The sequence below is a fragment of the Polypterus senegalus genome, chromosome 1 (assembly GCF_016835505.1).
Source record: "Polypterus senegalus isolate Bchr_013 chromosome 1, ASM1683550v1, whole genome shotgun sequence".
NCBI classification, from domain to species: Eukaryota; Metazoa; Chordata; class Cladistia; order Polypteriformes; family Polypteridae; genus Polypterus; species Polypterus senegalus.
This window is the reverse complement of record NC_053154.1, coordinates 257,250,296-257,394,474: the sequence shown is the minus strand read 5'-3', so window position 1 is coordinate 257,394,474 and position 144,179 is coordinate 257,250,296. Positions and strand designations below refer to the sequence as shown.

The window sequence follows — 144,179 nt, the reverse complement described above, 5'->3', positions numbered from 1 at the left end:
ATGGAGCAAATCGCTATAAGGCAAAAGTGATAACTAAGTGGCTCAAGGAAAAAAAACATTGAAATTATGGGTCCATGGCCAGGAAACTCCCTAGACCTTAAACCCATTGAGAACTTGTTGTAAATCCTCAAGAGACAGGTGGACAAACAAAAAATTACAAATTCTAAGAATTGATTATGCAAGAATGGGCTGCCATCAGTCAGGATTTGGCCCAGAAGTTGATTGACAACATGCCTAGGCGAATTACAGAGGTCTTGAAAAAGAGGGGCCAACACTGCAAATATTGACTCTTTGCATAAACTTAATGTAATTATCAATAAAAGTCTTTGAAGCTTATAAAATGCTTTTAATTATACTTCAGTATACCATAGAAACATCTGTCAAAAAACACTGAAGCAGCAAACGTTGTGGAAACCCAATACTTGTGTCATTCTCCAAACTTTTGGACTTGACTGTATTTCTGTCTCCCATTTCCAGACGTCCTTCTTATGCTTCACCATAGTGATTGACCTAAGTTTTCACTACTTCATTGCCCTTATACGTTACTAATAGTGGTATTCCCACTTTCACTATAACCAGACTTCTTAGCTGTGCTTCTACCCCAATCATACCTTTAACAGAACCAGCTCCAAATCAGATTGGTAATTCATGAAGTAAGTAATCCTAAAGCAGTAATCATGTTAGCCCTAATCAAAGTGGCATTCCTAAAATACAAAGAAAAAATATTTAAAGCAACAAGCATCACTTAAAAGAGCTTTTGCTAAACATTATGTTTCAGGGATCCCCTCTCCATAATTGCTGAACTTAATAGTTAGGCTGCAAATATATCTACGCATGCAGATCAGCAACAGGCAACTTGAGCAAACATTAGCAAACTGTTGTCAAAAAATATAATATGTTGGAAGAAAGATTTTTAATTTAGATTACATAGGGGAAACTTTAAGGACTTTATTTTTGCAATAAAAATAGTGATATTGCTGCATGATGGTTCCACACTGGTTACCTATACTCTGTTACCTATACCTATACACAGCTCTAGTCCAGTCAGTGTCTACACAGACTTAACACAATCTCTCAGGGCCTGCTTAGGGATTTCTTCATGTACTGCAGTTTTCCATCCACATCCCATATGTAAATTTGGTTATTAATTATTCGATGTGGGGATCTCACCACTGTTGCCGAAGTGGTCCAAGGACTTCTTGGTGGTATGTATGCTGGAATGGATGAAATGGTGATAGCTCTGGACATTGTTGGGATGGCATGGTTAATGTGTCTGTTCAAAGTTACATGTAAGGCGGGTTAAGCACCATTGAAATGGAAGACTGGTGTGGCGGTACTCATATTTAACAAAGGTAACCAAAGAATGTGTTCCTTAGATAGAGGGATTACACTCTTCAGCCCCCAAGGTATGACACATGCTTGGTGCTAGAAGGAAGAATCTGTCGCATGGTTGAGCCAAAGATACATGAGGAGTATGTGGTTTCTGTCATTCTACGGAATTGTTGACCAGCTATTCTCTCTGCTGTGCTTGATAGATGGTGCATAGGCAGATGATAAAGCAGTCTACATTTGTTTTGTAGACTTGGAGATAACATATGACCATGTCCCTTGGCATGTGTTCTGGGGGGTGCTGCAAGAATAAGGCGTAACAGGGCTGCTCTCGTATGCTATTCATTCCCTATATGAATACTTGGCGTTAAGTCAAATTTGTTTTTTGTGGGTGTCAGACTCCAACAAGGCTGTGTCTTATCACCACTCCAATTTGTGGTTTTCATGGATATGATATCAAGGTGCAGCTGGGGAGGCTATGGGTAGCATCATTACTTTATACAGATGATGTTGTCCTGTTTGCCTCATCTGACTGTGAACTTTGGCATGCACTTGGATGATTCGCTGCTGAGTGAGAAGTGGATCCTCATCCTGGTATGATGATCAGCACCTTCATGTTTGAGATCATTGAGACAACTCCTGCTCTTAGTGGAGGAATTCAAATATCTTGGGATTTTGTGCACGAGTAACAGAAAAAGGTAGCATGAGATTGACGTGTATTAGAACAGCAGCACCTATTCTGCAGGTGCTGTACCGATGCTTGGTGGTGAAGCAGGAGCGGAGTCTAAAGATAAACCTCTCAGTTTACCAGTCAATCCACATCCCTGTTCTCATCTATGGTTATGAGCTGTGGGTGATAATGACAAAATGAGATCAGTAGTACAAGAGGTAGAAATTAGGTTTCGTAACATTGTAGTTGGGCTGATACTCCATGATAGAGTGAGAAGTACAGCAATTCAGGACAGCCTCAATCTACAGCCTCTGCACCTCTGTATTGAAAGAAATCAGATGAGATGGTTTGGGCATTTCGTAAGGATGCCTCCCAGGTGGCTCCCCCTAGGGCTGTTATAGGCATGTCCCACTTCGGTTGAGACCCTGCAGCAGACCAAGTCATGATGGAGAAATTATATTTTTTGGCTTGCTTGGGAATACATGGGAATTCCTCAGGAAGAGCTGGAATTTGTAACAGGGACAAGGGAGTCTGGGCTGACTTGATTGCCCTTTTGTTGCTATAATTCTCAAGAAAAACAGTGAGATGACATTATTCCAGGTGAGTTTTGGATTTACTTGTGTACAGTTCAAGGTTAAAGGTTTTTTATTTCATCATGTTTGCACAAGAAAACATGAAAATTGCCTTCTCAGTTGCATCTAATAACAGACAAATAAAATAAAACAAACAGAAATAAGAAATGTTAAACCTTACACATAAATTCTAAAATATTTACATAATCTGAAAACAGACTTTTTGCTAACCACTTCTAACAGTTTGATTGTATGGTACCTAATACATATGTAAAACTGTACATTTTTTTTATATTCCTTACTAAAAACATACAGCAGTAGTAGATATAGAATTTCTGGAGTGATTTGTGTGCGCCTTTAAAGCAACTATCCTCCCTGATTTACTAAGTTAAGTTCTGCGTGTGATGGTTGAGTGCTATTAGTTCAGATGATATCCCATTTTTCTCAGCAATGCCCTCTGGCACACACTTTACAAATCATGCCTGACCCAATAACCTTAGCAGCATGTTTGGTAATGTGCTGAAGGTTTTTCAAATTTTGGTTTATCAGACTACTAAACTAGGCAATGAAGCTGAAAGTGATTACAGACTTGATCACCTTGAGATAAAAAGGACAGCATGAGGTCTTTGTCCACAATTTCTGTGTACTGTTTGCATTTAGAGTATATGTTTTTGTATTAATATTCCAATTAAGATCTTAGGATAAGTATTCCTAAGTATTTATATTCAGTTGCTATTCACCCACTACAGTGGAGACAGGACTAGTTAAAAGTTATGAATTATGTAAGCAGTTCATAATTTCTATGTGTTTTGCAAAATCATGAAGCTTAATTTAATAGATGGCTGGCATATGATCCACATTAATAAAAGGACAAATGTCTGTGTGTGTGTCTGCCTGGGGCTATGTCTTTGTTATATGCCATTTGGTTTTGGATTCATAAAGGCAGTGCTTGATATTACTAGGGGCATAACAAAATACATTCCATTAGATGATGTAGTGCAAATGTTAACTCTAACAATGCTGAGGCCTATGTTGATTACTTATAGTTCAACTTCTTTTACACAGATAGCACAGATAGAACCACTATTATAGATTTTCTACAAAAAAAATCATTAGAGCATACACCATGTCAAGTTTATTGTCATGTGAACATAGCACAGTTAAATTCATCCTCGCATATCTTCACAGAGCAGTTGATGAAAACAAAATAGACAAATAAAATACTGTAAATCAATTAATGAAATAATTGCTTGAGGGGCGTTAAAAAAGTTTCCGCACTTTTTTTTAAACCCTGTTTATTAAGAATTTCAAAAACAAATTACATCATTTTTCTACATAATCACCATTGTTTGATGCAATTTTCCCCACGTCATACCAGCTTTTTAATGCCCAATTACTACTCCTCCCACCTTCACCGTTTCCAACAAAAATATAAAAGTGTGGAAACTTTTTGAATGTCCCTCATACTAAGCAACAAATATTCAATTACATATACAATATGTACAATATGTATATGCAATACATATTGTGGTTGGGTGTAAGAATAACAGAACTTGGAAGGGTAAAATCTGGGTTGCCAACTAGGTCATCCTGTGCAATTAACAAAAATGGTCCAGCAAAGGAAACACTTCTTGGCATCGCTTTTTAGCCTTTAGGCAGAATCGAAACAAAACAGGTTTGGCTTGCTGCCTCAGAATTAGGGTTTGTTCACAGGAGTTCCATCCGCCAGGTTGCTCTGATCGAAAATGACACCTCCTTCAAGGCTGCTGGATTTCTTATAGCGGATAAACTGAAAGGGGCGGGGCTAATTGATCTTCCTGGGTGGTTTCTTTGTGCTGCAAGGAGAGAAGAAGAAAAGAATCTTAGCGGCAGTGCCCCCTGTTGCCCCAGCAGCTTATTAGATACATTGATCGAGCCTGTGAGGAGATCCTTCAATGCGCATGTGTGACAATATATATTTATACACACTGTTATGCTAAAGTATTTGAATTATTATGATTGATCTTAAAAGTTGTGAGTAGAAACTGTCCCTGAACACACTGGTGCAAATGCCAATGGCACTATACCATTTGCCAGAAGGGCCAAGTGAGAAAAGTGGCTGTGCAGGATGGCTGAAGACCTTTCTAAGACAGCAAGTGTTATACACCGTGTGTATGTTATGAATGCCAGTAATATGTTGTGCCACCTTCACCACCCTCTGCAGTATTTTACATTCTTGAGCTAAGCAGGTGGAGCACCAGGATGTCATCCATCCAGTGAGGATGGATTGTACTATGCCCTGAAGAAGTTTGTAAAATAGATGGAAACATCTAAGGATGTAAACGCTCTAGTGAGGCTTTTTTGACAAGAACTGAATGGTGTTGTGCATACTTCTCTTCATCAGTAATTCCCACTCAAAGAATTTTAAAGCTGCTCACTCTTTTAACAGCATTCCCTCTTACGTAAATGGAAGCTTGGTCTGTTTTACACATCCTGAAATGCGTAATCAGCTCTTTGGCCTTGATATTCCAACCACACCGAATGCCTTGTGGACATTTATTCACTTAAAAGTCCTCCTTGAATTGTGTACAAAACAAAGAAGGACGAATAATGTGGTGCTACAAGCAACTGAATAGTGACGTGCTTGTTATGATCAAAACAGGCATAGAAATTAAAGTGCTATTCTGAAAGAGAAGAATAAGATGATATTCGATTAGGTTTTACTTTGTAGTCCTAAGCATCCCTAATCTTTGCCAAAGTTTGCACCCATTATAATAGTTTTAAATTCTGCCTCTAATTTACTCCTCATATTATGTTTATCCAGTTTGGTTGCTGTTCTAAGTTCACATCTGCATTTCTTGTATGTTTCCATGTCAAAATTTCAAAATACATTGTCTGCTTGCCTTCAGTAAATCATTATGTCAGACTTGATTCATTTTTATGCCTTCAGTAAATTCCTGATGTCCATGGTATCTAATTATGCAATACACAGAGTGTTTTTCGTCTGCACACATTTATTGACACATCCCGTTACAACGTGTGAATACTTATAGATCTTTAAACATGTCCCAATTTGCATAATCCAAGCAGTTTTGTAGTTTATCCTGTACTTCTTTGATCCAGCACTGTTCCATTTTTTTCTCACCTCCTCACATTTCAGTCTTTGCTAGTATGGTAGCAGCAGGAGTACTGATATTTAAGCAGACAGTCTGAGGTGGGGGACCAGTGGCAGGTGATAATGTTACCAAACTGTCAAAACACCAAGTGTGATCCTAAAAAACCTATTTTAAAAGAAAATGGAAACAGCAATTAAAAGCTTAGATATGGGGAAAGAGAACAAAATTTTTCCCATTATAATACAAGCAGAGCTTGTCATGAGAGTAAAAGTTCAAAAATCTGTGAAAAATAGCATGACTCCGCTCCAATACCGAAATAACACATCCCCAGTACTCACAGATGGCTGAAAAATCAAAATGTTTTAGTAAACAAATAAATACTTAAGACTGATACAATAACTAATAGAATAGAAGTGAGATAACAGGTACATCAGGCGGAATAGTATCATAATATATCACTATCGGGACGATTGTATTGCATGTAATGATTTGTTAGTCCAAATAGGGTTAATGAAAACGTATCTAAAATCCAATGATTTTGTTGCAGGTTGAATGGATTGAAAGTGTAGGACTATTTATGCAAGTGTCTTATTTTATTCATCTTGGAACACAGTATTTCCTGCCCCTTCTTGCTTTCAATATTCATATTCAACCCATTTGCCTCAATCAAGGTAGCAATGCCAAATACCTTTTTTCTACCTGGCATGTTGAAGAGTTAATAGTTTCCTAAGGTAACATCAATTCTGAATTTACATATGGTGATGTCAAGAACATCTTTGATGAAATTTGTGTTTGTTTGATAGGGCAGGAAAAAATCAGCTGCTTTTAGGGTCTAGTTTCTGACACACCAACAATATGGTCAAAGCCAATGGTGCCTGTATGCTGAGAGATAATAATATTATTTTGATGGTTATTAATTAGTCTACTAAAAACATTATTGATAGAATTTGTCCTGTGTTTTGAAAGGCTTTTTTCACAATGCATGTTTTGATCAAGTAATTGTGTGCAACATCACTACGTGCCAGTTTTCTAACCTCCTCCATTATTTCTTTTTGATTGTATGTATGGGTTCAATTGGGCATGAAAAACTTGTGCCAGTGGGGAGAAACAAGAAATGCCTGAGGCAGTGTTTAATGTGAATTTAATGATGTGAGATGGAAAACCTGAGGAGATGTAGACATTGTGAGAAAGCAAAATGTTGTTTTGTGGAATTGGCAAAGACAATAGGCTGTGGTGTAGTTGGGTTCAAGTTGGAGGTCTTAACACGAATAGGGTATAAATGGCAAAATATCACAATGAGAATGTGGTCAGACAAGCAGGTAGAAATGGGTCATAACAAGAAACAAACAGAGCAAAGTAGAAATTATTACTGAAAAACTGGGCAAAGCTGAAATAAAATCAATTTAGAGAAAATTCTAAATATGAGGTGCACTAAAATAGGTCCCTTGTGTGCAGAATATTTAAAAAGTAATATACAATGGACTTAAGAGAATATTCAGACCCTTTCCCATTCTACACACTTTATTCTGTTGTTGATTTAACTTTATATGAATAAATTGACATTTTTGATTATCAGTCTACAGTAAATAACTCAAAATGTCAAAGTGAAAACGTGTTTTAAGAAAGGTTTGCAAATTTTGTCTCCACTATATTATACCAGAGGTCTACAGAGAGTGCCTTAGACTTCATGGCTTGGATTTTGTCCTGAAATGGAGTGTGAATTGTGGGCCCTTATGTAAATAAGTGTCTGCCTTTCTAAACGATATCCAATCAATTCAGTTTGCCACAGGTGAACTTCAATCAAGATCTAGACACATCTCAAGGATAATGAGAATGAACAACATGCACCCGTCCACAATGTGCAGTGCCACAGCAAAGGGTCTAAAGCAGGGATCACCAACTCTGGTTCTGGAGGGCCCCAGTGGCTACAGATTTTCACTCCAACCCTTTTCTTAATTGCTGCTTTTGCTGATAATTTAACTCCTTTTCCTTTCAATTTAATTGACTTGTTTTTTAGGATTTGATCCCCTGAGTTTCTTCATTTCTTTCCTTAAATAGCACCCAAAGAGAAATGAAACGTGAAGTGAGTGAGCCAACAGATGACCAACTAAATCAGAGCTTGAAACTCCAACCAGTTGCTTAATTAGGCGCTGAGTCTTGTCGTTAATTAAACCCATTCTTTAATTCCATAGCTTGATGCTGCTCTCATTGTGCAACAGCAGACATTTCTGAAATTGCTGATTTTCTCTTTTCTATGGGCACTGTGAAAATGCTTTGGGGACCTGAGCAGATCAGCATTCCTGAGACCTTCACCTTTCTTCATTTTCAGATATTGTATGATCGACACAGTTTGCTGGTCATGTTTTGGTTCATTTTGTGTCTCATTACTGTTTGGCTGCTAATTAAGGAAACAAACAATTAAGGGGTCTGAGTCTTCGAGAGCAAGTTAAATAAAATTAATTCAAAAGAAGTTAATTAAGAGCAAAAACAGGTCACTAATTAAGACAAGGATTAGAATGAAAACCAACAGCCACTGGGGCTCTCCAGCACCAGAGTTTGGGACTGCTGGTCTAAATACTATAAATGTGAGATTTCAGTTTACGATTTTCAATAACTTCGTAAACCTTTTTGAAAACATTTTCAGTTCATCATTATGGGTTATTGAATTTAGATTGAGGGGAAAGAAATGTCATATTTATTCATCTAACGTTAAATCAACAACACAAAAAAGTATGAAGTGACCTCAATACTTTCTGAGATGGTGAAAACAGTAGTGCCTCAAACAGACATGACATCAGTGTAACTCATTAAATAGGTATCACAACCATAAGATCAACTAAATACTTGCTTTCATTTTTGATATAATTATTGTTAAAAACCTTCTTCCTCTAAAAGTCTACTTAGGACTTCTTATAGATGAGCTTTAAGGTATGTTAATTCCTCCAAAGTTACAGGAGTTGATCAAAGTTATTAAAATTAATAATACTAATTATAGGTATCACAAAACAAAGAAAAAAATGCACATTTTCAAAGGGATTTTGGGTCCTCAAAACACATTTTGCACAGTCAAAGTATTGTATAATTTTGTTCCTCTTAAATTCATCTGGACATCCAAATTCTATTTCTCTTAAATTTGATACCACAGACTTTGAAACTCAGAACAATGATCAGCAATAACACAAATAGTATACACTTACTTACTTTTCTTGTAAATCTTCCCATGCCAAAAAAAAATTATGTGTGTCCTGCCATACCTGGAACAACAGCAGATATGTGTAGAAAGAGAAAGGACAGGATAAAAGACTCAAAAGGTTGTATTCAAAATGGAAGTAATAATTTGGAGCTGTGTGTCCAAAACAATACTAAAAAGTAGTAAGCTAAAATAAACCATCACTTGTAGTTAGGAAGCATGCAGAAATGTTAATCCTGATTACATTTTTCAAAAGGTTGATTCTAAAAGGTGCAAAAACATCTTTTTTATTTATCCACAAACTTAAATAAAGATACTGAGGTGGTGTCGACTTAAATATGGTTGCAGCAATTACAATATCAGTGTGACTGCCTGGGCCATGCCCAAACAACATGCTGTCATTTCCTGGCAAAAAATACTCAACATGGCAGCTCCCGCTGAAAAAATATTGTTACCAAAATAACCAGACCAAAAACAAAATAAAATTAAATAATAAAAATGAAATTATGTTCTAAATATAATATAACCCAGGAAGAAAAATGTCAGTCAACAGTTCAAACCCTTCAAAAAATTAACATTACACATATTCATAACAAAGTGTCTCGATCAGGGAGTGAAGAAAAAGGTTGATTAAAGAAAAAGAGTAAAATTATTTTATGTAGTGAAAGTCAATAACCAGTTCCTTCGTTTGCTGATGTTAAGATGCAGATAATTATCTCTGCACCAAGAAACAAATTTCTCCTCCTGACTCCTGTACTCCATCTCATCCCCTTTATCAGTACATTGTAGTAAGTGCAGAACCATCTGAGACTTTCTGCAAGTGACATGACCTGGTATTATTTATATAGTCTGATGTGTACATAGTGAATAGAAGAGCAGACAGGACCTTTCCTTGTGGTGCTCCATTGTTACTCACATCCATATCAGAAACACAGTCCTTGAGTCTCACAAACTGCGGTCTGCCTAACAGATAGACCATTATCCAGTAAACTGTAGGGCTCATCCACCTGCACATCTCTGAGTTTATCCTTTACCAGGGATGGCTGGATGGTATTAAAGGTGCTGCAGAAATTAAAAAACATAATCCTCACAGTGCCAGCAGCTTTGTCCAGGTGAGAATAAGCCTTGTGAAACAGACAGATAATTACATCCTTCACAACAATCTTTGTCACATAGGCAAACTGCAGTGGGTTCAGGTGGTCTACTACAAGAGGATTCATATAGTCCAGGACCAGTCCCTCAAAGGTCTTCATGATGTGAGATGTACTGTGAGTGCCACTGGACTCTAGTCATTATGTGAAGAAGCACCTGCCTTCTTTGGAACAGGTGTAATGAAGGATATTTTCCACAGCAGTGGCACTTTCTGAAGCCATCAGTATCTGCTGCTTTCCCACCCTCCAGTGAGTTTATAGTGTCTAGTAATTCTGATGAGGTTTATACCACTATGTAGCTGTGGTATCTGTAATGCGTTCAGAAATGCATTCAATTGTGTCTTGTCTTCTTTAAACTTAGTAGAATATAAGGACTTATAGTAGTATGAAAATGTGTGCATTATATTTTTATGGTCAATGATTTTGTCTCCGTCTGCGTTGATAATTACTGGTATTGCATTGTGAACTTCCTGCTTGTGGATTTGTTGAGCTAAGACCGTATTAGCCTTCTCTCCATGTTCACAGTAATGAATTTGGGATTTAAAAAGAATTGTTCCATTTCTTTTGTTGTCAAGAGGTTGAGTTTTGAAAGCAAAGCTCATCTTGTCCTATAAAGTGCCTCGTTTGGAGACCTGGCGTGTTCTTGATTTATTCTGGTAAGTTCACTGATTAATTCTAATGCCTCCTTGGTTTCTGATTTATTTTGGTGGGGGAGATATGAAATAATCTGTCCTCTTAAAAATGCCTTCAGATTTTCCCAGAGTATTCCTTCAGAGACCTCTGAGGATGTATTTGTCCTTAAAAAATCAGTTTTGCTTGGATATAAACTCTGTACAGTTCTTGTCAGCTAATAAAAGTAGGTTAAGATGCCAGCTGCAACAACAGTATGTGTGGCATAATGATTTCAGTTCCATGACCAAAGGGGAATGGTCAGAGATAACAATAGCGTCATACTTGCAAAATTTAATCGTAGGCAACAATTATCTATAAAGAAATAATCAATTCTTGAGTAACAGTGATGTATTGATGAGAAGAAGGAATGTTCTTGAGTATGACTTTAGGAATCTCTATAGGTCTGATAAGTTGTGATCAATTACAAACTGTGTAATTGATTTTGTAGTGTTAGATGCTATCGCCCCTGTGACAGGGGACCTATCCTTATCTGGATTTAAAACACCATTAAAGTCTCCAGCCATTATAATTTTATAAGTGTTCACATTAGGAATGAATGCAAATACATTTTGGATGAAGTCCCTATCATCCACAATGGGTGCAATTGAAACAACCTTGCTTAATAAGTGGGTCTTACAGTAAATATACTATCTTGGGATTTAGACCTGTTAGGTGAGAGAATACTTTCTTTCTCTTTAATTCGTGATTGAGACCTTTGACATTCCAGCTTACAAAGTTCATTGTTTGGTCATAGAGACATTGCTTCTGAACTTTTGTTGACATTTTGTAGACTTAGATTAAGGTAGTAGATTATTACATAAGGTACCTTTAACCTTGACTTCCAGTTTTTCCAGGAGTTATTGCTATTTTAAACCTTTTCGCCTTGTCCTCATGCCAGCATGTCTCCCTGTCTGTCTGTGGGCAAACTGCTCCTACAATAAAGTGTAACTGAGCAGCTTAGGTACTCATGGTTGCAGTGCAATCCCCTGCTTTCATTTTTCTCAGTGTCTCTTACTGTTTCAGGTGTTGGAGACATAAGGTCCTCTTCGCGACTCCATGCAGGTTCACAGTCCATTTGAAATGTAGTTATAACAAACCGACGCCTGGTTTTGTGTGCATTGCAGTTCATCTGTAAATTTAAAATCCATTTAAAGCCTATTTATCCAGTTTCTAGTGGCTACTATCAGCCAGACGCCAGATCAATTCTGATTTTAAACAGGACAAGAAACTAACAAATAACTTCTGAAAATAAAAGAAAAACAGTGAGAAATACAAACCTTCTGTAAAAAGGATGCTGCTTGTATAGCACCTGGTTTGGCAGACCTCATATTAAAAGGTTCCATTTTGCTCCATGCTGGTCATAAATGAGGCCAATCTGTGCCATGTTTGCAGATTTATCATCACTCTTGTATTCTCACTTTAGGACTGGATCTGCCCACCTATGCGCCCCCCTTCCTAGTTCCCTCTTGAAAATAATCTGGTTGTCCCTGAGCAATTGTTTGCTCTTCCCTTTGCCTGTTTAAAACTAAAATCCTTCCCTCCTAAGTAAGGCTTTCTTATTCCATAAACTTTAAATATTTGGCATAGGGTAGCAGAGGTCATTGGCCCACCTCTCTTACACACCCACAACCTAATTTGTAATAAAGATGCTTTCTTAATTGGGAAGGAAACAATTTAGTTTTCTGCCTAGACTGATAATATAAGTGGCTATCTTTGGTGGTATTTTTAATGGCATAATGGCACAGGGCTATGGATAATACTGTCTTTAAATTCCAGTTGCTCTCTTTCTTCAGCTTAGGCCGGCTCTCACGACTTGTTAAGAATCTATTCTTCTAAAAAGTGAACTCTATAAGACCCATTCTCTTAAACTCAATATTGTAACAAGACCTTTCTCCTAATTTAAACCTATCTTGGAACACCATTTTAAAAAATTTAATATTTGTATTCAGAAATCCAAATTATCAACAATTATCAACCATAAGAGTCAATGATTCTGACTTCCTGACTGAGAAACCTCAGTCAGTCAGGATTGAAAACAACATCCCCAGAACCACCACTGAGCACCGGAGCGCCTCAAGGTTGTGTGCTCTGTCCATTATTGTTCACACTGCTGACTCATGACTGTGCAGCAACGCACAGCTCTAATCACATCATAAAATTCGCGGATGACACGACTGTGGTGGGTCTCATCAGCAACATGAATGAGTCAGCATACATCGAGGAGGTGCAGCGGTTAACGGACTGGTGTAAAGCCAATAACCTGTCTCTGAATGTAGACAAAACAAGGGAGATGATTGTTGACTTTAGGAAGACTAAGAGTGATCATCAACCACTGAACATTGGCGGCTCAACTGTGGAGGTCGTCAATAGCACCAAATTCCTGGGTGTCCACCTGGCAGAGAAACCCACCTGGTCCTACAACACCAGCTCTTTAGCCAAGAAAGAGCCCAGCAGCAGCTCTACTTCCTGCGTATGCTGAGAAAAGCCCATTTTCCACCAGCTACTCTAAAAATATTCTACAGAGGAACCATGGAGAGCATCCTGAGCAACTACATCACTATCTGGTTTGGAAATTGCACGGTCAGGGATCGTAAAGCCCTACAACAGATAGTGAAAACAGCTGAGAAGATCATTGGTGTCTCTCTTCTTTCCATCATAGACATTTACACCACACGCTGCATTTGCAAAGCCACCAGCATTGTGAATGACCCAACACACCCTTCACACTCACTGTTTACACTTCTGCCATTGGGAAAAAGGTACCGAAGTATTCGGGCCCTTACCACCAGAATGTGCAACAGTTTTTTCACCCAAGCAGTCAGACTCCTGAACACTCATGGACCGATCTGATATCTGATATATGTGTTCTGCTCTGCAATGTTGCACATGGTATGCACATGTCTGCACATTTGACTCACATGCACCTTGTTATATATGTACCTTGTTGTATATTATGTGTCTTTATGTTATGTGTCGTGGATTCTTCGTCGTCCTGTGTTCTATGTAGCACCATGGTCCTGGAGGAATGTTGTTTCATTTCACTGTATCCTGTACTACTGTATATGGATGGAATGACAATAAATACTATTGAATCTTGATGTCTCAAAAAATACTAAAAACTGGTCTTCTATAATAACTCCCATCAAGAATATTATGACATATATAGTACTCACAGAGTATGGGCCAGCATTTGGTTGTTTAGGTATATTATTAAATAAAAACTGTTTATTTATATCAACAAAATTTCGCAGTCTGCATGGGAAAAATTAAACAAGACTTGCATAGATGGTCAACCCTTCATCTCACACTAGCTGGAAGAATTAACACTGTTAAGATGAATATTCTTCCTAAGCTCCTTTTTTTATTTCTAAACATCCCAATATACAATAATAAATAATTCTTTAAGCAATTAGATTCAACAATAACCTCATTTATTTGGAATTCAAAACATCCACGCATCAAAAGAGCGACCCTACAAAGACAAAAGGCAGAAGGTGGCATGGCTCTACCTAACTTCCAGTTTTATTACTGGGCAGCAAATATACAGGCGATAAGAACCTGGACACAAATAGAAGAACATACACAGGCATGGACCGCAATAGAAGTAAAATCCTGCAGTACTTCTTTGTATTTCTTGCTCTGTGCTCCAATAAACACACGTTATCGGCAATACACTAATAACCCAATTGTGCTCCACTCACTTAGAATCTGGAACCAATGTAGAAAGCATTTTAAGACGGAGAAGCTTCTATCTGTGGCACCTCTGCAAGAGAACCACCTCTTTCAACCTTTGCAAACATATGCAGTTTTTAATATCTGGAAAAAATTTGGAATTAACTTGCTTAGAGATCTTTATATAGACAACGTCTTTGCATCCTATGAAAAATTACATTCCAAATTTAACATTCCAGCTACACATTTCTTTCACTATCATCAAATCAGGAACTTTGTTAAACAGAACCTTCCAGATTTTTCTCATCTTGCACCTTCAACCATGCTGGAAAAATTATTGCTCAATTTCAAGGAGTTAGATTCCATGTCTACATATATAAAAATTCTTTTACAATCCCTCCCTCAAAGATCCAAGAGTACACTGGGAAAAAGATCTCTCAATTAATATATCAGAAAAGGAGTGGAAAGTAGCAATGCAGAGAATTCACTCGAGCTCCATATGCGCAAAGCATACAATTATACAACTCAAAATTATATATCGAGCACATCTGTCTCGACTAAAACTCTCCAAAATATTTCCAGGGCATGATCCAACCTGCGAACGCTGCACCCAAGTCCCAGCCTCAACAGGTCACATGTTCTGGGCCTGCACCAAATTAACATTATTCTGGACAAAAATTTTTAATTACCTGTCAGACAGCCTTGGACTCACAATCCCTTCTAACCCATTAACAGCTGTGTTTGGGGTTCTTCCAGAGGGGTTTAAAGTGGAGAAAGACAAACAAATCGTGATTGCATTCACTACACTGTTGGCACGCAGACTCATTCTGATAAACTGGAAGAATCCAAACTCTCCTCTTTTAAGTCAGTGGGAAACCGATGGAAAAAATCAAATACTCAGTTAGAGGATCTGTACAGACCTTTTTCAGAACATGGCAGGATCTAATCAGTAATATTTTAAAATAAGTTCATAAAGCACAGAGAATGTTTACAAGCCTTAAATTTAACGTTATTTGGCTTGCTCTCTCTCTCAGGGGTGGGGATCGATCTGTTCTTAACTCAATTTTTCTTTTTGTAAAATCTTGATTGCTTTGTATGGATTGTAATAAAATTAATAAAAAAAAAAGTTTATTTAAGTTTGCATGTTGTGCTTTTTCATCTTAATAATAACAAACTGATCACAAAAAATATTCACAAATTCAAGAAAATAATCACAAAATGCAAGTCAAGAAATAAACAAATCCAGGAAATCACTAAACAGAAAATAGCACCTCCAGATTTAGCAGGAATCTAAATTAGGATATCCATAAAAACTTGTATGGTGTGCTTCATTGACCTGAGGATGAAAAAACTAAATCTGCAAACATAATTGCTCTATCACATCCAGTTTTTGAGAGATGAATGTTTAAAGTGAGAAAACACTTTAACAGAAAAAAATACTACATATTTTTAAAATTTAGGAGCTCATATTTTACTCTCATTGGCAACTCTGCAACTGAAATAAAGATTATAGTGTTCTTTCACAAGTGGTTTGAAATTCTACCAAGGTGAATTTCCCACAAATGTAGCAAAATTTGACCTTTTCATTTGTGCACACACACAACATATTTTACTTCTACGAAAAGCATGACTTTAAAAATAAAATGAACTTCACTTTCATACAGCTGAGGCACTACTGACATTAAGAGTGAAAGGTTTGGTTTAGTCTGAGAGTGGGACTACCCACTACTTCCTTTTATATTCTACCTACCCTTCTCAGAAGTGTGTAAAACCAGTAACTGTTGTTGGTTCAGTAAAGGAAGGGTGTGTATTCTTTTACTGTTCATTTACCTGCTGCCTGGTCAAAACAAGGGATGGATCAACCCGACCTTGCATATTTCCATTTAAACAGGAACTTTTTCTCTTCTGTACCATAAAATGGCATCTTTCAAGCCTTATAAATGAATGCCTATTTTAACGGAATAAAATTATTAAAAAAAAATACTGATTGAGTGCAAACAACCAACCACTCGTGTAGCAAATGTTTGTTTCTAGGTTGTTCTCAGTTCAAACTATGCTTCAAACAATATTTTGAGCACAAAAAATACTTATGCCATAAAGCAAATGTAACTTATCAAAAAAAAAGTTGTTTTTTTTCAAAACAGAGTTTTTCACTGAACCCCACATCTTGGGAAAATGGCAAACACCTAACTCTAGAAAGTACACAAATTTATTTGCAAAGGAGGATTTTGATGCAGACCAGTGTAACTGTATGGCTTTATTCATTCTCTACAACTCTAGAAGTTATTCTTCTTTTACTTATTTTTTTTTGGTTAGCCATCAGAGCTCTTTATTTAACTATTTGAATTTTTCATTTTTATTCTTGGAATTGTCATCTCAATTTGATAGATTTCTATAAAGTGCTGTTTAGCACTCCTCGCTTCTAGAATATGCAGAGGTTGCCACCAGATTTACGTAGCAAGGAAGCCACTATGTTTTTAATAATGAGTGATGGATAGAATCAGGCCAACACCTAAACCCTACTGTATTTCCACCCTGCCACTCAAATATTAACAACACCCAGGAAAATGCCCATAAAGTTTAAACACACCAAACATACAAATATATAAAATGTTCCTTATTTGCTAAAATAAAAAAAAAATCCTTACTGTAAGTGATGGAAATGATTCTGGAAATGGAACCATGGTTAAATGATGGAAATAAATGTGGAACGCTCCTGTTCAATAAACTGCTTCCCGAAACATGGATAATGAAATACTTTCCTACCACTGGAGTGCAGAAGAATAGTCTTCAGAGGCACGCCTCTTCTCCAAGAGCATCGAAGGACTGGATTGGGAGGGAAAAGAATCCACCAACATCCTTAAATCCGGTGGCTGAGTACCATCCTTCTCTGCTACTAATGTCCAGTAACTGAAAGGTTTAGGAGCTGCTGCGGATGATGTTGATTGGAAAATGGTACAGTCAAAAGGTCCCACCACATCCTTCTCTTCCAGTTTTATTGGTACTCTGCATACAAACTACAAATCCCACAAGCCCCTCTGCATCATTGCAAACCTGTTTAAAGGCACCGACCCCAATTTACAAACAGGAATCAGTGCAACCAGTGTAGTTATTCACATTTAATAATCACTCAAAAGGACATACTTAAATACAAATAAAACCCCCTATATGGCCCCGCTACAGCTGTAACCAGTAACCCAACAACAACCGTAGTGCAGATGCAGGTAATTTTAAATAAAAAAGACATATTTCGTTTTTGTTGGACTAACAATTTCTTTAAGTTGTAATAAATATAGGCTGGATATATGAATACTTTAATGTTGGTATTTCATTAGCTGGTCAACATTTTTTTTAATTAACCTTTGTTTACAGTTGTATGATCAACAAGTTGAATTATGTCACATATAACCATTTATTTTTTTTTCAACGGATGTTTGCTTTGAAATTCAGCAGAACATACGAACATTATTTATTCCCCATTTTTCTTGCAATTCTTCATGTTCAAGCAAATTAAAATTTCAGTCGGCCATGAATAAAGGTTAACCCTAACCCTAATCTTAAACATCAACAAAGTATCAGTAGTGGTCCCCATAATATTACACCTCATTTTCAAAATCCCCAACAACAAATTACCAAGTAGACATTTATTTTTATTCTAGAGATGTCTTTCTTAAAACATAAAAATGATTTTTGAAAATATATCCAAGTTTTCCAAATGAAGTGAGAAGAAGAAGAAACGAGCCAAATTATGAAAATTTAGCTTATTAAAAATATTATTTGAAAACTACCCAAACTTATTGTTGGCAATTTTTAAAATTTTGTTATTTTAACTCCACAGCCTTTAAGAATACATTGTATTAGTTAATGGTGCTTTTCCCTACACCTCACTTTTACAGGTTGACTTAGCCATAAATCCTAATACACTGAACTCCTAATGAAAATTATAAATGCAAAACTTTAGAAAAATACAATAGCTTCTTGTGTTATGTCCAGCCCAATTCAAGAAGCTAGATCCCTTTTCACTTAATCTTGCCTCAAGTAAAATTGAAACAAGTTTAGATTGCCACTGCCATAACTCAAACAAAGGACGATTACATTTCTGTAGTAAAAGACCAAATAATCTCACTTTCTGTTTTGCAGGAAGTTAACAATTTTTTAAATTTGTAAACTCCAACATGTTAGTTATCAAGATACACTTCATATAAATTATTACTTTGGAAGTTTGATGATTGCTTATTCTCTGCAGGGTTGTATGTGTGGTTTGGTTAAGATAAGAAATAATAAGAAAAAATAATATCATCAGATCCATTGTGATGCTTTGACTCTGAATTTTTCCATGACAACAGTGTGGTGCAGTAGCCGAAGCCTTATAGATACCCAGGTCTTCTTCTGCCTCCAATCCAGAATAAGTCGCTTAACCTGCATTTACTCTAATTGTTGACAATATATGAGGGGGTACCCAAAAATAACCGTAATTAAAAAAAATAGTTTAAATATGTTTTACTTACTGAAACTTTAGTCTCCCTCAAACTACTTTCCATGTGAATGAATGCACTTGTCCCAATAGTTTTCTATAAGGTGGAAACATTTTTGGAAGTGCTGAATAGGAATGTTGTCCACTGCCTTCAGGGACTTTTCTTTGACTTCCTCTGCAGTACAAAAACACTTTCTTTTGAGTTCTTTTTTCATATGCGGGAAAAACAAAAGTTGAATGGAGCAAGATCAGGCGAGTAGGGAAGGTGGCAAGAACTCCAAGACACACAAGTCAATTCAGAAATCTCTTCAATAGTCCGACGACAATCTCCGTACATTGCATTGTGAACGTTTTCATGATTTTCGTCATTCCTAATTGTGGAAGGTTGGCTAGATCTTGGTTGGTCTTTAAGTGACGTCTCCCCTCGTTTGAAACGCAGAAGCCACTCACAGACCTGTATTTTACTTAAAGCTACCTGTTTAAATGCAGTTTCAAGCATCACTACAGTTTCAACACCTGTTTTCCCCTAAGAGAATACAAAATATACAAAGTTCAATGCAGACTTGCTCTTCTCTATGATCACCCATCATAAAAATCTCAGAACATGTTTAGTAAGCACAAAGAAACGGAATGCCGTCTGAACAATATAGAGCAACGCCACTTGGCAGACTACCACAGAGTACTGTAAGTACACCTAGCAGTGAAATTTGCAACTAAGTCTAGACTGCACACCAGGTATAGATTCAGGTTATTTTTGGGTACTCCCTTGTATGTAAACCAGTGAAAGGCAACCTTTTTCGAGTTGCAGTGCACAAAGTCAAAAAATTTTCTTTCGCTGCGCACCTGAGGGACTGCCCATAAATAAAGTCATGACGACACAATCTATGGACAATCGCCAATAAAAACAGTTAATTTTACAAGTTTGAAAGACATTCTATTAATAAAGGAATCAAAGGATAAATCTTAAATTTAATTAATGTGAAAGTTGAGATTGTTTTTCAGCACATATGAGATTGATGCGACGATCAATTTTCGAAAGACAGACGCACATTTCCTTGTTGATCATTTGAAGTCTCTCGCATTTCTTAGATTTCATTTCCATAAGTGTTCCGTTGTCTGTTTTTCCAACATAAAATATTTTTTTAACATCTTTTTAATCAACCAAAAGTTCAAAAACACTAGCAATTTTTAATATTTTACAAAAGTCTTCGCGGTGCCCCTAGAAAATTCCATGGCGCACCGGTTGCCCAACAATGATGGAAACAGTTACAATGTTTATATGATATTCTCATTTACAATGATATTTGGAAAAGTGACAAATAAATTTTAATATGTATTTTGGCTGGATTCTATATTAATTAGCATTGCTATATCATTGGTCCAGAACCCTGGATTAAAATTTTAGCCTAGGCACCATCTCTTTGGAACATATTGACCCCATGTATGCTTGTTTTTTTTGTTTCTGGATACTTTGCTTTTTATTCTTATCCCATGTTATTTATTAACAGAATACAATAACACAGTCTGCCTTGAGAGGCGCTGCTATTTCTCTAATATTATAAATAACAATGCTAGTAATCCCAGAGTCTTATTTTCAACAATTGATCGTCTGTTAAACCCAGGTAACACAAAGGAATGCCCCCAGAATACTTCCAGTGTAACCTGTGAGAACATTGCTGTATTTTTCAATCAAAAAATTAATGATATTAGAGATAACATAGTATATCTCCCCAACACTGCAGAACCTCCAAAGCCCCGGTACTCCATTATAAACAAATTAAATGCTTTCACCAGGATAGATTTACCTGAATTACATAGTATAATCTCTCAACTGAAACCCTCCACCTGCGTCCTTGACCCAATAAAAACCAGGTTTTTCAAAGAAATATCAGGTGTGTTGACAATATTTTGGACATAGTTAATTTGTCATTAGATACGGGGGTCTTTCCATACTGTCTTAAGACTGCTGTAGTTAAACCCCTGTTCAAGAAAAATAATCTTGACCTCTCTACCTTTGAAAATTTTAGACCCATCTCTAACCTGCCCTTCTTAAGTAAAATTCTAAAGAAGGCAGTCATTTTGCAATTAAATGACCACCTCAATAAACATGCTATTCTTGATAAATTTCAGTCAGGTTTTAGAACAAATCACAGCACAGAAACTGCACTCGTTAAAGTAGTAAATGACTTGCGGGTAAATGCAGACAGAGGCCATTTATCTGTTCTCATCCTCTTAGATCTGAGTGCTGCATTTGACACCATTGATCACAATATTCTTAGAAATCGCCTTAGTCAATGGGTGGGCCTCTCTGGCAGTGTCTTAAATTGGTTTGAATCCTACCTGGCAGGTAGAAAATTCTTTGTGAGTTGTGGTAATCAAATCTCAAAGACACATGATATCCGATATGGTGTTCCACAAGGCTCTATCCTGGGTCCGCTGCTTTTCTCAATCTACACGATTCCGTTAGGTCAGATTATCTCAGGTTACAACGTGAGTTACCACAGCTATGCTGATGACACACAGCTGTACTTATCAATAGCACCTGATGACCCCGACTTTCTTGATACACTAACACAATGTCTTACTGGTATTTCTGAATGGCTGAATAGTAATTTTCTCAAACTAAATAAAGAGAAAACTGAAATTTTAGTAATTGGCAATAATGGATTCAATGAGGTTATCAGAAATAAACTTGATGCACTAGGATTAAAAGTTAAGACGGAAGTAAAAAACTTAGGGGTAACTGTTGACTGTAATCTGAATTTTAAATCGCATATTCATCAGACCACTAGGACAGCATTTTTTCACTTAAGAAACATAGCTAAAGTTAGACCTCTTATATCATTGAAAGATGCTAAGAAATCAATTCACGCTTTTGTTTTCAGTCGACTAGATTACTGTAACGCACTCCTCTCAGGACTACCCAAAATAGACATAAATCACTTGCAACGAGTGCAGAATGCAGCTGCTAGAATCCTAACTAGGAAAAGAAAATCCGAACACATTTCTCCAGTTTTGATGTCACTACACTGGTTGCCTGTGTCATTCAGGATTGACTTTAAAATACTGCTTACAGTTTATAAAGCCTTAAATAATCTCGCTCCATCTTATATATCGGAATGCCTGACACGTTATATTCCAAATCGTAACCTTAGATCCTCAAATGAGTGTCTGCTTAGAATTCCAAGAGCTAAACTTAAAAGAAGTGGTGAGGCGGCCTTCTGCTGCTATGCACCTAAAATCTGGAATAGCCTGCCAATAGGAATTCGCCAGGCAAATACAGTAGAGCACTTTAAAAAACTGCTGAAAACACATTACTTTAAAATGGCCTTTTATAACTTCACTTTAACTTAATTCTGATACTCTGTATGTTTCAATTCATCATAATAACTATTCACAGTGGCTCTAAAATCCATACTGACCCCTACTCTCTCTTCTGTTTCTTTTTCCGGTTTCTTTGTGGTGGCGGCCTGTGCCTACTCAAAGCATCATGATGCACCAACATTGATGGACTGAAAGCCAGAAGTCAACGTGACCATCATCATCAGGTCCTTCCATGAAAACACTAAATACAAAGAGGACTGTTTGATTTATGTTAGGTAGATTGCCCAGAGGGGACTGGGCGGTCTCTTGGTCTGGAACCCCTACAGATTTTATTTTTTTTCTCCAGCTTTTGGAGTTTTTTTGTTTTTTCTGTCCACCCTGGCCATCAGACCTTACTTATTCTATGTTAATTAATGTTGACTAATGTTTATTTTTTATTGTGTCTTCTATTTTTCTATTCATTTTGTAAAGCACTTTGAGCTACATTTTTTTTGTATGAAAATGTGCTATATAAATAAATGTTAATTGATTGATTGATTGATTGATTAACTGGCTACTTTAATTGGTCCTGAATGAATGAATGAGGTTGTCGGTGAGTATACTTTGAAACAGGCAGACTCCAACAGAGAGACCTCCTATTTACATTACGTTAGATTACATTTACTTATTTGGCTGACACCTTTATCCAAGTCACCTTGCAACATTTCTTGGTTTTCCAATTGGAGCAGAGGCAGCTCAAGTTACTTGCTCATGGTCACACAGTGTCAGTAGCAGGATTTGACGTCACAGCCTAAGGTTTTGAATTCGAAAGCCTTAACCACTACACAATAGAATTGGTTCTCACCTTGTACCCAATCATCTCTGGATTGATTTCACAATCCTGTCATATTTTTCAAATTGTCTTCTCACCGTGCTTTTAGTTAATGTTGTTTTCGCAGGAATTAAAATGTTCCGTCCAAATGCCTAACCACAGTTGCTGGTATTTCACTCCAAGCAGTTCTTCATTCAGTAACCAATTCATGTATATAACTAATGTCTTTGTTTAATTGTCTCTTTTCCAAAGTTGTCAAATACATCTCATTATATGGCTTTCAATGAAATTTGATGTTGTGGTCTCACTATCCTGATTAAAGCAACAGTCCACTGTACAGCGCACTAAAGCACCCATCCCACTCACATGAACCCATATAAAACTGACAATTAACCTGACATCTACCATCTCAAACACCACATGGGAATAACTGCACTGTACTTTGACAGTAGCCAAATATCTTATGATATGTGGTAGTGCCAAGTCCCACACTTCTATGCAACTTAAGAATTTCATCTTGTATGACTCGCAAAACTAAATTAATACTTAATGTTTTATAGTAAAAGTAACAGTTAAAGTTGTTTAAATTCCTAGTGCATTGTTTTGCTAGTCGGATCCATTGTCTCATGCTTCCTGGCTGTATGTGTATGGGGTTTTCTCCATGTACACAAAGATATGAATGTATGTTTGCTAAGTGTGTGTGGGAATGGGACTGAGTGTACTCATGAAATAAAAAAGCAAACAGCCCGTTTTCACCATTTTGTGTACTCCTCACTAATCAGTTGCACTTTTTGTTTACTAACATGAAACATGGAGAACAGGTTTTGAGAAGCAATCAGTAAGCCATGACTTGTTCCTATCATGCCACAAAAGGAATTCTGCCAGGTAAGTTTACACAGTAAAACTTAATAAAATTGATTTTCACCCTTTTGTAGGGCATTGCTGTTGTACCACAATTTACAATCTGTATGCTTGAACTTGTGAACCCACCAAAAGGTTTTAAGCATTGGAAGCAGTCCCAGGCTTGAGCAGGATTGATCTGGCATGATCAGGGAAGAATGGGCCATAAGTGGAAAGCTACCATAAATCCCTTAACTTCAACAATGGTTGCTCACGCTGCATAATTTATGACAGTACTGATCTATTTTGCATTGTGTATTTCATAGTTGAGCCGTTTACTTAAATATCACGGCTCAGCCTCAGGAATGCTAAAATCCCACATTGTTTCTTTAAGATAAGGAAACCAAAAGGTGTTTTTTTTTCTTCCTCTTTCATTCTCATCATTCAGCAATTCCCCTGATTGTGCAATTAGTAACTAAAGAGTAGAGCTTGGTAAATAAGTTACTAGGTCTGAAAATCAGATGCAAATGTGAAAAGTTCTGTTTTCTAAACCATTTGTCTCTTTAGTTCATGTCAGCACAATTTCTTGTAGTGCCAGTGACACTTAATGAGCTCACTGCTAAATGACATGGTTCGCACATAATGTCTCTTTTAGAGGGGAATGACAATTTGTATGAAGCATTTGATTGGACTCTTGGCTTCCTGGCAGCTTCTTTTTTTCTTTACTTTTCATGAAATATCACGCAGCTTGTTCATTTTATTGTTTAAAACACAGTGAAGCAGGATTTGCTGATAGTTTCTCATAACTGCCTATAAGTGAGCTTATGTCAGACAATACACATGCATCGTAAGCTACTTTAATAAATTTTATATTTTACATTTGAAGAAATGTCTTTTAAATGGCTTCTTTATGGTATTTAAAACCAAATGACATGCATTGCATAGCATTATTTTGCTCCCTCTTTGAAATAACAAGTACGTACTGTTTTTCCAAATGACACGTTGTATATTTAAGCACTATGGACTTTTACATTTTTTTTTTTTCTTTTTTGGTAATGTGATCTCCGCCCATCGACTGCACTGCAGTTCTTCACAGTTTGGTGTTCAGTACTCTGTTGCACTTTTTAAAGTCCATTTTTATGTTCTATGATTCTAATGCTGAAGTTATATATTTTACACGTGGTTTAAAATCACATGAGTGATTGTTTGATTCTTCACACAGAGACATGGTGACAATGACAACAGTAAGTTTGGAAGATAATTGACAATTACTGATAGTGGAAATCGGGTTGATGTGTCTCTTCTGCTAAACTGGCAAATTTAAATTTGAATCCTAACCCAGGGCTGTCTTAACATATGGGCACAATGGGTACTGGCCAGGAACCCCAGGAGCATGGGGGCCCATGATGTTTATTATGCCTATATATGTTTCAGGTTTGTTATCAAGACAGTTGCCCAGGCACACTACTTTGCCCAGAGGTCTATGATGCTGTTAAGAAGGCCCTGTGTAAACCTGAAACACAAAATGAAGCAAAAAACAAAGTGCAGATGTACCTGCTTTCCTCTATAAGGACCTGTTTTTTAAATCACACTTTTAACACTACATGGCTATTCAATAATCCTTTGCAATTACATTTTGAGTTCTACAGTACCTTGACAATGTAAGAGCAAAAAAAAAACTACAACTATACTAAAACGATTGAACACCATTACAATTAAAGTGTGTGATTGACAAATAACTTGATTTTATAACAGCAAATAAACAAAAGAAATAAAATACAGTTAGGAGGAGGAGTCTTGACTGAGTTGACATACAAAAATTTATTTTTCATGTGCACAAAAAAAAATCTGAACAGAACTGCAACAATGATTGAAGCCCTGCGGCTTTTATTATTTACCATCGAAAATGCTTGTTAGATCTGTGACACAACCTTTGTATCATCTTTACAACTGGAGGTGACCTATTCCATCGTTTATTGGCCGAGCAGTCTTTCATATATTTGTTTCTCGGGTCTTAGTTTTTCAAATAAAGTACAAAAGAAATACCAAGCCACAGCATCAGAGTTCAAAAAGAAATTCAGCAGTTTGTAGTCAATTTCCAAGTGCAATATGATTGTGATGAATTTCTTCTTTCAGGGTAAGGACTATAATCCTTAGTAGAACAGTCCATCAGAGACTTTCTTCTTTTTTGCTTTATGGGTGAATGTGAAGGGATCTCATACAAACAGAGTGTTATTCCACAATTGCATATGCTGAGTTGTCAGTATAAGCTTTTATTTTTTCAGGATCTTTTTCCTTTGTCAGTGTATAATTTATTTTTCCCATTGGGTAGGCAAATGTGAAAAAGCATGCAAACTTTACCACAATAAGTTATGTTGGATGTGGTCACAATAACATCAAATGATCACAAAAACGTTTTGCCTTTACCGAAATGCAGTCAAGAAATATCTGGGCTTTCTTTGCACCTCAGTTAATACCTGGCTTTAATATACATTAAATGTAGAATGAGAATCATACTTTGACAAGAACCGTTGGAGTCAGGAAATACAGGAGGATTTTTTTTTCTTGCATTATTTAGTTTCTTATTTCCAAACACACTTGTCCAATTATTTTCTTTTCCTTTAATAATTTAAAAATAAACGTAATGGCCTGGTCCATCCAATGTCCAGTGAAGAGCCCATCAACAACAGCAAAAAAAATAAAATAATTATTCTAAATTTTGCATAGTGATTCTTAAATAACCTAAAAAAATATAGTTGATGATGATCAAGAATACCGTACCCTGAAACCCATGAACTATTAAGTTCTCAAGTTTCAGGTTCATGCTGTGCTTTGTTTAAGCATTTTCTTATTTTGCAATAAGCACGACTAAGACATGAGACACACAACTGATATTACTTTTTAGAGGGGAAGTATCTACAGATGGGACCAGAAAATTAGCACGATACTGAAATTTTCACAAGGAAGTGATCCTATATACAGAGCAGAATTGCCTTCACATTATACACAAATCATTCTACAAAGCAGCAATTGGTTTCAAATGACATAACATTAAAAAAATTGCTGGAATTCACCTTTTTGTCACTTTTGTCTCCAGACTTTGAGTTTAAAATGTATGTGTTGTCTCTTTGTCTAAGTAGAAATACACCCACAACATTCTTTGTTAGTGTTGATGAGTTGGATGCTTCTTTAATACTGCTTTTAAAAATGCATACACACGTACTGTAAATCAAAATAGCAACAAGAACCAATTCTTTGGCATATGTGGTAAGAAGTACATTCACAAACAGTTTTCGCAGAAGTAGTACGAGAGGACAGTTATTTCATAGTGGAGCATATAAAGAATGTATGTCTCATTTCCTTCTTGACTGCATTCCCTTGATAAATAATGAAAATCTGTTTTAATGTAGAACTCATGCACTCACACACACAATCACACTCACACATTATATATATATAAATTATATGAAGAATGAAACACATTTCGTTCATATATATACATTTATATATATGTGTATGTGTGTTCATATAGGCATACATACAGTACATACATACAGAAACAGCAGTAAAAACCTCTGGATGATGTTCTTTGTAGATGGATACTGTTGCTGTGGGCTAAAATTGTTCTGCAAAAGCATTTATCAGGCTTTCAATTAAATGATCTTTATAATATCCTTTTTGATTTTACCATTAGAATTGCTTCACACTATTTTTCCAAATTTCAAGTAGGCCAATGAGCCTAAAGGGCTAGCCAGTAAAAGATGCTAAAAGTATTATTTTCTTTTGCAGCATATATATTTGTATATAAGTAGAATCGACTACTAAATGTAGTTGCTTTTTTCTTCAAGTGACTTTAGTCTTTTGACTTCGAGAGAACTGTAGCCTTGGAACATTTGCCTGTTGTTTGTTTTTTTTTTTTTTTGTTGTTTTTTTAAAGGGGCTTTTAGGATTCAATGGTATGTTGCCAAATAAATGATATATGAATTTACATTCATAAGTGCAAATAACTTATTTTTTATCGTTTTGCTATTCATTAAGCTATAATGCTATGCCAAAAAATTTGAAAGTTTGACTCTGCTTAGAACCAACTGTAAGGGACAGGTTTAAAAAAAGACCAGTTTAAAAAATAATATAGATATATAAAATCTGAGCATGTATTTATAAACCACTGTAATGAAACAGATAATCAATTGTAAACTTGTTTAAGGAGGTTCTTTAAGTGCCAGCTCTCACTAATGACAAACTTTAGCTGAACACCCCTTTATCTCTCTGTAGTGATAAAGCCTGGTAATTCATACTATCCCACATTAGAACAAATATTTACCGTCAGTGAACTCAGAGTTTGTTTCCTATACCTTCAGACCTTAATATAATAGTGCAAAAATAAGTACAAATAAGGATCAGATATTGCATGGACTCTCTTGAAGATCACTTGTCTTGATTATTAAAGAAAAGAAGGAAAAGCCAAAACAAATGGATCCCTAACATTTATACAGACCTTCATGTTATCAATATTAACAATAACAGTAATAATAATAATAACAATAATAATAATAATAATAATAAAAACTTAACTTAATATTTATTCACTTATTTAATTTTTTGTTGGTAGAAGACCATGGTGTTTCATGGCTTGCTTATTTTACATTTGATTGTGTATCACAGAAAACATGTCCACCTTAACCTTCTTATGGTATCGTCAAGCAGATAGACCTATCTTTCTCTCTATATATATTTATATATATATTCTTTTTAAAAGATGTTTTTTTTTAATGCATTGACAAAAGGGAGTGGAACAAATAAGTTGCATACCACCCTCTCCAGTCTTCTTAAATGGCTGACAATTTTATAATGATCCTCTCATGAACTGTAAACAAGGAATAGCACGTGTCCAGAGATTTACGCAGAATTGCTACTTTGGAGTAAACTACTGCTTTCAGCTCTGATCCTTTCAGAAACTCCTTAGAAGACACCTCACTGAAGTCCAGGAATGTATTGATCCAAGAGGAGATAGAAGCAAGTCACTTTCTTAGCATCTGCCATTTTTTCTTCCTTTGTCTTTTATTTCTTTTAAATTAAAGTCTCAGATATTTTTTCAATTCTTTTAATTTTAAGAGATTGCAGACCAAAACTTAGAACAGGGGTGTTAATGGTTGCCAGGCTGAATGGTGTGTGAAGTCTTCTAATGTCCATCCTTCACATTGTATGCAAGAGAAGTAGGAAGCTTTGGTTGTTATCTTCCATCCCTTGGATTTTAATGTCGTTCACACTGGTACAATATGGAGGCCGTACCCATCGTCCTGTAGTTTCATTTGGTTTCTGTGGTAACTAGTGGCGGTCATAGGCAGTGGAAGCAGTGGCAGGTGCGGCGCCCCTGGATGCGGCACTATAATAATAAGGGGAACCTGAAAGTTAACACAGGAAAAGAATGTACCGGTTGAAAATACAAAAAACATGTACAAATACAATATTGTCACTTATTTCTCTACACAATACTTTCTCATTTCTGTCTCTCTTTTTTACATTCATTAGCAAGATAAACAATTTGAAAGGTGGATTCACGTTAAATAAGTATAGGAGTTTGTGAGGCAGACAAAAACAGGCAGGATTAAAAGGCTCTGCGAAATTATTACTTTTCTTACAAGCTGCTTGTTCTAATGTGCTACAGTACTCAGTTTCATTATATGAGATATTTATTTATATAGAATGTGTGCAAATTTTAGTTCTATTTTTATCAGTTTAATTAGTTTTAAAAAAATAATTGAAATGGTACACCCAGCTAAGTCAAGAAAAAAAATTAAGTTATCTATTTAAATAACCTGAACTTAGACAAATAGCAAATATTCAACGAGTTAAAGGAAATGGAAGGACGACAAAAAATGAACATGAATGGCTTCACAAGGACCCATCTTGAAAATATTTATGTTACGATATAGATCTTCTCACGATTTCCATACCTAAAGGTCTGTAGTTCTATTTGAAACTATTTGACTGACATTCTGAAACTTTCCCAAGATACGCCAATATAAAATATTCATATTTTCTTCCAAAGAAAACGCAAAGTAGAAAATAATGAAATAGTTTAAAAAAAAGTGTGTGTGAGGTGTGTTTTCCCCATAAACTCTTACAAATTTACCTGGGCTAATTAATTTGTCATTTTTAATGTAAAACATTGAAGAATGGCATCTTAAAGTCAGCGAAGTTGTTTCTAGGGAGGCATCAAGACACAGTAATTTGTGATGGTGTTTCACACCTATTAATTTATATTCTAGCTTGACTAGGATCTGTAGTAGAGTTTACATGCAATCTCATTGGTTTTGTCAGCTTTGCTTCTGCTACATCGCTTTTCTTCCCTGTTTCCAACATCATGCGTATTAAATTAATTGGCAACTGTAAACTGGCCTGGCATGAGCAAGTGTGGCATGTAATGTACTGGCACCCCATCTTGGCAAGTGCCTACCTTGAACCCAACACTTGTAGCCTCTACAACATTTTAATCAATAAGTAAGTTAAGATAATGAATTAAAAAAAGTTGCTTCTGACATTATGACTAATATTCCCTTGTAATTAACAGGATTTTAAATGAATATTTTATATTACAAATATCTGACCTGCAATATTTGTTTACTGTGTTTTTATCCGAATAGCAGCGCTCACTCAAAAAAAGTAAACTTAAGACCTGTGTAAGGATCCAGAACTTCATTCTATCAAGTATTCTTTTTATTGTAGTTAAAATGTTCCATCCTAAAATCTGTCTTCTGTACTTTTATTAATAGCATATACATGTAATGTTTAAATGTAAAAACAATTCTAAAATATTTAAACTTAAATAAGTAAAGTTTACTTATTGGATGTATTATCAGCTCTCAGATAACATCCAGATGTATGAGTTTCACTTTAATCTGCAGTGTGGGACACTGATAGTCAGACATGCATCGAGGAACCATTTGCTCCTAAGTGAAGTCAGACTCTTAACTGATTATGATTTAATGCTATTTCAGTTTGAAAGCTACTAATTTTTCTTCTAAAAGGTATTTTGATTGTAATTTCTAGCTTCAAAGATTTCTTTAAACAAACTTGCTTAAATAGAAAGGCCACTTTTTAAGTTAAATGCATCTTAGAATATAAGGCAGTCTAGAGCACAATTTCAATTTTTAGGTATCTCTAATTTTTAACATTCATTAAAATGGTTAAAAAATGTATTTTCAACAAATCTATTAATGAAACTTAAATAATAAAAAATAATTCCTGATTAAAATAAGTGTAATTGCCATAAATACAATTATATAAGGGCGGCACGGTGGCACAGTGGTAGCGCTGCTTCCTGGGTCCTCCCTGCATGGAGTTTGCATGTTCTCCCTGTGTCTGCATGGATTTCCTCCAAGTGCTCCGGTTTCCTCCCACAGTCCAAAGACATGTGGGTTAGGTGGACTGCCAATTCTAAATTGTCCCTGGTGTGTGCTTGGTGTGTGGATGTGTGTGTGTGTGTATGTGTGCCCTGTGGTGAGTTGGCGCCCTGCCCGGGATTGGTTCCTGCCTTGCGCCCTGTGTTGGCTGGGATTCACTCCAGCAGACCCCTGTGACCCTGTGTTTGGATTCAGCGGGTTGGAAAATGGATGGATGGATGGACAATTATATAAAAATGCAGCAAAACAACTGTACATATGTAAAATAAAACACTATATATAGACGCTACAAATATACTTTTTATCTGTTTATCCATTCGTTCATTTACACACCCTCATGGTCTAATTCAGTGCGGCTGAAAAACTTTTTATAATAAATAATACATTTTGTTAATAGGGCGGCACGGTGGTGCAGTGGTAGCGCTGCTGCCTCGCAGTTAGGAGACACAAGTTCACTTCCCGGGTCCTCCCTGCGTGGAGTTTGCATGTTCTCCCCGTGTCTGCATGGGTTTCTTCTGGGCGCTCCGCTTTCCTCCCACAGTCCAAAGACATGCAGGTTAGGTGGATTGGCGATTGTAAATTGGCCCTAGTGTGTGCTTGGTGTGTGGGCGTGTTTGTGTGTGTCCTGCAGTGGGTTGGCACCCTGCCCGGGATTGGTTCCTGCCTTGTGCCCTGTGTTGGCTGGGATTGGCTCCAGCAGACCCCCGTGACCCTGTGTTTGGATTCAGCGGGTTGGAAAATGGATGGATTTTGTTAATATATCTAATGAACTATTTAAATGCTGTTACATTTGGTTAGGTGTTATTATAAATGATAACTAATTTGTAACGCCCTCAAATGTAATGATCTGCAGCATGGGAAGGTTGTACTTTTTATGAATATCTCCAGTTACCAAAATATTATCAGGTCTTTTTTTAACTGTTGGGGTTACGTTTACAATTAAAACATTTAAATTTTGCTTGGCTCTTCTCTGTCCTCAAAGAAAAACTTTAAACATGTAAACAATACTCACTCAATAGTGCTGGGTTGCTAAATCGCCAAGCTTCATTGTAAGTCGTATACTGCGGATGGGTATATGGATTGCCAGAAAATTCACTTCCTAAAAAGAAAAGGTTGCATTATATGGTCAATATTCAGAATCATAGCATTGTACCTAAATTTAACAGTATTATTACCTGACATTTCCATATTGTGTAAATTATTGTACAAAGTCAGTTACCAACATTCATCAAGTCAACCATTTGAAGCAGAGGACAGTAATTACTTATGATTAAAAATGTTTCATTTTGTCTTCTTTCATTTTTTATTTTATTGCAGCAAACTTTCAGCTTCAGGAAGTAACTCAGACCATGGCAGTGAGCAATGCTGTTGGTCCAGCACGTTTCTTTCTTTTATGAGACAATAAAAGCTAGATTTTTTTTTATGAAGCTGGTGAAGAATGGCTTTAGCTTTAACAGTGTTGGGAGCTCTTCACTAAATCTTAGTTGTTGTCGACCCAATGAATGGGAAGGCTCACAGAATGTACTGCCAAAGGATAAAGAGGATTTCAGAGCTTCAGGATGCTGTATGTGACAGATGGAAATGAAAATTTGATAAAAAACATATTTGATCTACTGTGCTGAAATTTCCATTGACAGATTTACTTTTGTTGTTATTACCAAACTAAAATTACTAAACTAAATATAAACATAGCCTATAATATCATATGGACAAGTTAAAACGGACTGGTAATATAACATTTGTTGGATAAAACGTACAGTAATCTAAAAATTTAATTAGATAAAGCACTATCTCTATAAAGAATTATTTTGAAATATGCAGTAATTATACATTGTATGTTGGGTTTTATACATAGTATAAGTAGGGCTCATACATAAACACAAGAAAATTAATGAATTCGTCCTTTACCCAAAAAGAAAGCTAATTGTTTAAATATTTTGATCTCTGAATGGGCACAAACACAGCAAGAGTGAGTATTCTTGTGGCTGGCAGTGAAACTCTAGCCAGGTCCCTAGGAGAGATACTGATTTAAATATTTACAGGCCTCTCTTGCCTCTGTTTTGTGACCCTTAACTGTTTGCCGTGAACCTGAACCGCAGGTTAAGTAGAGGGGAAAGAGATACGCTCTGCAGCACTGGGGCTTGAGGACGGCTGAAAACAATGTTTATCGACGAGTTGTGAAAGTGCGCACACAAGGGGATAATGAGCTTTGGAACTGAAGTGTAACTGAGAGGAACTGTCCTATCTCCTTCCCACTGATCAGTTATCGAGCACGTTTAATTTCCTCTGACGCATCACATAGTCTTTAACTACTTTCACTTTCTAACTTCTGGTCAAGGCTGCATGCCTAGACTTGCAAATACTTTTGTTAATTAAAGTCCTAAATGCATTTTTATGACCCTAGTAAAATTTCAACATGGGGTTTGATGAAAAGATTACCTATTTAACTTTAAAGGCAAGTAATTCAAAACTTGTGTATTTTCTTCATATATGCAGTACATGTTCATACAGTATGTCTTTATCATAAAATATGATGGCTAAACTGTGCATACTATTATAAAAACTAAAATTAGATTGTATATTTGTTCAAAAACCCCACAAATAAATGTTTCAGTTAATTAAAAGTTATCTAAATGCTTAAAGAAAAGGATAATAACTTGTATTTAGCCATGTAAGACATTTTATCAGAGTCTCACTAGTAAATACTAAATACAAATAAACAGTTCTTTCATAGTTGCAAAGGAGAGAGGAAAAAATGCTTTTGGTATTATTAACGTATCTTTACTTTTCATCTTTCATACTCAGTTGTGAAACATAACAGCAGATTACTTTCATTCTTCTAATGAATGAGATTGTGATCACAATACATTTATTTTTATTGTTGTCTCATTTTGCCTCAAATAAATCTTTAAATACCGTATGACTAGTTTTATTGCATGTCTTTCAGAAAAATAACTGAGGGGGAAAATTTGTAATGGTAGCAAACTCTTCCAGCAGCAGTAAATTTCATACTGAAGGAATTGAGTGGAATTAATATAAGTAAAAGTTTATATTTCTAGTGGCTTCATTTAGAGTTTTCCATTATTAATATTAATATTATTATAATTATTATTATACAATAAAAACCTACCAGGTACCATTCCAGCAAGTGTAGACGTTGGATAGCTGCCTTGACCGGTTGGAGGAACGTGTGGAGGATACCCAGGTAGTGTGGTACTGGCCATGTCTCGACCTGAAAAAAGTCCAAATAAGCACATAAGTTAAAAAGATTCCATCCATCCATCTTTCCATCACAACCCTAAACTACATACATAAAAATGGATGAATGTATATGTTGTTCTTTTTTTTTTTTTGCGTTATAACGGGTTTAGATTTGCTTTTATAATAATAGATTTGTTCCGTGTTTTATCCACTACACCTGTTCTTTGATTTGCTTTGCATTATTTTAACAAAACATTATTTAACAAGAAACACTTCTATGACTATTAAAAACAGGTCATAAAGTGCATATTGGTTTATGCTGTAAATCAATAAATCATATAGTTTCATAATAAAAAGTATCCTGCTTTCTTCCCTGAGAAATTAAAAACAATAATTCTTTTCTGTCCTTCATCAACAATGAACTAAAACACTGTTATTCCAAAAGGAGAAGTTAACAATTACAACATGGGACGTGTAATGCAAGCCACATAATCATCTGCATGAAATTCATGTGAACATCTGCATAATAGGTTTGAAAATGTGAAATGGTGTCTTCTCTGGAAAAGATCAGATGAAGAATAAAGACACAATTGACTTTTGATTTACACATACTTGGAAATGTGACAGCTTGTAATAATCATTGCCATTTTGGGATGTTAAAGATGATAGTATTTAGAACAATATAAGAAAAGATTAACTGTTTGTGTCTTTTACTTAAGTTTTTGTGAAACAGTTAAATATATGTGTGTGTGTGTAGTATATTTGCAAAGTCAGAAAGATGTTACTTAACAACTCAAGTTAAATGGTTTTAATACTAATTAATTACAATTATATAGCGCTCTTCTAACCTAATTAATGTGCTTTACATAAACAGTAGGGAAGTCAAAGTATTTAATATATGTTTGTAAAATTAGTCTCCAAAAGAAACATGCTGAGCTACTTATATAATGCTTCCTGATGGTAGGACTGACAAAACTGTATATTAATATAGTCGAATTTGTTTTACAGTAATGTGGTGTAAATTTAATACAAAGCAAAAATATATAAAATATAAAGCACTCTCCATAGAAAAGCTTTTCAACTGCTGCCAACTTATTTATTTTCAACTTTCAGTAATATTCTAAGCACACGTACATTTAGTTAATTTTTTTTTAAAAAGTAATAATGATAAAAAATATATATAAACTCTGCTGTAACCCTGACTTTTAATAAAGTCATATTTTACTCTCTTTATGTGATACCTTTAATAAAATATTAAAGATATGTTTACAAAAATAGTATATTTGAGAAATACTTGTTCTGGTTTCTTTTAAATATATGAATTAAAGAGAAAGGACTTCAAGAAATCCTGAAGTCCTGCATGTGGGAAAAGATTTATGTCAAGCCTTTCATGTTACAAGTTTCACAAACACTTAAGCAGAATATTCAACACAGTGCAGTGTAAGCACATTCAAGTAACTAATTGGTTGTGACGGGCGACTGTCCTACCGAAGCACCCGGGTTCTCGTGCAACAGCACGTAGCTTGAGCCGAGCCAAGGTTTGTCCAGCTCCAAGCTTCAGAGGCTCCGAAAAAGATACATTGTTAGCGTGAGGGGCACAGGGGGTCAGGGGAAAATCATTTCCCAACTGAGCAGTAATGAGGAAGACAGCAGTCAAAGTTGTTCTTGTTTACATAATACAACGGTGAATATTTTAACAGGCCATTGTGGGGTGCCTAGCAACATCAAGTCCCATTTTTCTGCAACAGAAAGAGAAAAGACTAAAACGGCTGCATCAACCTCTAGACATGACTCCCCTTTATGAACGAAAAAAAGAAAAAGAAAAAAATTCAAGGTTTTTCTTTTTAGCTTAATCACTAATCATTGAATCAGTGACTGGTACTTTGATAAAGGAAGAAAACACTTTGTCTTGACACTTGAAGCTTTTAAAATCAAAGAGTAATTTATTTTAATTTCCAAGTTATAATGGACTCCCTTTAGTTAGATGCTAGGTTATGCAAAGATTTATAAAATTTCCTTGACAAGTACCATTTGAAACGAAATTACTAAGGAATTTGCATTATGCAGACAGAATGGCATATTTTAATCATTTCAGATATTAAAGTTTAAAAAGCTTTACAATTTAGATGCAAGAACATGACTATGTGGTAGCCATTTAACCATTTTAGAGCACCTTCCGGAAGAGCCACTCCATCCTCATGCCAAGCAAAGCTAACAGTGACACTTCATAAGCACATGTTTACTAAGAAAGCATATCGTATATGCTAATGAAATACAAGTCCATATAAGATATACTGTATCTTGAAACGTGTTTTGTTTTTGTATGGGCTGCAAGGAAATTGCTATTAAATGTTTATGGAGAGGAACAAGAACAGTGTGAGAACTGGGAGTCAAATGTTATTGAACGTAAAGGTATCTATGTCTGTCTGTCTATTGAATGAAAGTTAAATTTGGATATAATCCTACTTATCTGTCAATATTTTGCCCACTAATGCTGAGAATCGTGCTTTCAGTGTCAATGTACCTGCTGTTAAATGTTGGCTTGCATACTGGCTGTAGCTGGGGCCATGGTGCGTATAAGCACAGTAGGGAGGGGTAGAGGCATCTACAGACACGGCAGACTGGAAAGGCTGGAGCTCCGCTAGGCCTGAGCTTGCCAGAGAGGAAGGGGTGAAAGGAGCCAGTGATGCTTCATGTGGCTCCTGCTTTACACAGATGGTGGATGAATAGGATTCTGTCAGATGGAGAAAAACACAGACAAAAAAGACACACATACATAGAAAAAAAAAGAAAAGAAAAAGAACAAATGAGTGATGGAAATGATACTGAAATTGTCAAAAAAGAAAATGAAACATAGTGCAAGATGGCTTATGTATGAATGCAAACAGGAGACACAAACAACATGGGCTTTATAGCAGGTACTTCTGTGTTTAATTTTAACTTTTTGGTAATGGTAATAGTCTTATAAGATTTTTCCATTTTGAAATTCAAATATTGGCTGCTTACTGCAAGCTAAAAAATGCAACAAAATGGCAACTTTTTATCATTAGGCAAGTTGCATTGTACAGTATACAGTAAGTACCTCTTGTTAGTTTTTTTTTAATTTCACTGTTTTACTTCCATGATTTGTGTTAGTTTTAATATATATAATTTATCCCTTTTACTGGCATGCGTATTTTATTTTTCTGAAGGCAATTTTTTTAAATGCATACTACATAATTACTTTGTATTTCATTTTTAGTAATATTTCTTAAAGGTGCTTTAAAGCACTTTCAAATGACATTAACTTGAAATGATACTCTATAAAATTTAACAGAAACATATTCTGAAAATGTTATGGTGAGTCTTGAAATTACATGGTAATTTTAACTTTATATTTTTACTGTCAAATTATGTACAATGCTCAAGTGACTCTTATTAGTTGTATATTGCTGTTGTATATGTTTCCATGCAAATGTGACAAAGTTTGAACGTAGAAGGATGGAGATTTGCTTAGTTTGATGGACAATTCTACACTTATACTACACAGACAAGGAAAGAAAAAAAATAACGTTATACAACAGTCAGTGGTAGACATTATTTTCTTAAGACGGTTGAAAGAAGAAACTTCAATAAATTCCTGGAGCCAAACATTAAATGCGCTTGGTCAGAAAAGGAACACAATCATGGGAACAATTTGGGGGGTGCAGGTGGCTTAAGTTGAAGTACACTGGGGCTATTCCTTTCATAATGCTTTTTTTTTTCTTGGAATAACTTGTGACTGTTGGTCTTACTGTGTTTGCGTTAGCAAGTTGGAATCTGTCTTTGTAATCACCTGGAGGCATTTTATCATTTTCTCAAATGAAATGTTTGTGTAACTCTTAATCTCTGGTTAAGCAGACCTGACAATTCTGTAGGGTTATTTGGCTCAGCCCATAGATTTCCTACCTGACCATGGCTACACATATTGAAGTTCAGTCATTTTCTCAGGCTTTGTAGGGGTTAAAACTCACAGAATTCTTTTGCTAATGTGGTTTAGAATTTAACAGCAAATTGTCTTTACTTCAAGCCACACAAGAGGCCCATAACGTTGTAAGTACTTGTAGCTCATAAAATGTTTTCAGGGTCCACCAAGGTTTCATTATTAGTGAGTATGTGCAGAGGCAATCTTGTAGACAGTCTACAAAAAAATAATGGTAAATAAAAAAGTCTGGGCTGGAATATTTTAAGAGAACGCAACTACGATTCACTATGCGGAAGCAAGTGAATGTGTGTTCTGTGGACTGGTGTCTAGTCAAAGGTTACCTACTTCCAGTCCTTCCTGTCATTGTTCACTAAAACCTTGAAATGTAGTAAGTGGGTAAATGTATACATGTATGTATTATGTTTTTACGTGAATTCATAATGTATATTATTTAATTTGGATTGTTTTCAGCCTATTTTTTTGCTTATATCTAAGTATAATATAAAGTGTTATCACAATAGCCAGTAATAAAGTGTTTTTTTAAATAAGCTTCATGTTGGTCTTTACAAGAATAAATTCAATATATGAGGACAAGAAAGTACTAAAGTTCAGAAAAACTTTATTATACTAACATCTGAAATGTAAGGATGAGCCCTTCCACACTGTAATGCTTAAGAAAATAATTTCTACACAGCATGTTTAAGTGAATATACTTTTTTTCCTATCAGTTGACTTGGGCAGCTGAAATCAAAACTACATGGTATGGCTGGCTCTGAATTGTTTTTTTCTTTCCTAGAATGAATTGAAAGGATTTCAGACTTCCATGATACCCTCATTAGGCGCTTCCTAACTATTGTTGGTTTACAATCATTTGGAGTGTGGAGATTCCTCATTAAGATAAGGGCTTCTTTATAAGAGACTGTTTTAAAAAGCGACTCTCTTACTTCAAATGACGGGAAAGTAAAGAACTTTACTGGCCTCTTTCCCACACAAATCAGCTAAGTTTTTTTTCAAGCATTAATGTATTTGAATATAATAGACTTAATAAACGAGAACAAACACTGATCATTTTACATGTGGAATAAAATGAATAGAGTAAATATTTGCTCTTATTTGCATTTTACATTAAAAATAAAAATGATTAAATCTTACACTCACACATACACACACACACATATATATATATACACAGTATATACATTTATGTATATACACAGAAAAGGGTAGTATAGATCAATAAATAAATAGAGAGAAATAAAATTACTATTTATAATAGAGAAAGTAATTTTCCTGAGACAACAGTGACACAGCCATTGCTCGTTTGCTGTACAAAGAAGCATCTTATTACAGGTTGCTCACATTAGATAGATAGATAGATAGATAGATAGATAGATAGATAGATAGATAGATAGATAGATAGATAGATAGATAGATAGATAGATAGATGTTTCACTTTTAAAAATGTTGTGTGAATGCAGGCATAGGTGTGTGTGTGTGGGTGAGCTTTGTGATAAACTGTCAACCTGTTCAGGGTTGATTCCTACTTTTTACCCAATGCTGCTATAAAAAGCTCACACCACCCACAATCCTGAAATTGGATTGAGTCTGAGAACATTTTGTTTAGTTATGTTACCTGAATCAAAAGATAACATAAATGGATGAATAATTTAAATAATAATAAATTGATTAATGATTTCCCCTTGGGATTAATAAAGTATCTATCTATCTATCTATCTATCTATCTATCTATCTATCTATCTATCGATAAATGAATGAATGTGTATATGGTTCGGTACTCTTAATTGTAGTAGCTGCATCTTGGAATTTCAATGGTTAATAATTTATTCTATAAACTGCATTATAAAATGCAGTGAATGGAAAAGAGTTTACAGATCTAAAAATCTTGAAAAAAATCACAGAAATAAAAATAATTCATGTGTCTAATGTATATGTTTTTGTATTATATTGCATAAGATGATGTGTGTTGTTACTATCAAAAGAAACACTGCTCTTCTTTCATTGTGTTGTGTTTACTCAGATCCCAATAGAATTAACACTATCTGCCCCCAAATCCAGTCTGTTCCCAGTAAATGACCAGTGTTTACACAAGTGATTGCACAGAGGTTGTCTAACAGACAAGTGCAACATGAAATTCTGACCCCAGTGTTGTGTTCTAGACCAGTGAACTTTGAAACTAATAAAAATGGTGTTGCTTATTGTCCTGGGGACAAGTCACCCTGAAAAAAAGGGAAAAAAGCAGGAAAACGAAAAAGGCGAAAACTGCTGCCAACCCCTGATTACTGTGCTGGAAGATAAACACAAGCCCAGAAGGTAACTTTGCCAGTAGTAAAGCTTAGCTGTAAAGAACACTGCTTCTGATTTTCCCCCAGTATATTTTTATTCAGCACATACTTGTTTTCTATATGACCTTCAACACATAGCTCTATCGTTACAGAAGAGTAATTAGGGAACAATTCTGAAGGTAGGTAAAATATTACATTGTGCTTCTAACACATGACAGGGACTCTTTTATATTCACAAAACAAGTTCTTTGACCTCCATTTCTATATTGAGCTTGTGGCAATTTATCATTAGCCAAAAACTCTCACACCCTAATTAATTACAACTAAGTAAAGAATGTTTGGGGAGCCAAAATGGTTTAATTCCCTATACATTTACTGAAAGTCATTCATTATCAAATCGGTGTTCAAAGGTTAGTGTGCCATTTTCAAGACGAAATAAGCAGTTATTTTTGTGCAATTATTTGGTGTACCAACAGACAGGTAGTTTATCTTAACAAACCACTTAAATTAGCAAAATTGGTGCCAAGCACACCTTTATTTACCATCAAGCAAAAAGCCACATTCATAACATGCATGAATGCAAAATAATGGAAACATACCTTTACTTTTAAAATTGTTTCATTAAAAAAAACTGTGGAAAAGATTTTCTTTGATCTCAAGTATAAGTTAGGTTTAAACTTAGGTTGGAGAACAGCATTAGGGTTTGCTTAAGATGTCTAAGAGAGTATCTATCTATCTATCTATCTATCTATCTATCTATCTATCTATCTATCTATCTATCTATCTATCTATCTATCTATCTATCTATCTATCTATCTATCTATCTAGCCTGTATAATACATACAATACATGTATACGGTGATTTTAGTAATCGGTGGTTCATTAATGAATTGGTTTGCATATAGTGATTCCCCAAAAGACAAACGTTTTAAACTTTTAAAAGCACTTGAAAATAAATAGGAAAGTTGCAAGGAATCTATCTATCTATCTATGTGATTTCACAATCATTATAACAAAAGAAAAAAAGTTTTTTTTTAGATTTTTTTCCTCTTTCATTAAAAATGCTATTATATCACATTTTAAACTATTCTCTACAAACAAGCTTTCTTTTATTTATTTTTTCTTTTTCATTTGAGTAACATAAAGTTGAGTCAGCCTCCTGTGGAATTGTCTCAGGTTCTCAATATGGGAACAAGCAAAATCCATTGAGACAGTGCCATCCCACTGGCACTAGGAAGCTTCAAATTAATAGGCACAGCAGGCAACATGCTTCAAGAATTTTCACTTCTCACCCTTCTCTATCTTTAGAATGGCACTTTCACAACCTTTGTATTGGAGTCTGTGTGAAAAGGCATCTGATATTTTAAATAAAGTGCCATTTAACTATATATAGACACACGTATGTTCTTTGTGTGTGAAACAAGTTAAAGGTATCCATGTGTGTGTAAAACAAATTGCAAAACATTTACATTATTACATTATTTAAATGATTAATTAGGATCAGGAACCCAGAGATTTTACAAGTTCATCATGTCTGCCCCACTATGCAAATATTGGAGACTTAACACACAATCCGTATAAAAGAATTCAAACCCTAAAAGTGTTCTTGTTTATCTTCTGATTCTGGGCAACTGCAATTTTAGGCTAACATTAGTAAATCTCACAATGGTTCTCACAATCTGTCAAACAGTTCAATTATTTATATAGAATGAAATAGTAAGTTCTCAGTTGTGCAGGATTCAATATAAATTAAATAAACAAACAATGTCAAATTTACTTCCTCTTTTTCTTATGGCTTTATTTAACTTGAAATGAGAACACAAATAATGGCTGTTTGAAAGGCAGTGGTATAATCTTTTTTAAAGAAGCAGGCAATTTTAAAACTCTTATTTTGTTGCCCACCTGCTGTAGAGCTACACATTATATGACTGGATAAACAAAGAGCTGAGGGCACTTATTTGTCGTTTACCTTTCTGCCTTGTCTTTTTTACTTTGCTTTGCAGTTCCCTTAAAATTTCAATCTCCTCCAGTAATGAACAGTTCATGAATCATTCATCTTTAATAGATTATGCAAATTTCAGGACATAAAATCAACAAGATCAATAACTGCAGGCATTTTAATTGACACAAGAAAACATTTTTAGAAGGAACATAATCTCAAGTCTCTTTTGCCTGTAAAGGCACTATTACTCCAGAATTGGATCTCACCATAAATGCACAATGAAATGTAAGGTTTTCTGTCTGAGACTTCCATTCCATTTTTGTCAGCTGCTAGTAAACCATAACGTCTTGCTACTAACCCTCCCCCCAAAACTGTACACCTGATTAAAATACATTACAGATTAAGTTATTAGTGTCAACAGTCGCCGGGGGAAAATCAACTGTAAAATTTGAAATGCTGGTGATTATGCAGCAGACACAAATATATAGCCAGCTTAGCGTTGTTTGAACAACAACTCAGTGTATTTAAAATGAAAGGGATCCCACACTTGAATAATATAGTTTATATGTTTTGTGACAAAATATTATTCTGGGTGCAAAGTCACAAAAAGCATACAGTATTGGTAGATATTCCAATAGTTAAAAGCAACTCTTGCTTTGTAAAAACAGCCCAACTTTATAGTGTTCTATTTCTACACACCGTTTCCCAAAAAACAAATAAAATAACTAAATAAAAATATTTGATTAAAAAGAAGTGGTATCCTTATATTGTGAGCAGTTCTGTTTGTGCATACCATGATTGTGTTTAAACAGCTTCTGTAGTCTGATAGACTGACTGAGATTATAAAATCTGATGTTTCATCTTTCAGTCCTTTTCAGGTGCAACTACAAGCATCTGACTAGATGGTCCTTTCAGCATACTGGTATAAAAGATAAAACACACAAATCTTCTTATGAAGCCTAACTTGCTGAGTGTGATCCTCCCACATATTAATACAATGGGGGAAAAAAGACTCTCTTTGTCACGTAACACTGCCTAGTATCATTTGAGGAGAGGAACTGCAATTTTCAATCATCCTGTCTTTCCCCCACGCAGAGCTCATTGGCTTTGATGGCTTCCGTATAATTATGTGAATTTTAATAAAACTCTATGATATTAATCTTGTGGTAGCGGTTGGCAATCAGTAAACTTAACCTTCTTCTAGGTAATAACAACAGCAAGTATGAAACAATATTTCAATTAGCGGTATGATCATTAAACATGTGACACAAAGGCATACTGAGAATGCTGATGACGAAGAGAAGAAAACTACCACAGAGCATATTCAGTGCACTCTTAGAGAAGGAAAAAAACAACCAAAGAATGGAGGTAAACATTTTTGTACCTCATACTAAAAACACAACCCAAATACAGTGCCATTCCCCCAATAAAAACTGCCAAAAATAATGTATTTATTTTGTTTATAAACTACTATGATTAAAATATTTCAATGAGAGACAGTTTTTAGTACAGCAGAAGCTAGTTAAATCTATGTCATATTGATTTAAATTCCGTCACACTTTATCAGAGGAGCACAGATCTCTTACCTGTCACTACTGGGTAACTTTGAGAAACGTTTGAACTTAAATCTTGGCTGCCAGCGGCGGACAAACTAGACTTTACTTCATCTAGTCCCGGATTCAGTGCTGGTAGAGAATATTCATTTGCCTGCAAAAGACACATCATAAGTGTGACTGTTGTCACTGTATTGATGGTTCTTTGCTTGTGATGTCCTTTTCAAACCACTTACAGACTAAATACAACATCATAGAAAGGTAAATCAAAAAAGCACAGGCAAGATTATTATGCCAAATGACAAAAAAGTCACTTAAAAACAAGAAACAAGTTAATAAGTTTATGTCAGATACACAAATACACTTCTGTTGGACCAAAGATACCTTTAATTTTAGAGATTATATTAAGTGTGGAAAATATATTATATCACTGTATAATATATTGTATAATATATATAGTATTATATATATATTACATATTATAAAGTTGTTATAATATAAACTTTATTACATATATATATAATATTGTATAAAATATAATATATATCATTATATATATATAACATATTATAAAGATGTTATAATATAAATAATATATATATATATATTTCTGAAGTCTTTACAACATCTGAGGTCATTATATTTAAATTAAAATTTGTCTCTGAATGCAGTGAAGCAAGTCCAGTTTATTTGTGCAGCCTCTGCCTGCCCTCCACAGAGCCGCTCAGTGTCCTATGGTCCCAAAGGGGATTCTGGTGACCCTATGCTTGTCTGCTTCTATCACAGATAAACTCTAATTGTCTGCTACAACTGTTCACAGGCACAAATGTGGATGTTTTACTCTATTCTTAAAAGCTTCAGATGCATAATAGGTATTTTATCATGCAGATAAATAAAAGGAAAACAAAACCAAGGGTTGAAAAGGATGGCCAAATGGCTGGCAGAAGTGTGGGAGGGATGAATCCATTGAGTTTTGCATTTTGAGAATGGGTTTTTAATGTCCTCCTTTAGAAACCAGACACAGACTAATAGGTTTGCCTTTTCAAGAGTTAAAAAAAGAAAAGATTCCATGAAAGGGAAAGTGGTCTGATTAATATTAGATTAAATTAAAACTGATTTTTCTGTACTGTTGTAGGCCTTTTTTTCCACATGCCTAGTCTTTTCCCTCTCCTTTTTTAATACCCTCTCTGCCTCTCTTTGTGATTGCAAGTCATTTCCAATTCGTTTTGCTATTGATCTTCCAGTAGAAATCAGTTTTGTAATTAGCTGCAAATTAGGCCTTCTACTAGGGGTGAGGGCTGTCCCCTGATTTATCACCAGCGTAATTCGCTGCGATTGGAGAGAAATTAAAATGAACTCAATTAGGCGACTGCTTTTGCTTTATGGGTCTTGCTTAGTGTTTCAAGGGAAAAATTAATAGTCTCTTGTTGTTTAATAGTCTAATGAAAGTAAATAAAGGTTATTCATTGTAATAAGCCCATTGCCTATAATAAAACAAAAGTTGTACATATAGTCTCTTTTTGTTGTCTCTGTTTCTTATTCTATCAAACATGACTTGAATTCATTCTATTAAGATGAATTGCTTGACTAGCTTTTGCTTCAAATAAACAGCGTGCATCTTTAAAAACTGAAAAAAAATTAATGGCTTCACTTTTTTGTTTTGTAATTATTCAACACCAAATTAAAAAAAAAAATACTTTTGTTTTATCAGTGAACTTGGACAGGATGATTGATCTATATATTTATTTACTGTATATATATATATATATATATATATATATATATATATATATATATATATATATACAGTATAGTCTGGGTATGTTCTGCATTGGTAAACATTATTAACCAAATAAAGAAATAAAGTGATTCACTACATGTTAAAATATTAAATTTTTGTACACCGAAGAAATATTGTTGTCATTCAAGAGATCAAAAATGTGTCTACTAAATAGTTAGAAACTGCAGATTTTGCATTTATTTTAGGCAGAAATATTTTGTGCATAATGAAAAAAAACACAAAGAAAAAAAGCAAATACCTGTTCTGATTTAATGTGTTCAGATGTTTGGAAGACATCTGGGTATGTAGGCCTTTCAAAAACACGATCTAAAGCTTCTAGTTGCTGCTGGGTGAAAGCATCAGCCCTTAGGTGCTTGCGTAAACTGTCAACACTACCCTGAGAGTCACTGTTTGGGCCAGAACCATCAGAACCATCTATAAAAAAAGACAAGAAAACATTGTTTTTATGTTTTTTTTTAATTTTCCCTTCACTTCTTATGCATATTTTTTCACATTTCTTTACTTTCATATTTTTCAGGTTTTATTCAAATACATTTAAGACCATAAAAGAACTAGTTTCCTCTGCAGTATCTGATGCATTACTATTAGTAGATACATACTGTATACCCATTGAAGAGATCATATGTCTTAATGAAATATGCCTGAAATTTACAAGGTTTCTATTCTCTTAGCGGGTGCATTTTCTGGAAAGTTAAGATTATCTTTATAATCTAATTTTGTTTTTATTCTAAGGCAGAGATTCATTTTAAAGGCTGGGGTTGACACGAACTGAATAGCAATTTACAGTCGATCAGAATCAGTTAGCCATTTCCTGGTAAGCAGCACAGATATTATGAGCCTTTTGCATGACCTTTAACCCTATTACCCTTGTAGCTGAAGGGACAAACCCTTCCTTTTTGCTTTGCCACAAGAATCACTTACCTTAAAGCTCTTAAAAACCCCTTCGGGCTGCAGAAGCAGTGAGTGCAACCTCACCATTCTACCGTTTATTCAGGAGAGCTTCAGCACCCTTACAAATCTGTCATTCTAAATTTGCGGCAGATTATGTTCTCTCTTCAGCGAGAGAGCAGTGATATATGATATGCAAGGCTCCTATTGATTGCCTGATCTGGTGGCAGGAGGCAGCCGAAATGAACTTGAAATGAACATCATGCCTCAACTCATTGTGCGTATAATACTCTACTTAATCCCACATTTTTCTCTGCTATGGAATTCAATTGATCAATCATGTTTCACTGATAGTACCATTTCAGGGTGTTATTGCCATTCCATTCTGCAGCTTGACCTTTTTTCAATGGTTAAGGCTTTAGGATGAGCCTGAGTCTTATGAAGAACAAAAACATGTATGAAACTGCATAGTGGCAAAGTGTATATTAATGTGTACACTCACACAAACACACACACATATTTATTTACTGTATATTTAACATATACACAAACATAAATATCTGCACATACGCAAAATTCTATACATGCATAGATCTGCATCTTTAGGTTGAATCTCTGCGTAAACGATGTATTAGATCTGGCAAAATAAAAATTCTTTAATTTATTCTTTCATATTTGAAGTGTTTTTGTGCAAGGGTTTAAAGAAAATGAATAGCTATGTACCATTATATACCACATTCAGTTTTTATATAGGTAATCTAATAAAGTGTAATAATGCTTTATGTATAAGTGCTTTATATTTAAGATACAATATAAATACATACAAATATATGATGTATGCATATATTATATTATATTCACATTTTTTTTTTTGTGTCCCATGGGTCTGACTACATATCTTCAAGCAGGCATCTCTTATGGACAGCTCCCTTGGGGGCCTTTCACACCATAGCCAGTTGTTGCTGTATCAAACTCAATTGTTCTCTTCGGTACTGAAGCAAATAGAGTCATTAATTACTTTCTATCAGCTGGCCTGAGTACAAAATGCGATCAATAACCCGGCATTTGTCATTCACTATAGTGAAACATGCTTCCCATACGCAAAATAATAAACCTCATAGGCTTTTCTAAAGGCACTATGTTTGTTGTAAGCAATTACAGGGTTAAGTTCAAAAGCTAGGTACTCCAAATTAATTAACATGAGGCTTTCACTGGCCAAACAGAAAAATCACAGAAATTTGCATTGACCACATTTAACAGCATTACATGCTGTTGTTTCAAATAAACATGTAAATGTCATTTTGCAGTTTTTCGTGAAGCATTTGAAATGTACTTGAATTATAATAATGAAACATGGTTACAATTTACTATATAATTTAGCATCTTTGAATACAAACCTACAGTACATTTATAATAAATCTGCAAAATTCAGTATGAAAACGGCCTGGGTATGACTTACGAAATGTCTAAGTAAAGCATTTGTGCTATATTTGTAGTTTTTGCAAAGATTTACCAGCTTTATCACATCTAGACATTAATGCATCTGCATGCTTAATAGATTATCTGTTCCATAATATATTAATTAACTTCAATCTGGATAATTCTGAGCTGTATCTTAAAAAGAGACTTAATCTGTGATGTTTTGTCTGGATTTTATTGATCATTGTCCCACTTGAGTCTATTCATTTTGACATGCCTTAGTATTAACACTCCAGTAACGAGGGACCAAACTCTATCAGATCAGATAACCAGCTCTATAAAACAGGTTCCTCTCAACGGGTTTGACACCCAGGGGTCACGACCCTTAGTAGGAGGTGGGCCTGAGCCATTGTACACTGTAGAAGGCTTGTTGTTTACCTTCATTAGTGAGCCAACAAATCGCAGAAAGATTGCACACTGAAATATTAACAAGACTGGAGCATGCAAAGACACTGCTCTTCTTTTTTTTCTCTTAATATAATACACTTTAACACAATTACAGCTAGGGAGGGACAAGTGAGATGGGAAGCTAGAAATCAATGAATTGCTTCCCCAATTTCTTTCTGTGTTTGTGGAAGGAGAATAACACTTCCTGCTTTTATTACATCACAAGGCTGATAAGATCTTATCAACAGACGTAGGGGTGTTTTAAAAGCACAATTCTTAGGTGTCAACTCCTTCATCTTTGTTCTACATCTTTATTTAGGAAGGACTGAATCAAGTGTTTAATTTTGGTTATTTAGAAGTGTTATTGCATCCGTGTTTACATTTGAATATGTTTGAAGTGACAGATGTGGAATTAAGAAGGTTAGTGTCAGCATATTTTAATTTGTAAGAATACGTTAAACAAAAGACACATATTTTCCTCACTTTGTACCAGATCAGCTTTAGTAACCATTATCTTTACACATATTATGGTGGACTAACAATTTTGAGAAGGCTGCAAAACTGGAGCCCATTATAGTATTTTCAGTAGGTAACTTCACTTGATCCCTGTTTATTAAATGAGACCTAACAGCAATTGTTTATTTATAATTGATTGAATTCAAGTGTCCGACTCCATGCTGTAAACTGTTTCAGGGTGAAACTTTATAAATATGGGTATGTTGTAATTGGACTTTATTTTACCTCACTAATCATATCAGTATTGTGTAAATAATGCAAGTGATGTTAATATTTTAAATCAAATATCAGTTTATCCATCATGTAAAAACTAAATGATTAAGTTGGTTAAGTACAACTATGAGTCATTGACTGTGAAAGAATCGGAACTTCATGACTGGACAGTCCCACAGCACTAACCAAAGTAAATTCAAACTGTTTTCTCCATTCAAATATGATCTTAATTTGAAACTACTTTAAAAATGAAACATTAGGTCACAGGTTTGAATCATTTGCTATTCTCACTGGATCATGTAGACAAATGCATTTGTCTAGTCTTTGTACATGGGTGTTGTACCATGTTAGCCATTATGATGTAGTGAGAAGTCAAGCAAAATGACACCTTGGCTAACTAGAAAGAATACAATATGCAAGCTTTAGAGGCAACTCAGGCCCCTTCTTCAGGCAAGATGTAATCAAGGGACCAAACATTACATTGCAGACCAAACATTACATCTTGCCTGAAGAAGGGGCCTGAGTTGCCTCGAAAGCTTGCATATTGTATTCTTTCTAGTTAGCCAATAAAATGTGTCATTTTGCTTAACTTCTCACTGTAGTCTACTTATAAATAAGAAATGAGGAGTTGTTTACTCTGCTTGTTCGGAGAAAGCTCTTGCCTTTATAAATCCTGTGATGCAGAAAGTCACCACAATAAACAGCTGTATCAAAAGAGGTGGTGACAAAAACTAGGGCTATTAATTTCTTGTTGCGTTTTCTGCATGTTTAAAAAGGTTTTTAATTTAATTTTACACTGCAGAACAACATAAACACTGACAGTGGTGAGTGGGGCATTGTTTTACTTCTGTTTTCTAGTGGGTCACGATTGTGATCTTGGCATATGAGTTTTCGATCATTTAGCATTACTGTCTTGGTGACGCCGTGTCCTCGTACACAATTAATGCATCCTTATTTTTTTTTTTTTTAGCTGGTAATGCATCGCTCCATTAATTCTCAGCATCAGTGAGTATAATTGACTTTTTTCTGACATGATTTCTCTATTTCTGAGAAATCCCTCCTGCTTTTTTTTTCCTCCACATCTTCATGGATCACATGGTAACATTTGCAGTCAATCAAAATCCACACTCTCATCATTGTAAGCATAAAAATGACTGTTCACTTTGATACCCTCTTCTGTGAATACAGTCAGAGTGTACTTCCAAAAATATTTAATGGTTTTGATGACCGTTTTGGTATGCCTTTGTTTTATGATGTTTTTAAAAATAAATCCAAACTTAACTGTTAATGCTAAGTATGAAATGTTTGTTGATATTTCATGTTCAATGACAAATCTATCTTTAGGGCTTCAATTTCATACTAACTCGCAGAGGCTGACTTGTGCACATTACTAGGTTGTGACTTCACCCATGATAACTGTACTCAGATACCAGGAATGTGAATTCACAGTTTGGCTGTACTGAAAGGCAGTATATGAATTAAAGTGATCAGACAGACTGTAAACTATCCCTAATATGTTGTTCTAGGTTTCTGTCTTGATACACCTAGCATGGTGAGCACTTTACTGATGGTGAACACTTTTTGCACAAAGACAGGAGAGTTCAGGGCCGGGTCACAAAGAGATAGCAGTGGGAACTGAATCTGTAACCTTGTACTGCCAAGTCCACTCCGCTGCATCTACCTTGTTATAAAGTAATATCTACTGCAAATTATTTATATTTTGCAATGCCTTAATTAGCAATTTTAAAAACCTCAGTCTGATTTCAGCCTTTAATCTTTAAAGAATAAATGTGGCAAGTGTGTAGATAAACTGACAAAATAAATAAATGTATATGCAATTTAAAATTATCAAAACCGAACCACAGTATTCTGAAATTTTTCTCTCAGACTCATACATCAAGCATAGCCTCACAGTTTTGCATTACAGACACGGAATCACAACTTTTACTACTTCCAGCACAATGAATAAACTCTTTAAAAGTAATATGGAATGTTTTCTAAATGTATATTGAAATTCTTTATTCATCATTTTTAACTTTTGTTATTTTATTAAAGAAAGCATTACTGAATCTAGATATTTGTTGCCCACTGTACATACACACCTCACTAATATTTCCAGCAAACGGTCAACCTAAAATATAACTTTTATGTGTTACAATGTACATAGCATCAATAAACTTGGCAATAAATTGTCCAACAAAGTACTCACGAATAATAGATGGTAAATAAAAACGATATCTACAGCCTACATTATTATAGCATTACTGCTATTCTGCATAAAATTATAATCAAGATAAATGATGTCACTCCTACCACAGAGTATGTGAATGTGCTGTGAAGGTAAACTTAAATATATTTATTAACTGTGTGAGTTCAGTTATTGTTTCCTTAGGTTTCGCCAATGAGTCCAATGAATTACTCTCAGGTCCATTGCAGGTGCACTAAACTGGCCAAATGTGAATGTAGGCATAAAGGTCAATTTGCCTTATTTGAAGTGGTGCGCCATCCAGGTTTGCCCCCTGCCATATCTGCCAGTAGTGACCGCACCACTATTTGACTGACCAAAACAAAGTGGTTGTAGTAAATGACAGCTAGATTAAGTGAATGCACAAAAACTATGTTTAATTCCACAGTTTGTGTCTTACTTTGCTAATTACTATCATATGCCATATCTTTTTTTCAATAGGCTGCTTTTGAAAAATATTCCTAACCTGTGTTGGTTTGTGTTGTGATTAAATGCATTTTAACCACTATGATAAGTTAAATGAGTACAGGCATGCTTGGGTTGCCCAGAAACAAATTAATACACAAAGGATTGTAGCCATGTTCTTTGCTTATGCACTCATTTGTTTGAAACTTCAGTCAGGCACTTAGCCATATTGTCATCAGATGCAAAATATGTTGATCTGATACATAAAGGGAAGACTGACAGCATGTTGTGATATTCTGATATTTTACTGATTTTCGGTTAGGGCTAATCTAGTGCTTCTTCAAATATGTAAACGGTAATATTCCGCAGATGTTAAATTTGTTTAATTTTTCAATTTTGCTAAACTTCTGTTACTGAAACAACCACTTATATTTTTCAGGAACATAATTATACTTGTTTTATAGAAAAATGTAAATGTTAAGTGAGCATTCTGATTTTTGAAATACTTTTCTTATGAATAAGTCTGAAAACCAAACTTTCTCATGATGTATACAGTATGCCGGTATTTGCCTAGACCAAAGCTCACCATCAAATCAAGTGAGGTCTTGCCAAAACACATATATTCCACTTGGGCCTAATTTCCGGGACTAGTTATGCGTCAGGCAAGGTGAGTACATTCTACTTTACATAATGAGATACACAAAGAAATCTGGATATGGATTCAGGGCCTAAAAAGGAAGCAATAAGTTGAGGCACACACTTGGTTGCTGAAGTAATTGGTTTATATATCTGCAAGCAGTGATACCAATCTTGATACAGATAGAAGTGAAGCCTGGTCTTCTCCTCTAGGCTATTTCTTTTGTCTTTTCAATAGCTTGCACATCCAAGGGAGAGGTAAAGGGGAGGGGGGAGCGATGTTAATTTGCGAATTAATAGCTTTTCTCAGCGGAATTGCAAATTCTCTTAAATGTCACTTTGTACAACGTGCAGGGGGCTATTCACCAAAGAGCAAAAAAAAAAAAATTCCAAGGAACCCCCAGACCCCTCCTTCGTGCTGCCAGCACCACCAGTAGCCAGCAATTGTAACATGCTACTTTTAATTTGCAGTAACACATGACAATGGCAGATTAATGGCTCTTATGACACCTGTGTCTGTGAAGCTCCTCTTTCCAAGACCTGGTGTACATAATGTGTGTCACACTACATTATCTCAACATCCTCTCTTTAATGGGGACCTTTCTCTGAGGGCAGTGCTGACTTGGTAGATAGGGAATGCCAAATCCAAGATTGCATTTTTCCCATGAAACCATCCAAAGCATTAAAGAATATTTTTGTCTCAGGGTGGTGGCTGGTTTTCTGTTATCATGCTGTGCTGCTGGTGACCATTCTCATGCTGGATGCAAATTATTTTATTATTTTTTTTAAGTATTAAACTGCTTAGCATGTCAATACATAATCTCTCTAGTAAAATAAATGCCAGGCAAGTTGAAGATATTCTAAAGTGTAAAAAATAACCATTACATAGTGTGAAGAAAAACATATTTAAAATAACAAATCATTTTCTTTCCAGTTGGCGGTGGCTCAAATGACCAGTTTTCAAATTTTCATTAGAGGCTGATTATTAAAATTGAAGACCACTCCAAACAAGTGCAGCCTTGACAGAGTAACACTAATCTATACACGTATTGCTTATTTGCACATTGGGAGCTATTCAGTTGATGAACAACAAAGGAATGTGTTACATTTAGGCATTGACTGTGTTGTTGTATGTTAAGTAGGCTGGACAGTATGCCCAAAATATTAACAAATAATATGATTAGTACCTTCTTAATTTTACATTTATTAAAAACGTAATAAGCACAGTAGTCTCTTTTAGGGTTCAATTTAAAAAATCAAATTCTGCCATAGGATCACTTTGTAGGAATGAAAAGGAAGAAATGGAGACAACCAAAACATCTGAGGAAGGACTGCATTCACACAAAGTACTTCTTCAGAGCGCATAGTAGAATTAGAGGAATAGCCCCGCAGGTAAACCACATTTTTAAATCCTAATGATTACACAAAAATGTAGCTCTCTGTTCACGTTCTCAGACTAGGAATCCTTTAAAAGCTTTGGTTCATGCCTTACCATTGTGAAAAAATACAGGTATCTCATTATACCACCACAGACCAGTCTTTCTCAGTTGTAGCTGGGGCATTCTTAGTATTCACTGTTTTTATCAAGTACTCCGTAACTATAACATAGATATATTGAAAATAAATGAAACTAAAATAAACATTGTTTTTTATTTTGTATATGTACATGTTTTTCAGTCACTTGATGTTTACAAGAAAGTGGATTTCATATCCAAATGTGGATGACTGGTAGTTAAATCCAAACATACACTTTTAAATTAGAAAATCAAAAAATATATGTCTAATTGATACAGTAAGAATGCGTAGCTCAAATAATATAAAAATAATTATAGTCATTCTTTGTGAAAGTCATGACGTTTTCATTGCCAGGTTAGCCTGGTTACAGGACACAGTGTGGTTGGGACTAGGAAAACATCTTTATGGTAACATAAAACACGCAAATTATTGTGTCTTATGTTACCATAAAAATGTTTTCCTTACTGCCATAGTGAGGTATGTGTGAATAATGCCATTTAATTTCATAAATAAACTACATGTTTATTTGTACTTTTGTCCAGTTCCATAGTTCAGATGTTTCTAAATTTAGCACACTTGCAGGTTAAAAGACTAGCTCAGGGTCACTTGCTGAGTCAGCAATGGTGATTAAACTGGAGACGCTGTCCTGTACCTTAGTGACCAGGAAACGCCTCCAAGAATAAAACAGATTGACAATACCTGTGCGTCTTCTTTGCAGTTTTATGTACGAATGTGAAATTTTAAAAATATTTCATGTTTTAGTTTTCACAGTGAAACTCTTTTTTAATTTATAGTAGGTTTGCTCATTATTCTAACCTATAATATAAAGGTTAAAAATGGCAGTTTAGACTTTAGAGCTTTTAAAAAAGGGTTCATTTTCTTTATACTGAAAACTGGTAGGGTGTAACATGTATTGAAAAATTCATAACCATATCAATGAAGCATGGCTTTTAATGATTTTCTGAAAGAGGTTTGGGTTTTTCATTTATTTAAAACTAGAATCATAAGAGTCATTCAGTCCTCATTTGTGATAGCCTTCAAGGAGACAGTGGCTTTAGGAATTTGCTGTACGCCTTTAAGCATTTAGACAATATATGCAATGGATGTGCATTGCTATATATACTAAATATTTAAAATCACCATCCCTTTTTGGAGCTCTGACAAGCAAGAGGATGTTAAGGTGGTCATAAAGAAGTGTTTGTGGTATACTTTCTATGGTTTGGAGTCGCTAAAGGCATATTGCTGTGTCTATGAATTCACTATTTGAGGCCTGAACACCTGGGACCATACCTGAGGGTTAAGTCATTTGTCTGATTTTGTCCCACTCTGTCCTCTACGATATTCAAAAAAAAAAAGAGGAAAAAAGTATGAACTTTCACTTCCAAGACAAAAAGATTAATTAGTTCTTAGCCAAATGTCAGTGAACCCTGCAGAAATAGGACTCATTTCAATTTTCACAGTGGATGACGATGGTTTGCCATCCTGTCTCATATTGCTATAGTAAAGCAGGCGTACATTATAATTGAGTATGAAGCATGTCAGGGTATGGTCCATTTTTGCACATTCTTCTTTGCTTGTATAGATTTTCTTCAACTATTCTTGCTTCATTTGATATACCAAGGATGTGTATATTAGGTTAGTTGGTAAATGTGAAATTCCCGGCATGAGAGAACTTTGGTTCTTGCTCTCAAGTCAATACTGCTGGTTCATTGTAACCACTTTTGGGACTGAGTGGGTTGTGGTAAATGGATGGAGGTCTGGAATGATTACTGAATATTCATCAGAACTTGTGTCATTAACCCCAGTTAGTAGTCTCAAAAACTTTTCTAGTGGCTCTAGCAACATCAGCAATCTATAATAAAAGAGTTTTATTTTATCTTAGCAAGGAAGTGTCTCATGGTACACTTCTAAACAATGTGTGTGTGTGTCTGTTCCAAATGAATCACATTGAATGTAACTCTGACTCTGTCTTTTAACATGCTCAAGTGTAAGTATGCTTTTCTCTTATAAAAGACACAGTTAATTATGAATGCCACTTCAAAAAATAATTTTACATTTAATTTAAACCATGAATGAGTGCCATGGGTATTAGCTTAAGGCACTAATGCTACTCTGCAAAACTGGAGACAATCTCATAACTGCCTTCATCAAGATGAGTGGACTGAAAGGTATTATCCATTGGTAACACTAAGCCACACTTTCAATACACTATATGTCAGTCCTGAAGGGTAGCAGCAAGGAAACTTAGGGGGATAAAAAGATGAAAAAAGGACATTTATGAAGCACATTTTACAACAAGTGGTAAACACTTCATTAACACATTCCACAATATATTTGCCATTGGTTTAGCCTGCTTCTCCATCACTCTCAATCAAAGTACAGGGAAACTTACTCTAAGCTGAGGCTTGATTGACATTTGACTAGGTACATCCTAATCTTCCCTGCCATTCAATTTCTCACTGGTGGATTCTCTTCTGGGATTTGAGAAGAGAGCTTAATCATCAGAAGGAAAAGTCTATCTATCTATCTATCTATCTATCTATCTATCTATCTATCTATCTATCTATCTATCTATCTATCTAACTAACTGAGTAAACTATAACAAGAAGCACTTTTTTGTACAGGCAACTAGCATTGGCCACGTCACTTCTGTCAAAGGAAAATTAAATTACTGCTTGTACCATGGTCAGTTATCCTTTTTTTTATTTTTGTTCCAGGTAATTTACCACAAGCTATCATATGCTCGCAATCCTCCAGTATGTACCCCCCAGCTTTACTCGATCCGTTGTACTCTGTGATTGACCAAGCAAAGCAAATGTTTGTGAACACAACTTATAATATCCTATTTTCCTCCCCCGAGTGCCGACCCACACCAGAGAAGGAAAGAAATGGAAAAATAAAAAAAAAAATTCTGGTCCCTTTGATAAATGGTAGTTTTAGAAATAATTTCCAGCAAGACCAGTCTCTCACACTACCTCAGTGTTACTGACTCTGCTCAATTTTTCACAAGGGAGATGTTTATTCAATAACATTAAAAAGCCTACTGCTTGCAAAACCGATAATCTATAAGCCCCCAGGCTGCCTATCTCCACTCTCTCACCTACTTAAAAAAAAAAAATCATTTTACTTTGAGTCACTGTGTTGAAATGTCTTCAGCATCAGCGGTGCTTTCTCCAGCTGACCTGGGTGGTTGGCTACATCATCTTGACATGTAATTATCCTAACTCTTCTTAATCATTTCAGCTAAGATTAATTGTAGAAGACAACACTGACAAAAGTGGAGGTCAGATGTGAAATAAAATGGGAACTCTTTTGCTTAGACTTTGTGTGCTCTTTTAAATTGATTAAACACATTGATATTAATGAGGATTTGTACGGTTTCTAATTTGGTACCTTATTGAGTGTTATTGTTTTTGAAAAACATTGATAGATTTGTCGAACCTCTGTTTTCCCATCCCTGAATGACAAGGAACATATTTTTGTACGATAGTATTTTAATAAAAACCTAATGTTCACAGAACATTGTGCCTTTGTAAATTTAGAAAAGAAGAATATTTACTGTATATTCAAAGCATGCACCTGATTGAATTATTCACTGTTTAAAGCTGTGATTATATATTTTCCCATAAAATTAAAAAAACTGTAAAATATTAGTACAACTTAAGCTCTCACAAATTTAAAAATCAAAGACAATTTAAGGAAGTCACTTCCAGAAATATACAGCAACTTGCTTTCAAATCACAAATTTCAATAACCAAAGTGCACACCAAAACCACTCTGATACTGAGGCAAGGTTTACTTTATTCACCAATCACCATTACCATTTCAATATCAGCAAGAAACAGTATGTTGCCATTCATGCTTATTTGTACAATGATATATACCCCCAAAATATAGATTTGTTTGATGAAATAAAGGTAAGAATCCTAATTGTAAGTTTAGAGAGGCGATTCCAAATATACGAAAAAAAAACAGCAAAGCCACACAAAACGCACAACTAGGAATGCCATATCCAGCGGGTATCGCACTAAAAAATACATTTGTCTTACCGTCATCTCGTTTTCTTTTTTCTCCATTTGACCGTGGAATTCCCAAAATGCCATTAATAGAATAGGAGCCCACTGGATCACTTGAAGCACTGGAAACTGGTGGAGATGCCGTGCTTGGAACTTAATACAAGAAATATTTGTGAGAAGCTGACTGTAATGGGTAAACCTTTTTCTCCAAAGGTATCTGCAATAATTACCAATGTTTCGCCTATGGTTCTTGGTTCTAATATACTGTACATTTACTGGTTTATTCTGTTCAGCCGAATTGTTTCCGCAAGAGAAACAAAGCTTTTACATCTTGAATATTTAGATTTAGATTTGGTGAAGAGCATCTATTTATTGTATTATATGGCATTTTAGAAGGCAACAAAAAAAAAACCAATCCTACAGATTAGAAACTTCTCACTCAATGAATTCAGTTTTGTCATAATCAGATCACAGTTTTTTAGCTTTCTATTCCACACAAACTCAAGCTTTTGTAAAAGGTAAAATGTCAGCTTATCATTGGCTTTACACAGCATGTTGAGATTCTTCTTTCAGTGATTATACTAATAAATAGAATAAAAATTTACATTTTGACTTACCTATAGTGTGACCTGGTGTTGAGAGTGGTGTTCCAGTTCCGTCTGGTGATGGATGGAAAGGCTGTTGAACTTTGGTCCGAATAATCCTGTACAAAATAAAGACAGCAATATCTAGTATGTTTTACAGTATGTATCTAATAGGGAACTAAGCATTTATATGCCATTTTTGGCAATTTGCAGTTCTTTTTTTTTATTTGCATGATTTAAAGTAAATATTCTAAGCCAAACTGGAGACACAGCGTAATCTTCACCGAGCAGGATTCTAAGCTGAATAACTAGGTTTTGCAGTTTTATCAAGATAAGATGTTTTATATACTATTTCAATTTTCTTTTAAAATTGCTGCATTATCTTTAGTAGGGAAAGCAAATACATGACTAAGATTCGTCTGGTAGAAGCTAATGTATCTTTGTTTAAATTCAAAATTTGAAGGAGTCAGTTATCTTTAACATAAAATATCAGCACAGTGTTCATTGTACCCCTTGGTCTGAATGATCTTGCAAACAAACCATGAAATCACATCAATTCACCTCAATGATCAGCTTCAGTGACTCTACCTGGCCCAGGACTGATCGAAACAACCACCCCCCCCCCATACCCACCACCACCTCTTTGTGTAACGTCTACAGAATGACTCAAGAGTCTTGGCTTTAAACTTGCAAAATCAAACACCTCTGTATAACTGAACAGCCCCAAGTGCCAATGTGGATGAGATTCTATTGATCAGAGCTAGGGGATAAAAAGTTGGGGATTACTCACAGGCAAACAGATGCAAATGGAAAGCTATAAATTATATGTGACAGGAAAGCAATACTGTCTTATTGCTGTGCACTGGCTTACTCCTGCATTAGATTCATCTAATCCGTATGACGCTTTATAAGGAGACTTGCTTCCACAATCATTTGTAAACTATAATACTATTTATCATGAAAGATGAAGTATCCGTTTTCTAAGTCCAAATTGAAGCCATATCACAAACTGAAACATTGCAACCACATGGCTTTTCCTGCACAATGGGTAGATCAAGATAACAGGAAAAATTGTGAGTCTGGGGGCTTTGAAAAGAGTGCAGTATTACAATTTAAAAAAACAATCTAAGAAAAGTCAAAGAAATATTTGAAAATAGCAGTGGAAATAAGATGTACCTTTCATGGGGCTAATAATTCACAACAATTTGGAAGGTTTTGTTTTTAGTTCAAGTAATGGCCTTGCTCCGCATACACACACCAAAATAGACTACCCACTAAGAGTTAATGATCAAAACAGTCCATGTAAATTAATTTCTATAGCTTTCACAGCCTCCAGTCCCTCTCAATGCACTGTCCTTGGGGCAAGGCGACAAAAGCTACCAGCCTTCTCTGGAAAACACATATCAATATTTTATTTGGATTTTTAACTTCCCTCCATAACAATTATTTGACCCCTTGACTCTTGTGAGCTACATAAATTGAAGGACTTTATTTGGAATCCATGTTCCTGATATTGAATAAGCAATTTGGGATGGTGAATTAATGACTTCAGCTGTTGCTGAAAATTCCCTGAAGAAATATTAAAATTGCTTTGAGTCTGAATCAATACTACTGAAACCCATTGAGGGCCTTGGGTTTTTAATGTCTACAAACAGGTACTTTGTGGTAATTCCTGGTGAGCTGCTCAGACACAAAGTACAAACTCATCCCTGTGTAATCTTTAATAATTCAAGTGGGAAGAAGTATTTAAAGCTTGAACAGGCTGTTTGGTCATCAGATCGGAGGTCAGTTTTCCTGCCGTAATAACCAAGAGTCTGCGTCTCCTGTTCAATGTCTAATTAAGGTTCCAATGAGGATTTCTTCATTGCCTTTTAACAAATAAAAAATGTACTTACATCTCGAGAATAGTAGTGTTACTATTGTATAGTTGAGATCTTTCACATATAACGTTGTTAGGTTGGCATGTGTGTGCCTAACAAATTGTAAACTGTAAGGAAATATGTTATTTGCATGTCTGGAATCTAAGATCCATCCATCTTGTTACATATGTTTTAGACTCTATATACTGTACATACCATACATATGCATTTATATGTACACTGTATATATTGTGCATGTATATACATACTGAAACGTTACATGTATTATAAAAAAAATACCAAACAAAAAGAATGACTCAATTACAATTAGTAGATGGAATGGTATGAAAATTGTGACCAAAAAATAGTTGAATGACTCCACTTTTTTGACAAAGGGCAAACTAAAAATAATAGTATGGAAATAATTAGCATAAGCATAGTGAACAGAGCATATTTTTATATATATATATATATATATATATATATATATATATATATATATATATATATATATATATATATAGCTAGTATAATTAAGTTGTGCCTTTTAAATATATAATATCTAGGTTCCGTAACCAAACAATGAATACATTTTAAAATATATAAAACTAATGAATAAGCTTTCAACTTTTAAATTATTGGGCATGCCCCTGTAATGGTTAATAGCAAATGCAGAGCTATTCAACAGTTGTGATCAATTTGAGTAACTCATATTCTTCTCTGTCTGTTAATATCTTCTACCTAGTCACTACATGTAAGGGCTAGCAGCAATAAGTACAACGAAAGATGGGGAATCTAAAAGTTTAGATTGGTATATTATACCACATTTCAAATCTCTGACAACACAAAGAATAATAATCAAAGAAAGCTGTAGTCAATTAAAAACCACAAAGATCTATGAATTTATTCCGCTAATAGAAATAAATGTCATTGTATTTGCATTTTAATTTCCCACATAAACAAAGGCCCACAGAGTGCACCAATTCTAAGTCACTCTCTTGAATTTAATTAGAAATCAAAAGTTTATAAGGCTCTTTTAATGTGATTAATGCACGTTTAAAATTTATCACATACATGTGTAGAAACCCGCTCAAATTGCCCTTTTTTAAGCAGCCATGGTGCATGAAATGAAATTTTCACCCTTTTTTCTGTCTTTTTCTCTCATTTTGTAAGCTGTTTTATGTGAGGCTGCCCTTGCTCTCCAATCAGCTCATTAAAATGTAATGTTGATGCCAGCTCTATGGAAGACTGCCTCCTAAGCAAAGTTCATTACTTGTGCTCCTGAGGAGAGTTTTTACCTCTCTTCCTCTTTCCCTGCCTTTTTCTCTGGGTTGCCCCTCTTTAAAAGGTGTTTGCCTGTATGGTGTACAGTGTAGGTTTCTGGAGATGCCTTATTAACATGGAATTTATTAAACTTGTAGTTATATTCACTTACTGCAATATACTGACCTGGAAATCACATGGTGAAATACTGTAAAGTGCAGGATACATGATTCTGATGCATAGCCCAACATAAGAAGGATGTTTATCTGCATTTTAAAAATGAGGCTCAGATAGTTTTCATTTCTAAGTGAAAAGCAACTCATTATTTTCTAGGATGTACAGTATATATTCATATTAGGTTTATATTCGCTTATCATCCAGTAATACCTTTTTTGAATTAAAATAAACTCTGACTTCAGGTGAACAACTACACAAATCTTCATATTCAGAATGAAACATCACCACTTTTTGTGGGCAAACCACATTTAAAGTCACAGAAAAAAATTTGAATACAGGCTTGAAGATTTAATACAAAGTTTTTCATCAGCTAGACAGGAGGATATAAGTAGGAAGGATGCCTTTATTTTGTATTATTGTTACGGGGTTCTGGAGTTAAGAAAATAACTGTTTATTGTTCCGTTATGTTACCAAAAGTCTGTTTATAATATAATATCATTGTACAGAAAAAAAGATGAAACTATTATGGTAATCTCGATACAAACGTGGAGCCTGACATTAAGATACCCTCATCACACTGTTAATATTGCATGAAAACATGAATTTCACTTTTAATACGTAAAGTGCTTTCTAAGAACGAAGTCATATCTGTTTACACTGCTAACAGCTTACAACAAGATGATCGCCTTATTCTGCGCTTGAAATGGCAAATGCCGGTGTTGCTCTGTCAGCTTGCTGTGCTATTTCCTATTACTGTGATAGTGCTTCAGATGTGGTCTTACTTTATTCGATAACATAACTATCATTTCACATTGAAGAAACGGCCTTTTCTATCACATTAGCCCTAATATTGAACTATTTTGCTGTCTATTTCCCAGTGCCAGTGGATCTGGTTACTCAGTATTGATCGGTTTTCATCTAGACAGATGTGATTGTGGTGCTCTCAGCTTTAGATCTACTTCTGTAAGGGCTGATTGTTGAAGGATTTGGGATTGAATTCCACTATAAAGACCACCCTCAATGAACAGAGGTATATTCTCATTTTTATAAGGCTTCATTAATAAGTATTATTCTAATTAAATGCTACAGGTAACCACAAACACAAAAAAAAAATCGGTTGGATTCAAGAAACCTTCAGTGCTTGCTCAGTCTCTCTATTTAAAGAAAGTGATTGCTATGAAAAGGGGGTCTTTTGATGCATTTTCCATATATACTGGGTAAAATAACGTCCTTAAAGTCGCTTCTTCAGATTACGTTTATTGCTTTCAATTACACGCATCATTAAATAAATGTCTGCATTTCTATTATTAGTTCCAGGTCCGTCTCCCAGATTTCACGTTCCCCCCCACCCCCACCCCTCGCAAACTTAGGAATACTATTTATTTATTAATTTATTTATTTATCTTTGTATGTATGTATTTATTTATGTATAAGTGTGCGTTTTTTCAAAAAATTGCGCAATTTGTAAACCTTACATCTGCCGTATCTGTCGATGTGATAATCTGAACTATGCTTGTACTAGGAGGCACTTCATGAACAAACAAAACGACAGTGAAGTGTATGAACAATTTTCCTCTTTTATGGAAAATAAATAACTTTTCCTGCATTTACCAGTGTATTCACGATCACATCTTTCTGCAGGTTCTCAATACTATGATCAGTTTCATTATAATGGATTTAAACAAGTACGTGTATCTGACAAGCGTCTCGCCGGTTCCTTTCGTCCACCCACAAACTTTTTTCTTTGCCAGTTTTCCCGTGGTCTGTTGACCATACGATCTGCTCTGAAATTTAAATTTTGTTGAGTTGAATTTTGATGGAAACAGTCATTTCCTTCATCAATCTTCATGGTATGTTTCGAACAAAATATATGAACACAACTCTTTAGTTCCCGAAAGTATGTAATGAAAATCATTTATTATCGCTTTCAATGTGTGTTTGCGTATATTTTAAAATGTGTTCGTACTCCGGCGAAGTACCATGTAATTCTACTTTTTGTTAACCAGATACGATTTGTTTGCGTGCTGATGGATGGCATATTTCAGGCTGAAAACTTTATACCATCGACAATAGTGGCACTTGAGCATTTCAAATTATCCTGTACAAAATATATTTACCTGTTGATGGATGATACACTGGGAACAGTGTCATTGTCACAGATGCCTTCTGCCAGAAGCCTGTCTCTGATCTCCCAGGCAAACATTGTTGGGTTCTGGCGTTTATATTCTGCAATTTTTTCCACAACTTTTGGAGTTGCCACTTTAGGTTTCGAACCACCAATAACTCCAGGTTTAATGCTGCCAGTCTCGTAATACCTGTAATAATCACAATAACACAAATTATAACTAAACATGAAAAACGATTACCCCTTCATAACGGACATACGTGAAAAAACAAATGATGTTTTCTCAATGTTTACAACAAGCTTTTATTTTTGAAAATAACAGTTGCTTCTGTACATAGATATTTCATTCCACCTAGTATTTTGTAAAAATAAAATTCTGCAATAAACCACAAATAGTTCACTGAAATTGCAGTATATTCTATTTATACTGATATTTCATGTGTTATTTCTTTTTTCCATGCCAACATTCCACTTCAGCAACGGTAAAATACAATAAAGTAAGTAGGAACCAAACAATGTTCTTAATAAACTACTCATAAAAGAGCATAAATTGTGTTTTTAAAGTTAACGAATTACAAAGGAAAAAAAGGAAATTACGCAGTGCTTAAAACACCCAGTTAGGCAGGTTCTGTACGGATCACAATAGTAAACTGCTTTGGATACTATGAAATATGCATGAATTATTTTATTAGAAAATTGAGCAAAAATGGGTAAATAAATAAAGACCATACTCCATACACATTCATTTTCAATGAAGAAACTGTTACTTAAAAACATATTAACAATATCTCTTTCATGATTTTTAAATATTAAAAAATAGCTGCCTCTCTCCTGTAGCTTTACTCTGTTCATTTTGTTTGAAGCGAACAGATTCTGCATTGAGTTGCCGCAAATGTTTTATTTAATTTCAAATAAATAAAAAATGAACATATTATATTTTTATTGAATGGCTTAAACCCCTTTGCCCGGCCATATATCAGTGTGACTATGCGGGCACTTTTATGTAGGCCCTCCTATTTAGTGTCCTTGATAAATCGGTGTGAGTTTGGAGGCCTGTCATAAATTTAAGCGCACATTGTTTAATATGTATTTATTGGATTTTATTGTTATTTTGTCATTATACCTGAATACTTTATTTCAAGATGGTTGCGTCCTGCCACAACACTGATAAGATGGGATTGTTTTACTCTTTCCGTATTTTTACATTTGGAAATGTTGTACTGTAAACTGTCATTGATGAAGATGCTGCTCACTTTGGCAAATAAAAAGTTCTAAAAATGATACCATGCAAATCATTAAAGATTATAATCATCCACAGAACAGTTTTAACACATCTAAACTCTGATCTGCTAGCATATTTCGTTAAATACTACGCAATATATTTAGTGGTGACATCTAAAAAATGATATCGCAGCCTATCTGAAAACCAATGGCTTTCTTGAAAGCAGTCCACACGTTTTAATAAAGACTCAAATAAACACATTCACGCGGTTACAGCATCGTTATGTTCAAATAGCAATTAAAACATTAAACGGAAACAATGTCTTACCTGCCGAGAATTTTGCTGACACAACCATGGCTGACCCGCAACTGCCTTGAGATGTCACAGGGTCGCACTCCCTGGTGCGCGAGCTCTACAATCCTCTGTCTTACCACATCAGGTAGGGGTCTGCCGTTCACAAACACCCCTCCTAGCTGGTTTACACCCCCATGCCCTAAAACAGGAAAAGAAAACCCGCAAGTGTTATTTTGACAGCATACAAAAATTGTACGCACGCGGCAGCATAATCTTTGAAAAATAGTAAAGAGGTAACTAAGAGTACGAATTGTGGCCCAGAAGGTTAGTTGGCCACCATGGCTTATTGTCACCAAGAAATGATCATTTAAATGATATCATGTGGAGACGTATCGTTAATTGGGCTGCAGGAGGAAGTAGTGAAGAAAAAAGGTAACACAGTGCGGTACTCCTTTAAAGTGCATTGCGATGTAGTCGTAAGGATCTGTATTTTGTGGCTGCTTATTTCATTTTCATTATACTTTGCGAAATGTTACTATTGTATGTGTTTAGTAGTTACTCGTATTCAATAACTGCTTTAAAGCGCTTGTTTTATTATTTATGTCCATATTTATCCAATGCCCATTTCAAGCATCTCAATAATCTTGCCAGAATATTAATAGCGACAGACTGATAATGTATTCCATATAGTGAACCGTTATATATCAATAGATATATACCAATAAACAAAGGCAATCAAAAACAATTAATATGTCATTGATTGGAAAGTTGCAGAGAGCAACGTGCACATGTTTTCAAATATTTAAAAAACGCTTAGTAATTTCATATACTTCTTTCAATTGCTTTTAAGCAATATGTTGAATTACTCAGTATTTCTATACTTTTCATTTTATTTAACCAATTGAAACTACTTTTATTATTAATAAGCTGTATGAGTGCATTTATTTAATATTGACGCAACTAATACCGCGAAACCATTACTGTAAGAATATTTTGCCAGATCACACAAGGAAAAAAAATATCAAAATTACTTACCAACTAGTATGGTGTTCCAACTAATATTTTGCTGTAAGAATACAGTCAAAAATAGATTTTACTTTGTTGTTATTCTCGAGCATAGCACATGCTGTGGTTATAAAGTTACAACCAGTTTAATTTTCCTTGCACATTTATTATAAATAATTGATCAGTTCTTTGATAACTCGTATTACAGACTATTTGGTGATGGTAAAGGCAAAAAAGATTAGAAATTAATTATTTAAAAATAATAAATAAATTAGCAAACCTGAAAGTGCCAGCTGAATTTTGATCTTAACGTAACTTCAAATTAACTGCACTTAATTTTAGTTTTCTGTCTCTTTTTCTAAAGTAGATAACGATGATGGCCACACGCATGTCAATTGGAATCTAATAATATTTCCTTATTGTAACGCTCTTGTCACGTTTTAATACGATTTAGATTATTTTAAACCCGTTTTCTCAAATCTGAACGTATTACATGAAGGACGGTTAATACTCTAAGGCCCGTGTTTTGCGAACGTTAGACTTAAGTAAAATCTTCCCGTATATAAACGGTTAAACGTAAACTACGTAAGTTTAAACAGCAATACCATTTGGACAAGAACACCTGAAGACATTTTCTTATTATAATTTGCTAGAGCATTTTCATAATTCCACCCACTAATAGTTGTAAATGGTTCTTGATGTTAATATTTCGCTACGATCTGGGTCGTCTTCTCCTACTGAATTGCATTGATTAAAAACTGAAAACAGCCATATAGACGAGGTATTTTAAAAATTTGCTCATATGACCGTAACGTTGTACTTATAAGCAGCTAGTTGCTCGATTCTCAAAAGGCTCGTTCATGATCGCATTACCGTTTTACATTATCCGAAATATACAGTCAACACAACACCTTGTGACATGAAATTTAATTTCTAGTGGCTAATTATAAGTCGCTTTAACTCATAACACAATTGATAATGACAAAATTCAACATGACCGCATAAACACTTAGATTAAGAAGTCTGTACTCACGGTGCATCGCTGAGAAGGGGTCTGCTTTGCAGTGAATATCCATAGGATAGCAAAGAAAAGAAAAATAATCAACTGAAGCCGCCGTTTCGCCTCGGTGATGAAACTTAAAACCGAAAGAAACGATCAGATATTTTATGAGCAGAAAAAAAAAATAATGGAAACGAATGTCTGTCTCCGAATTCAATCAATCTGATGGTAACTTCTGAGGAAAAAAATAAGGCAAAGTTGCGGAGTGTGTTCTCGTTCTGTCTCTTGAACGTCAGTAGAGTCCGTGCAACGATGAGACAAGGGATGCCTGGCAGGTGAGAAACATGACCGATGTTTTTTTCTTTTCTTGTCTTTTTTTGTTTCTCTGAAAACGTTTATGTGTAAGACAGAGCAACAAATGTGCAAAAAGCAGGACTTTATTGGGTGGTTTTAGAGCACATAGTGACGAGAGAAGAAGCTATAGGCTGTGCAGAGGGAGTCTTCCAGTGTCTTCGTTTAAAATTGCAGCAGAAATTCCTCCGTGTGACCTCGTCGTTGTGGATGGCAGCTCTCGGGTTTGATCAGATATGTGTATAAAGATGACAGGGAAAACATGGACACACAGTGAGTGTCTTGTGTTCTTTTTTTCTCTTTTTGAAAGGTGGGATGCGCTTGCTAGAAGCTTTGGGTTGAGAATGAAGCCCCTCTCCCTGTGTGTCTGTTTCTAAAAGCTTACACACACCCTCCCTTTCAGATCTACCCCCTTAGAGATGGATGACTTGTCAGACAAAGGCAATAGATTCCAACACTTTGTGATTCGCCAACGCAAAAAACTCAAGCCCAAATGAGGAGGTCCCTTCATCTGACACTTGCGAAGGGGAGGGAGAGTAACAGACGAGGGGGGCTGGGTGGGACTGTGTGTTTAGAGTGTTTAGGGCATTTAGAACTACCTTGGAATAAGAAGAAAAATTATTTTGGGAGCGTGGAACAGGAAAAAAAACATAAACATGCACCTCTTTTTATTTAGACCTGTGCGAGCATGTGTGTCCTCACGTGCAAAACAAACGCTATTGACATAACATATACAATCTAGCTGTAAAATTAGGAGCACTGTGTGCAAGTGAACTTACTATTGTTTTAAGGACTTGTTCAATATTCTTTCATACACGTGGGTTTTTTTTAACACATCATATAATAAATTAATTTAACGAAAATTGCTTTTGTAATACTAATACGTTTCATCAGCGTTTCTACAAATCGTAAACACACACACTCATTCATATATATATATATATATATATATATATATATATATATATATATATATATATATATATATATATATATATATATATATATATAGATAGATAGATAGTTTGTGTGTATTTGTGAAGTATATGTCGGGGAGGGGGTGTACCGGGACTGGTGTGTGTGCTGCTTACGACTAAGCGTGATCGGTGAACTGTCGGATTATTTAAAGCTGTGCTTTAAATCCTTCTGTAGATGGCGCTGCTTGGTTTCATTTATCTAAGATCCTGTGATAATAGTGGAAAAACAGAAAAGTTTGAAGTTGGTTCGACTATAACAGTGAGACGCGTACTTATTTCTATGATCGGCGGAAAGGAGAAAACCGCGTATTTTGGGCTGTCAGTGTGGTCTTAGTTTTGAGCTGCACCCAAAGCAGATATCTTCCTGAGAATTTCACGTCCAGTTTTTATTATATTTGGATGAATATCATAAAATAAGTATATATTTAGAGCCAGTGCTAAGATTTATATATAAAAAATCCTGCAACAGTAATTTATTTTATAAAATACATATTGTACTTGCTTTGCATGAACTTGTATGCATTCCTAAATTCCAACCACATTCATTTACACGTCTTTAATTACAACTTATGCACCGTGATTCTTAACGGCGCGTTAAGTCATTTGGAAAGATCAGTACAGTGTAGCTCAGTAAACTTTAGCTGTAAAAATAAACCAAAACTCCGCTCACCAAAACTGATCAAATCTAATGATATGATGTCGTGGCTTTGTTGACTTAGAAAGTGAGATTTTTAGCAGTCACTCCGTCTTTTGGATTTTACAGTCTAATCTAATTTCGCACTGTTTTCACAGCATTAGTCTAGCGTTATATTTTTATTTATTTAAATGCTGGAGGCATCACATTGTAAATTTAAAACAAAGTAATACTGACACTCAATCAAAATGTTTCAAACTTTTAAAATTCTCAGTTTTTCTTTGCCTCTGTCAAATGCGTCAGTTAATTTGCAGATTTGTATATATACTGTATATCCCGATATTTAGTGTTTAGCCATAAGTAACAGTGTGCTTGTGTGTTTAAGAGGCGCAAATAAAAATACTAGCAGACATCAGTGAGGACCACTCAAGTACAATATATTGAGAACACCTTTTAGTACTAAAGAAACATTTGTTTTGAATTATTCTTACACCTCAATTAAATGTATTTTAATGTATTTTTTAAATTATTTTCTATGCTTATTTATTTAAATGTACAATTTTTAAAAAATCTGATCATTAATCTAGATTCCATTGTTCACTGTAATTTATTTTCAATTATGAATTCTTAATTCCTTCAGAAAGCTTTTGAACACCTCCAAAAATGTAATAATTTGTAATTGTCTTTTTAAGTATATATATATATATATATATATATATATATATATATATATATATATATATATATAAACAGGCCTTTCTATGTATGTTTATTAATCTAGAAATTGGGTCTCTGAGGTACTGTGTGTGCAGGGAAGTTTGCGTTTTCCCAGCTACGGATATACAAGAATTTTCATTAACTTTGTTAAGAGGAAGCACCTTCTTCGATTTACACTTCAAAAAGGTTATCCGCTCTGGGAGGAAATTAAAGAAAAATAAACTTTTTGTGTTTTAGAAGATACTGATCTCTGGATTTGCATCATTAGCTCCTCAATACAAGTGATCAATTCAATAAACCTGCTGGCTATTTAGGTAGCAAGTAAGCAGTATCATAGGTTTGGATTTTTTTAAAAAAAAGGGGGATTAAAATGTCCAGAGAAAGTTGTTTTTTATTTGTGAGGTTATTTGTGAAACTGAATGCGTGATTGATAGTATCATACGTTTCAACAAAAGAAAGCAAACATATGCCTTAGCTGCGTTTTGAACTCATCTGCACTCTGTGGATAAGTAGGCTTGGAGAAAACATGATATATATATATTTAGACTTCAACATCGTTTCCTGGATCCATGTTATGGATATTTACAGCAATCCAGTTCTCCCATTTTCTAAATAAACTTATTGAACTGGTTAGCGTCATGTTAACAATTATTTCACCTGACGCGGCAAACATTTCTTTTAACACGATGTTTCTGAAATGCATAGGTTTTAAACACTTTTAACAGGAACAAAGAAATGCTTCCTTTTTCGTTTCAGACTTTTCAGATAAATTTGCTGGGTAAGATGCATATTTGTGCAGCAGCTATATCTGAATATCTGTGTTGAAATATGAAATATTGGTTATTTAAATTAAAAATGATTATATTGTACATATCATAATATAGTAAAAGTCGTTTGTTCCTGTTAAACATGGGGCTACTGTACGTCCTTTGCCTTCTGGCCAGGTTTGAGGATGATTTTTCTTTTTGTTTCTGATTTTGGAGAGAGCTTCTGGTACAATATGTAGCACCATGGGCTGCAATTTCACAGCTCAGAGAACATTCGCCCTTAAGCTATACATTCGGTTTTCTTTCTTTCTTTCTTTCTTTCTTTCTTTCTTTCTTTCTTTCTTTCTTTCTTTCTTTTTGAATACAAGCTAACATTAAAAATTAAGCAAATATATAATTATGAGATTTTTTTACATTTTAGTTGAAATAAATTTCACTTGTTTATGTGTATGTTAATGGCACTTAATAAATGGAAACCTTTGAAATGAAAACATGCAAATAAGGTCACATTTATTGTTTTCAAACTTAGCAGAGGAACATAAAAACATCCGCATAGATAAATCCATTTAGACATACATACTTGCATGTATTCAAACATTCTGTTAACTCTTCGAGTCATTTCCAACAAACAACCTTTTTGCCGTCTCAAAAATGTAGTTTCCCATATGGTTAGTATTTACACCGGTGTTTCTTATAACTTTAATATCGTCATTTAATTCTCCGTGCGATTGTGTCCAAAAGATCAGAAGTAACTCCGTTAGGTAAGGCAGGTAAACGAAGCAAAGAGAGGTCGCACCTATAGGCCGGAACAGGAATCCTCAGTGAACTGATTAGCAGGTGTTCCAGAGTGCCGGGACCATAAAAAAGCGTAAGTCAAGTACTGAGACGATTGTATTTTGTAAAAATAAGTTTACCATTGTAAGTACTATCTTAAAACAGAAATGATGATCCTTGTTGAAGCAGGATCATTTTAGTCTTCAGCACTGCAGCTTTGGAGTTGTGTTTTGGAGACATGTAGAAGATATATACAAACATTAGAAACTGTTATGTAAAATTAAATAGCAATATTTGATTTTAAAGTTTTAAATATACACACATATAAATATGTATCTTTCATTGTAGGCCTAATAAGAAATGAATTAAAACTACTATTTTAAAACCTGTCAATTTGTGATCAATATGTATAAGCGATTTTCAATACACTACTTTGGAAGTAAAAGGTGTTAATGCCGACTTGTCCAACGGCTCTTGCATTAAAGGGCAAATAATTCATTAAAACACTCTTACAGATACAACACGGAATAATTTAATTTGCTTTCATACTAAGACTCAGTATCAATACGGTGCATATTGTGGTTGAAACATATGCAATAAATTAATTCTTCGTCTTGTCTTTTATGTAAGACTAAGAAATATGCGCTTGTATATATAAACACACTATCTATCTATCTATCTATCTATCTATCTATCTATCTATCTATCTATCTATCTATCTATCTATCTATCTATCTATCTATCTATCTATCTATCTATATCTGTAAGCTGACTAAAGCTAACACGAATGAAGAAAGCATTGACATACAATTAAAACTGGTTTGTTAGAATGACAGAACGCCATTCATCTCAACCCTCATCTGTTAATGGTCTGTGGATTAACAGAATGGAGAAAGAAGAGGTGGAGAAGGAAGCGTATAATGGAGCTCCTCGATACTGACATGACTAGCAATCTAAAAAGGGTTCTCTTTCGCAGCTTCACTTTACACAGTTTCACTCACATAGGCTAGACGAGCATTAAGTCAAGTGGACAGCAATTAACTCCCTTGGAGAAACGGGAAATCCGTTTTTATTCTGTTTTTCGCTGCGTCCTCTGGTTCCTGTTCCCATTCACCTTAATATTGTAATGCCAACGTCACCAATCGATATTTTTTCGTAGACCTGCAGCGCACTTCATTTCGGAGCTGCATCGCTGGGTGTAAGTTGAACATACAAACCTTCTACGACTCGGAAGAGACCGTACTTTGTAATTCTAAAAATAACTTTCACTTTTATGTTTTATTCTATTTGTATCGGTTATTATAACCTTGAGTGTGCATGTGGGTCTCAGTACAACTAGATATTAGCTTAAACGTAGCTCGTTGTATTATTAGTATTCAGTTTTGTTATTACAATATATTTGTTATACATTATTCTTAATTTGATTTTTAAGCATGTTGCAGATTAACAACTGTTTGTAAACCTAAATAAAAAATATGTTTTTCTACTGTCGGGACATATTGTAGAGGAGTAATTTTATTTTGCTTACCGGACACGTTTCAGTTGCTATACTTTCGGGTGTGTTTATTTATTTATTTTTTTTTACAACGCATAAATAATTCAAAGATTCATTATCAACTATAAACAATCCCCATCTCAAAGGGAGAAAAAATTTGAAGTTCAAACTGTCTTGCACGGCGCATGCTTATTATACTGATTTAATTATAACATTTGGTTATGCAGCCAGATTGAAATTGACAACAGAAATCATGTGGGAAGATGGTCTAATGATGGGGAAAAAGTATTTTAGAAGTACTGTTAGCATATATGAAACCAGAAAGGCAGTATGGGTAATATAATATTATTTATATATGGTTTGCATTGCATGCAAGATAGACAAGAAGAAGTTCCAGAATAAAATGCTCCATGAGTTGAGAATTAAAATAAAAAGGCCATAATTAAATTCAGTGGCATAAAATGAAAATGTGTTATTCAGAAATGATATGAATGAATAAAAAATGCAATGTTTTACTTTTTAATCAATCGACTGTGTTTCAAGTTAAGTTTTCTTTCCTTCTTTTTTTCTTTCTTTCTTTCTGTCTTGCAGGAGTGTGTGCTTTAGTGTTCTCGTGTGTGTCTGCTCATAAAAGAGTGAGAGCGGGTGTGTGTGTGTGTCCGTGTCTGTGTGTGTGTGTGCGCTCACGTCTGGGTTGTGTGATACAGAGGTAGAACAACCGTGCTCCTATTCTAAAAATAAAAAGAAACCGTTTAACTATATAAACAGAACATGCTGATTGAATAACAACGTGTGCATACAATTCCAGGGTTGCCGGGCATTTTAAGATCTTGTGTCTTTGGAATGTAAAGAGTAAAGGTGTTAACAATAAAGATGCGTAACCCGTAACAATTATATTGAGAAAACTGTGAAAGAGAAAACTAATGAAAAGTTTTTTTAAAAATAATTTTCTATATTTCTCGTTCTATACACTTAATATTTAAATTCTTAAATCCACACATTTATAACACCAATCAAAGTCAGTTACCTGTTACAGATTGAACAGTTTACTTCCGTCACCTGGCTGTTGATATAAACAAAGCAACTACGTATATTTTATAAAAACCTAAATACCAATTAAACTACAAAGTAACGGTAGGTCTGCTACTCAGATATGAATAGCAAAGATGTTATCTGGCAGTCCGTCCTCAGAATTGTTTATGCATGTAGTCGATAGGGTGAACAGATGGACCATCAATTTAATTCTATCCCCGACACCATCAGAGATTGATTTTGTACTTGCTTTTAATTTTGCTATAATTAATTAGATCATTACAACTGTTTTCCATTGATCTCACTATTTATACCCAAACTAGAAATGTGAATTAGTATGTGATATATGTTTCTATTATATTACCCAATAATGAAATGGATTAAAGAATTCCCCTCTAGTCCTTCTCAGGGGGCATGATATAAATGTAAAGTAAAATTATCTGCAATCATATTTTTTCCATTTTGATTGGTAACATTTTAGATATTTTCATTTAAAATAATGAAAAAATATTTATGAAGTTGCAAGTATTATTAGAATATATTATTATCAGCACAAAAATAAAAGTGATGACATAAATTTTCTGTTTATTTATTATGTTTGTTATGAAATCTTCAAATATTAAATAATACTGCGTGAAATCATTTATGATAATGATAATGACTAAGTACCGGTGCAGTAATATTTAACGTTGATTCGGAAAGATACGTATTGACTTGAATAAGAAATACAAAGGCAAATTTAAAGTTAAAAATAAATAAAAACTAGACACAGATAAAAGATAATTGAACAACTATCAGATGTAAATGAAATTCAAAATGCATTTGACACGTGTAAGATACGTCATCAATACATGCTATTTTGCTGTAACTTTAGACGACCACATATTGTATAATGCACGATAAGTTAGCGATTGAAATATTAGTTTAATAAGAATTAACTTTCAAAACTATACTATTTTGAAAGTGTTCTTTTTTAATTCAATCACTATCACAGAACATGTCTTGAATACTCAAAAAGCTATTAAAATGAGAAGTCAAAAAGGAAAAGCATTTATCTATCTATCTATCTATCTATCTATCTATCTATCTATCTATCTATCTATCTATCTATCTATCTATCTATCTATCTATCTATCTATCTATCTTGGCAATTTTTGGCTGTTTTAACTCGGGACATTTGTGTTGGTCACTCACCTTTTGTGAAGTGCACCCATGATTTTATCTTAACAAATAGCCAAAATATCCACCCTTCCGTTACAGGCAAATCGACTTGACAATCAGACAAAGACTAAAAGTAGGAAAACAGAAGCAATACTAATATTCCTACTGCAACCACAATAATTACTAATAAGAATAGTAATAATCTTACCTGAGTTGTGAGCCATAGCTTCTCCTTGTCTAATGGTCCGTCTCACCGATGCAGCCCACTAGATCTGACCGGCCTCCTGCACCCACTCCTCGGCTGGGCGCCTTGTCTTTCCCCGCTGGCTCTCAAAATCTACAAGCAGTCATCCACAACTAAACGGTTTAGACGACAACAAAAAGGGGAAGCAAATCCTGCTCTAGTGAGCTGAGGATTGATAAAAGAGAAAAATAGCAATCAAAGCAAATAAAGCGTTTCAGGTGTTGTATAAAAGAAAGAATAAAACTTGTCTGATGGAAATAAAGAAGACTTTGTGTAGGGAGATGTGCTTTAGGTATAGCTGCCTGTTCAGAAGACGCTCTTTTGCATTCATTAGCAAACACCTAAAGGTAGGATTTATCATATTGTGTACGAATACGTTTTTCGTATAAAGTTACATTGATGCTCTTCAATGGATAGCATTTATCAATATCTGTGCATACAAAGAAACCAAATCTGAAAAACACTTAAGTTAAAGTCAAAAAAGTTGCAGTTTCTTGCAAGACTTTGTTATTGCTCCGTGGGTTAACAAAGTGGGCTGCCCATTGGTTGAACCCAGCAATGAACCTGCACTCTAGGGAGGAGGAGGGTCTGTCTCATCAAAATGCACACCTAATACAGTAGTAGTAAAAAGATTTACAATTTATTCTACATGATCTTTTAACATGTATTACATGATAAAAGCTCCGGCCCCTCGCGACCCTGTATCTAAATTTCCTACGGAAAATTGGTGGATGGATTTACAATAACTGAATTTTGCAAATTCTATCTATCTATCTATCTATCTATCTATCTATCTATCTATCTATCTATCTGTCTATCTATCATAAAGGTCTCCATAAAGATTTCTTTAGCAAAGTGATGTAAAACTTGCACGATAAACCTTGAATATCTGTCGTTAGGAGTGGCGAAATAAAACTAAAATGTAGTGGAATATAGGCTTTAGTTTGAAGTGCATGACTAAGACAGTTGTTCAAAAAACAATGTCACAATTGTTAATAAGATATTATGGTTACTTGACAGAAATAAAGAGGGGACTGAAAGACCATTACAATACACTTGGACAGGATAAAAAGGCATCTAGCCATAGTCACCCCCCATCGTGTTAATTACTTCAGTTATAAACAAGGCATAACGACTTAAAAGGCTGTTGATATGAATTCTTATATTATTTTTGATGTTTAATTCGTCACGCTAATCTGCGTTCTAGTATGAACTATTTTCCTGACAAAAACCTGGTTGAACTTCATAAACCGCAATTACTGTTCTGCACACCAAACCGCCCACACAAGAACGTATACAAAACTCCCGGGCCTTTGCGCGCGCACTTTTTATAATGGCATATCTGGGAACTTAAAAAGTTATTATTATTGTTATTAATAATAATAATAATGATAATAATAATAATTTTAAAAATAACCGAAATAGCGGTAAATAGTATAATAGTACACATAAAATAAATATATGATTAAAGTTGCACTTTTAAGAAAAGTGGAAGATTTATGAAAAAAAAAATGATATTCAAGGAGTGAGTCGAGGGATTTTAATATTCTGCCGAAGTCTTCTCCTGCTTTAGGTCCTCTGCTCAAACACACAAGTTCACACTCATACACACACACAAACATAAAGCATTATTTGTGGCATGGGAAAATGCATACTGTCCTGACGTTTGTTTTCTGAACTTTCCATTTTAATCTAACAGAAAAAAAGTTTAACCACCGGCATACATGAGTCGATGTTTAAGTATGCAGTGAAATTCTATTAATTATAGCTTGTTTTGTATAATTCACGTCGTGTGGGAGCAATTTCAAATGCTATTGGTAACTTTGTTCTTTTATTATTGTTAACTTACCTTTTTAGGACATCTTGTATTACTTAATCAGGTATTAACTATATGCCCGAACTTTTCGTTCTGACCGCTTATAAAAAAACATTTTCAATCTTTGTCATAATTCGGTAACTTTGATATATAAAGCGCTTCTGTCTGTTTATTCTCCCATAGGACGTAAAAGTAAAGTTGCAACATCATACATTGTAGCTGTAGCAAAGGGTTACTTTGAAATTAAACGAATGATCAAGACCTATTTTCCTGCCTCGAAAGACCCTTGAAACTATTATGAATTGGGAATTGATTTAAGGTGAAATTATTTTAATTAGAAAAGACTTTGTTAAATTACTTTTTATACCCTTAGCGCTAAATCAGTCAGATACTAAAGCTTTCCATTTTCAGCAGCCCCAGGTCCAGCAAATTATTACCCAAAATTTACATCTCATTTGCAATTTAAACACATATCAGTGATATTGGAATATGAAAACGATTAATATTCACATCAGCAGTACTTTTAAAAATGATATCGTACCAAATATATGTTTTGTCACATTTTAATACGTTTCCATTTAAATGTGCATGTGATTTATACTATTATTTTAAAACGAAGCTTATGATCTATTTGCAGCAATAAAAATTAAGCTTTGATTTGCAACAGGGATTTCATAAAATATGCGCTGGTGTTTTGCTGTCTTTTTTTCTTTTTCTCTTACAAATATCTCTTTATCTAAATGTTGCGTTCTAACGCAAATATACTAAGGAAGTTACAGTTATATCTTAAAAATGGGTTAATAATTACTTTCACCAGAAGGGGCAGTACTATTCAGGTATGTGAGAATAACGTATGCAACTTTCCTATTTGTTTTCAAGTGATTTTAAAAGTTTGAAAAGTTGTTTTTCTTTTGGGGAATCACTATATGCAATCCTATTCATTGATTGACCACTACGGCTGAAATCACCATATACACGTGTAGTATGACTATACAGACCGAAAAGAACTTGAATATACACAAGATAGATAGATAGATAGATAGATAGATAGATAGATAGATAGATAGATAGATATGTCAATTTTACATTAAAAATAAATTAATTTTAAAATGCTTTGTTTTCAAATGTATTAACATTGCTGTATTGTATCGGGTACACTCTCAAGGTAAGTCTCCAGATATACACCCTATTCCAGTGTGTAAATTGAAAAACAGAGTAAAAGATTTTAAAAAATGACAGCTTACATTTCATCAACTGATAAAACACTTTATTGAGTTTTAAAGCCACGTGTATGTATGCTATTCATACTTCGGATGATATTATTATTATTATTATTATTATTATTATTATTCCATGCAATGAACTGACTACCCGTTTGGGGACTAATGCCTTGACTTGGATGGGCTCTGACTTTTCGCGACCCAGTAATGAACTAAGGGAAGTAAAACATTAATGAATTGCTGTATTATTATTATTATTATTATTATTATTATTATTATTATTATTATTATTATTATCGTTGTTGTAAATGTTGTTAAGTCAATGCTCACTTCATGACAAAGTAGAGTTAACGCTGGCGCACGGGACGGTCACCTCTAACCAGGAGAACAAACGCTGCAGCTTTATGTGTTTTAAAAGTAAGCATAACTAATTAACAAACACGACTTTAAGAGTCTCATAAATTTAATAATATGTTATAAAAATGGAAAACATATTGTCTCAAGTTAAAAAAGTCTAAAAGATGATCGTTTATTTTTAAGATTACCTTTGTACATGGACAATCACATGCTTTACATGGACTTGCTTTTCAAAATCAAGTTAAAAATTGTTTTTTTACCGCTCTATTCTTGATCTGTAATGATATAGGACATACTTTAATATACAACACACGTTCAGGCTATTAATAAAATATGCAGATTTCAAAGTAGTTATTAAATGTGCCCTGGAGTGGATGAATATAAAAACAGGAAAGGCTCTTATTGATATGTCTGAGTTGTATTTTTAATATTCAGTGAACTAAGTTAAGTCCTAAAAAAACAGCCTTTCTGTACAAAATTGTACGTTTTTTTTCCCTGTGGCCGCCTTGGCACACACTTGCAAAAACCCTCACAGTGTAATAACAATTGATTTTCTTAATTGTTTCTCAGCATTCTACAAGCAGAAGCCTGAATAAGAACGTTTTCCAAATGGCCACTATATAGCTCAGTATAAGAAGAAGAGCAGCTAGGCTGTGAGATGTTACACCATCTAATGTAGCACATTTTGTACAGCGTTAAGAATCACGTCACTGTGTTGTTATGTGGCAAAATCGATATCACTACACTTTTTGTACTGATTATATTCTACCTTTGGTAGCAGTTTTCAAGTTTTTACAGTTTATTTCTTTTACACTGTAAATGTTTGTGCCTTAAAAGAAGAAAAAAAACGATTAAAAACAACTCTTCACTCTGAAACAGCCATCCATCCATTTTATATCACTCAGTCTTAATAACCTCGTTACATATCCAAATTCAGACCCTTTATAACTGTTTAACATGACGAATTCTTGTAGATACTTCCGTATACGACGATTGCAGGGCATCATGTATGAACAACAGTATTTCACAATAAACAACATGTACGACAATTTCGAGGCGGACTGGTGGCTCTGAGTCTAGGGATCTGCACTGGTAATCGGAAGGTTGCCGGTTCGACTTCCGTAAATGCCAAAAGGGACTCTTCTCTGTTGGGCCCTTAACCTGAAATTGCTGAACGCTTTGAGTAGTGAGAAAAGCGCTATATAAATGCAAAAAATTGTTATTATTAGTATGTACACTTCGGGGTACATTATTATTATTATATGTAAACTGTACATTTTTACTTAATTTTGATTATTCATATGCTAACATGACGTTCATTTGAAAATTTAAAGGCGCTATACAATATTATAGTTCAGTTAACGAAGCCAAATATCGTTATTTTTTGACGACAGTAACATATTCCACCTCTAATACTGTCGAAGTGAGAACTCTTATTTGGAGTTTTCAGGAAATGTTTTGCTTCCTAAGAGCATCATTTTTAAATACGTCCGTTGAACACGTAGGCATGAATTCGACCAATAAATATGTTTATTACCAAGGTAATGTATAGTCAATTTACGGTGATTTTAACGACCTTAAGTGAGACATCTGCAGTTTGATGCTTAAACCCTTCTTGAAAAATTAAACGCGTTTCTATCAGTCATCTGTCTCAAACTCAGGAACATTTATCATCTCAGCCATTCTCCCTGAAAACAAAAATCAATTCAGATTTTTTACAAATTATCTTATTTATCATAGTCTTCAACTCCAGAGTTATATTCTAATAAAGTGTCCGTGCCACTTTAATATTCGACAGTGACTTGAATTTAAATTATAGCTCTCGCCTTACATCCAAAGAATTTTTTGGTTTCGTGAAGTTAAGCTTCTTCACTCTAGATCACAAAACGCAGAATCTATCTGAAACGTGTCTGTGTGGAAAGCTGTCATGTTTGTGCTAAAGAGGTTTCCTTACAAAAAATAGACATTCATTCAAAGCATACGTTGGTAAAATGCAAATAAACAGTAATTTTAAATGAAGTTAGTTGAACCTCATTTCTTCCGAAGTGCTCTCACCCTCCTCCCATCCTCATACAAGTCCCTAGAACGTGTCAATTTGATTTTCACTGCACTGTTTGCCCAGCAATACTTACCATTTTGCTCCAAATAGCCTTTCAATTAAAATAAAATTGTAATAACCCTAATTATTATTAAGTGGCTCTTTTTAATTAGACATTCTTAAATTGAAATATAGATGCTTTCTTGATCATCTAGTCACATCTTATAAATTTCCTCAATTCTTTGGCTGGTTGGTCAAAGATTGTGTCGTCTTGGATACCCTTAAGCCCTGATAAAATAGTTCAGTACAAAATGTTTGTTAACTAGGCTATATAGCCGCTATAATATTTTAATGTTGATTTTTATAGCTTTACCACGCTCTGCCGTTCTTGTGAATATTGTAATATTGCATTTTTTACAAGTTACTCTTCTGTTAATGTTCCAGTTAGTAAGTTTTACAGTCCTCCTCAGTAATTTTTTGTATTCTTCTGCACTGTTAACCTCTGTGGTGGTGTTTCAACTTCAGCCAGTTTTTAGCAAAAGCTCTTAAACCATAGTATAGCTGGCGGAGTTTGTCTTTCATTAACTAGTTTTTAGAAATGATGATCACATTCACATAAATGTTATGTGAATAAAATTTTTGTTTAGTGTATTAAAGGAAATATCTTCTATTATTCAAGTACATAGAGCCTTCAAATTTTGTATTATGTATTTTAAGTCTAGATAGATTGGTAGAAAAAACATTATATACAGTAATATGATGTTATCAATAAAACTATTTTTACTCAGGAATCAGTTATTTAATATTTATTTTATATTGTGATCACCATCATAAGGCATTTTAAAAAGCCAATATGCGTTCATTTTAAACATATATTACATGCAAGAACTAAAAAGTTAAGCCTCAGTGTAACTGACGATGAACTCAGTAGTAAGCTTAACACTTGGTGCATACACAAGATATCATTCTGCAGAAAAAAAGTTTAGTATATACATAATTTTACAACAAAAAGAACCTTTTTGAAATACATCATGAAATCATATATTCCAAGAAATTGTATATTTAAGTTTGTTACATATTTCAAATGTAGGGGGGAATATTTCAGTTCTTAAAATTTTCACTGCAATTTAGCAACTTCTACTGAATGTTTATTTTGCCCATTTGTATGAATGAAAGCTAGCAAAAACGAGACTGTAAAAAAAATAGAAATCATTTATGAAGAGCAAGTAAAAAATGAAATGCAAAAAAGGAACAAAGTAAGAATACTTGTATTCAAATAAAAAGCTTGATTGTGTATTGTGTAACAGCTGGAGTGTTACTGCAACATAGTTCATGTTTCTGTTTTGTTCAGAGGAATCAACAATATTGCAGAGTTAATAACACAACAACACTACTGGTTCCAGCTTCTTTATTCTTGAGCTGCTGCCTGGTAAAATAAAGAGGCACAAATTATACTAACCTTCAGGATCATAAAATAAACATTTTATTGCTGTCTGAAATTTTCAAATACACACTCAACATTCTTCATTTTAGATAAAAAGATAGAAACTAATGCGAAAGATTATTAGAATCACTTATATGCATGGCAGCATGATTTCTGGGGAAAGTTATGACCTGTTTGCTAGGTAATAAGTTCTTCAAATATATTACACTCATGCTTAATAATCGCTGCCGACAAACATTTGCTTCTCTCTCAGTTTAAATCAGGCCATATTATAAATATAACTGCATATCCATATAATGTGGGCTGCATTTGTCCAAAGGAGTTGGACTTGTTTAAACATGATATGTGATTAGTTTGCATATTGGCCATTACATTACTCCTTAGTTCCTACAACAAAGGAACAGATCATTACTAATGTTCTTCCATGCTTTAAAACGTGTCGATTCTTTCATTGGTGCAATCGCACAGTGTTTATACGTTGATTCAGTTTCCTTTGGCACATCATCTGTATGGAGTCACTTGTTATGCAACTAGTCTTTAGAGACGTTGGTTTCTTCTTACAGTCAGAACAGATGCCCTTGGGTTAACCAGTGACTCTAAACCACATATGAATGAATTTGCTGCTTCTGTGAGAAGTTGCAGCCCATCCTCAACTTCAGAAAATTCAAGAAACGACAGACAAGCTCCATCTTGTCACTCACAATTCATTTAAGTTCTCTTTACATTTAGGTTCACCACATTGCCTTCTCAAATGCTGCATGTTTGCCCTTCAAGTGACTGGATTATTTCTCTTGAATTTGGGATACAATTCACTTTTTGGAACCTTCAAAGTTATCACAAATATCTTTCAATGTCCTGCCAACAGAAACCCTTAAGATATTGATTTAGAATTAAACACAATATGTTATGTATCGCTCCAACTACCATTCTGAACTGGTAGACAACAGAAAGTCTCATTATTTTCCTTGCAAAGAAATGAATTAATCAGAAATCTTGGAATGTCCTCATCTTTTTTATTGCAGGTTTTTATGACAGAGGAGATATTAGTTGGAGCAGATGTTTTGCATTATGCATTATGTCTCCAATGATGTAACACTTCCATGACATTTAAATTGTATTCTTCAGAAGCCTGTGTGTTGTTTCATTTCACCTTCTCTGATCACCAGTGTAGGAGACTAACATTATTTTACAGAAAATGTTTTGCTGCTGCCATTTTTACAGAGAAATACTGTATCCATGTGTACAGTGCCCAATATAGAATATAAGATTCATAATGCAAACTCAAGAAAAACATGACATAACTCAATTCTAAAAAAAATAGCTGACTCTTACACAATTTGTTTAAAGACAATGAGGAAGAATTAAAAAACAAACAGTATATTTCATGGTAGGTGTTTCTTCACAGGAAGAGAGATATAGTCTTTGCACAAGAACAAACAATAGATAGTCCATTTATGTAAGCATGTGATATAGTAAAATAACAAAAGGAACAAACAATAACAAGAACTAAAATATTTAAATCAACAACAATCTTCTTGAGGCACCCCTGGGTACAAAATTTGTAAACTTTATTTTTGACTCCAGTGCCAGCCTATTGTCTGTCTACAGTCATTTTCTACTCTCCAGCCCTTTGATTCTATGCAGTCTTTGTGCTGCAAACACACTCAGCTCTCCCTTTTTTGTTAATTTCACATGCATCTCTTTTGGAAAGCAATCTACATGTTGGATTTTGCTACAAATAAAGTACTACACAGAAGGCACATTCCTGACATCTTAATTTTGAGTCCATTTTGTGAATACTTTCATAATGACATGCATATTATCTACTGTAAGCTTATGTTTGCTGTACCTATTTTTGTTTTCTGATTTATGTAACAGTTTTCATAATGTTTATATTTAAGTGCCCGATATTTTGTGTGTTTAACAGAGGTGCATTAGATATGGCCAAAATCAAGGAATTAGTATCTCTTAAATGTTTCCAGAACTATTGAATTCTGCAGACATGAATGTTTACTAAGATCAATAAATTAAATAACATACTGTAGTTGTTTAAATTGCTTCACAAATGCTCCATAACACTTTACACATTATTTAAAAACTTGCAGGTCTTTTATGCTATTTTGAAAGAAGAGAAACATTGCATAATGTGAAAGTTTTATTTTGTCAAAGAGAAAAATGAATTGTTGCACTGCATAACTATTAAATATGCTGTTAAGGGCTACCAAGTGGGCAATCAGTTAACAAGCAGGAAAGGTAAGAATGAGACTGAGATGGGGGGATCAAAAACCATATACTTGTCATAGCCATATTGGTCTGTCTTCCCTTTTTTGATTGGCATATATAAATAATGTGTAGACAGTGATGGTTTAGACTTTTTTGGGGTTGTGAATCTTTATCATATGAATTTAAAAGCATGGCCCTCTTGTGAGGAAAACAGTAAAAAACCCTAACACACCACCAACCTTTTAATGCAGTGACATCTTTGTGTAGGCATATAAGCATTTATATAAAATGTATATACACAGGGCACTTTGGTGCTATGAGGCGCACATAACCCAAAACCCAAATAGTTAGGATCACCCATTTAAACCCACCCTAAAGCATATGACATGATTAAGTGGTAATCAGCAAACTGTTGGTTGAAAACCGAACCTTAAAAAGCTCATCTTGGGTCTTTCGCCAATTACAATAACCATGACAGCTTTAGTTATCACCTGAATAATAAGGTAAGTAAAATATACATGTAAGTAGTTACAGTTAAATCACAGTATAAATTATTAACATGGCAGTCTCACAAGATTCTTACAAGGTGTGTATACTGTATGTATCAGCAGTATTTTTCATGGTTATCTGTGGCAGAGAGGTGGACACTGGGAGATCGTAATAAGCCAGAATTTGGTCAAAAGTACCAGTGCAACATGATAGACAGATCACAATTGAAGTCAAAAACTGGGCTAATGTGAAATAATCATCCCTTTCCATTAAGGGACAGTAAGCACTAGGAATGTTGCTGGAGCAAATTTTGCAATATTAAAATAGCACAAGTATTTTTCCAACAAAAGGTATAATATATATATATATATATATATATATATATATATATATATATATATATATATATATATATATATATATATATATGAACACACAGAGTAAGTAAGCTTTACAGTATGGGGCACAATTAACACCATCTGAAAGCACTTTACATGTATCCATAAAGCCAGTTACTTGTGTAAGTGCAGGGAAGGCAGACTCAATTGACTCACTCATTGTTACACAGTAAATCAGTGGTGGGAAGGAAATCTGCAGCCTTCATCTTTGCATGCCCAGTTTATGGAAACAGACCATGAAACATCTATTGAGCACTGACTGCAAATATCGAGTAGCTGAGTAAGAGATGTGTAGAAATGATCAATCAGAATGTTCAAATGAAAGTGAGTAATAGAAATAGAACAGAATATTATCTTTTTCTGAATTTTTAAATGTGTATATTTTAGCAAAATGGATGGTACTTCCTTTCATATTTCTTAAGTAGCAGTGCTTTACATATGGTTACATTTCTGTCAGATCTGTAATTTGTCTCACGTGTGTTTCTCACTTTGACAGTGCTTTTGTATGGCAATCCAAGGCTACTTCTTCCTTTTATTCCTGCTGTTAGGGGTTGTGCTCAACCTGTCAATTGGATCCCATGATTGTGAAAACTGATGGTTGTTTGTCTACCATTTTGGCATACTCTTCATGTGATGGCCTCTTAAACTGGTTGCCACTGAGGACTTGCCAAGGTGGATAATAAGATCGTTCAGAGTGTTCAGTGTCTGGGATGTATCAATGAAAAGCCACTGCTTCAGCACTTGACTATTCACTTTTCAAAGGAGAAACTTATTAGTAGAACACATTCTTTTTTTGTCCTCAGAAACTGCTTAAACATGTATAGTGATGACCACGTTCTTCTAGAAAGGTGCTCTATGTGCAGTTTTACATGTTGAACATATTACAATTTTAACAAACCGTACTTTACACTAATCCATTATATTTAAATGTTTAAGTAATTACTAAATCAAAAAAAGGTTTAGAAGCCTTTTACTTTATACTGTTATTTCTGATATTTAAAAATGTACACTGTAAATGTTAATTAGATGCATGCTGGAAAATGGTATATGTTAAATTAAAAGGCATATAACATTTTTTGAATGGATTACATTTTGTTTTCTTAGCTTACCACAAACAGCACGTGTCATTCTTTTTTTTCTTCTTAGTATTTGGTCCACTAATTTTCTTTTTCATGAAATAAGACATTAACCTATCCATCCATTTTTCAAACCCAGTTATTCCATTGGAAGGTCATGGGGAGATAGTGTAAAACAGAATCCAGCATACTGTAAAGAGTTTTTTTTATATGGTTATTCATATTCTCTGTAATAAATACATGATTACCATTACATCAATTACTAACATTTTAAACATTTCTTCTGTGCATGAGAAGAATGAAACAACCATTTTGCAAATATTTATAATTTGACCTGATAGGCTCTGGACTCCTGCGCTTGTGAACTGGTGAAGCAGGTTTGAGAATGATATGGTATGTAATTTAACTTGCAAAGCTGGAACGAGTACACAAAAATAAAAAGGGACAGTGCCAATAATTGATCACCTTTCTTCCATTAGGATTTCTGGGCTCTAATAGTTTATAAATAAGCATGAATTACACTTGACTATTCCAACTATATCTAGAACATGACATATTGCTAATTTCAGGAAATGCATTTGCACTGAACATGATGCAGTTTAATGTAATATGCAATAAATTTTGATACCTAAACCTTTAGGACGTGTAGTGTTTAAAAATGGCTAATGCATTTACTGTATTGGCTTTCTGACTTAAAAATTTTGTGGAATAAATAAAAACAAGTCGCAGTGATGGAGAAATTATGCATATATTTACACACATACTATACACATGTAATGAATATTTGAAATGAGGAAAACTGTAACACATTTCTAATACTGTTCTAGGGAATAGAAATGAGCAGGCTTATATTTTTCTTTTGATTGCTGTTTAAATACACGGCAACACATAACTATTAATAATAGTATAACTTTTGCTGGAAAGCAATGATTGAGATAAATTATCTAGTGCTATTTTTAAACTAATTGTTATTGCTTGTTTGCTTCTGTAATAACTATCATACAATGCAATCAATAATTAGAATAAAACAATTTTGTATTTTCTGCCCAAATCATTAAAACAATCATTACAGAAGATGGTCGTGAGTAGCATAATAAATTTCTTGTTTCCTTACCTAAGAAGTATTCAAAAGTATCTTTTCTGGCTAAAGAAAGGAAGAATCCCAAGAGAAACTGCCGAGTTCACAAGTGTACAGATATTAATGATTAACTGAAAATGTTGTTTATCCAGCCCCAGGCTGGATAAACAAACTGCTGCAACCTGAAGTTTTCCATACCCATGACTAATATGATTTCATTTTTTTCTTTTACTTTGTATCATGATACAATCCTCAGTGTTCTGACTACACTTTATCCTTTGTTCCTATTTTAATTCTCTCTAAAATTACTCTGTACATTTTCAGTGGAATTTAGTATAGGTGTAACATTCCTCTGCCGCCAATCAGCTGGGGCTGAAATAATCTCTTTAAACCTGTCAGTCATCTTCTCAACAGAAGGATATAGCTGACATTTTCTCTTAAAGCATCTAATTGATTTGCAAACATTACCTGACTTGTTTTTGTTCTCCTTGCTTGACATTTCTTAAGAGCCAGTTTCATGCGTGCATGATCTGTTGAGGTCAGAGCTAGGTGAAGTTAATAAAATTGTGCACATGTACTCACTCCTATGTATTTTCTGAATCCAACAATCACAGACCTGTCTATTAAGTCTCCTGTTCACTTATTATGTCAGAAGAACAAAGTCTCAGCTCTTGATAGGACTGATATCTGTTTTTTTTCCTTGTTACATTGACTATTGAATGCAATATGTTTTTGAGACTTTTTAAGCATGATTATTTAATTTAGAAGAACAATAAACTGAATAGTTAATGCAAGCAATGACTAGTTGATGCACTGGCAACTGTTTTTATTTGTGATTTTGACTAACCTGTTGTCTGCTTAGTTCCTACACAATCATTAAGCAGCTGTTATAAGTTTAGCAAAACACAGGATTCTTATAATCTTGTCATAATCTTCTCTTATAATGAATGTTTTTCTTTCTTTCACATCATTGCCAATTGTTTAGCTTCAAAGAAATAAGTGGAAAATCACAAAGTGACATATGGTCGTGTCCTGCACGTATTAAATGATGCTAATTTAAGTTCCGAAGTGCAAAAATATTATGTTTGTTAAAATACAAGCATCTTAAGTAAGGTTAATTACAGCATCATGCCATACTGTGCCTAGAAAATCACTTGCAAAAAAAAACAACTGTTAGTTCAGAAATCAGACAAAGCAAGAAATATGCAAAAAACACAAAAGGAAGAAAAACCAAAAAAAAAAAAGAAAACTTTGTAAGAATGTAATCAGACATTGTTATCAAAAGAGCAAACTCTCTTGTATGTTGACAAGTTCATTAGTGAAAATATGATTACACCTTTGGGAAATTAATGTGTTGCATTTAAGTAAAAAAAAATAAATATTTCCTAGAATCATGATAAATACAAATATGGCATATTGAGCTTGCCTTTTTAATGTGGTTTTCAGCTGCAGCAGAGCAATGTATTCTAATTGTCATGCCAGCAATAAAACTGAATCTGGTTTTGAATATTCAAAATTGAAAGTTTTATAGTTGCATCCAAGGCTGATCAAATATTTATTTATTTTTGCAATTATTTCTGAAATAAAGGGATAGGTTACTATTTGTGCTATTTGTATGCACCAGTTAATATTACTAAAAATAGCATACACAAGCATTAAAAATAATCATAAAATGGATAGTTTCTGAAATACTTTTTTCTCTACTTTTAAGTTTTATGTGTATAGTATAAAATGCGAATTAAATAAAGTATATTTACATATATGTTGAAAATGTACTTCTATCTATCTATCTATCTATCTATCTATCTATCTATCTATCTATCTATCTATCTATCTATTATGCACATATGTAATATGTATATATCATACACATATAAACTGCCAAGCTATCTATCTATCTATCTATCTATCTATCTATCTATCTATCTATCTATCTATCTATCTATCTATCTATCTATCCTACCAAGAAAAAAATGAGGTAAAACACAATTTTATTTTTAGGCATTAAATGTTAAAAAATAACTGAATGTTACTTAGGTAAATTAATAAGTGGCAGCTTCCTAACACCACCTATTTTCATTTCTATTTAAGCCCATTTTGCTCTTCCTTCGTTCAATTCACTGTTTGAAGCCAACAAATAGAGCTATATGTTCCTTCTTACCCTATAAAAGCATTTAAATATTAGACATATCATATAAGATGAATGAGGCACTGCTTTGCTTTTTACTTTTATTACAGTAATACCAAAGAATACAAAGATGTTACATTGTTAAGAAAAAAATAACATCAGTCTTCAAAAATGTTTGGAGGCTAGAAGAAACACACAGAGAGAGAATAGTAGAATGAGTTCCTTTGCCTTTTTTGTCTTTGTGGCCCTCTGCCTTCACTCTGTTAGCAGTAGTGTTAGCCCACCTGCTAAACTCTTTTAAGACTGAAACTGAGCAAAGTGGCTTAAGACCAAATCCCTAAAATAATGTCAACATTTTTACCCCAGTGAAAAGCTACACTTTTGCAATGAATACCGGATAGCCCCATGCTCATTTGGAGTTTGTGACTGATGTCTAATCTGTATATCTGTATATGTTAGCTCTAGGGGGTGCCTTGGGGGTCTTAAGACCCAGCTGCCACTTCTTAAACCCGACAGGAAACAGCTTCCCTTAGCATGTCAGCAATATGGGTAACAGTGCTTTTTCCTAGCAGCCCATGGCATGCACTCGCCTTTGTTTGCCCTTGGCTTCTTGTCGAGTGTTTAATCTGATCTATGCTTACACATAGTTAATGGTACTGACAATTGCATTTGAGGCTTCTCCCTTTGCCTCTAGCACACTAGCTTCTTGGTCCCTTTTGGAGGCTACTCACAGAAAATGAGTCAGCAGTGCTAGTCAGCAGTGTTAGGCAGGAAGCATCTTGTGGACCATTCTCTTTTATTCAATAAAATACTATATAATAAATCATCAAATGTGTGACGTTTAAAGCCTACTTGAGACCTGAGCTTTACTATCTAAGATTAGTATATCTGAAATCTACTGAGAAGACTAATGCTGTACAACTACTGGAACACCAATTGGAATTTTTTTTAAGCAAAGTTAAAAAATAGCAAATTAAGCTTGCACTCGTGAGCAGCAAAGTTAAATGCACTTCATTTAATTACAATGAATGAAGTGAGAAAAAAAATTGGCATTTCCTATTTAGAAATCCGAATGCAAAAAAAAAAAAAAAGTGTGATCAGTTCTTGTTTTACAACATATATGGTAAAATTTAGATAAAAACACTTTCTAAAACTGAATTTACTATGTGTTAATGTCTTATAAAATACTAAAATGAGGAAAGATCGTAAAGTCCTTTATACCCTATGTTTATTGTTTTATTTTTATCGCAAAAGGCAGATTAAGTTATATCCCATTTCTCTCACAAGTGACTAGACCAAGACAAACACATGAATGGTGTGAAAGAAGAATGAAATGATATGAAAAAAGGTAAATGTTTAAACAAATAAACAAAAACACAGCTAGTCATACATTAATGTCACTGCATCAATGATGGCTAATTGAATCATAAATCATAAATCAGATTTATTTAATTTCACACTTTAAGCGTATTTAATATTAATTAACAATTACTTTATGCTCCAGGACCTTCATTTATTTATTATTGAGAGATATCTTGTTATGTTGCTCTAACATCATTCTTCCTACCTTTTATGAAAAAAGTGAAACTATCAAAGCCAATATTTCTTCTTCACTTCAGGCAGGAAATCATTGCATGACTGGAAAGTTCCAGTAACCAGATATGCAAATAGTAAGAAGGTTTGGGGTGAAAAGGTGGTTTATTTTAAGCTCATTTTTACTAAAGGCCAGCTTGTTAATGTACACTGGGAGGCATAAAAAGGGGCACAAGTCTGAAGGCAGGTCAGGAAGTTCTACAGGATAATAAGCATAGGATGCTACTGTACAGAATTAGATTAGAATCATCTTTGCAAGTCAGCATAGCACCTATAATTATACATACTCACATATGCATACACACATATGCAGTAAAAAAAACTTTTGGCTAAACTTAAGTTTCATTTGTACATTCAAGTAATGTAAAGAATATTACCTTATGAACTTGTGAACATCACACCAAAAACGATGTCCTCTCATACTTTACCAATTATCAGGTATCTAATTCAATAATTTCTTCTTCACTTTTTCCCGCAGTGATCATAATCCTAGGACATATTCTACACAGTTTACTGTGAAGACTGACGGTCCTTTAACTCATATCAAGTACATTTAAGGGTATTACTAATCTTAATATTCAGAATAATCACAGTTAGGTTTTGATATGTGATCGTTTAAAATAAAACATGCAGAAGCACCTTGTTAGAATGAAAAATGAAAGCAAAGCCTTGGTGGAAAGTAAGTGAGGGTGTAATTGAAGATCTGAGTCGATAAGTAACTTTTGAGCTCACTCAGAAAAACATTGTAAGCTTTATGAACCGGCTCTTGTCAATATGTTTCTTTTGCAACATTAATGCCACTTATTATCTCGGAGAGATTTTAGATTTCCTTTGAATTATGATAAGGTAAGGAACTTTTTAGTCTCCACAGCCAATTACGCTAATATTTAATAACACCAACCAAAACACAATATTCCTAATATGAAAACCACAACAATGAATTATACCTAATTTATGTGTTGCGTAGCTCCACAACAGTCAAGGCTGTGATCATACCCTAGCCAGCTTTTCATATTTAAAGTGAGTAAAGGTTTAATTACCAAATGATGACAGTGTCATATGGTGCCATGATGGTGCAGGGAGACTAATGAATTCAGAAGAGTGGAGGATAGGAGAAAGACACTGAGTGACAGTGGGAAGCAAGAGTGGGGAAAAAAATGCCAGAGACAGTAAAACATCTGTAATTTGCAATTCGCTGGTGTTCAATGGTTGCTCATGGATTAAAGATTAAAAACTATTGTCTGGCAGATGGGAGAGGGAAAGAGGGGGGAGATTTCTAAGGAGCACATTTACATTCGTATATCAGCAGTGTTAGGATAATCACAGAGAAAAAATAAACTGTCTCCATTACACACTCAGGGCTATGCATCCATTACCAGTTTTCCAGAAGCATAGACATTAAACAAGAACTTTCCATTTTTTAAAATGTATTTGAATTCATGGGGACAGCTCCTAGATTGCAACAGCTTTGTACGTAGTGCTCCCTATCTGTCTAGATATCATCAGTAGACAGTTTCTGAGCTCTGCCCCTAGATCTGCTCACTGCAGGCTTAATTGCACTACGATATTGATACGCACCACAATATTGCATTAAAGTCATGCCAGTTAGCATGGCACAAAAGGATGTACATGCTTAACGTTGCATGAAACCTCAGAAAATGACATCATATTCCTGCTCATTTCAAACTGTTAGGGCTTTGTCATTAAAATTCTGTCCACTGGCTAGAATGCTGGAAATGCTTTTTTATTTTACAGCAGTTTACAACCAAACACCATGCAATGCAAATGCACACAGTATCTACGTTGTTTTGATAGCCTCCTTAAGTTGCTAAACACACTGTTTTAAACTGATGCCTTGTCAACTGTTTCAAAACTATTTCATTTTCAGTGAGTGGCAAAAATAAGAGCTCTTTAAGTGTTGCAATTTACTGCAACAAATACGATATGGTAGTGGAGGGAAGGGGGAGATTTACACTTTAACAGGGTAGTCCACAGTGGTCTAATGTGGGGAAACAGCCACAAGTGGGCAGTGTACCAAATATTTTTACAAAGGCCCAGAATTAACTGCTCAATGGACAATTGAGAAAACTGAATTAATGGAAGAAGGGTGAGCAAATGTCAAGATGAAGCTCCCACTTGAAACATATTGGACCATGGGCATGTTATGGGCAGTAGGAAACCTAGCAAGGTAAGCATGGCAGGTGTAGTGGATTGCATGAGAGATCATTTGCGTAGAAGGTCCAGAAGACCTCCGGCCTATAGACGTCAGTATATAGTTCAAAGCCAATAATGGTGAGATCATCATGCTCTTTTAACTGTGAAATTGGGTGAGACTGGCTAGATATTGATTCATTTCTGTCAGTGTATTAGGTTGGCAGCATTCACTCACCAAATAGATAGAGAATGTGACTGGAATAACATTTTAAGGTAGTAAGCCCAACCCTTTATGGCCAGTATAGGTTTTTCAAGTGTAGTAAAACCAGAGGCCATTACAGATGGCTGTAGCTAGAAATCCATGTAACCAAAGTAGGCCAGGCCTGAAGTGATTTAAGCTTGTTTAAGAAATTCAGGAGTCCAGTTAAAAGCAGAAGGTGGTTGGGATGAACACCAGCAGTTAACGCAGTGCACTGGACTGAAAACGAGAACCACTTAGTCAAGTTTTTTATTACTGATTAGCACACAAATGAATGTAATTTTAAAATTGCCGCTCTTCTTTAACATTCAGTGTCATTTGCACCAGTGTCTACAATGTTCATTACTAATCGGCAGTATTTGGATACACTTAAGGTAGTAAACTCCACAGAGAATGGCAAATTGAAATAAACAGGGCAAAAGAAAGTCAACATTTAAAGACAAAATAGCAAGTTTCTGAATTTTGTTTACATGTAAATATATTTTCTGAATGCAAAAAAGAGAAGAAAACAACTAATTAAACAATTAGATCATTTAGTAAGACTGACCATTTATTTGTGAAGCTTGTTGGAATGAAAACCCACAGTCACAGTGGTACCCCAGGACTAAACTTGGGAACTCTTGTTCTATGGTATTAACATTTATTGTAAATCTCAGAGCCAGTATGATGAGAGGTGATTGTTAAATGCTATTTCTTTCACATACAGTATACTAACTATAGCAAACTCTTTATCCTACAGCCGGTGAAAACAAGGCATTTAACAGAATGCTGCCTTATTTCTGTGCTTTAATCTACAATATTGATAAGCAAAATTCGTCAGTGTGTATGTCACACCTAATTTGCTTCATGTGCCAGTCACCTTGTTCAGCAAATATTTTCATGGAAATGTTTTTGAACCACTGGGACAACTCTGGTTGGTCTTGGGTTGTTATCTTTTTTTTCTAGAGTTGGTTGCATAGGGTCAATCAAGCGATCGATAGTGCTATGTGATATGTTTCCTCGTTTCTAAGTGAGACCACCCCACAGTCTACCAGTCACACTCACTTCAACAAGGGGGCTGCTTACGTTGAATTTTATTGGGTTGTCAATGAATTTAAACAGGCAAAACTGTGATCACGGGACCTGAAATGTTGAAAAACACTGCATTAGCTGACCATAATGAGAATATTATGAGTACTTCCACCAGATATATAACACTGATCCCTGTGAGCTGGCAGCACTGCACAGCTGATTTGCATGCATAATTAGCCACGTGCCAACTCAACACAAGCCTTAATGGATCTGCCCGTATCAGAATAATAACAATGAAAGATTTCTTACTATTTGTAAGGCGTTTCTTTCTACTTGATGGAAGGAAAAGGTGCAAAACACCTGCACTGCAAATGTGTGACCCAAGATTGAGACTCAGTGAGCTCAATGATCTATATTTTATTTACTTATTCATAAGTTGTGACCGTTTGTTACATTTTGTTTGTAGTATTCATTCCATTTGTGTCTTTTGTTGTTTGAGGCACAGTGGCTCAGTGGTTAGCAATGTGGCCTTACAGCTCAGATTACAGCACAGTTGGCAGTCAGTTCCCTAATCATTAGGGACACTTAAAAGAACATTTTGCCATTATATTCCATTCAAAATTGGTTCACACCCTCCTTCCCCATTGACTTCAATGCATTTCACAGAATTCTGTGAAGTTCCTGTACATTCGCGTGATTTCATTGAACTCATGGCACAGCAAACTCCACAGAATTTACTTATCACTAATCATTACCGAAACCATATAACTTCCTATAGTATAATTAGCTGACCCAAGTTTTCTGCTGATGTAATTTTTAAATGAATGTTTACGTCTGCGATGGTTCTGGTGCCCTGCCCGGGGTTTGTTTCCTGCCTTGCGCCCTGTGTTGGCTGGGATTGGCTCCGGCAGGTCCCTGTGACCCTGTAGTTAGGATATAGCGTGTTGGATAATGGATGGATGGATGGCTTGTAGTCTGATTTTACAAAAAGATAACTCATGGTATAAAACAGAAGGAAATTCTGTTACTTGATGAATGGTGAAGGCTAAATGATAAAAACAGTAAATGTTATTTAACATAAAGTATGCAGATTATTCAAATACTGGTGCTATGAATTTGTTGTATGTTTTTGTAGTGTTTTAGTTTACACTATTGGTATTACTGTATCCTGGTAAGCACAAGACTTCCCTCACATGAAATTTCTCTTTAAGAGTAAGAAGTTAGGGCCTAGTATAATGACAGGGTGTGAACAACACTATAGTCACATCATATAAATAATGAGCAACCTACATATACTTCATCACAGCCATCCCTGACATCATTTTGAAAAATATATACTTAACTCTTCCTTATTAACTGAACAACATGTTGTTGTGCACATTCATACTAATGATTTTAACATAGAACTTGGTAAATCCTTGACACTGTTATGTAATCCTTAAAGCTTTTATCGTCAATAATGACATTGTGATTCATTTACAGAATATGAGGAGCTTAAGTCTTCAGGCAATATAAAGGTACATGTTTAGGTTTAAGTTTAAATCAAGTACAAGTCAAATATTAAATGTTTTCAAGTAAGAAATAACTAATGCTGTAAGTGACTGATTCTTTTTCAGCAGCAAAAATGGACTGTAAGACAAATCAATGTGCAAGACAATTAAAAATGGATTCCTGGCTTCAATAGCTTTTTGGAGTGAATATGGAAAAGTTTAGTAAGAAGTCACACTTACTAAGATTTTGGATTTATTGCTATTCCTAACAAGTGTTCATTACTATCAACCACACATTAATTTAATCTTTATGCAGTACATTATTAGCTTTTATTTACAGTGCAATATGGACATGTCTATGCAGTGGATTTAGGTACAGTAAATTTACCTTCTTCATTCTTTACATAATTTAACCATCCCCATCATCTTTATCAATTTTTTATTACTTGTATCTAGATGTCATTATTGCTGATTCTAAATGTTATAAATGATTATACATTTTTTTATTATTATTATTTTTCAATGCGTATAGGTATTGATCTCTATTTTAATTGCTATGCTCCTACAATCAAACTTGCCTCAAATGACAGTTTAAAAGTTGTTCATTTTGAATATTTTATTGTGTACAGATTGTAAATAAAAGATTTATCGTTGACACTATATATAGTGTCACTTGGCAACTCTCAACACTATCCTACCACGTAGTTAAATGTAAATGTGTAATTATTCTTCATCATTTTATTAACATTTTTTTACATTTTTACAAATGCTTTGCTGTTACACATTCTATTGCCCAACTGTTGTAAACCATTTAGTCTTTAAAATGTAAAGAGATTTAAGAATTAACATAGGGTGGGCTTTTAAAATTAAAGATACGAGGGACGTTCAAAACGTTTCGCACTTTTTTTTAACTCTATTAAGGATTTCAAAAACAAATTACACCACTTTTCTACTTAGTCACATTTGTTTGCGATGCAATTTTCTGTAGCGTCATACCAAATTTTTAATGCCCAATTACTACTCCTCCTGCCTTCACTGTTTCCAATGAAAATATAAAAGTACGGAAACTTTTTGAACTTCCAAACCCATGAGCCTATTCTTTCACTCTATTTGAAAGATTTATTTGATTTATTTATTTTGGTTTTCTGACTTCCTGACTTTTGATTTGAATTCTACTCTCATATTTGTTTTGTCTTTTGATTCTAGTTCCATGATTAGTCTTAGTCTTGGTCATATTTAAAATAAATGTAAACTAAATAAAGATGCTTTTATTGTATTCCAGGAACTTATAAAATGAAAAAGAGACCTGAGGAGACAGCTGTTAAAATTAATCATGAAATGGATTTCTAAGGATCAGCTGTAAGGTGCTGGACAAATACTGCACAAGGCCAGTAAGGCTTTTGCTTTAAATCAGAAGGCCAAAGATGCATTGTGCTTTATCTTTATTCAATTTGGCAAACACCTTTATCCAAGAGGAATCACAAGATAAATGTCAAATGTTTGCAGATATTTTAACAGCTGGAGCAAAGCCAAGTTAAGTTACTCACCCAGTGAGAACTGATCCGGAAACTTTTTAGTTTAAGTTGCCTTAACTACTTCTCCACATTAAAAGACAACAACAGAAATTTCATACTAGTGCTTCATCCGCTATTAGTGCAAACGATTTGTACAGCATCAGTGTATACATTTTTACAATTGTGTTTTTAGACACTTTATACTTGTTTTGATTGCATATTATACATTGCAATAGTAAAAGTCATCTTTAGGTTAAAAAACAAAAGGTAAAGTTATTTATTAAAATGTACAATAGTGTTGGCAAATATTACAAATATCACATCAAAAATAAAATGTAACATACTCACAAACTCATTTTAAATAAACAGAAATGTTATCCAGTATATTTAAAATGACACATATTTATTGAAATGCAGGACGGTCTGAAAAAATCTCCCTGTAAACAATACTGTGTAAACAATAGCCAAAGACTAGAAACTCAAACACAATTACTAAAATTAAAATAAAAAGTAATACAAGACAACTACAGTATATAAAAATAACTGCAGCAGTCACTCTAATAAAGGGTATGATATGTTGACATGATGAGTCATAAGCATTGATTACAGCATTTAGGATCCTCTAGATAATATAATATACATATTATGGGGTGCCAAACAGGCAATTACAATGATTTTCGGAATGTAAAAAGTCAGTATCGGAATATATAAAGTCATTCCCAAATATATAAAGTCAAGGCCTGAATATATAAAGTAATTCCTGAATATATAAAGTAATTCCTGAATATATAAAGTCAGCGTTGGAATATATAAAGTCATTCCCAAATATATAAAGTCAAACCCTGATTATATTAAGTCAGCGTCAGAATATATAAAGTCAAGCAAATGAGAGGCTTCGTCAAGAGGTACAGCGTGAACTTCGACAGGTGCTGGGTAAAATTGAAGAGCGCATTGAGAAAAACTCGGCTAAACTGAGCACGCTTGCTGATCGATTGGAGCATCTTAGTGAGACATTCACGAATCGGATCGAAATAGCCGAACATCTAGCTGCCAGTGCCGAGGAAAGAGCAGTAAATGTCAGTTCGGAATGTAAAAACTCGGAGAAAAACTTGGAGACAGACTGGCTGCTTTAGAAGATGGGAATAGAAGGTATAATGTCAGAATTGAAGGCTTGCCGGAGAATCGAGAAAGTTTAAACCCGGTGAAATTCGCAACTGAACTTTTTTCTAAAATAATCGGGGCGACTTTAAAGCAGAATCTGAGATAGCAGCGGCTTACAGCGTCTGATCAAACACCGTCAGACCCGACCAAGATCTTTTATAGTCCGTTTTGAACGATTATCATTTAAGTTAGAGGTGATGGAACTCCTCAGGAAAAAAAAGGAAGATATTATATATGAAGATTGCCAATTCGTCTTCCCTGACTTCTCTCCAGCAACAGCTATCAAACGCCGCCTTCTATAATATTAAACAGCGGCTACGGCAAGCCAATGTCAAATACGGCCTCCTGTATCCGGCAAAACTGAAAGTGGAATGGCAGGGGCATTTCTATGTTTTCGCTAGCAAGGAGGAGGCAGAAAATGAGTTAAGAAAGCTGATCCGGGACTATTCTGATACATAATTGTGAGTCATGGCGGTAAATGATAAAGCTAGGATTAATAATCTACTGTCTGATCTATTTGTTTTTAAAATACGGGTTTTTTATCAGCATATATTCTCATATTCTTATATTATTATTACTTACTTATTACTTATCATTACTTAGTATTACTAGGGCTAAATGTTTGTGTTTTATTGTGCTTAATTACGTTTTCCTCCTCTTTTTTTTTTTTCTAATTATTTCATGTGTACCCTAAATGAGACTGTTCAATATCATACCCTTGGTTTGCTGTTATTGCTATTACTGCATTAAGACTTGTTATGCTTGTTTTGGACACATCTTTAACACCATCACCTGGGTTTATTATCTGGGGATATCATCTTAATGCACTAAAATTGATGAAGATTATATGTATGTATGTATGTATATATATGTATGTATATATATATATATATATATATATGTATATATATATATATATATGTATATATATTAAGTGCAAAATTCTTTTCTTTTTTTTTTTTTTTCCTCTTTTAAAGACTATATTGGTAACAGATATCTCTATCTTTTAACCTTAAAGCGCCACTGCATGGGGGCTTGATGTGCTTTGGACGTGCTCTGTCTCTGGGTATGTCAGAGGACTGGGACTGCATGAAGTGGGTTTTAGCCTCACCTGGGGAGGCAAAAAGGGAGGGTGGGGGTTAAGGGGAAGAGAAAGAGAGCAGGCTTGATCTATATCTAATCTATCATCTCAATCTTTATAATTATAACTATCAACGTAATAATAAGCTGCATGGCAACAACTCTTGGGGGAATAGGAAATTAAGACCTAAACTATTTCACTTCCAGTTAAGACTATAATATGACACCAAAAACTCAGAATCAGTGTCTCCATGATGGGACAGTTAACTTCGTAAGCTGGAATGTTAAAGGCCTGAATCACGAATTAAAGAGAAAGAAAGTACTTTCTCACCTAACAGGTCTAAATGCTAAAATAGTATTTTTACAGGAAACCCACTTACTAAGTAAGGATCAGTTCCGCTGCAAAAGACTGGACTGGCCAAATGTTCCATTCTAGTTTTACAAAGAAAACTAGAGGGGTGGGAATTCTCATACATAGAACAGTACCATTTGTAGCATCAGATGTAGTATTGGATCCTGAAGGGAGATATGTGATGGTCATGGGAGACTTATCTAACTGTAAAATGATTTTGATAAATGTTTATGCACCTAATGTTGATGATAAGGAATTTATACAAAATTTATTTGCATCCATTCCCAATCTGAACACTCATAAACTTATAATGGCTGGGGACTTTAATTGTGTTCTAAATCCACTTTTAGATAAGACTTCCTCCACAGGGGAACGCAACTAACACCGCAAAGATAATTACAAAGTTTATAACTGATCACAACTTATCAGATCCCTGGAGGTTTTAAACCCAAATTCAAGAACATATTCTTTCTACTCACCAGTACATCATTGCTACTCAAGGATTGATTACTTCTTTATAGATAATAACTTCTTGCCTAAGATTAAATCTTGTAAATACGATGCTATTGTTATTTCAGACCATGCTCCGATGATCTTGGAGCTGAAATTACTAAGCCCCATACACTCACCCCGCAGATGGCGTCTCAATCCGCTTCTATTAGCTGACGAGAATTGTACTGAATTTATATCCAAACAAATTGAATTCTTTCTAGAGACAAATACATCCCCTGAGATCTCTGCAGGAATACTCTGGGAAACTCTTAAGGCCTTCTTAAGAGGACAGATTATCTCATATCTTTCCCACAGAAATAAATCCGCGAAGAAAGTAGCAGAGATAAAAGCGAAATTACTAAAATAGATGAAGAACATGCCAGACTACCAAGCGAGACTCTACATAAGAGGAGGCAGGCTCTACATTCAGAATTAAACCTCTTGACAACTAAAGAAACCGAACAACTAATTTACAAATCCAGACATCATTATTATGAACATGGAGAGAAAGCTAATAAGCTTTTAGCGCAACAAATTCACAAGCAAGAAGTGCGCAACGCAATCTCGGTAATTACTAACACGAATGGAGATAAAATCATCGAACACAAAAATATAATGTACACTTTTAGAGACTACTATAAATCCCTATATACTACTGAGTTTAAAGAAGACAATATACAATCTAATGCATTTCTGGATAAATTACAGATACCACAAATTGACGCTATTAGTGTGGAGGAGCTCGATAAACCTCTGTCATTATCAGAATTACTGGATGCTATAAAGTCACTCCAAGGTGGAAAAGCAGCAGGCCCTGATGGCTACCCTGCAGAGTTTTACAAGAAATTCTCCGCTCAGCTAGCTCCCTCCTATTAGCAACATTTACAGAAGCCAGAGATAACCAATCTCTTCCACAAACCTTTCGCCAAGCACTAATCACTGTCTTTCCAAAACAAAATAAGGACTTATTACAATGTGCATCATACAGACCAATTTCACTTCTGAATAACGACGTTAAAATACTCTCTAAAATCATAGCTAGAAGGATGGAGAAAGTGCTCCCTCAATAATATCACAAGACCAAACTGGATTTATTAGGGGCCGACACTTATCTTCAAATCTTCGACGCCTGTTTAATGTAATATACTCACCAACTAAATCAAACACCCCAGAAATATTATTATCATTGGATGCAGAAAAAGCATTCGACATGATTGAATGGAAATACCTTTTTACTATTTTGGAGAAGTTTGGGTTTGGCCCGAACATTTGTGCATGGATTAAATTACTGTATACTAACCCAGAAGCTTCAGTTTGCATCAATAACATTTGCTCAGACTACTTTAAACTAGAACGTGGCACAAGACAAGGATGCCCTTTGTCACCACTGCTGTTTGCAATTGCCATTGAACCACTGGCAATACATTGTCGAAATACTGATCAGATAAAGGGGATTAGCAGAGAAGGACTGGAACAGAAAATCTCATTATATGCAGATGACATGGTACTGTATATATCGGACCCAGAAAATTCTGTGCCTGCAGTCTTAGCAGCACTCACAGAATTTCAAAAGCTCTCTGGTCTCAGAATTAATCTGAATAAAAGTGTACTCTTTCCGTGAATTCGCAAGCATATAATATTAGATTAGACACCCTTCCTTTTATCATTGCAGAACAGTTTAAATACCTCGGGGTAAACATCACAAGTAAACATAAAGCTCTTTATCAAAAAATTTCGTCCTGTATGGAAAAAATTAAACAAGACTTGCATAGATGGTCAACCCTTCATCTCACACTAGCTGGAAGAATTAACACTGTTAAGATGAATATTCTTCCTAAGCTCCTTTTTATTTCAAAACATACCAATATACATTAATAAATCGTTCTTTAAGCAATTAGATTCAACAATAACCTCATTTATTTGGAATTCTAAACATCCACGCATCAAAAGAGCGACCCTACAAAGACAAAAGGCAGAAGGCGGCATGGCTCTACCTAACTTCCAGTTTTATTACTGGGCGCAAATATACAGTCGATAAGAACCTGGACACAAATAGAAGAACATACACAGGCATGGACCGCAATAGAAGTAAAATCCTGCAGTACTTCTTTGTATTCCTTGCTTTGTGCTCCAATAAACACACGTTATCGGCAATACACTAATAACCCAATTGTGCTCCACTCACTTAGAATCTGGAACCAATGTAGAAAGCATTTTAAGACGGAGAAGCTTCTTTCTGTGGCACCCTGCAAAAGAACCACCTCTTTCAACCCTCACAAACATATGCAGTTTTAATATCTGGAAAAATTTGGAATTAACTTGCTTAGAGATCTTTATATAGACAACGCCTTTGCATCCTATGAACAATTACGTTCCAAATTTAACATTCCAGCTACAAATTTCTTTCACTATCTTCAAATCAGGAACTTTGTTAAACAGAACCTTCCAGATTTTCCTCATCTTGCACCCTCATCCACGCTGGAAAAATTATTGCTCAATTTCAAGGAGTTAGACTCCATCTCTACAATATATAAAATCCTTTTACAATCCCTTCCTTTCAAAGATCCAAGAGGACACTGGGAAAATGACCTCTCAATTAATATATCATAAAAGGAGTGGAAAGTAGCAATGCAGAGAATTCACTCAAGCTCCATATGCGCAAAGCATACAATTATACAACTCAAAATTATATATCGAGCACATCTGTCTCGACTAAAACTCTCCAAAATGTTTCCAGGGCATGATCCAACCTGTGAACGTTGCAACCAAGCCCCAGCCTCACTAGGTCACATGTTCTGGGCCTGCTCCAAATTAACATTATTCTGGACAAAAATTTTTAATTACCTCTCAGACAGTCTTGGACTCACAATCCCTCCTAACCCATTAACAGCTGTGTTTGGGGTTCTTCCAGAGGGTCTTAAAGTGGAGAAAGACAAACAAACTGTGATTGCATTCACTACACTGTTGGCACGCAGACTTATTCTGATAAACTGGAAGAACCCAAACTCTCCTCTTTAAGTCAGTGGGAAACTGATGTGTTATATTATTTAAAATTGGAAAAATCAAATACTCAGTTAGAGGATCTGTGCAGACTTTTTCAAAACATGGCAGGATCTAATCAGTAATATTTTGAAATGATTTTATAAAGCACAGAGAATTTGTTGATTTAGGTATTTTTAAAAGCCTTAAATTTTACACCGTTTGGCTTGCTCTCTCTCTCAAGGGTGGGGATCGATCTGTTCTTAGCATAATTCTTTTTTTTTGTAAAACTTGATTGCTATGTATTGATTGTAATAAAATTAATAAATAAATAAATAAAAAAAAAAAAAAAAGAATATATAAAGTCATTCCTGAATATGTAAAGTCAAAGCCTGATTATATAAAGTCAGCGTCGGGATATATATTGTGGTCCCAGGAGGACCAGAGGAGGGCTTGTGCCTCCTCCAGACCGCGAGGGGGCGTCCGTCCTGGTTAGGTTGGGGGCCTCGGGTACAGGGCTTGGAAGCCCAGCCCTGTAGGGACCCGTGGCCACCGCCAGGCGGCGCCCAGGTGCCTGAGGAACCCTGGAGCCCAGCACTTCCGCCACACCAGGAAGTGCTGGGGGGAAGACGACAGGGGACACCCGGATGGCTTCCGGGTGCGCAGCTGGCACTTCCGCCACACTGGGGTGTGGCTAGGACTGATTGCCGGGAAGCAGTTGGAGCACATCTGGGTTCCCATAAAAGGGGCCGCCTCCCTCCAGTCAGCAGTGGATGTCGGGTGGAAGTGGACAGAGCTGGAGAGAGGACTGGAGGCGGCCAGGAAGGAAAGGCACAAAGGACTGTGAGCCTGGACAATTGGGGAATCGGTGCAAAAGGCACTGGGGTTTGTGGTGCACGTAATTATTGTACATAATAGTTGTAAATAAACAGTGTGTGGTGACAATATGATGTCCGTCTGTCTGCGTCCGGGTCAAAGTTCACAATATATACTGAGAGGTGGGTAGTAACGAGTTACATTTACTCCATTACATTTACTTGTAATCCTTGTTTCCATGTTCATCCATGTTTATTACTTGAGTAACTTTTTAAAAAAATTGTACTTCTAGGAGTAGTTTTACTGCACCATACTTTTTACTTTAACTTGAGTACATTTGTGAAGAAGAAACGCTACTCTTACTCTGCTACATTAGGCAACACTCGAATCGTTACTTTTTTTTCCATTAGATAAAGTCTGACAGATAATTTTCAATCTGCTCTGTGTAGCGTATGCTGTCATGTTGCGCACACGCCTTCCATTGCGTCTCCAGCTCTGACACGAGGTTTTGGATGTTCCCCAAATCAAGGCGCTGCAGCTTTGAGGACAGATGTTGCATTTTTTGTTTGAAAGCATTAACTAAGCTAATCATATTGAACATGGTTTTCTCTTTTCCTTGCAGCTGTAAATTAAGCTCATTCAACATGTTGGTCAGATCAGAAAAAAAATGCCAAGTCTAGTGGACATTGAACATTATTAAGTTGCTTGTATTCTGCATGTTTAATTACAAGGAGAAACTCCTTTTTCTCTGGCCAGGGGTCTTGAAATCTCAGCAGGAATTTCTCCCTAGCCATCTGCCTCAACAAAGGCATCTTTTATCATCTCTCCATCTTGGAAGGACTTCTTATGCTTAATGATCGAGTGACTCACCTGGAACGATGCTTCGGTGTGTCTGCCTTTGATTTTGAATTCAGCCGAGTGAAAAATGACGGCTGTCCGAATACCTGCGATTTTAGTCCCCTCTCTTTTCTCTTTCTCAGATCTCTTTTCGGAAGGAAGTCAGTTTCGTAGTTTTTATGAACAGTTCGAAAGTGCCTTTCCACATTTTCCTTCTTTGGAATAGCAATGATAGATTGACAGATCAGACAAATGAACTTCGATTGTGACATTGTGAGAGAAAAAATCCTCTTTCAATTCCACATCCACTCCATAAACAACAATTTTTTTTTTAAACCCTTCTTTAGTCGATATAAATTGGAAGGCTAACTAGATCACTTAGATAGCCGGAGTTTTGCAGTAGCTTCGCGTTTGATCATGCATGCGGGATGACCAGTGTGTTAGAAGAAAAGAGATCTCAGACTGGCTGCCCTGTATGTCAATCAAGTGGCAAATGCCATAGGGAGGATACATGATAGACTAACATTTAAAAAAAAATTTTTAAATGCAATGCAATCTACCTGCATTCTCTTTCCGATTTACCGGTCGATCGCGATCGACACATTAGGCACCCCTGCTCTAGATAAAGATTCTACTTCCTACCCTAGCTTGATATATTTCTGGAATTTTAAAGAGACCTGTACCTTGAGGACACTGTACACCCTGGAATATGGCCACTGATAGATTCTGGAATGTAAGAGGAGTTAAACCATTTGCAATTGTACATATAAATAGAATAATTTGTAGATTGTTTGTAAAGAATTTCTAAGATTATTTGGAAGCTAGTGAAATGATTTCAAAATTCAAGCCATATTGAGTAGTTATACCACTTATAGAGCTCAATTGCCAAACTGTACACCAATAGTTGAAAGTGTATATGTGAAAACAGTGTTTCTATAAATTGTATACAATTCAAAGGGTCAACTGAACACTGTGACTTCTTTTAAAATTGAATATTATTGAGTAATTTCTATTTATCTGAATTTTCTTTAATTAATTTTCACTATAACAGCTCTTGGTTTTGGTATTTGGACTACTTTTTTGCCCAACAACGAATTTCATCCAATGTGCCTCCACAAAATTTTGAAGGCGACTCTGCATGAGTCTGCTTGTGTAAACATGTTTGCTCCTTGTGGGGTACATGTGTTTTGAGCAGCTAGTCTTGTGATTTTGTTCTTTGTGCTTATATAAGGGCCGAATCTTGAAAAATGGCCCCAAAAGGGTGAAAAACGTGAAAGCAATTTAAAGATTTCATTTTTTCAGATATGAGGGTAAATCAAAAAATAGTGAGAATTTGAATTATAATATGGTATAACTGCTGCGGTGGGCTGGTGCCCTGCCCGGGGTTTGTTTCCTGCCTTGCGCCCTATGTTTGCTGGGATTGGCTTCAGCAGACCCCCGTGACCCTGTAGTTAGGATATAGCTGGTTGGATAATGGATGGATGGATATGGTATAACTGCAATGAATAGAAGCTGACTCAGTACAACACATTCACAATAACTTATGGATAGTTTATACATATACAGCAGTGTGCTCTGTAATTAGTTTAGATAAAGCCAAGGTCAAATGAACATGAGCACTCCTCTGCTAGACTGCACCATTGTTACAGTAACCAATAAACTGAAATGAGATTTCTTTGATTGCAACCTGCTGAAATTTACCAAAGGATGTTGACTTGTGCAGATGAGTATATTGTTTGGATATTCATTTTGCACAAAATTTATGGTGCCCCAAATTATTATGCACTATGACATGTACAGATTCATAGCTGATATCTAAATATGCAGCAACAGCAGATAACATAATCTTTCTGATGAAGACATTCGCCATCTTGATTTGGGGTTGTGTGCGCAATGTTGATGGTCAACCAGATTGGGCTTCGTCAGTTACACTTGTCCTTATCACTTCAAACCTTTTCATTGACTCATGCTGCTTTCACTTCTGTACTGAGCCAACTTTGCTGAATTTCAGCAGGTTTTTCTTTTTTCATCTGCCCAAAGAAATCTCCCTATAGCACATTGTTCAATAATGGTGCATTCCCAGAGTGGAGCATCCATGTTTATTTGATCTTGGTTTCAACTAGACTAACATCAGAGTGCTGTGCTGTGCATGTTCAAACTACTCATAAGCCAGTATGAGCATATTATATTGCATTAGCCTCTGTCTATTGCTGTCACCTAATATTTTTCAAACTGCTTTTATTTTTTTATTTACCCTCTTATATTTTATAATAATATTTTGCTGTAAGACAAGTCCATTGTGCTAGTAGGCCTTGAATGCAAGCCTTTCCACTATATGAAGAGTGGAGAAGACCTGGTTTATCTCTCATATCTCAATCACAGGGTGATACTGTAAATAAAAAACAGTGTTTTGTATAGTGAGTGAATGAGTCAGTTTTTTTTTTTTATTATATAACTTTTCATTATATTAAAAGTAAAAGAGGAGACACAAAAAAGTTAAAGATTTGGGGAACACTGCCTTGGGTAAATACCATATAATAGTTTTCAGCATACAGATCAATGCGGAGATGTCTTTACAGACACGAGTTCAAAACACAACTGAAGTAGAATAGTGGCACTCTTGGTTATATAGGTCTTCAACAGGAAGTGGAGGGTCCAGGTGGGCAGACAACAGAAGTGATGTCAGCATTGGAGCGGTGGTAAGGCTCCCATTCTGCAGAGGGAAGAAGAGAGAAAGCATTAAACCACAGCAGCAACCCCTGATTTGGTGAGTTATAACCATCAGCCGAGCCCTTAAGCTGTCCCCATACCCACAACTATCATCTATCCATGCATTATCCAACCTGCTATATCCTAACTACAGGGTTATGGTGGTCTGTTCAAGCCAATCCCAGCTAACACAGGGTGCAAGGCAGGAAACAAACCCAGGGCAGGGCGCCAGCCCACCGTAGACGACTATCATGTATATGAAAATACATCTGTTTGAGGATATCTTAAATATATTTTAGATACCTCAAAATTATTTTAAGATATCTTAAAATAAACATTCTGTCAATTTCAAATATAGCGTGAGTCAAAAGTATGTTAACACCAATTCAATTATTTTTATCCTCCATACTCCCCTGATTTGATACCCTGTGATTTCCAGTTATGGGGTATGGTGAAGGAGCACATGTATAGCTGGAGAGTTCATGATATCAATGAACTGAAGGACAGAATATGGACTGTGGTATCATCTATTCCTTGCGAAATGTGTGTCTGAGCTTTAAATGGTACTGTTGCTTGTTGATTTTGGTATGTTGAACATGATGGCAAACAGGTTGAGACATTCTTGTAAATCATCTTGCACATAAAAAGTATGTTTTGTGAATAAATTGTTTCCACCATTCAAATGTTAACATACTTTTGACTTACCCTGTATATGATATGTTTTTCTCAGATACATTTTTAGATACCTTAATATAACACTTTGTGTGTACTTTCTATGAAATTTCCTAGGTGTTCAATAGGACCTCCAGTCATATTTACTTTGAGATATCTCGAAATGTATTTGAGATCTCTCAAAATGGTCTGGATAATATTCTAGAAATTTAAGAAGGTATTAAAGATATCTTAAAACACATACATACATTCACAGTGAGAAATATTTACAGACATTAGTTTAAAATTACAGGTTCCTCTCTAGTTTAGATGTCCCATTATAAGCTACTATTAACCATTTGTATTTTATAAAACATTGTAAACCTTTTTAGAAATATATTAATCAATGACAAATGCCAGTAACATATTTCAAAAGCATATTATTCTTAATTATAATTTATTATTAACAAAATCATAGTTAATAAAATGTTTATAGTACGTTAATAAAATAATGCCTAAATGAAATTGAGACCAGATTAATTTTATTATTAGGATTTTAAAAGAAATCTTTTAGATAGATAGATAGATAGATAGATAGATAGATAGATAGATAGATAGATAGATAGATAGATAGATAGATAGATAGATAGATAGATCTTGCAGCAATGCTAATAAAAATAATGCAACAAAAAAGAACACAAAAGATAGTTCCAGAACTTAATTGTTGGTTTGAAATCTTTCAAATGTGATGCCTCTGTAGGCTAGTATGGCTTCAGCAGACACAAGTCCAAGAATGAACTTTGATTTCAGCTGTTGCTGTGTTTATATGTATAAGGAAGATGCCAGAAGGGTTAGAACTTCCAGGGGGCACTGGAATTGAGGTGACTATTCTCCTGGGGTCTTCTTCTCCATTCTCCAGTTGGAAAAGGAAAAGGGGTTAGTATATACACTTCAGCACAACCTGTCTCCATTGCGTTATCCTAATTGGAGCCCCCAACACACTCCTACATCATGTGTGCATGACAACATATACAGCTAACGTATTGTATTTGACATTTGTAAGGAGTGCACTATTTGTGCGTTTTAAACACCAATATGTCTTTCAATTTTTTGAATACTGCATTCATTCATTTTTTTTACAATCCATTCAATTTACTTTCTAGATATGCTTTTTTTTTGCAATACAGAGTTGCTAGAGGTTGGGAGCAGCATTTGGTGAAAAGCAGGATGCCACTCTGAACACACTCGCGCATACAAGGCCAATTCAGAATGGCCAATCATGGCTTTATGATAACTTGGAAAACTGAGCATCCAGAGAAAATCCACAATACTGAGCTGCCCTTCATTCTGTTATATTTTCAACAATTGGTTACATACATTATCAGTGTCATGGAATTGTTGGTGACAGCTATATGAATGGCTGCCATATCCTGCTCAAGAGTGAAGAGTCTACCTCTAACCCCCATGGGAGGTAACCTTTAGGTCCTACAACAGTTACCATAATCTCATCTGGGACTGCAACTCTTGATTTCTTTCACATCTTTCTTGGTTTCTTTCCCAGTTGTCTTCCACCATGCATGCATACTCCTGTCCCTCTCCTGGACACTCTTCTTCTTAGTCAACCAGGCTGAGACAGAGTTTTCTTAGAAAACTCCAAAGAGGTTTACTTTTAAAGAGATGGTAATGAAACTGAATACAAAACACTTTCAACTAAAATGAGAATCAGTTATGCTTGGTGTATTATTCTTTTGTTTTTGTCTTTTTCAGATTTTTAATGTATTTAAATGTGATATTATTGCAGAAATATACCTAGAATTGTTGCCTAATTCAAATTTGTGTTTTGAATTTCAATGTAGCTGTTTTGAAAAGAAAGTGTAAACTGGCTGTACATATATACAGGTTTACTAATGGGAGACTTTAACTGAGAAAAGAATTTGTGAATTTTTAAGATATTTTAATTAAATACATTTTGTGTCAAAGCAATGAAACATGATCCACAGTTTGGTCCATTATAGTCTGCTGTTGTGCTCACTGTGTGAAGATTTAAAAAAAACTGAAGTCATTATTGGTACATACATGTAACCAATTTTAATATACAGTAATGTACCTTTACTATTTAAATACTTAAAATAACATTCTACAATCCACTTAATCTGCTTCAGAGTCAAAGTGCCACTGGTGCTAGTCCATAGCAGGGCCCTCTCATTCACATACCATGAGATATATTTTGAGTGGCAATTAACCTAACAAGCATGCCTTTAGCAAAGTGAGAGAAATATCAGAGTAAATGGTGAAAACTCCACACAGACAACAAACAGGATTTAAATACAAAATATTGGATCAATGATGTAGCAAAGTTAATCACTGCACCATTATACTGCCCTAATTTCAGAGAATTTTCTTCCTTTCTTTGATACTGTCTCATATGTTTTAAAGACTTTACAGGAACACCTGCCTGGACTATTGTGCTAAGAGGGGAGGCTCACGCTAACCTTTACTGTTTTTTTCACTCTGCAGCACTGAGAAGATGCCCAATGAGGGCAATTGACTTTGCCTCTTCTGGTCTCCTGCCTTTAAATCCCACTGCTTCCTGGAAGTAGGCGATCAGTACTTGAATTGACTGAAGCAGACAGTGGAGCTTCTAAAACACTAGCAATGAATTCAAGAGAACCAGCTTACTTGCCTTGCCTTTACTCATTTCTTGTAGAGGCAAATATAAGGACCTTCTATTGTTTTATTTTTAACTATTAAACAGAGACAACTGGGTTGGTGCCCAAACACACACGCATATATATATAATTATATGTATATGTGTGTATATGTACACATTTTTCTAGCTAGAGATCCACAAAGGGATAAAATGAGTCACAGACAGGATCTCTAGCTACAAATATGCAAACCATATCACAGACCTTCACTTCCTGATACATTCATATACATGCATACATATACATACATATCTATACTAATAAAAGGCAAAGCCCTCACTCACTCACTCACTCACTCACTCACTCACTCACTGACTCATCACTAATTCTCCAACTTCCCGTGTGGGTGGAAGGCTGAAATTTGGCAGGTTCATTCCTTACAGCTTCCTTACAAAAGTTGGGCAGGTTTTATATCGAAATTCTACGCGTAATGGTCATAACTGGAAGCTGTTTTTCTCCATTTACTGTAATGGAGATGAGCTTGAACGCCGTGGGGGCGGAGTTTCGTGTGACATCATCACGCCTTCACGTAATCACGCAGTACATAGAAAACCAGGAAGACCTCCAAAAAGCGCTGAAGAAAACATGCATTATATAATTGAGAAGGCAGCGAAACAATAAGAAGCGAGCAGTGACATATACAACCATATTTATGAGTTCTGCTACTTCAGAAACAAAGCACGATGTAAACCTACACTTTAAATTAAGTTCATAGACAGGCTGCCGCTGGCGTTTGTAATTTAGTGCCCACCCATATAAGGCTGTCCGTCAGCGACAATCCAATAGCAAACTCCCACTAAATATTCACGGGTTAAGGACTGTGCTTATGCAGAGGAAGATGAGATGGTCAGGGTGGTGTTTGGTACAAACTCAGCGAAACTGCGAGAGAAAGTTTTAAGTGCCAGGACTAAGGTAACATTAAATACAGCCATGGACATAGCACGAGATGGCACCAGCACAGCTGGGAACCTTCGATGCATGTACACCGAGCGGCTCACGTGAACTGACGCAGTGCACAGATAAAAAGCAACAGTTCCAAACAGGGCTGAACAAAAACTGAATTACACAATTGAAAAGGCAGCAAAAAATATGAAGCGTCTTATACATACAAGCATATTCATAAATCCAGCTACTGCGGAAACAAAGCACACGGTGGAAAAAGTTAATGTCCCGCTAAAGGAAGACAGTGTAAAAAAAAAACCCGTGCATGCAGTGTGTCACGGCTCAGATAAAGAAGAAGACGAGCTGTTTATTGATGCAGTAAGAAACGAATCGATGAATGAAACCTGTCATCTTTACAGCGATTGACAAACACGGAATGTAACTTGAACACAACACATCCTACAAATACGAACCTGATTGAAAGAAATAATGATAATCAAATCCTTGATGACAGCAACACTCAGTAACACTCACAAAACAAATACTGTATATTGACAGTCATGTTACGTTATTTTTAAAATGTTCCCTTTTCTTTTTCTAGCTTTTTAACACACTACTTCTCCGCTGCGATACATGGGTATATATATATATGTATATATATATCCCGATCTACATACTCGAATAATGGATACTTTATTTGCCATCAATGATTGTTTTGGTAAAGCCATACTCAGTGTATTCATTAGATGAGCGGTAAAAAAGTAAGAGCGAGGGGAGGATGACTTATTGAGGCATGCAGGCTGTAGTGCGCATCAACTCTATCTGAATTGCGCGATCACATTTAAAAAATATATATTTTCAAGTTCTATTTAGTCCATATGTGTCAAACTCAAGGGCCGCGGGCCACATCCGGCCCGTGTAATTATATCCGCCCGAGATCATTTTATATACTGTATTATTGTTATTAATGGCCCGGGTATATGAAGCGCTGGTAACACAATAAACTACAGATCCCATAATGCAGCGCTTCAGCTGCCTTGCGAACACTTACGCGTTAATCAAGTCTAGCTTATGATGCTGCAAGTTATTGCGAGGCTAGCTCACACGATGCTGAAGAGAAAAGTTGATTCTGAAAATAGAGCCTTTAAAAGCCGATGGGAGGCTGAGTATATGTTTACTGAACCCGTGTGTCTCATTTGTGGAGCTAATGTGGCTGTAATTACAGAATTTAATCTAAGACGGCACTATGACACAAAACATCAGGGTAACCTGAAAGACCTGAATGCAATGCAGAAGATACAGAAAGCAGAAGAATTAAATAAGAATCTGACACTTCAGCGGACATTTTTACCCGTGCACAATCACAAAGTGATTTCAAGTGAAGCTGCTTTTATGGGAGACACAAATGCAACTTGCCCCACTTTCCCTGTTGCCAAGTAATGTTGAACCAAGTCGTCACTACGGTGTTCCCAAAATACGCACTTTGCTGATAAACTGAGCGCACTGAGTTTGCACGGCGCTTTGATGACTTTGAAGAACAAAAAAAGTCCGTCTACATGCGGCTCGAACCTTGTGCATGTTTGGTAGCACATATCTGTGTGAGAAGCTCTTCTCAGTGATAAAGACTAACAAAACAGCACACAGGAGTCGCCTCACTGATGAGCACCAGCAATCCATCCTGAGAATCTCCACAACACAGAACCTCACACCAAACAGAAACGAACTTGTTGCCAAAAAAAGATGCCAGGCGTCCAGCTCTAAAATGACATATGAGCAAAGACAACTGAATGATTTGATTTGTTATTGCTAAAAGGAACACATTTTATTTATATTTCCAGGTTTTGTTATGCAGCATGTTCATATTTGAATTTGTATAATTTTGACAGGATATATTTTTATGGAGAGCAAAATATTATAAGTTGTTTAAGGTCTGAGTTGATTTATTCACGAATAATATTCCTGTCTGTTTTTACCATTCCTACCAAAGATATTTCTGTCGACTAAATAAAAATTCCTTCTATTTAAAATTTAAATAGAACTTGAACAAATACGATAGTTCATAATATCCACGCAGACTTGCATGTAAGAGCGGGAGTTATCCGTTTTAACAAGCAGCGTATTGCACTGATACGAAATAGCTGTGTGTGTATATATGGGTGTGTATGTGTGTATGTATATGTATATATGTAGATATATATGTATGTATATATGTGTGTGTGTGTATATATATGTGTATATGTATAGATATGTATATATATATGTTTGTGTGTGTGTGTAAATATATATGACAGCAATACTCATCACTCACAACAGTGACAAAACAATTACATTGACAATCTTGTTACGTTATTTTCAAAATATTTCCTTTTCTTTTTCATTGCTTCTTTAACACACTACTTCTCCGCTGCGAAGCGCGGGTATTTTGCTAGTATATATATATATATATATATATATACACACACACACACACACACACACACACACACACACACACACACACATATATGTAAGCAAAGGACTGCTAGCAAGAAATCCTCAAAAAGAAAATGAATCATGTATCTTAAAATAGTCTTTTATTCCTGAGCTTTTGACACCTATCATGTGTCATCATCAGAGGCTTGGGTTGGGCTTTTGTTATTCCCATCATTCAGCCATGAAACAGAAACCATGTGACTGTCCTGCACATGCTCTGTCAGGTGTCCTGGATGCTCCTGGGATATGGAGTTCCAAAGGCTGGCCATTTGCCAACTGGACTCCATCTGTACCAATTAATCGGCAGATATCCCAGACATCCAAGGTCCCTTATTACCTTCTTTGGAGAAGACATGTTCGTTTCTCACCTCCCCCTTTCCCTTCTGTGGGTTCCCATTTGTCGAGCTGGACTCCAGGCAATATGAGGGCTACCTTCTGCTCCTGACTTCCCACAACTCCTTCATCGGGAAAATGTGGGGCAAGGTTATTCGCCATCATTATCACTTGAAGGATTATGCTTCGGCCTCAGACAGGTATCCAGGCCATCTTCATCTAGAAGGTAAACGTACAGGATTGGCATAACACTTTCTCAAGGGTTTCTGTCTCTGCGCCTGGCACGTACATCCTTCTGGATGCTGTCATCCAATGCTCTCTTATCCTGGGCAGCCTTTTCACTACCCACGTCTGCTCCCTTGCCGATGACGACAGTATGCTCCTTGTTCCACGCTGTCTTCCAATTCTGCCATACCTTTTTCCTCTCCATTTCAGACGGGATGGGTCTTCTTGTTGTATCAGGGTTTGCCACAAGACTGTTTTTAAAGAAACCCACAACACCGCATTTCCCACAACACCAAACACAATATAGCTTGTTAACAGCAAGCACACGGCAATGCTCTATAAATTGTCTTCTCACTCTTTCCGTCCTCTGTCATTGCTGCCTTCACCTTTTCCCATGCAAGTTTTGTCTCCTTCCACCCGACTCTGGCAGAACACTTCCACTGTTCTGAAGGCTTGGCCCAGGAACACTTCTAGGTAAGGCTGAAGCATAACAAGGAAGGGTTCCCCAGTCCCTGCAGCACTACTTGGTGGCACCCACAGAACCCAACAGGGCTGAGTAGAAGAACTCCAATTCCCATAGTGCCCTGTGGGAATCAGTGGAGCTGCCACATCATAGGATAGGATGTAAATGTGGTCTCCCCCTGTCCTGTTCTTGCATTCCCCCACCTATTTTTCAATACATTTTTTATACATCTTTAAGTGAATGTTCAGCATTGCAATAGCGGGTAGTGCAATGACTAGTGCCTAATGGGTACAGTGTATTAGGTATTGAATACTATTCATTGTTGTCTATGTGAAAGTTGTACATTTCCCCCATGTCTAGGAGGGCATTCCTCCTCACATCTCCAAAACATATGCCGCTAAGATTGGTGATTCCATAATATTGACCAGAGTGTATGTCTGAGTGGGCACTGCAATGAATTGGTAACCTGTTCAGGGCTATTTCCTACCATACACCCAGTGCTACTAGTATAGGCTGTGCCACTCCTGAAGCTGAATTGGATTAAGTGGGTTTGAGAGTTCTGTCTTATATTCCTATAATGCAATAACTTTTAAAACATTACAACAGCTATGTGAGGCATCTTAATTGATATCTCTGCAGCAGTCACATTAGTAATTTTTATAACTAAAATGCATTGTTTCTTGTATAAATATTACATATATCAGAAGATAGGATCTTGAACATTGTGTGTTTTTTCGCAGTGGTACACCCTAGCAGATTGCACTAATATCAGAAGTGACATCATGAAGCCGAAAAAATTAACATCCCTAATCATCTGCCATGCTAAACATTACTCTTCATGATCCTGATTAGCCATGCCTGCTCCTGAGATGATGGTGTCTCTCTAGATAAGGTGGAGGAAAGATGAGAGATAGCTCAAATTATTCTTTGTTAAATATATAAGCCACAGTGTGTACAAAATTGTCATATTAGTGATCAAAGAACCAATAGTTTAAGCAAGTCTACCATAAAGTGAAGAAAACGATGGCCTTTATTAGTGCAATCAGGTCTAAGGATGGTGCCGCGAAGCTAGAAGCATCTTCAGTTTAATTTATTTAATACAGCCCTCAAACTACAAAATTTTGAAAATGACTTCAACAAATTTAACATAATGCAGTATGATTTAAGACACATGGAAATTTTTTTATATCAGCACAAGCCAAGGTACCTAATTTAAAAAGGTAAAAATAGTGTATTAGAGTAATGCTTTTAATTGTAATGAATTTCCAGATATTATGTATCAGAAATGGGGAGGGTGGAGTGATTGGAGAAGAGTGTCAGGAGTGATTTGTGACAGACTAGTACCAGCAAGTGTTGGAGACAGTGGCATTGACCAAAAAACAGGAGACAGAGCTGGAGGTGGCAGAGTTAAAGATGTTAAGATTTCTGTTGGGTGTGATAAGGATGGACAGGGTTATAAATGAGTACATTAGAGGCTCAGCTGAGGTTGGACAATTGGGAGACAAAGTCAGAGAGGCAAGATTGTGTTGGTTTGAACATGTGCAAAGGAGAGATGCTGGGTATATTGGGAGAAGGATGTTAAGAATGGAGCTGCCAGGTAAGAGGAAAAGAGGAAGGCCTAAGAAGAGGTTTATGGATGTGGTAAGAGAAAATGAGGGAGTCTTTACACTTTTCTTAAACACAGTGAGGGAACAAGCAGCTAAGAGCTACACATGAAAAGAGTCTGCATTTAGATTTTAAGCTATGCAGAGGTGGCTTCACTAGATGTTGTTCTCTTCATACCTGAGTGAGTGAGAAGGAGCATAGGACCTCACAAGTGTCTCCATATATAGGTGCTGACCCACTGACTACTCTTTAGGCAAGCATTAAGGATTTGAACCTAATATTTCCTGCTGCAGGGAGCCAGTGTAGCTACCTGCAACCATTTGAATCATGAATCCAGCCCACATCAACCCTATGCTTAGAAAGAGGTCACTGGGAGTTTCAGAAGAAATGCCAACTCAGTCCTTGAAAAGATGTGAAACACAGGGTTTAAGAACACTGTAAAGAGGACAATCAGAAATCAAGAGAAAAGTTGGTAACTACCACAACCACTAGCCATCCAACTTCAGACCATTTTAACCATAGACTGTCAGGCACATCAAACCAGAAAGCACATACTGGTGGATAATTTCAGAATTTAATAATGAAGAAATGTGCCTGGGGCATTCAATGGACAGAAATGGAATATAGGATACAGTGCTATATACCATGGCATGCTGCTTGAAAAGGGGGTTAGCTATAAATAATGCACATATTTAAAATGGATTTATTGGTAGTTTTAGAAGACATTTTTCAAAATAGATTTCCATGAGATAGTGGGTATTGAAGGATGTTCATCCAGTTTAAATGCGAGTAAAGGTAAAAGCCTTGTACAGAACCATGTATAAAGCTGCAATTGCTTTCAGAGCTTTTTTATAGGGGATGGAAAATATGGATACTGGTACATGACTTATCTTAAGAGTACAGTAGATCTGAGCTAAGGGTAGAAGATGAAGAGGAAGAGGAGACACAGAAATTGAACTTCAGTAGTCAGAATACTGTGAGCACAATATCATCAAAAACTTATACAAGTACCTTAACATATTCAGCGTGGAAAGCAGATGGAATTATTACCAATATGAAGAGGGGCATTATGGAAAATAAGGGCTTGTCAAACAAGACAAGAGTAAAGATTCTACTCAAATGGCAGTAATTCAATGTCTTTAGTTTTAGAGGTATAATATCTCAAATTTATTTTTGCTCTCATGTTAGTAGTATTCAGCAATTCATGCTGCAGTTCCAGTACACAAGGATATACAGTATTTCCTCATAGACATGACTCCAATTCCTGAACTCTTTGTAATTGTGGGTTAGACAAACAGCATACCCATTATAAAATTATTTATAGTGCATTCAACAGTGTCAACTGTACATAAACCAGCTCACCAATGAAACTAGAATTAATTGCTATGAACTCACCCAATATAGAAAAAACCTTAGAAGAGAATTCTGGATTTTCAGGTTAAGGAGTTAAATTGCAAATGAGCCATACATGAAGGGTTCAGCAACAGGTGAAACTGCATCAAAGCAGCGGTATAACTGGATAGAAAAGTTGTTTCCAGAGAAACATTAAAAGGCGTCCAACAACTGAGAGAAATTAGAAATGAAAGTGATGATGTGTGGAAATGAATGAAAACACTTCGGTAAAGGGACTTAGTGGAGAAAAAGGAGTCAACCAAATTCAGATCAATAATAAATTTACCCAGTGTGCCAGGAACCACTACCAATGTGCAGCATCCACCCAAATGATAGGACGGCAGCCATTCTTACAACAGTACACTCAACACACATGGTGGTGAAAGGTTCACAGAGACAGTTAGCCACTTTGAGACGGAGGTGGTTAGGGGCCAGAATGGACATGGTCATGGTCGGCAATTTAGCAAGTACATTGAGAAAGACCCCACTCTTTTTGAAAGGTGTCCATTTATAACCACATTCAAATGACAGTGCCAATTTATACAGCACAGTGAACCATGTCATTGCACTGGGGCATTGGGATCCACACAAAGACCTCAGGGTAAGCATCACCTCACCAACACATCTTCCAGCAGCACCCCAGCTCCTTCTAGATGGTCTCCCATCCAAGTACTGCCTATGCTAAAACATGCTTAGCATCAGGTGAGAATGATAACCTATTCTGGCAACCCATCCATTCAACATATCAACCTCTCCTTCCAAAATCTACCCACCATCATAAGCAACCCTATCCAAAACCACCCTGTAAACAATCAGTAACACACAATGTCCCCCAACCAATCCTGAATGATATTGTGCTGGCAATTTGTACATTTGCAAGTAAAAATGGAACATATGCAGTCTTGGTGTCCACCATGTTTTTCCCCAGCTGTGCCTCGAGTGCTTTTGTAAAGTAAACATTATGAAGCAAAGTAAAAGTGAGCAGCACATTTTAGAACATAACCAATAAAGTATGCAGAAGCAACAGGTACAACCACAAATAAACACAGTGCATGGAAACTGAGAAAGCTACATACCACCACATACCTGGAGAACCAAAATTTGCACAGTTTTGACTTTACTTCCATAAATGTTGTCTTAGGCCTAATACATTGAGCAGCTCTGGTTTTTATGATTATCTAAGGTTTAACATCCCCCAGTTATTGAAACTTGATCTTGATAACTAACTCAATAATACAACAGATTTGTGGGAAACCAGTTCAAACAACAGGTGCATTACAAACAGTATGCATTAGCACCAATCTGACAGTTAACAGCAAGGGGCTTTCACATCAAGTGCTAATTAGGTTTCAATTCACACTGAATAGCACCAAGCTCTGCCTAAAAGCTCTATTGAATAGAGTTCTATGTAATAGATAATTGTTGTGCAACAATTTTTATTATGGTAAAAAGAACACCAAAACATGAAAGAAGACAGGGATCAAGAAACTAGAAGAAGACATTGATGAAGAAGTGTGCCTGTTGTCTGGAAATTGCTAATGACGCTGATAGCTTAATTCAGGCTTTCATGTAAAATATGTCAAAAAATGTGCAACAGTTTAAGACAAGTTGGATACAAAAGAAATGGACACAATTCTACTTTATGTGCTCTTTTTGTCTCTGCAATCATACCTTTCCTCATATGAGCTGTAGCCAGGCAGAAATCCCAAAAGTGTAGAATATGCAGACCATTACATTACAATAGGAATAGCTCCAACCCTCATTAAGGACAGTTTATTAATCAGTATAAATTAAAAGACCTGAGCAGGAGGTGTTGTGGCTTGAGATATTTATATTCTATGGCATCACTCCGCTACAGGAGCAAACCTACAGGCCACAATGCAGTCCTTCAAGATTTTAATCTGTTTTTCATGGTGACCTACTGTATGGTTTTTCATCAATTTCATCAATTTTCATCAAAATCTAGTAAATTCCACCTTTGCTCATTTTTAACTTCTTTCAGTTTGCCCTGGATAACACCAGTCTCTACATGAAAGCTCTGCTCAGTGTACTTAATTCTTCTAAAAATTGGTTTTATTTATGCTGTTGAATTTGAACTTATCCAAATTTAATACAATGGCATGTTCAGGTTTGACTGCTGTCATACAGAGAGACTTCTTTGCTGGATTTGACGATTCGGATTGGGACCTGATTAAACCAGATGATATTTTGACATGGTAAGAGATAAGGAATTACTTAAATTAAAAGCAAGGTCCAGAAAAGAGGTGAAAAAAGCAAGTGATCCCAGGAAGTTATCTCAGAACATGTCAATTTGCTGTCATACATCACTTGGTCTTGATTCCCAAATAAAAACATGTTATTAAGTTGTTTTCCAAATCCATATTAGTTGGGGTTGGGTGTGTGAATGTGTGAACTTCAATCAAATGATATTCCATCTAAGATAACCCATGCTTTTGGTTTATGCTCTTGAGATGTCTTTCTGTTTGCTGAAGAGATATTTTGAAAAAAATTAATTAAAATGAATTTTTAATTAATGAAATACAACACCAAAATTTGTAACCTGCCAATTTTCTCTTTTAGCCTGAAGATACTATGTATTTCTTTACTGTTTAGGCATTCATTCAGTCTGAAGGAACAGTTATAATGAAATCAAAAGACAAGTAGGTAGCTGATATAACATTTTAGGAATGATGCAGGATATTGGGATTTTTCCTGTATTTTCATAAGCAGTAATATACTGTTTAACATGAGCAGAAAGTGATGTAAGAAAAGATCAATGGGAGGAGTGTAAAAGCTTGGCAGATTTAATTAATTGCTGCATATTAAAATGTTTGTTTACAGAAATGAACAGCTACAAGAGGTCTGATGTTAATTAATTTAAAGCGTACTTCCCCGGCCCCCACAATGTGTCGACAACAGCAGAGGTAGTTTCATGGCAGGTAAGCTTACGTCTGATTGGATTTTGATCAACCGCTTTGAGGTGTGTTGGAAAGAAAGAGCTGTGCTTCGCAAATTAGGGTGAATGTTAACATGATTGTGTATTAAGAATTCTAATTAGTATTCACAGTAGTGAAAAAGGAGAATAGACTTTCATAATAATATAATAATTTACAACACATTTTTTCTCAGCAAAGCATTATTAAAAATAGTTGATTTTCTCTTGAGATTCTCCATTTCTCTCTGTTACAGTATGCTGAAAGGCACCTATACTTGAACAGTGCATTGCAGTTGTCTTTCAGGTAAGTGACTAAGTGGGATTAAATATGAATAGTACATCTCTAAATTAATTTGAAAAAAAATTATATTAATAACAATGTCCAATATAAATATGTCCAATAAATAATGTAACAACTGTCCCATATAAAACACATTGTACAGAACCATTTAATAGTTTATTTTGGTTAAAAGGTTATAACTTGTTAGAAAATTCACAATGAAAAACATATGTAAACATTTGTACAGGCTGTCTTTATTAAAATGGCATTGGTATATTTGTTTTTTTTTAGTCTGATCCCTGGTTGTTTTCTGGATAGAATGTTTTCATTTGTCTTTGTCTGAGTGTTCTGGTTTTCTCCCACATATTCCAGATATGTGTGTATTATGTCTATATGGGTCCTGTATGAGTGTGAACGTCAATGTATTTTAGTGGGTGCCCATAACAAGGGTGTGTTCTTGCCTTGTGCCCAGTGATGCCAGGCTATGATTCAGCTGAATTAAGCACATTTAAAAATGCTATGTTTTGTTATAGTTATAACTAAATTTCGTAGGCTCAGAATATTTTGTTTTGTGATGCCTACTTGCATCCTTCAGCAGATTGATTGGTGGCAAACCTTGTAAGAAATAATCTGACCCATTTTGATTTTGCCACCGTGTTGATTACAATGTCTGAATATTTGTCTTCACTTCTTTTGAAAAGTCCTCTTGCATTTTTCAGTTTTCTTATTATTTTGTATCTTACTTACTACACTGCCTATGTAAAGGTGTCTTGCACGTCCACTGCAATATTTTTGCCATTAATGACCCCCCCGCCCACCAAGGAATTACTCTATCAGAGATATTCAAGTACAATATTAATTCTAAAAAGAGTTGTTGACCCTTAACATAATTGACCAAATAATTGAAAGGGTTTTAGTGATGTATTTTAATTGACCTAAACCACACATATACAAATTCCTCAGAGCTTATTATCACAATTTTGATTTCTTTTATGGTTTTTAATGTATGTTTCTGTGCAGTAAATGTGCATCCCTTACTTAGGGGGTATTTGCTTAAAGACGTTTTTGTTTATAAAGTGCTTTCTATGATATTGCTTACATGTATTACTAACAACTGTAAACTGTTGGCAATGAAGTAAAAGTATAACATTTTTGTTAAACACAGCAAATACAAGAGATACAACCTTGGCCATTGAGTTGCAGATTAGACGAAGCTCCTCTCAATGAATCTGACTTCTAATCAAAGTAAATGTATAAAAAACTGATCATGCCACATTTTTTTAATGTCATCCAGGGTGGTACCCTGGTGTGCACTGCTGCCTAGGTCACTGTCTGTGTGAGTTTAAACATTTTCCCTTTGTATGTCTATGCTTTTCTCCAACATTCTAAAGACAGGTTTGTCAGGTTGATTAGAGACTTCATATTGGTCCTGTACTGTATGTGTGAATGTGTGTACGTGTGAGTTGATTCCTACCTTGCATCTGATGTAGCCATGATAGACCTAGCTCCCATGATTGTCATATTATTCTGATTAGGAAATGAATGAGCGGATGGATGGAAAAATATTAATTTGCCTGTTCATAACGGCATGGGATCTTGATCTCAATGAGCAAGTACAATAAATTAGAAGACAAACAAACCCATGAAAGTCAGAAATGGAAATCAATGTTTATGTTTTTGTGGAAACCAAGCTGACAAACAAACCAGGTCAAGTTGCTTTGTGAAGATGGTCCTTCGTTTTGTGCTGTCATACAATATTATATTGTTCAGCTTGAGTGAAATTTTTGCTGTAGAGTAATACCCATCCATCCATTATCCAACCGCTATATCCTAACTACAGAGTCATGGGGGTCTGCAGGAGCCAATCCCAGCCAACACAGGGCGCAAGGCAGGAAACAAACCCCGGGCAGGGCGCCAGTCCACCGTAGAGCACACACACACACCCACACACCAAGCACACACTAGGGACAATTTAGGATCACCAATGCACCTAACCTGCATGTCTTTGGACTGTGGGAGGAAACCCACGCAGACACAGGGAGAACATACAAACTCCACACAGGGAGGACCCGGGAAGCGAACCCACCGTGCTGCCCTAGAGTAATACATTAATGCAAATGGTTTAATTTAATCTGTCCGGCTATTCACCACTTTAGTTAGTTCAGTGTTAGCCTAGTCCATTTTTTTTTAGCTCATTAGATTCCATTTCATTTTTCTTCTGTTTGTCAGAGACCAATTAACTTATTTAAAATGCACACCATTGCAGCATTTCCCTTACATGAACTGTTATAGTGAACAATAAATAGATTGTATTTGCTTTAAGTCCATCTATTCTTCATATAGCTCAAGCCCATCATTTTACCTAATAAATTGTCATGCCTTTATAGAGTCATATAAATAAAATGTATTACAAAGCACAAAAAAATAAACACAATACAACTTGACAAGGCTTCCATTAAAGCGTGACTACAAATGAACTACAAATTAACTTTGTAATGTGAAACCCAAGTTAAATGATAATAAAAAAAAGGAAAAAAAACCACAAAATCTATAAACAAGAAGTGCAACAATAACGCATGGCAAATCACTCTAACAATCTCATGAAAAGACTAAAGAAAAATGTGACATGGCCCCATTGTATCTAGAAAATAAAAAGTAAAATTAGTTAACTCTTAATATATACATATATATATATATAAATAATTAAAATCCCCATAAAAAATCCCTTTAAAAAAATTAAAAGCAACCTCGTAAAAAGTAATCATTTGAGACACATAGATTTCTCTACCTTAATGCAACATCCAGTTAGCCGTTGAACTCCTCACAGCTCTGACTTGAGACCGTCATTACGCCAATCTGTACAGGTGGGTGAATTAGTCTCCTAAAGAGACCACACCCACCTTATTCACAAACCACATGGACTATCTGGGCCGCCCATCCATATTTATCAGTCCTACATTCAGTATAATTTACACACTTTTTTTAGTACCAGACTATGGGGAGCTATGGCCAGTTCCTGTAGCATCAAATTGTTCTAATACTTTTTATTAATAACATGGAGACTTTTTGCTTAACAGCTATCATTATATTGTCATATTCTTGTGTACACCATGTTGAAAAAAGAAGTATAGTTTCAAGTCCTTGAAAAGGCATTTTGTATCTGAATTCATCAAGTATCTTTCCAGCTCTAGAGATTTATAATGATTAGTGTAAATTGCGAGGTATAGTTGCATTGCTGTAGTATTATGTGCAAATTACTTTATTTGGTAATGAACCTGCCAACAGGTATATGCAAACTAGGTACTGAAAAAAAAGTAGAATGTACTCATTATATTAAGATATTGAATATATTTGGTATAGCCATAGTTACCTTATCTAGTGGGATAAAGGAATAGATTATTAGTCAAATAATAAAAAAAAAAATAATTTCTTGGACATTTTATAATATAGTGTATACAAATTGATTTTTCTTTCAGAAAAACTAATTTCCAAGGCCCCTTTAAACAATATGCTTATGATGACAACACTTTAAAAGCTACTTAAAGCACACACTTTTTTCCTGTACTCTTTCACATGTGACCAGCCATGGTAACATTGTGTTCCCTTGCTCTTTTTCTGTAGCAATTGACCTTAACCATGGGGATTAACCTAAAAAACACATTTGTGATCATGTGCTTGTCTCTGGGGCTTCTGCTGCGACAATGATGTATATAAGCCTCTTCAGGGGTCAGCTGGACTCTGTCCAAAAGATCACCTGCAATCAATAGTGTTGGTAAACTAGGCACAACTGAGCAGACGCGCCTTCACAACTTATAAACAAAATGCTTTACAACCAGAAATAAAATGCGGCAGTTTATCAGAATAATAACAAAAAAACAACAAAAAAAGAGATTTTAGGAAAAATCCACAAATTATTTAACTGATGCTAGGGTGTGTAAATGTTTTCTTTAAATTAGACAAACTTAAAAACATCAAAATTTAAAAAGGGGCACTTCAGTGGGAAGCAAAGCTTCTGGATTCTTATCCAAATTTATGCATTGTTCTTGAACACACGTGGGTTTTCTCTGGGTGTTTCAGTTTTCTCCCAAATCCTAAAGACATACATGATAGTTAGTTTGGCATCTCAAAATTGAATTCTACTGTTGCCCTATGAAAAGGTGAAAACCTTCACTAGAATAAACAATTAATTGCTAATTGAGCAGGTATTAAGTTTTAAGTTATGAGTTATCAAATGTACAAAAAGAAGGGAATCAAAGAATACACCTACTCAAGTAAAGAATTAAGTAAAAAGTCTATGTAATAGTTTTTAAAAAATACACATGCTCAAGTAATCCAGTAAATGAAAAATCTTTGTTATAACATGTAAAGCGGTATATCACATCATATGGTATATATAGATAAAAAAGAGAAGAAAAATCAATAAGAGTATATAACCCAACAGTCAATGAAATAGATGCAGAGTTCACAAATATGAACCACTTCAGGGGTCTCAGATCCTGGAGAGCCATAGTGGCTACAGGATTTCATTCTAACCCTTTTCTTAATTTTTGCTGCTAATTAATTCTTTTGCCCTAATTTTGATTAACTTACTATTTAGACTTAGACACATTAATTGTTTCTTTTTTTCTTAATTAGCAAAAAAACCATACTTTGATACAAAATGAGCCAACCCATGACTAGCTAACCCGTGTCCATCATACAATATTTGAAAATAAAGAAAGGTGAATGTCTGAGTAATGTTGATCTGCTCATTTCCATGAAACATTTTGACAATCTTCTTAGTAAAAAGAAAATTAATAGCTTTAGAAATTTTTGCTGTGCCAGACTGAGAGCACTAACAAGACATACAAATTTAATAACAGGTTTAATTAACAGCACAAAGCAGCTTCTACTTAAGAAACTGGTTGGAGTGAAATTGGTTGGAGTTTTATTGGCTCACTTCACATCACATTTCTCTTTGGGTGCCATTAAAGGAAAAAAATGAAGCACTTCAAAGGACTACATTTTAAAAACTAGTCAATTTAAATGAATGGAAAAGGAGTTAATTAGCAGCAAAAACTTCTCAATTTATTAAGAAAAGGGTTAAAATGAAAACCAGCAGCCACAATAGCATCAGAACCGGAGCTGGAGATCCCTGGTCTAACTACACTTATAGCAAGGAAAAGAATAAGAAAAATATACAATTGATAAATGTAAAAAAATCACAAATAGATTATATAGATGGAATTGATTGCCATTTATTTTGAAACACACATAATTAACACAGATACTACATGAAAAAATACACATATATAGATACAACATATAAAGAAAAAGAGTGAAAAGTCAATATTTAAAGTGCTTAAATTATTTAACCCCTAATGATAGCCCACAGTGGGAGAATAATTGACTTGTATAAATTAAATGTCGCAGTCATGGACAAAACTATCATGTTTTAGGGGAATCTTCCCTATTTATGGGGCTATTGACAGAATTAATTCTGAACCTAATATAAAATAATAAGCAATTATATAAAGAAGGAAAGAAAAATAAAATAATCTAATGACAAACAGAAAAATAAAATTAGAAAACCTTAAGTATAGATATTAGACAAAAGCAATACGCACAGAAGTTTTTTGGTTTACCCATATTGTAACAACACACTGTTGTACATTTCGCATTCATGAAGTCCCCTCAATTCACAGTCTTAGATCTTCTAACTTATATGCATTTGATTGAATTCAGTTTGACTTGCATTGGCAGAGGTATCAGTTCCTTGTGGCTACTTACTGAAAGTGAGAAAATGCCACAAAAAAACTAAAGAAGAAAAAGTCAATATCCTCCACTTGGAATATCCTCTGGACATCCAAGTATAAAATGATCCATTTTTTTGAGTTTGAGTTAAAGTAATGTTTACAAACACTCAGTATTTCCACTACCAACATATGCCCACACATACGTATTTTCACAGGTTAATAACAGTTTGAATATGAAAGTTGTAAGACAGAAACTTTTAATCTCAATCTCACAATAACGCCATATACACCATGTTTTTACTCTCATAAATTGTATTTCTTGATTACTTGCATGATATGTTTTATTTGTGAAAATTAGTACTGTGCATTTATTCACAGATCTTTCTGTGCCAGATCTTACAGTATAGTACACAGTAAGTACAATGTGCAAAATCACATGAGGTTTTTAATATAATTTTTTAATGGGAGAATTTGAATAAGAGAACTTGCCTAGATTTAATAAAATAAAAAATAAAATAAAATATAAAGATATTTGAAGTTGGTATAGTGACAAGGTGGTCAATGCTGCTTCATAACAGTTCCTGACTCCTTGCTTTGAATAACTGGACCACTGTCTGGTTTGAGTTTGTACATTCTTCCCCAGGGCCCATGCAGGTTTTCCTTCTCCAATGCCAAAGATCTACAAATTTAATGAACAGGTGACTCTGAATTGTTCTGTATGAATCAGTGACCTCAATGACAGGCTGTCACTTCAACCAGTGCTCATCCTTTCCTGATGGTGCCAGGATAGACCCTGGCCTGTGTGATCCTGAAATGATTAACTGGGCTCAATGATGGATGAATGGATTTTTGAATATCTTTTAAAGAAGAGCGTGCTTAGGCTTTCTTATTTGACCAAATTATTGGATGATTTCAACTGCAGGTGCACTTGATTTATCAATGATCAAAACAATTGTTTGTGAATGTTGTTCAAAAGTGGTTACTGTACCTCACCCTTCATATTTTTAATTTCTAGGCTAGTGAATAATGTTCTTTTGAGGGTCATTTAACAGGCAGTAGACACCTAAATTTGTAATATTATTTAACTGATCCACACACAGTGGTTTCAAACTCCAGTCCTGGAGGGCCGCAGTGGCTGCAGGTTTTCATTCTTATCCTTTCCTTAATTAGCGTCTCATTTTTGCTGCTAATTAACTTCTTTTGAATTTATTTTAAATGATTTGCTCTTGAAGACTGTGGTGGGCTGGCACCCTGCCCGGGGTTTGTTTCCTGCCTTGTGCCCTGTGTTGGCTGGGATTGGCTCCAGCAGACCCCCATGACCTTGTAGTTAGGATATAGCAGGTTGGATAATGGATGGAAGGATGGATACTCTTGAAGACTCTGACCCCTTAATTGTTTCTTTTTCCTTAATTAGCAGCCAAACAATAAAGAGCTAAAAATGAACCAAAACACAACCAGCAAACTGTGTCAATCATACACTGTCTGAAAATAAAGAAAGATGAAGGTCTCAGGAATGTTGATCTGCTCAGGTCCCCAAAACATTTTAACAGTGCTCTTAGAAAAGAGGAAAGCAACAATTTCGGAAATGTATGCTATACCACAATCAGAGCAGCAACAAGCCATAGAATTAAAGATGGTTTTAATTAACAGCAAGAACCGGCGCTTAATTAAGCAACTGGTTAGAGTTAAATTGGTTAGAGTTTGAGGCCCTGACTTAGTTGGTCATCTGTTGGCTCACTCACTTCACATTTCATTTCTGTTTATGTGCCGTTTAAAGAAAGAAATGAAGCAATTCAGAGGAACGATGATGAAATTCAGGGGAACAAATCTCAAAAACAAGTCAAATAAAATAAAAGGAAAAGGAGTTAATTAGCAGTAAAAAAGGTCACTGATGAAGAAAATTGTTAAAATGAAAACCTGCAGCCACTGTGGCCCTGGACTGCAGTTTGAGACCACTGCTTTAGTACATCATATGTGTCATCTTCTACAGTTCACAGGTGATTGTATTGCTGGTAGCATGAGCTTTAAGGTTAAACAATAAAAGACTAAACCATGATCATGGAAATAGTAGACTGAATCTTAGTGATCGGGGAGGATACAATTAATCAATCATTATTTTAAAAAGCATAAGTTTTGGAACTATGATTCAAGCTACCACCTCACAGCTTGGTGGATGATGGTTGGAATCTCTTCTGTGTAGAGTTATTGCTTTGTCCAGTACTGGTTTCCTATGTCATATCAAAGATGTAGGTCTTAATTTGGTTGGTTACTCTGAACTGAAATGAACCCCAAATGAGTGTCTGTGTCCCAGGACTAACTGGCCCCCAGTACAGGGCTGTTTGTTTCTTTATACCAAAGGCTCCTATTATAGGCTCTGGGCCCTTATGACCCTGTATTGGATATATATGGGGGATGGCTGAACCACCTTAAGGTGGTTTATAAGGAATAATTACAATACAGTGTCATACTTTCAAATGTATGAGCATATTAAAAATGGACATTGGAAAACAAATGTTTTATTTACAAGTGATAGAAGAGGCTGATTGTTGTACCCCAGAAAACATGATGGACTCCTCTACAATGAACTGGAATAAGAAGAACAGTTCAGTTCTTAAAGTTGTCTTTCTTAATAAATTTAATTGAAACTGGAACAAACAAAAGTTATATGACAATTAGACAGTGAGCGCAATTCAATAATTCATCAGAGGCACATACTCCCACGATCATTGTTGACAACCTTAGGCAGATATGCTGTTACATTTGCTAAAATATATGTATCTAATCTTACTTTACAAGAAGCAATATGCTGCTTAATAGATTGAGAGCTGATAAGAGAGAGTTATGACTGCATCTTCAAAAGACTACAAAAGTACTTTTACCTTATATGGAGAAGACAAATGGTTGCCAATTAACACCTGCTGTTTTTTGATTGTCAGTCTTTAAAATTACAAAGCTTTTCTGACTGCAGCTCTCTAAAGGCTAAAAGCTCCATGTTGTTGTTGCTTTTCCAGCAATTGGATATGACTCCAGTGCAAAAATTTTGATACGCCAAAGTAGCATAAGGCCCATATATTTTGCAAGGAAATATGACTCTCTCTGACATACTAATAATGAGTACCTTATCTTCAGCCAATGAATTATTCAGCAGAAGTGTGTCAAGAAACACTACTGGGGCTCCATTATACCAAAAACTATACGCCTGCACAATGCCTCACTGTAACTGTGACAGCCAATTCGGAACTTTTCTTTCTTTTTAGTTTTCTCTCTTTTTAGTCATTTTTCTGTGTATTCAGACCATAGTGTGCATTTATTTATTTATTTATTTATTTAATGAGCTTCTGTAAAAAAGCCAAATTTCCCTGTGGGGACAAATAAAGATCGATCTATCTATCTATCTATCTATCTATCTATCTATCTATCTATCTATCTATCTATCTATCTATCTATCTATCTATCTATCTATCTATCTATCTATCTAAGATGTTGGACTCTAAAACATTATTTTAATAGGTCAATTCTTTGTATCTAACCTTGCAAATCTGTGCGTGTTAACCCATCCTACCTTCACTCTAATTTTTTAAATATATGGAAACAATTGTACTATAGTTTTTATTTGTACTTCAGCTTAGGATGATGACCACTGCACCAAGACACTATGGTTCATCAGGGTAGGGAACATAACTGAAATTAGACTATTACGTACCGAAGATTATCTGTTGGGTAAGGTTTGTATGTACACTATATTAATTTTGCAACTTGTCCATTAACTTTTAAAGACTGTGATTAGCACACCCACTCCAGTCCATTCCTTCCCAGTAACCATTGTAAACTTGTTGTAATCCATGCTATTCATTAACTGTATACAGTTATCTATCTGTATGCATTCCTGTGAGCTCCTCAATCATTCAGTTAAGGGAGACAGAAGGTTTGAGGTAAGGTTGTTATACTCACTAATCAAAACACTAGACAGTAGTAATATGTTGTATGTTAGCACCTACAAGTACATCCAATAGAATATCACTGTATTCTACAAGTGACAGTAATGATCCTATAAACCAATAAATCTTCAGGTTGCTGATTCAGTCCTCATAGCTGAATTACAGCGTGACCTTTTCCATTAGACATAAAAAAAATTGTACTTCATTTGTAAATTGCTTTGTACAAAAGCTTAATATCTAGAAGGACATTGCGTGGCCTAGTAGCTAAGGAACTGAACTGCAAAGTACAAGGTTTCCATCCTTCCATCCATACTGCGGATTCACTGTGTCAGTTCACCTGCCTCTACTAAACTTTACATTCTCAAATCCCACTTGGTCAAATTTAGGCACAAATTCAGCTTATCCTGACAGCACTGGGCACAAGGCCGAACACAGAACCAGAACGCATATGGCATTATTGTGAGATTGAGATTAAATGTTTCTGTCTTACAACCTTCATACTCAAACAGCACCAGTCGATTACAGGTTCCACTGGTATACACATCCATACCTGCAGTAGAACAATGTAGAATTGCCATTTATGCATGCACATCTTTAGGAATGTAGGAGGAAAACTGGAATGTCCATAGGAAAACCCATATAGATGCAGTGTGAATGTCCAAACACGATACAGAAAGCAGTCACGCACAGAAACTGAACTCAGTTTCTCTGGACCCATGAAGTAACAGTATTAACCATTGCACTACCATATCATCCTATAATGTAAAAATCAAAAAACCATTGTACTCTACATATGTACTTGCAAATCTATTTGAATAGTGGTTAACAATAGAAAGGACAGTTCTTGTTTCTCAAGCTGTGTGGCCTAATGTCTAACATACTGACCTTTAATTGCAAAGTTGCTGCTGAACAAATCACTTCACCTTCTTAAACTCCATAAGTAATCATAAAACACCCTTGAAAGTCACCTTAGTGAGTTTCTAACTGATCTGCTTCCAAAGTCATACAGTTACAAGCTCACAAATGAACTAATTTGGATCTTGAATTCACAGAAATCAACATTTGGCCTTCCAGTGTATTCATATTTTCACTACCACAAGTACTACAGCATCCTTAAGTTTTTTTCAGATTTAATTATAATTGTCATCACTTTATGAAGCAGGAGGGTGACCCAGTATGAAATCCTGTGGTGTTATTATCAAATGTTTGAGGCAGAACAGTGGTTGGGCTCTGGCTACAACCACCAGCTGGCAGAGTACTTTGGCTTTAGATGGATATTTTGGGTAACTTTTGACAAAATGCATGTGGCCACCTGGGTGGAGGGTAAAAACGCAGTGTGCTCAGATAATTTGTGAGAGAAGACAGGGCAACAGGACATCAAAGTTGACATTTCTGGTGTACTGGTTCAAGACATTGTCCACAATAATAGGCAGTTATACAGACAACTGTTTAGTCAGGTCTGAACAGGGCAACTAAAGGTTTATTGATGATATTACATTTGCATCTCCGTCCTTGTTGACCAGTGCTGTGAGTTCTCACTTTGCCAGACAAACTCTTCTGCATTTGTGACTTTAAACCTTAGACCTAGTGATGTGGAGGTATAACTAGGTTTCTGTAGTTTTTATTTTTATAAATTCCTTATAGTGTTAGAGTCACAAATATTTTTAAATAACTACAGACATAAAATGATTATTGTATCATAAAATGAAAATATACACCCACAAATGTCTGTCTGGATCCAAATTGCATATCCTTGCATCTGTATACTTACTGTGCTGGGTATATTGTACTGCTCCCATTATTGTATTTCATATTTAGTGTGATATTATTTGCTCAGTATAGAGTCTTGAGATTTAGCATGGCATTCATTGTGTTATTTGGGGTAAAGTTTAATTGTCCTGTTTGATAAAACATAATCTAATAACTATTAATACAAAGAAAATATAGGTGTCAGCCAAAAACCACTCCACTTGAATATGCAAAAATTCAAAATACCTCAAAAGATCTACAATATTCTTTTAATTATCTATGCATTTATCCATTCATTATTGAGCCCTCACATTCACAGCCATGGGGGGCTGAAACTTATCCTGGCAGTAGTAAGTAAAAAGTAGGAACAATACTCACAGAATCAGAATTGCAAATTAATTTAACATGCACATCTCTGTAACCATGAGAAAAACATGCGAGTTCCACACATACAGTGTCCAGGCTAGAATTCAGATGTAGGACTATGTTGCTCTGAGGCATTGTTTCAACTGGTCTTCCATTGTTTAGCTAAATCTAGTCCTTATTTCATTCAAATCAGTTCAGTTTACTGAATAACACTAATCACTGCATGCAGGTGCAGAGTGCACTGACAAGTTCAGTTGTAGATAAAAAAGTACTAATTTCAGTTTAATTTATTCTCTTTTTTAATAGTGGATTTTATTTTTCAAGATCAGAACAATACAGTTGTGTGCCACTCAATCAAACATATAATAATAATGTAAAAGATACAATGACTTACTTTGAAATGAATACAAACAAAACAGAGGTAAAATTGAAATACAAATGAATAAATTAAAAAAAAAAGAAAGAGCAGTCACTGTTTTAGTGAGGCATTATAAATTTGTATTGTTGTTCATATAAAGGAGCCCCAGTACCATTTCCTTACACACTTCTGCTGAATTATTTTTTGGCTGAAAGTGCTTAATGTTAGTGTGTCAGGGAGAGGATGTGCAAGATAATTCATAATGACTCTCTGTTTGTTTTCATTATTTCCTTCGCTACTACCTCCATTGGAGGGTGGAGTACATCCCATAACAAACAGTTTGCTGATTCGGTCGGCCATTCTTGATGTGATATGACAGGCCCAGCTCACTACAGCATAGTAAAATCACACTGGTCATCATAGAGCTGTGCAATATGTGAAGGATTTCATTATCCACATTGAAGGAATGCAGTCTTTTAAGAAAAGAGTCGGCTCTGCCATTTCTTATATAGTTCCTCAATGATACTAGACCGGTCCAGCACATCATTGATGTGGCACCTCGAGTATTTGTAGCAATGCACCTCCTCCATGTCCTCTCCCTGAATAGTGACATGGGTTAGAGGCTGTTTAGTACAGTGAATGCCAATAGCCAAATTCCTTCGTTTTTACCGATGTTAAATTGTAAACAGTTCTTTTTGCACCAAGAAACAAAGTTCTCCATCTGATTCCTACACTCTGTCTACTCTGTTTAATAATATCTATCTATCTATCTATCTATCTATCTATCTATCTATCTATCTATCTATCTATCTATCTATCTATCTATCTATCTATCTATCTATCTATCTATCTATCTATCTATCTATCTATCTATCTTATATAATGCATTTCCATCTATCTATCTATCTATCTATCTATCTATCTATCTATCTATCTATCTATCTATCTATCGATAAAAATATTAGGAGGTCAAAATAGGGGCCACTAGACTTCATTTAATTTAAACTTCTAATGCTGATGTGACACTCTTTCCCATCAAACTGAATTTCTTTCTTATAACATGGCATTGAACTTCTCCTTTTTGTATCTTGGCTGTGAGCTGAGTGGAACTGATTTATATTAATGTTGTGTGAAACTTCTCAGATACAGGAACATTGAGTCTTACCTATTCCCGTTGGCTAATTTAGATGTGGCACTGATTTGAACTACCATGTCTTTGAATATACTTCCACTTAAGAAGTCAAATGCTGAGACCCTGAAAAGGAAAAGACTCGTCTAGGGTCATCACAGGTTTAAAGGAAATATACTATTATAAAGTTTGTAGATTAAACCCCAGTGACACGCACTGCTGGATATTGTTACTTTCAAGTGAACTTGCACTCAAGCTATACAGTATACTGTTCAAAATGTAGGGAAGTACACTTGCCTTTTCTTATTCCTCTATTTTGAACACAGTTTGTGGCCTCCAGTTTTCCCTTATTGCATCTCAATATCCAGAGTAACTGTCATATTTACTACATCCTATCATCAGCAAAACACTGAAGGCTACTGCATTTCTACAAGATACAGTAGGTATATTTATTATTCATTAATTATATTATATATTATATTATTATATTATTGCTGGGATTTAGGAATCAAGTGAGTTGTCTCTTCTTTTGTACACATTATATAGAAAACAGTTATTATTTAGTGGCTGTTAAGCAGCAGCACTCTGATGAATCCTGGTTGAAGCAAGTATCATTAGATGCCTTATTCATAACAGTAGACATAACAAAAAGCAAGAAATTGTATTTCCTGCCACAATTTATGACTAACAATTTCTACCACAAGACATGCTCTTGCTGTTAAACATTATAGCAACATCTATGAATTGATCTTTTTTAAATGGGACCCTTGGGTGATAACCCTGTCATGTATGATCAGGGATTAGTGCATCTTCTCAAGGGTCCAATCAGGTGTACCACTGTTTTAAAATGATACCATACATGGCACAAAGAAAGACCTGACCACAGAGTAATAAGTTAAGAGTTAAGCAAGTACAGTAAGTTACACCCCACTTATTATTCTCATTGAGATATTCAGCACTTTTCAGGCAGTTATATTATCTGGTATTGTCTGGTTATTATTTCAAAACTTCACTGTAAATTTAATGTAGGGAATGTTATTGTGTTTAGAGTAAATATGAGTAGTGATCCAAATTCATTAAGGTTTGATTTTGCTGTTGGGTTATGAATACCTGAAGTGATTAGTAGATTACAGCTTCAAATGAGACAGAGAAGGAGAACAAGTTGTGATAGTGTTGCAATGTGAATGGTGTAATGGTGTAAGGTTAAGTTTTCAAACCCAAATTGCATTAAATGACTCTGGAGACAATATATATCATAAAATAGTGAAGGAAAAATATTACTGTTTCTCTGTCAACAGATTATTGTGCAATTTTTTACAACACTTGTGCTACTCTCAGTTCTATGCAATGAACATGAAAATTCCAGTTGGACTAAGCAGAAATTTCCATCATGTTTGCAGACTTTTCTAACAATAACGTTAACCTACTTAACTAATATTATCTGATGTTTTTTGCTAATGCCTAGCAAGATGTATACATTCACACAGTGTTTTCCTCCTAACAATCAATGAAAACATAGGGTGCTGATCCTGGATCTATTTCAGTTGGCACAAGATAATTATGATAACATCTTATATCACCATCATCTTACAAAATATAGCCATATAGATTTAAATGTTAAGTTCTTGCTGTCCATGAAAATATTTTTGCTATGAACTGCCTACGTTAAAACAGCAACACCTCAAATTTATAATTGAATGGTTTTGAATTGAAAAAGGAATAGGCACAATAACATGGAAAGAACACACAGACTGCCAAATTTAAACACAAATCTGAGCCTGTCTGGCTAATCATTCTTGCACGACACCAGAACAAGCTCACAACATGCACACAAACAGATGCCAAGTCAGTTTTATTTTCATATATAACGTACATTCTTTTTCATTTGGCAACTAAACAGCAAAAGTATCAGTGCTAAAATAACACCTAAGTGTGTATGTGGAAGTGCTGTTTTTCATATGAACACCATTAAAGATTGCTTTTAAAATTTAAATGTTCATTTAACACTAATGATTTTGCTGCATAAAGAGATATATCCCACTAATTCTTGTCCACTAGATTTGTTTGTGATACACGTCAATTGTCTATCAGTTTTGAATAAAAAGTAAGTATTGCATAACACAAAAACAAATTAGTAAAGCGTGCAGAGAAATAAAGTTTTGGTTATAGGTTTGTCACCTTAAATTAAATCAAAGTTCTCTTCTTGAGGGATTTCCAACCTGGCACAGATTGCCCAGAAACCAAGAATGCTGAGAAATTTACCTTTGGTTTGCAAGACCCCTTGGCTTAACTTAATTCCATCTGTTTCCTGGTTGCTAGTTGAAATGCAGAATTAGATGACCAGTGTTTCCCCGACAATTTATATTCCAGGTCTAAATGCTCAAAATTATAGGAATAAGCTAAAGTGGAATGAAATAAAAAATGTGACCCCCCCCCCTTTTACAACTGTTTCCCATAAGACACCAATACATTCCAATGTTACTTCCACTACTAATATGACTGCTACTTATACTACAAATACACCAACCTAGCAAAGTGTTGATTCATCCATTTTGAGAATACTGTTTCCAACACAGTACATGTTTCTGGAAAGGATGAGACTTTCATAGCAGTATTCACTGCAATGAAGGAACCAACTTTGAACTAGAAGTGTATATCCATCACAGGGCACATTCGCTCTTGTATCCATCACCACTCACTCACAAGGGAGACTTACCAATCAACCTGCCATGTACAGTTTTAGGATATGGGCAGAAATGTTATGTACCTGGACACAGGGAGAAAGTGCTGTCTGCAGATATTCAGGAATAAAAGTGTCACCCAGGTGCCTGCATCCATGCGATAATAATCATTTTAATTTTCAGTAATAATAATAATAATAATAATAATAATGACAAATTTAAAGTGACTGTAAACCCAGATATATACATAAAGCAGGGATGAATAGGGTGTAAGGCTAAAAGTGAAAAACTACACATTATATATAGATACATATATATTTATATGTAGATATATAAAGATGCAGAGATGCATAACAAAAAAACGTATACAGTAATGTGCACTTTAGAAAAGAGCATCCATTCTCTTAACACGGTGTTTCATTTTTTAAAAGTTACATCATATTCAAATGAAGCAAAATTTAACTTAGATCATTTAAAACATTACATTTTTAGACTGTGAAGTCTGGTAGATATTTCCCTTTTGAAACTTAAATCTTAAAGGATGAAAGGTGCTGGTGTCTAGTATAAGTGGGTTTTGAAGAATTGTCATAGTCATTTGAGCAGCACTTCACATCCCTCACAAACAAATGAAACCCCAGAGCTTCAAAGTGAGATTGATATCTCCTTCTGAACTTCATATAAAATATTCTGAATATTGAAAGAGGTGCTTCCTCCCGTGGGAGACACACAGCGACTTTTCCCATCCTCTAGTGAGAGAAAAAAAAATCACTGTGTGGATTTTTTGAGTTCATCAATATTCACTCATTCATCGCGAATCCTGGCAGGTGAAATTCCATATTGTATTGCAGGATGGATGGGCCTAGGTTTTCCTTCTTGCCTGAAATTGAACTCAAAATTAAAATAGAACAATGCCCAATTTCTATAGACTTCTGGCACCACCATACATTACAGTTAGTGTCTGAAAAGTTTTCAATTTAGTATTCTGGTGTTTAGCAGTACCCGGTTATGAAGTAGGTCAAGGATGGATATGCCCAACATATCAAGCTTGCCACAATACTGAATCTCACTTTAACTGTGAAAAATAAAATAGTTTTTTGGTGATAACAGATAAAAAAGAAAAACAATAAAAAGATAAAAATGCAAATAAAATAAAGTGTGTATGTTCCTGCTTTTTATCATATTTACATTTACATTTATTGTTTGTGAAATAAACCTGAGTCTTAAGGGATGTACTTTACAGGTGTTCCATTGTTCTGTCAGCTTTTGCCATAACTTGTGACTTATTATTTTAACGCTATATTTTACTTGAAGAGTTTCATGCTATGTTTTTGGAAAGTACAGTCATACACTTCCTGGAAAACTGACTATCTTTGCAACACAGTCTGTTCCACAGAATTTAAAATCAGTGAACCCTGTAAACATAGATAATCTCACTCTTGAATGAACTGGTCATTCCGTTTCATATGACCTTCCATTGTATAACTGACACAACTTCTGAAATTTCACAACAAAAAAAGTGTGAACCATGAATATATATATCTCTATCAATCTGTAATGTACTTCTCAAAATTTCTTATTATGTAATATAACAAGCTGAATTAAATGCTTCTCTCCCCAGTTTTACTTCATTAAAGAAGTTCAAGGAGAATTGAGCATGCTTAGCAAAATGTGTTTTAGATTCAGCTTTTGTTAGCATAATACATTCTTGGTGACAGTAACCTATAGAAGGCACAAACTTTTGAGCTTACTCTATACAGTGGTATTCCCAGGTAGCAAAGCTTTATAGATTGTTTTAATTTTTCTTCACACTCTAGTCCTGACACATTGACAATAAGATCTTCTCTCAAAGGTAAGCAATGTTAAAATGGTAACATTACATCCTCTCACATACTTTATCCAAGTGAGGGCTCCAGGGGATAGACATGTATCCTTGCAGTCGTGGAAGGAGAACCAGTCCATTCTAGGCCACAATAATACCCAGAGGTAAACCTAACAAACACACGTCTTCATGATGTGAGAGGAAAACCAAAGTACCCAGAAGAGCATCGCAACAACTCCAGGAGAACATGCAAACTTCATTCAAATGTCGAGCCTGCACCACTATACCAGCCGAAGCTATATAGATTAAGACAAAAGTCATAACCTGAATATTCAAACTTGTTATTACGTATTTGTGTTTTATGTGCTTGATTGACCTGTTTATTTCAGTTCCGGTCCTATTATCTATCCATGCATTATATAAACCTACTTTACCCAGCTTTGAGAGTCATGGTAAGCCAGAGCCTGTCTTGGCAGCAGCTGGTCAAAGGCAGGAACTACCCACAGGCACCAGGAAAGATGTATTTGGAAAGCAAAGGATGCTGTGCCGGTGGTAAAGTTTAGGCCGCGTTGCTTTCTCGAGGTTAATATTTCACTAGGTGGAATGTCTGATATACTATTCTCCTTCATTCATTGGAAGCATTGACTGTATGTCATGTCATGTCATTTTTTAACCCGCTTAAATGAGAGCAGGGTCGCAGATGGGCTTTAACCTATCCCAGCAAGCATGGGGTGCACTCTGGACAGGGTGCCAGTTCATCGCAGGCCAAACACAAACACACACATATTCACACACCAAACACACACTAAGGCAATTCACCTAATCTGCTTGTTGAAATGCTAAACCACCAATTATTGATTTTTTTCACTAATAGAGTAGAATATTTTTTCAAAAATAATCTTTGAATATATGCCTTCTAAGTATTATTTCAAGTTTGGAAATAGTAAATGTATTGTTTGGAAATGTGAATTTGACTTCTTTACTAATGTAATTTTCTCCAGATGTATGGTAAGATGGAAGTGGAACTAGACAAAGAGCTCCCAGAACGATCAGATTGAAAGGTATATCAATTATATGATTGTTACAAAGAAGCATTTTATTATAAAATGTTAATTAGCATGGGTCCTGACCCCCCTTTTGGCATTCAGTGTCCCCCATCTGAGGACCGGGGCATGTCCAATGTTACTACTTAATGACGGTAACATTACACACTCACTGAACATTGTCTCGCTTTTGTCTTCATTCACATCGAAATGAAGTTCTCCAGGCCGCATTTATCAATCACTGTGGGGCTCCAGCTGTTCACTAGTCTTTGGCCTGGCTTCAACAGCCGTGCTTACAAATTGTCTCTGAATGGCATGGAGTAAGCCCCCCCTTTTGTCACTGTCTTCCGACAAATGTTTTTCTGCCGCCTTTCCCAGACACATCCAACCCTACCTTCTGCTCTCAACTATTAAAAAGGAAGCAGTATGCATTCTCTTGTGCATCCAGGATTTGTTAGTCTAGTCCGAGTCCCTGCATCTCCCAGCCCTCGAAGCCTGCCAAATACAATTACATGGATAGTTTTGCAGATTACGTTAAAATCATTAGAATGAAAGAGTCTGAGATTATATGTTAAGGGTTGGAACTGTTCCGCACTTTAAATATGCAATACAAAAAGGTCTCCAGAGTCTCCAGCGTATCCTATTTAAAATCACTGAAAGCTTTAAAGTGACTAGCAAAATATACTTTGTAATGTTTAAATACTGTGACATGAATGCAAACCACTGATAGGCATCTTATTTATCTGAGAATATGAAGGAAACTTCCTTCTTACTGAGATGAAATAAGGAAGCAAAGAAACTGGTATGTTTCATTCAAGCCTATCCGTCCATAATGTGCACAAAAGTATAAATTAGGTTAATAATTTGGCTCATGGCTAATTACCTCTGTTTTTTTTTTTTTTTACTTGCATATTTCAATTTTTTTTATTTCAGTAAAATTCTCAGCAAAGAATTGCTGCATCAGGAAAAAAAATAATAATAGTGTTTCTATGGATAAAAAAATGGAATTGTCATGGCAGAATGAATGAATTGTACAGTTTCTCTTTTGTAACCATTTCAGAGGAAATAATTAAGATAGATGGGCAGATGAATTAGCTGTCCTCCAAGGTCAAACGCTGATTGCCTTATTACTCTATTATTTCACTGTTGTGGAACTATTACCAATGACACTTTTCATGATATTTTGTACATCCGCAAAAAAAAAGAAGAGATACAAATTGATTGTTTGGCGGCCAAATCAGTCATAGTCATCTTCGGCGGATGGATTAATGGGTTTGATGGCTGTTGCAGGTTCAGGCAGAGAGACTGGCTGAAAACAAGAGAAATTGTTTTGGGCCCTTGGGAGCTGAATCGATGTGAGTTGCATGTAAGCCGTGTGATGTTGTTTAGAGTTGGGGGAGGGGGGGGCACAAAAAAAAAGGTGGGTGTTGAAGTTTGAGTGTGCTCCTTAAAGATGCAATCTATCCCACCCTTTAAGAGTAGCAACATTTGAGGAAAGCAAAACGGCTTTCTGCCATCTAAAGTCTCATACTGTCAGGCCTTTCAAAGAGTAAAGCAGTCCTTGAAAGTTTTGCAGTAATGCCCTTCTGACTGAAGCGTGCATTTTTCCTAATCTCAGATTATCCATTTCAATGCTTAACCGGAAATTAAACAACTGCGATTTCTTACCAGGTTGCTTTACTCGATTATACTCTACAGAGAAAGTCATGTCACAGACTTCACCTTCTTTTTTGGCTTTGTGCATCTTACACTTCGATTGAAACGCCACACAAGTGTGTAATTTGTGCAATGTTAACACAAGAATAATGTTAGACCTGCACTTCCATGACATAGCTGTTTAAAATTAATGCAGAGCTAGGGGCAGAGAACCCATTTAAATATATTTAGTTTACAATCATTCTGTGAGCATACCTTTAACAATGCTATCATGAACACTAATAACATTATCAGGTTTAATAACGCATCTCTCCAAAATTAGAATTAAATCGGGGAACTTCTACCGCCGCTTTTCTAATTAGGTGCTACTGTGATCTCAGAGGAGAGGATGTGAAACTGGTTATGGAAGAGCAGGCTGTCTTTAAAAGCTGGCTGTTGACTCGGCAACATTTCTTTTGCTTGACTCATGCACCAGACAGGCACTCCTTTATTTTCCTAGCTTGTTAATGAGTGGCTAATCAGGTTAAGACTGGTTTCTGGTGTTTTGTTTTAGTTTGAGAAAGTTTCACCAATTCACAAGCAATGCTCTTGAGCCGTATCAAGGTCATTTAAAGATACTGTGGGTTTTTTTTTTTAATATCTGCATCCTGTTATTCGAAATACATTTTTAAACACATGTAAGGTGACCAAAATGTGAATATTGGCTTAATTTTAAAAATGTTCTCAATATAGTTAAAGGTTATGGGTGGCCAGAGCCTATTTTTGGCAGTTCTGGGTGTTTCTTATAAGCTTGAAGTTGGCTGGCACTTCTACGTTCTGCTTTTTGGAGTACCCAGAGTATTTTCAAAGATACTGGCAGTGTGAGTTCTCACAACCGCTTGATATCAATAGTCTTTTAAAAGACTACTACCTTCAGATACTTTTAGCAAGGGGACCCCCCCCCAGTTCTTCAAGCTTAAAATTTATCTAAAAGGAAACTTCCATATATACCTTTATCTGAAAAAGCTGAAGCATTATGTTTTGTTTCACTTCAAGCACTGAATAAAGTTAAAAGTTAAAAAAAAAAAAAACTGATTTAATTTCTTTACAGAAATTTCAACAATTTAGTTATACCA

General features: G+C 35.2%; 1 protein-coding gene and 1 long non-coding RNA gene across 4 annotated transcripts; one reads left to right on the top strand and one right to left on the bottom strand.

Moving 5' to 3' along the window:
* Positions 1–27,707: 27,707 nt before the first annotated feature.
* Positions 27,708–76,154, bottom strand: pax2a (paired box 2a). Of its 3 annotated transcripts, none has more exons than XM_039772462.1 (10): positions 75,895–76,154; positions 65,807–65,972; positions 64,250–64,447; positions 58,867–58,952; positions 58,283–58,402; positions 46,188–46,363; positions 44,182–44,302; positions 34,337–34,438; positions 32,219–32,305; positions 27,708–29,186 (listed from the first exon to the last, which is right to left on the bottom strand). In XM_039772462.1, the coding sequence occupies exons 1-10, from the start codon at positions 75,908–75,910 to the stop codon at positions 29,065–29,067; spliced, it is 1,194 nt and encodes a 397-aa protein (XP_039628396.1). In that variant the 5' UTR covers positions 75,911–76,154; the 3' UTR covers positions 27,708–29,064. The 3 variants fall into 3 exon arrangements, with proteins under 3 accessions (XP_039628396.1, XP_039628406.1, XP_039628390.1); XM_039772472.1 differs by lacking the exon at positions 75,895–76,154 and adding an exon at positions 67,812–68,473 and having other exon boundaries at positions 27,708–29,205; XM_039772456.1 differs by lacking the exon at positions 75,895–76,154 and adding an exon at positions 67,812–68,473.
* Positions 73,128–122,614, top strand: LOC120541133. Its single transcript, XR_005635949.1, has 3 exons — positions 73,128–73,196; positions 122,217–122,314; positions 122,565–122,614. It is a non-coding gene; the product is annotated as an uncharacterized LOC120541133 (long non-coding RNA).
* Positions 122,615–144,179: the final 21,565 nt, after the last annotated feature.

What these genes read in the sequence shown, in the direction of transcription:
- pax2a (XM_039772456.1), bottom strand. Translation starts at nt 67,854, where the DNA reads ATGGATATTCACTGCAAAGCAGACCCCTTCTCAGCGATGCACC. An exon ending in AAGTTACCCAGTAGTGACAG is followed by an intron (nt 34,439 to 44,181) that starts GTAAGAGATCTG and finishes GACTTTTTTCAG; the next exon opens with GTCGAGACATGGCCAGTACC. An exon ending in ACTTGCTGGAATGGTACCTG is followed by an intron (nt 32,306 to 34,336) that starts GTAGGTTTTTAT and finishes TTTTCTTTTTAG; the next exon opens with GAAGTGAATTTTCTGGCAAT.